Source organism: Cyprinodon tularosa, unplaced genomic scaffold (genome assembly GCF_016077235.1).
Source record: "Cyprinodon tularosa strain WSP-4 unplaced genomic scaffold, ASM1607723v1 ctg648, whole genome shotgun sequence".
NCBI lineage: Eukaryota > Metazoa > Chordata > Actinopteri > Cyprinodontiformes > Cyprinodontidae > Cyprinodon > Cyprinodon tularosa.
The window spans coordinates 158,594-301,769 of NW_024039394.1; the positions used below are offsets into that span (position 1 = coordinate 158,594).

At 40.2% G+C, this 143,176-nt stretch overlaps 5 protein-coding genes across 35 annotated transcripts; 2 read left to right on the plus strand and 3 right to left on the minus strand.

Annotated features, from left to right (window-relative positions):
* Positions 1-2,832: 2,832 nt before the first annotated feature.
* Positions 2,833-56,238, plus strand: LOC119799088 (KAT8 regulatory NSL complex subunit 1-like). 5 transcript variants are annotated; one of them, XM_038308818.1, is made up of 16 exons: positions 2,833-2,876; positions 4,413-4,467; positions 15,339-16,812; positions 32,180-32,321; positions 33,729-33,812; positions 38,012-38,121; positions 40,279-40,414; positions 42,803-42,968; positions 44,180-44,335; positions 48,258-48,485; positions 48,564-48,721; positions 53,611-53,735; positions 53,819-53,876; positions 55,306-55,418; positions 55,488-55,740; positions 55,827-56,238. In XM_038308818.1, the coding sequence occupies exons 3-16, from the start codon at positions 15,407-15,409 to the stop codon at positions 56,025-56,027; spliced, it is 3,336 nt and encodes a 1,111-aa protein (XP_038164746.1). In that variant the 5' UTR covers positions 2,833-2,876; positions 4,413-4,467; positions 15,339-15,406; the 3' UTR covers positions 56,028-56,238. The 5 variants fall into 5 exon arrangements, with proteins under 5 accessions (XP_038164746.1, XP_038164748.1, XP_038164749.1 ...); XM_038308820.1 differs by lacking the exons at positions 2,833-2,876; positions 4,413-4,467 and adding an exon at positions 12,659-13,133 and having other exon boundaries at positions 48,567-48,721; XM_038308821.1 differs by lacking the exons at positions 2,833-2,876; positions 4,413-4,467 and adding an exon at positions 12,659-13,133 and having other exon boundaries at positions 48,567-48,721; positions 53,614-53,735.
* A 2,538-nt stretch (positions 56,239-58,776) lies between these two features.
* mapta (microtubule-associated protein tau a) lies at positions 58,777-111,052 on the minus strand. Of its 26 annotated transcripts, XM_038308770.1 has the most exons (17): positions 110,917-111,052; positions 91,348-91,483; positions 85,162-85,248; positions 84,611-84,685; positions 81,864-81,884; positions 74,797-74,825; positions 72,147-72,290; positions 71,833-71,899; positions 71,718-71,756; positions 71,326-71,567; positions 70,624-70,716; positions 70,347-70,439; positions 66,993-67,085; positions 63,536-63,617; positions 63,350-63,456; positions 62,538-62,688; positions 59,652-59,791 (listed from the first exon to the last, which is right to left on the minus strand). In XM_038308770.1, exons 2-17 carry the CDS (start codon positions 91,463-91,465, stop codon positions 59,787-59,789), a joined length of 1,446 nt encoding a protein of 481 aa, XP_038164698.1. In that variant the 5' UTR covers positions 91,466-91,483; positions 110,917-111,052; the 3' UTR covers positions 59,652-59,786. The 26 variants fall into 26 exon arrangements, with proteins under 26 accessions (XP_038164694.1, XP_038164695.1, XP_038164696.1 ...); XM_038308766.1 differs by lacking the exon at positions 62,538-62,688 and having other exon boundaries at positions 58,777-59,791; XM_038308767.1 differs by lacking the exons at positions 62,538-62,688; positions 110,917-111,052 and adding an exon at positions 91,610-91,769 and having other exon boundaries at positions 58,777-59,791.
* Positions 111,053-117,432: 6,380 nt separating this feature from the next.
* On the plus strand, positions 117,433-125,183 carry lrrc59 (leucine rich repeat containing 59). 2 transcript variants are annotated; one of them, XM_038308793.1, is made up of 8 exons: positions 117,433-117,605; positions 117,697-117,803; positions 117,909-117,968; positions 119,119-119,277; positions 119,355-119,459; positions 124,038-124,110; positions 124,218-124,409; positions 124,488-125,183. In XM_038308793.1, the coding sequence occupies exons 2-8, from the start codon at positions 117,705-117,707 to the stop codon at positions 124,766-124,768; spliced, it is 969 nt and encodes a 322-aa protein (XP_038164721.1). In that variant the 5' UTR covers positions 117,433-117,605; positions 117,697-117,704; the 3' UTR covers positions 124,769-125,183. The 2 variants fall into 2 exon arrangements, with proteins under 2 accessions (XP_038164721.1, XP_038164722.1); XM_038308794.1 differs by lacking the exon at positions 117,433-117,605 and having other exon boundaries at positions 117,678-117,803.
* Positions 125,184-129,128: 3,945 nt separating this feature from the next.
* On the minus strand, positions 129,129-131,238 carry nat9 (N-acetyltransferase 9 (GCN5-related, putative)). The gene is made up of 6 exons (XM_038308813.1): positions 131,086-131,238; positions 130,012-130,121; positions 129,789-129,929; positions 129,642-129,701; positions 129,462-129,556; positions 129,129-129,381 (listed from the first exon to the last, which is right to left on the minus strand). Exons 1-6 carry the CDS (start codon positions 131,160-131,162, stop codon positions 129,232-129,234), a joined length of 633 nt encoding a protein of 210 aa, XP_038164741.1. The 5' UTR covers positions 131,163-131,238; the 3' UTR covers positions 129,129-129,231.
* Positions 131,239-132,189: 951 nt separating this feature from the next.
* On the minus strand, positions 132,190-140,814 carry syt15 (synaptotagmin XV). The gene is made up of 7 exons (XM_038308805.1): positions 140,597-140,814; positions 140,372-140,511; positions 138,600-138,892; positions 134,156-134,323; positions 133,959-134,067; positions 133,058-133,240; positions 132,190-132,438 (listed from the first exon to the last, which is right to left on the minus strand). The coding sequence occupies exons 1-7, from the start codon at positions 140,812-140,814 to the stop codon at positions 132,299-132,301; spliced, it is 1,251 nt and encodes a 416-aa protein (XP_038164733.1). The 3' UTR covers positions 132,190-132,298.
* Positions 140,815-143,176: the final 2,362 nt, after the last annotated feature.

A 143,176-nucleotide genomic window follows, 5' to 3' on the forward strand; every position in this document is an offset into this window, starting at 1 on the left:
AACAGGAAGAAACCTGCAGCAGAACCAGGCTCAGTGTGAGCGGCCATCTGCTGAGGCCCACTGGGGTTCAAGGAGACAGAAGCAGACATAGAAAAAGAAGCATAGATACAAAAGGCAGCTGTCAACCAGCTCCACAGGCGGCCCCGTCCAGGAAACACACAGCCAGGCAGACGAGCTCCGAGCCAGCTCCCATGTCAGAGGATGAAGAGAGCACATCCAGTTAGTCACAGTCAGAGAAACAGGACTACACTGGAAAACAGGCCAAGCTCCGGCCCCGTCCACACGAAGTCAAACGAACACGAAACGCTAATATTTTCCAGAATGTTTGCCGTAAAGACGGAGACGTAAAATAAATGTGATCGTCCACACGAATGCATGAAAACGCTGCAAAATGTATGCCAGGCCTGTAAGTGGCGCTGTGGTGCCAAAGCAAAAATAAGCGACGAAATGTTGGGCATGTGCACTAATATTTATACATTTATACATCTAGAAACAAAGGTGTTGATGGCAGCAGCACAGCTGATATTTCTCTCCAGGATGGAGTCATGGATGTCTATTCTATTAACATTTCTCTATCTGGAGAATGGGGCTGTTTGATGTGTTGTCTTCTCAGTTCAGAGGGCCCCCTGCCTGTCTTCGCCCAGGGCCCCAAATTTTCTAAATCTGTCCCTGGCTGGAATCTGTTTCATTTAAGTTTACAAAATCTAATTCTTTTAAGTTGCAAATAATTTGTTCTTCCATGACATTACTCTATAATGTGTAGAGAGAAATGTTCCCTGAAATGTTTGTTTCTGTCACAAAGGTTGTGAGCAGAATTCATCCTGACTCCTTCGTTCACAGTTAAAAAAAAAATCTGGAAATACTGACTCTAAAAAATGAGTCTCTTCCCATTTCAAACAAAATCATTCTGTATAGAATGAAATTATATTTTTCTGGGAATCTTGTTCTGTATAATTTAGGGCTGCAGCTAACGATTATTTTGCTAATCAATTAACTTGTTGATTTTTTTAAATTAATCGATTGTTAATCATATAGCAAAAGGTTCCCTAAATATGATTTTTCTTTACAGAACTAAACCAGGTGAAAATATTAAAACGTTTCCCCTTGAGGGGTTCTAGATAGAGCATACTGACAGAACATTTTACTTTAATATTTTTTATGGGACCTAGGGGCCCAAATTTCCCATATCTGCCCCTGAGTCAGAGTAAAAAAAAATATGCAAGAGGAGGTCACACCAATACGATGAAGTATTAAGGCCGGGCTAGAGATTTATTTTTCTATTTCGAGAATAAAGTCGTAACATTACGACAATAAATTCATAACATTACGAGAAGATAGCCATAAAATTACGAGAAGAAAGTTGTAACATTATGAGAATAAAGTCGTAAAATTACGAAAATTAAGTTTTAATATTACGAGAATAAAGTCGTAATATTACGAGAATAAAGTTGTAAAATTACAAGAATAAAGTCATAACATTACGAAAATAAATTCATAAAATTATGAGAATAGAGCTATAACATTACGAGAATAATATCGTAGTATTACGAGAAAAAAATCATACCATTACGAGAATAAATTCATAAAATTACGAGAATAGGGCCCTAACATTACGAGAAGAAAGTCGTAAAATTACGAAAATAAGGTCGTAAAATTACGGGAATCCACTTGGAGTCCACTTTGACATCCTGTCCAGTTTGATGCTGCTGCTAAAAGATTTCCTGTGCGTCAAACCGATGCTAAAGTAGAACTTCACATGATGCTCCACATTCCTCACTGTGGAGGAAGACGGCTTCTTGGAAGAGGTGTCAGAAAATGCAACTTTATTCTCGTAATTTTAAGACTTTATTCTTGAAATGTTACATCTTTATTCTTCCGTAAAAGTTCAAAAAATATCCACTGGACTTTGTTTCCAAGATTTGAAGACGTTTTGCCACCTCTCCAGGAAGCTTTCTCAATTCAAATGTCTTTATTCTTTTAATTTTATGACTTTATTCTCGTAATGTTACGACTTAATTCTCGAAAAAGAAGAAAAAACAATCTCTAGCCTGGCCCTAATACTCCGCCGTACTCCACTGGCTGGCAGTTGGAGGGGATTTTGCTGGGAGTTGAAGGGAAGTTTGCTGCCATTCGCTTGCATTTGAGCTGGGAAGGTTAATTTTGAATAGCTGCTGCTGTAAAGACATCAAAATGTATAACTTTTGCTAAATTCTGAATATAAACACCATTAATGCATTATAACAAACACAAATTCCTCTTTTTATGGATGCTCTCTCACTTAGTTGTACATATGCATCACCTCATTTAGCTTAAACTGCAGTCTTACAAAGAATATTTCATGTTTTCTGTGTCCTGGCCTTCTTTGAGGCGCCAGTTAACCCGACCAGCCTAATATTATATAGACAATGCACTAAGCTTTCTGATGCATTTAAATGTTCTAAACAACCTCACACGTTCCGCTGGATTAGTCTGTTTAACTGTGAACTGTGCTGCCAATAAATAGACAGCATATCGTTACATTAAGCCTCGAAAACAAAGCATTGAAAATAAGAGCTTGTTTGACTGGGAGAAAACATCAGGCTGGGCAGAAAGCAGCTAGCATGGCTGCGCTATAAACAGCACGCGCGCTGCGCCTCAACTAAAGCACCGTTACAAGAATAAAAGGGGAGCTGTGAGATCAAAGGCGGGATTTTCATTTAAAACAATATTTTTTGATTGCTAAGTTTCATGATATGAACTTTCATACACATTTCCGCTGTACGGGCATTTGCCAAGATTGACAGCTACCGAAGCCAATAGAAAGCCAGGGTTCAAAGCGCTGGCCAATAGCCATTCAGGGGGCGGAGACTATCGGCGGTTTGTAACAGGACAAGCAGGTAAGTAAGATTTTGTCTTGTTATTTTGTTAAAAAAATGACTAATATGCCAACTATAAGTAAAGTTCCTTACTTAAGTCACAAGTTTGTTTTTTTCCATTTGAACAGGCTCTATTTTTATCTTCTATTTCCCTCAGGGCTTATTAATAAAAAGTGGTGATTGAGGAGTCTGGGAGCAAACAGCTAACAGCACGTTAGCTTTCTAACGTTAGCTTGAGATAAACTAATGTTAATTTGCCTTTTAAAAATAAAAGAAAAAACTAACGGGAATTATTTGTTTACTCGCTGTTTGTTTATAAAGCTTTTTGTCTTTACTAACTATTAAATTCCATCTTAGTGGTGTACATTTTCAACATTTAAAAAGTTTTTTTTCCATCTCCCAATTTGAAACGGTAACGTTAATGTAGTTAGCTTGCTAGCTTTAGCCAGGCAGCTGGATGCCACCGATTCCTTCACAGCTCAAAACTAAACTTTATGGCTCTGGCCCGTTTAAAGGCTTAAATTAAGTATAGCATAAGAATAAAACTATTTTACTCATCTAAACACTTGGTTCAGTTTTTTCACCCGGGTTTATGTCAGCTGTTAAAATGAATGAACGAAGACAACAAACACCCGTCCTAAACAACACCTTTAAAATGATCGCATGAAAAACTGCTGATTTACAAAAAAGATGCGCTCAAAATTAGGAAAACTTGTCTTTAACATAATTTCTAGATAACAGACTTTCTTGAGTAAAGTATAACCTTCAATTTATTTTGTAAAATGCGAAAAAGGCGAAAGTTTATGAGAAAATTGCTGTGGAATATTCAAAAAAAGCATTTTAATTAGCTTTATTTATTTCAGTTCTTAGAAAATATCAATAAAGTTGTTAAAGTCTCTTTAATCCCCCAGAGTTCTGCTCTGTATCATGGAGCAAATGTTTATCATTGAGGCAGAGATTTGAAGATCGCTTAATTAAAATGTTCTTTTGATGATTTTCCTCTAAATCAAAGATAATTTTCAGGACCGAAAGGTTAACCATCAGTTTTAAACACGTAAACGAGAGCGAAAACAGTAGATAAGAAATTATATTTATAAGTTATATTTAAGAATTATATTTATTTATTGAAATAATCCTCAACTAATTTAGTAAGCGTTTATACGTTAACTGGAGTTATACTTATACCAAGATTGTGGGGAAAAAAATTTAAACATTTTGCATTTAACATAAGAAAATTGTTTGTCTGTCGATATGCTCTATCCAGAACTCCTCAAGTAGAAAAGGTTTAGTTTTACTTGGTTTAATTTTGCAAAAAGTCTTCTTTAAGGGGCCTTTTGCTAACCGGTTTTTAATCTATTAATTTAAAAACAATCAACAGATAAATCAATTTTCCAAAATATTCCTTAGTTGCAGTGCTAAACCCTCTCAGAGAAAAGGAAATACCTTACATTAAAAAAACATTTTCAGCTCTTTGTTAGAAACAAGTTTATTTTAATTGTTGCTCCATGTTTAACCTCTGTATTTCTTTCTAAGGTCTGTTTATTTATTCTCTTTCAGGTTATTGAGTTCATGTTGGATTACTGACTGGACTATTCCAGCAATGGAGCTGAAGGTAATCCAGAACGATTATTATTTGTTGTTGTTTGATCTGGTCTGTGTGTCACTGACTCGGTGTTTACTGTGGGTGAAATGAACTTCCTCTCTCCCAAACGCATCCCAAAGAAATGGCTGTGATCGGCTTTAGCCGGGCGTACACTGTGGGATATTTTCAATCGTTGCACGCAGCTACAGCTCAAACCGCAGGATTTAAAGTTCACCGCTCACGATGTTCTCACGCTCTGATGCGATCTACCTGCTCACACTGTACGTCTAAAAACCAGGTGGGTCTCAGCTCCGCAGTGAGATGGCGCTACTCGGACTCGTCTATCTGGAAGCCAAACCAGTAGAAGAGGAACATGAAGCTCACTAGAGTGAAACGCACTGCCTTGGATATTTGGGCAATTTTGTGCTGAAAGCCCTAAAAAGAAAAGGAGACGACGTATTTGGACAAAGACATGGCTGAGCAAACATGGCTACCACGGTCTGACAGTTTAAAAGAAAGAACTCCATTTCACTCATTGCACCCCCGCCATGCTGCTGGGTTTATATCTGAGAGGAAGAAGAAGAAGAAGAATCCTTTTTTGCCCACTGAGGGATTTACCCACGCCCACCTTACAACGGCCGACTGAACTACAAACTTGTTTGATTTTCTCCCGACCTTATGATTCCTGATGGGGGCGTGGTCATTAGGGGCTGATCAACCCTCGTTAGCTCCTGTACACTACAGGACGCACCATCAGGCTGAAGGTCGGCCGATCGAAAAATTCTCACACGACTGGAGAATCGGGCTAAAAGGGGCTAAAAAAAAAAAAAAACGGGCCCGAAAATGGCTAAAAATCGTACAGTGTATGCCCAACTTAAAGCCACTTTAGATGAGTTGGTTCAGGGAAGATGTGAAGTATGTGAGACAACTGAGGAGGGAACAATATCTCAGGGAGTGTTGGTGAAAATCAACGAAATCCATGAGGTGGTCAAAGATGGAGGATCTAAACGCAGCATTTCCACAATCATTTGTTAGGCTGTTTCTCAGTTCATTAGAACACGAAAATGGACTTGTGTCCTCGCCAAGTATGTTCTTCAGAAGAACACAGGAAAGTCTGGACTCGGGGTGACCAGGAGCACGCAGCATAAATATGGGTCAACTGGAACAGAGGTGAACTAGTGACATCACCACACGCTCTGCTAGTCTGGAGCTGCATTTCACCTCCTGTTATAATAGTCTCTAGATAATAATATATTCTTTCTGTTTTCATTTAGTGGAGGAATAATAATGAACACAGTCAGATAAACACAAATCAAATGAACATTTTGCCAAATAAAACAAACAAAACTCTCCATTAGAGCCAGCGGCCCTTCACACACGGCTGTGCAGAGAGAGCGCTGCTGCGGAAGGGATTACGTTAGCCCTGGCTGCTGCAGACGGGCTAACGTTAGCCCTGGCTGCTGCAGACGGGCTAACGTTAGCCCTGGCTGCTGCAGACGGGCTAACGTTAGCCCTGGCTGCCGTTACCCTCAGAGGTCCTCTTGTTGCTGTGGTCCTCTCACCTTGTGAATTTCTTTTTTCATTACTCATGAAGCTTCACTATATGGCCCATTTACTGGTTTAAAGTATAATGTTTTCACCTCAAATGATCTTAAAACGTACTTTTATAAAAAAACAGCAACAAAAAAAGAGAACTTTTAACTTAATACTCTGAGCTCTGTGAGCGCTAACCTGGAAGCTGCTGCTGCCACAGTGCATGTTGGGATAGCTGTCAATCACAAGAGCAAAGAAGTCTGCTGTGATGCATGCTGGGTAAAGAGGGAGGGGCCAGAACATCTGGGGACTTTGCCCATTCTCGTTCTACTGTTCTTGTGAATGGGAACAGTATCAGGGCTGAGGCTGATGGCGTTTCACCAGTACATGAGAACGCACAAGAACACGGATTGAGAAACAGCTTTAGTTAAAACATTAGTTTAAAAAATAAACTGGATGCATGGTTGGAATTTGGACTGATGGGTTTAGTTTTTGATTAGACTGCGGGTCTCTTGTTTTGCTTGGGATAACCTCCTTTGTACACAGGAAGTCATAAACAGTTGTTTATTCAAAATGACAGAAGATAAAGATGTGGAGTTTGTGCAGAAGCAGCAACAGCATGAGAAAACAGAAATAAACCAGCCGCTGCAAAATATGTTCCAGCTGGAAACCTTCTGCCTGACAAGCAATAAACAGTCAGTAAGGATTACAGTCATATAATTCTCACTGAAGTCAAATGTTTTTTTTTGACATTTCTGTCCTCTCTGTTGTTCTGATTCGATCTCAGGACGTCTAAATAGAGAATAAAAATATTCTCAGAATCTGTGGAATTTAACTGCAACTAGAAATGTAGTTATTTTTTGGTCCACATCTAAAAACTGATTTTATAAAGCTAATTGGAAAACAGGTTGTTTGCTTAAAGTATGAGCTGGAATAAAAACACTTTACTACATTAGGGGAGTATTAAATATAAAACTCAGAGCAATACAATATCAGCAACAACTCACATTTGATCAACTTCAAATAGCAGTAATATCATTCAAAAAAAATAATCAATGACAAGAAATTAGCAATTTACTTTTAGAATTCAGAAATGATTAATAAAAAAGTCAGCAAGCATCTTTCCCACTGAAAATAGCGAGTTAACGCGTGTTTTTTAAGCAAGGATCGACCCGCTAACTATCGGCATTTTGTTCCCTTCCTACTCCCAAATAAAGTCGGTCTAACCCCTCGCTGGCAGCTGTGTGGCCTCTGTGTCTGGTGACATCATCGCGCTGGGTTAGTGTTGATGATGTCACCAGTGCGACAGAAATTAGGAAAGTAAACAATGGAGATCATCATGGAAGGATGCCAGGGCGTAGTCCGTGTGCTTTATTGTTTCTATGATCGGTCTGAATCCTTCTCACCACAGCTGCTCTTGAATGTAAACAGAGTTGTTTCTGCTTGTTAGATCAGAAGCCATTGCCGTGATGTGTTGCGTTCAATAGTATATCTGGGTCGACCCGGCTCTGGTGTTCCCACAGCATGTCGATCAGAGCCAAGGCGATTTTAACGCGGGTCGCTTGCCGAGTCGATTGACACGCGTCAGTGAGCCGTTCCCACTGCCACTGTTGTTCTCCAGACCATTGTTCTCGGGTCTAAGAAGGTTTTTCTATCAGTGGGAAAGAGCTACTACAGAGCTAATAACAGTTCTAACTTTATCAGAAATTCTCTTTGAAATTGCAAATTTCTTTGCATTAATTCTAAAAACCTGAGCTGAGTTACTGGGAGAATTTGCAGGCAATCAGTTGTAGGGTCTCTAACCAAGAAGGCATGGAGGACGGCTGCTAGGGGGCGCCGCTATCAGGGGACAGTAGAAATCAGACGTAGTCTCCTTCATCAAGTCATCTGGGATCAGGTCCAACCTGTGGTCGACCTGCTGTCTCTTGTAAAACCCTTTCCCGTCAGCCCACTGTATAAAAAAAACGAGCCACTAGTGCTGTAAAAACCTAAAAAAAAATATTTTGTTGGCCTGTGCCCAGCTGCTAAAAACTAAAGGTTTGATCTTTTAAGTTTTTAACAATCCTTAATGTCATGAAGGATTATAATTACAGCTTTAAAAAGGTGAGCATGTCAACATGTTCTGTCAGGTCGGCTCTATTTTATGAGGTTAGGTTCCCACCTTAAAGGAATAAATCAGATTATTCATTTACGTACGTGCAGACACTGCAGTAAAACACTAAAGTTGAATAAAACTATGCTGTTAGTTTAATCTCAACCATTTATCTCGGGGACAAAAGGAACACTGAAATAAGCCAAACAGTGAGCTTAAAATTTAATCAGACCGAATTAAATCTGTTTAAATTTCACTTGATGGTGAAAGCCAGTAGGAGGCTGGACCTGTAAGTGCTCCACACTCACCGACATCTCTTTAGTACTTCTGCAGTTTAGCTAGATAATTATAAACAGATCATGGCTTGTCTGCAGTGAAAAGAAGGACTGGAAACACAGGAAGGAGCAATCTAAGTTAGAATGGGCTGAGTGAAAAGCTTTGATTCCTTGTGAGACTGATGGCATTAAAAGTCAGCTGAGCACATCGCAGATATACAAAAAAAAAATGGACAAAACATAGAGAGGAAAATGACAAGAAAAGGGATTGGAAGAGAGGCAATAAAACTAGAACAGATAATGGATGTCTATTCTATTAACATTTCTCTATCTGTAGAATGGGGCTGTTTCATGTGTTGACTTCTCAATTCAGAGGGCCCCCTGCCTGTCTTTGCCTAGGGCCCCACATTTTCTTAGTCCCCGTCCACACGAAGACGAACCCTGGCCTAAACGCACAAATTTTTCACCAAACCAGCCTCTCATCCACACGAAGCCGGCGTTTCGGGGGTCTGTAAACGATCTTTTTTTTATTCAGCCTTCAGAGTGGGAAGATTTCGAAACGCCGTTTTCGCGTTTCCATCTTTACGCTCTAACCGCATATTTTTTTTTACACGCATGCGTCATAGCGTCGCCTCTAAACACGCATGCGCGACACAGTATCACAACAACAATGGCGCCGTACTGTGTTGAATGGTTGCTGCTCATGCTACTCACCCTGCTGTCGGGCTTACAACAGAATCTTCTTCTTCTGGAATATCTCCAGGAAGAACAGAGTAATATCGACCACATAGTTCAGCACCTGAATTTGACTTAACCACGAAAATAGACCCGCAGGGCAACCATGTATAAATATTAGTGCGCATGCCCAACATTTCGTCGCTTATTTTTGCTTTGGCACCACAGCGCCACTTACAGGCCTGGCAAACATTTTGCAGCGTTTTCATGCATTCGTGTGGACGCTCACATTTATTTTACGTCTCCGTCTTTACTGCAAACATTTTGGAAAATATCAGCGTTTCGTGTTCGTTTCGACTTCGTGTGGACGGGGCCTTAATCCGCCCCTGTTTTTGTGGTTGAACCATCACCCAGTTCAAGCTCAGAAGAAGGTAGTGATGCTGAGGAACATGGAGGCATCTGAGCGGTGACGGCTAATGTGACCACCAGAAAACACGTTTGGCTCAAACTTTGGCTAATTTTCACTTTAAAAAGCTTTTATTGTGTTATTTGAAAGCCTAGATGTCTCTGTGCATCAACCCATAACGGAAAGGCAACCTGTACAAGGTGCACCCTGCCTCTTCCCTTTAACCCCTTTACACAGGGGGTCCGCGACACCTAGAGGGTCCACGGAGGTACTGCATGGGGGTCGTGAAAGTTTTAGTTGATTAGACTTTTTTTATATTCCCCCCTGCAATTTTTCCACTAATTGAAATGTTTTTAAATTCACATTAACATGAATCCAACAGACTGTAGTAAACAGATAAATGGAGGCAAAAGATGTCTTTCAGTCATCAATGCTCACATTCAGCGACACACAGGAGCTCTTTCAAGCTGGGCACCGTTTCATTCACAACACCTGTCCCATCAACCAGGAAGCAGGAATACTTTAATAATCCCAGGGAGGGATTACTTTAGTTACATTACTCCATCTCTAATAGAGTGACTATAGGACCAGTTTGATTGATTAGTTCAGTTCAGTAGCTTTTATTTGTCCCAGCATGAGAAATTTTTGTGCAGTAGTAGTGCACCTTTCACACACATGTTCACATTTCACAAATCACAGATAAAAAAATAAAAGAAGAAACACAAGAAACACATAAAATATTTAAAAAGATAAAAGTAGGGTGGATAAAAGAGACAGAAAAATATCTGCTTTTCCTGGTAGAGTTTAGCAGCTGAACAGCAGACACTATTTCATACAATTTAGATAAAATTAGGGGGTCCCCGCTCCATCTCGCCATCAGTTTAAGGGTCCTAGGCCTGGAAAACACTGAAGACTCCTGCCTTTAGATATGGGGCTTCAACCCACCAGAGTTCAGACAACTTATGGATTGATAGATAGCTCCACTTTTAAGCCGGTCTTCTGTCAGCTCAGCATACCCCGTCAGGCGAGCATACCCATAATAATATGCATTACATAGTGTCCTCTGTCTCTGCTCTCCTAATATCCAATCATGCTGTTATATTTTGTGATTTACTCAGGTTTTTGTTGTAGTTTATTACATAAAACAAAAAAAGGCATTTACTAGGTCTGTTAGACACATTAGCTATTTAAAATAAAATGCATGTCCGTTTGACGAGGATCTTATTGAAGAATGATCTGCATTAATTCACAGAGAATTCAATGTTTATAGGGAGAGGATTCTACTTTTGAGTTGACAGTATATAAGATTTATTTGTTTATTTAGTCTGTTTAATATGAGCAACATGCGGATCATTCTATTTTTAGTTAATTTTACAGTACATGCAAGGACTACTGAAATTATTTTTAGATTACACATTAATAAATGCATGAGTTCCACGGTGGAAAAATGAATTATTTTAGGGTTAGGATTAGGATTCACCCGATGAGCCTACTGGCACAATCTGAAGCCATTTTTAGTGACTGATAGCCACTAATAACAACCACGGCATATTACTGAGGGTATGCTGGCCTGATGCGGTATGCTGGCCTGATGCGGTATGCTGAGCTGACAGAACACCGGATGCTACATCCGTTTACGCTTGTCCATATGGCTGTAAGCGTCTGAAATGGCCATGTTTACAAACTTGAAATCATAGGTTTTCATGATCAATTATTACCGTATTCTACTTAAATATCCAACTAATGCAAAAAAATTCAATATTCAAATAGTGGAGCTCCATAGAAGAAGCAATGACGCAGGCCCCGCCCCCAAACCATCGAACAGAGTAGTTTATCTTTTCCTGGGGAGTTTCCTATAACTCAGTTATCTGCTGAAGGTAAGATATTAACTGCTTATAACGGCTCAACAGAATCTCGCCTCAAATAACAGAACAGTTGCTCTGACTGTTAGATTTCCCTTAAGATGGCCAAAATTAGAATTACAAAAGAAGTTTTGACATGTTAATTATCAACATCTCATCTTTAAAGGGTATTGATATAGTTTTTACTTATATTGAGCTCTACTTCTATCTATTCTTTTCTATTCTACTAATAACCAAGTCATTTTCTATCGATCAGCAGGATGTAAACCAGAAATAAAATAAAATAATACATTAAATGGAGCAAAATATAAATGGGAATTGACAGTCTTTGAGGTTACAGGTATTTTGTATGTATAAGCACAACACGTCTACAGTAAAGGCATGGAACTCTTAAATAAGATATTTAGACTTTAAAAGCCTATATGTATGGAAGAGGATTAGGGCCACTGAAAAAATAAAAGTTTACTGATTTTTTAATTTCATTTTGGTATATGAGAAAAAAGTCTGACTTCTGACAGCTAACGATGTTAGCATCAAGCTGTAGCCATGTCTGTTTTAGGGACCAAACTAGCTCTCTTGTTTTAATCACCTTCTGCTCTTCCATTAATCAAATAGCATCACCAAGCCCCCCTCAGGGATGGAAAAAGTCACCTATTCCATCTTTTTTATTTATTTTTCCAGTAGCCCTAATCCTTTTATGCTTTGAAATCACCAAATTTTGGTTGAAAAATAAAATGTAACAGAACTAAAAGTGCTCGTCTTTGATTTAAAGTAATACATATATTAACTTGTCCATTTCAATCGAGTTATTTAGATTTTTTTAAATGAAGTTTAGTAGGTATATATGTTTTTTAATGAAGGATCATGTATACTGTAGTTACTGGGTTAATTTGAGTCATTTGTCCAGGTGCTGTGGAGCTGTTTGGGACTGTCTCCTAGACACCATGCGGTGTTTTATTACACTGAAGAGCTCATTCACGCGGCTCCTGGCTACAGCAGGCTGCTGTGGGCGATTCACATCCCTGTCTGGCCTCCACAGGGAATAAACCTGTAGAAATAAGGACACGTGGACGGATATAGAAAATAATGAATTGATAAATTTCTGAATGATTATCATATAGTGTGTGACGAAGCGAGGCAGTGCGCCTTTAACAGTTGATCTCAGAGCATGTGGGATGGAGCAGAGATATTTCCAGTTAAACCAGTAGAGCCATCTCTGCAGCCTGATGATGGTGGCACTGCGCTGTTTGTGGGAAGACAATGCCCTCCTGTGGATCGGCTCTGAGCGTTTCTGTCCGTCTATCTGCCCTTTACTCTAGCGGTGAGAAGGAGAAGCGTCTCCCGCCTACAGCAGCGCACGCACACCCATCCACGCGCGCGCGCGCAGAGCTCTTCTATGTTTGTCAGACTCAATCCGACGGAGAGGAGGTAGCCGCCATTTTCTAAGCGTCTCTCCCTAAAGCGAGAGTAAAAGCCTCGCGTCGAACCTTGGTCTGGATTAGCGCTTCCTCGTCGGGAATCCGGGTTTTGGCTTCAGGATTGCGGTGGGATCGCCTACATTTGCAGTAATCTGGAATAGGGCGGACTGTTTGGCGGCCTAGGCTTTTAATAATCGCTGTGGCGGCGAGGCGAGCTGGAGATCGGTGATTCGCCCATTGCTGAATCCGGAACGAAGCCGAGAGGCTCCGAGGAGCGGGCCCCTTTCCGCAGCCTGGCGGTTTATTTCTGGATATATTCATGGCAGAGTGACCCACAGGGCCTCGTGTGTTGTGTTGGTACTCTTGGTTTTTTTCCACCCAAACTGCAGGGGACTGTTGCCGAAATTCCCTCGGATAGTGCAACCTCGTCACGTGGTAGGTTCCTCCTTTTTCTTTGTTAGCGAGCTAACCAGACTGCTTTGGTCTACTCCCAACTTCTTCTGCTCTTCGCAGCCCAGATCCCCCCTCCGGCCCCGGGACCAGGCTGGGACCGCGGCCCGGTGGTGCGGATGAACGGAAAACAAATACTTGTGTTTATTTCTGGAGTCTAATTAAAACGCAGGCTGAGTTTCGCTCTGGAAAACGCTGTTTTAACGTAGTTGGACACAAACATTTCTTGTTAAAGAGCCAATGTTGGTGTGTTTTTATGGCAGGAGGTGTTTTATTTCCATCCCTGTTCAGAGTTATTAAACATTTTAACTGGAGGCCAAATTTCCTCAACTATCGCCGCCAGTGTGCGCAGGTTGGACAGCACTTTACATGTTTACCTGCTCGGCGAAGCTTTAAGTAAACTACTGCTGCTCTTTTCCTGATGATAGAAATAGTTAAATATTAAAGCTGAATAAAATGGTGTGCTGAGAACATGTGCGGATTGTGCTGAGAAACGCAGGTTACCAGCAGGTTGTTTCTTGCATCAGCAGCTTTCTTGGAGGAACGTTAACCAGCAGCAAAGCGCATTAATTTCCACGCAGTTTACAGGATGACCAGATATTTCTCTCCATCTATGCTATAGTTTGATTCGTAGCTTTTTTTTTCCTGACACCTCCTTTTACCACCGGATTCTGCGCTGCTGCCTTTCTGCGGAGACAGGCTGAGACATTAGGCGCAAAAGCTCCTGTAAACACCAGGAAGACATTTTGATGGTTACGTTATGGTTGGCTAACGCTGGATGTGGACGTTTTTGTCGCATCTGAACCCTCACGCATGACAGAGGGGGGGAAAAAACAAAAACAACGCGATATTTATTGTTGGGTTTAACCAACGTGGATCGTTTTCAGTCTCCCCGGTGCAGCCTGGGGGTCATTAGGCGTGTTTGGAGCCGAAAAGGTGCTTTTAGGTGGATGGATTGTATTGCATAATCTGCTTCTGAAACACCAACATGGCGTAGTGCGCGCCGAGGAGAAGCTGCAGTGAAACACTGAACCCCCCCATTCATCCCAGCCTGCAGAAGATGCGCTGAGCTGCAGCTCTTATCTTTCACACTTTGAAGGCAGCCTGTTTAAAAGTTTCCCATCAACACGCATGCAGCTGGTGTGAAAGATATGACCTAACCTGCTCAATGCCACTGACATTCTCCTGCCAAGCTGAATTCCTGAGACGGCTCTCCAGCTATAATATCATGGAAAGGTGGATTTTTAACAGGGAGTTTAGATGAAATGACAGAGCAGCCCTTACAGGATGACATCATTTGCTTTGAGCTAATGCTGGGCCTAAATCCACCTACTTAGAGGCTGGAAGGAACCCTGCTGAATGCAGACTTGCCTGGGCACATGTAGGGCAGTGGGCTTCGGGCGGTTTGCATTTGCTTTCCTCACCAGAAACGAGTTTCTTTTTATTTTCACAACTCGGGGAGTAAATGGCATTGAGGGTTTGTTGGCACGTGCCTGTTTGTAGTGGGAATTATTTATTGGCATTAGCTCAGGTGACTGCTGTTTTTCCATCTTCTATCCTTTGCATCTAATTTCCCCAAGGTCAGCGCCTTATATTTACTGTTCATTTTTTTAAAGCTGGACCTCTTTAGGGTAAAATTGGCTCTAAAGTTTTAGTTATTGAATAAGTTTTTGTTTTCCTTCAAGTATTTTGTTTAAATGTTTTCACTTCAATTTGAGTTTGTTGGTTGAAAATTAATCCCAGACAGTTTCCAGTTCATTTATTTCTGATTTCATTAACTTTAACGTTTTATTTGACTCAGTAAGTACATAAGATATTTGATTACTATAGTTATTACTATGACTTTATATTTTTGCCCGCTCCTTTTTGATCCTGGTAGTAATTTTCCAGTTATAGCCCTACAGAACCAGTTGTGCAAGTGTTTTATTTATATGTTTGGGTTCAGCTGCAGTCACATTGCTGTACAGTTTTAGAGTTGGCTTGTAATGAAGGGATATTGTTAAGGAATTATTTCTCTTTTCTCAATGATTAAATAAAAATCCCATGTTTTCAGCCTCCCCCTCCTGTAAGCTAACTGACCAGCAAAGCTGGTGGGTTAAAAAATCCAAATGTTTTAGGTTTGCTTTTAGCCCTCCATCCTGTTCTTTGGCTTTAAGGTCTCCTGTCTTATTGCTCCTCTGTTGTCACCAGGCTGTCCTCAGGTGGGGCGGTAAGCGGGTGGAGTGGAGCAGGCCGAGGTGCCCGTCCCTCTGCACTGCATGGCTGCGATGGCGCCCGCTCTCACCGACGCCCCAGCCGAAGCTCACCACATCCGCTTCAAACTGGCTGCCCCATCCTCAAGTCTCTCACCGGCCAGTGCAGAGAACAACGGTAACGCCAGCAGCATCCTCATCCATAGCAGCGGCCCAGGCAAGTGCAAGGTTACCTCCGAAGAGTGCCCCCTCAACTTCTGCGGCGGTGACCAGGAGCCGCAGGAGCAGCAGCCCCAGCCTGCCTCTGTGTCCCAGGCCTCGGCCTTGGGTAAACTCCAGCCACTGGTGGCTTCTTATTTATGCTCAGATGTGACATCTGTCCCTGCGAATAAGGAGTCGATCAAGTTGCAAGGAGTCCTCATCAAACAGTCTGTGCTGAAAAGCCACGGGATCTTGCCCGCTTCTCTGCTGAACGGTGGGGGAGACCTCCTCCTGAGAAAGAGGCAGGAGTTTGAACTCTCTGGCGACCAGCTGAAAAGCCTCATGAGTGGCAGCACAAACGGGAGTGGCCAGCCCATGGCACCTGTCAACGGCCTGGCCAAGAAACTAGCCAGCATGTCGGGCTCTGGCTGCATGGTAGCGGTGAACGGTGACAAGCCTCCCGCATCTACAGACTCCCAGTCCCAGAACCCAGCGCTGGACTCGGAGACCGTCACCGCTACCATATCCGGTCACATCCCAGTAAGAGAAGCTCTTAAACCGAAGCATTCCACCGGGGCGCCGCCCAGCACGGATGGAAATAACGTTGAACCGCCTGAGCTTCACTCTGCTGCTCTGTCCTCCTTTAACCACGACAGCCTGAACTCGGATGAGCAAGTTAGTTTAAACGACGCCGATTCGCTGACGCCCACGGCTCAGCCACAGTTTTCCGACGGGGACAGACCAGGCAGCAGCCAGCAGGGATCCCCAAAACGAACAGCCACACCAGAGCCCCCCCTGCCCAGCACTTCCTCCTCGGACAGCCTTGACGCTCACATCAGAGAACGCACGGTCCTCAACAGCAAGCGGCAGGCCGAAATCGAAAGCCGTCTGCGGCGCCTGCGCAAACGCCTTCAGGTGGTGCAGGCCAAGCAGGTGGAGAGACACATCCAGCAGCAGCTGGGCGGCTTCTTGGACTCGGCTCTTAGCAGGCTACGAGCCGGTAACCGCAAGTCGGAGGTGACCCCACATTCAGCTGCGTGGAGGACTGGGCGGCACTATTCGTCAAACAACAGGGACGGCCTCAGCCGGTTCCTGAAGAGCGGCTCTGTGCCCTTGGAGCTGGAGAGGCTGTATCTGAGCGGGTCGGCCAACCTTCATTCAGCAGAAAGCGCCTTCGACTCTGATGTAACCGAAAGCAGCTCTGGGGGGGACTCTGACCTGGAAGAGGAGGAGCTGTCCAGAGTGGACATTGAGCAGCGACATGTCAAAATGTAAGTGCGGCCTCTTCACATGCTTTTTGATTTTTAAAGGCAAAACTGACACGGTACCAGATACATCTCATAACTCAGTGTTGAAAATGGTTTCGCAAATCCAATAATCTGTTAATTTTTTAATTATCCAGATAGTACAAGCTTCCTCAAAGAAGACTTTTTTATGAAATTAAACCAGAAGTTCTGGAGTTTTTTTTTTTTTTCAATCTTACATGCAAAATTTTTTGTTTTTACGATCCTGGTATAATTACTTTAAAGGCACTTTTTAGAGTCTCTACACTCCATTTCACCATAAATCAATTATTAAATTATCTGATTACTAAATAATCCCCCTCCAATGCCCGTCATGGTGGTCAGAGAAAGTCCCTCCATTTCCACATGCTGTAATCTGCTCCTCCAGCATAGCAGGTGCTAATGACAATTATAACTGGCAGCTTCAGTTGTGCTTGGGTCAAACTCCAGGGAGGGGTAGAGATATAGTTCACCCATGGAGCATGTGTAGCTGTGTGGGTGGAGAGACGCTCAGATGAACCGAGGGGAACAAAAACGCTTTCTTTTCCTGCGGCTCTTCCTCCTGAGAGCCGCCATTCCTGAAACTGAACCTTGTGTTTATCTCCAGGGGAAATGTGGGAGCATCAACAGAAGCAGTGGTTTTTTTTGTTTTGGATTAAAGCCTTTAGTGACGTTTAGGCGGGGGGTGGGGGTTTGATATGGTCAGAGGAGCTGTGGTGTTTGTTTTGCATGCTTCCTATTGTACTGTCAGGTCCGTGTCAGCAGGGCATGGAAATGTATTCCATGGGAAGTTCACATCAGAGCGCACATCTCTGCCGGCTGTAGCAGGTGGTTGGGTCGTGTTAATGAAGTTAGTGGCCTGTGTGGGATTGGGTGGATTATTAACAAAGTTGCTCTTTATTATCCTCCTCAGTGTTGACTTTAAACCTTTGACCTAAATGTCGTCATATCCCAACAGGAAGTGCTTGTTGAGTACATAAGCATGAAAACATCTCCGAGAGAAACTTCTTATTCGCATCATTTACATAAGTTTATGGATGGCATAAAGGAAAATAAAGAGGAAATGATCTCAATACGTATTAAAATAGCCGTTTTTGGGGGAAATTGAATGTTTTAGACAGGAATAACAAATAGGGGCTGATTAATATCAACAACTTTGTTTATATAACTTTGATTCACACACAAGGCCTTCAAAGCCATAAAACAATGCATTTTATTTTAATTTTAACTTTTGCGACTTATATAGACATGTACATACAAATCCACATTTAGTCAGCTGTTTTTCCCTTACAGTATACCTAAAACAACTTTGAAAGTATAAGCATAAAGAAGGTTACATCATTAAACATGAGTTAACAAACAAATATAGATATGGTTGGTTAATTAATAAGCAGCACAAATGGAGTGAAATTCATGAAATAAGAATAAACTAAAATATATAAATAAAGATAAGGGAGAAGATAAAATATATAAGAAGAAAAAAAGTCAAATATATCTTTTTGAAGCCTCAGACAGTAAGTTATTTGTTCCATATGATATATTTCCCAGACCGTTTCTATCCACATATTGTACGTTAGCAGGTCAGCCTTCAACCATTTAACTGTGATACATTTCAGAGCCCCAATCAGTGACATTTGTAGGACGTATTTTTTTCTCTTCCAGTAACTTCATTCGGTAATAATCCAAACATTATCATCTCAGGATCTTTGTTAGAAGTTTTCTGCAATACTTTTGTAAATGCCTCAAATATCTCATCCCACATTTTTCTCAGTTTAGGGCATGACCAAAATATACTAGTAAGGGTAAAACAATGCAATTTTAAATGCAAGGTCTGATTATGTTTTTGAAGGTTATGAAAAACTATTAGCTTTAAAATAGGTGAGTTTTTGATTCATTTAGTGACACAAAAACCTGAAAATGCACCTAGGAAAAGAAAAAAGGAGGAAATTAGGGAGCTGCCTATTTATTTTTCATGACGCACGTTTTTTCTTTAGTACTCTGCATTTTCAAAGAACGGTCAGGAAATAAAGCTTAAACTGTCTGTTATTTAACCCATTCTAACGTTATAGAACTTTATGAAAACATGTTTATACAGTGACAAACAGCTTATCAATAATACTTTTATTAATTCGGTGTTGATTATGAATCTATTTTCCCTTTTTTTTAAACAATTGACAAAAAATGAATTGAACAGAACAAGGACAAAAAGCAGCTTTTAGATGCTTAATATTTAAAGTTAGTTAATTTCTGATCATGAAAGCAAGGACTGCAGAACAGAACCACAGTTTGGTTTAACATGAAAAAGTTTAAGAATAATAATGAAAAAAAAGTCATTTAAGCTGATTCCTTTTTTTTTTTTTGGAATGTGGGATTTGACTTTAACAGTTTATGTAACTGTTGTCGTCTCTTTTGGTATTTTTTATTTTTGTTCTTATTGCAATGCTGGTAAAACAATGCTGTAAAACATTTCTCTTTGCAGCCGAAAAAGCGTAGAATATTATTTGTCGATCACAACGAGACTCTAAAAGACACAGATAATTTTATCCCTACTGGGAAAACGATTTGATAAACATTCACTATGGACCTTTACAGCAGCTAAGTGTTCTTGTTATAGGGCTACAGTTATTATTTCAGTAGTTGATCGAGCTATACCGAACATCAAAAAACATCCATAGCATATTTTGAATGTTGACGAGGAAAAAAACCCAACAAAAATACACGTAACTTAACAGTTCAATGGTCAGAAAGGCCACTAAAAGATGGAGCATATTTACAGAAAAGAAGGCTTTGCATTATATAATATAATATAAACATCTTCTCTTCAGCTTTGGCTTAATTACGGCTCTAAGTTTGTTTTAGCCTGTTTACTAAAGTCAAGTTTTCCCTGATTACTAAATTAGTGGATTATCTGTTTCCAACCTGCTTTCATCTTAATGCTATATCTTTACCCAGCATAACTATGTATTTTAGATTTAAAAAGGAAAAGTTTAAAGTTGTCAGTATTTTCTTTAGAATCACATTTTTAAATGATTTCAGAGCTTCGGGATCTAGAACTCCACTATTGGTCATATTTAGAGCCTAGACAGTTAATATCAGGTAGGAGAGCGCAGATTGCTGGTTCCTGGCCGATTTGTGATTATTGATCTTTAATAAGCCTTATATGCCAGTTTTTATTTTATTAAATAACTGACTCTGTCTGTAGTTACCTTATCTCACTAAAAAACACTGAACAGTACCCATTATTAGTATTTTCAGACCTTTAGCAGAGGTAGATAAGATTGTTTTCACATCTAAGTTTTGGCCGATCGTTGATCATACAAAATTAAAGAAATGGAGGTTGATCATTCATGTCGTCTTCTTCTTTTCATATACAGAACACTATAATCGACCCAATAATAAAGACAGATTCCCCTTTAATAATTCATTCATTCAATCCTGGGAAATCTTGGTCAAAGTCCCTTATGATAAAACGGATATGAGGAGATCCTTCCATGTCATCCAGCCATGGATTTAGCAGCAAACCCTCCAGCTGAGCAAGTGGTCATCAAATTAAACCAGGTGAAATTCAAACTTTTCCACTTGAGTTCTTGATGGAGAATATTGACAGACGGACAAGTTTGTTATCTGAAATGCAAAATGTTTACATATTTGTTTTTAGTATAATCCCTGCTTTAAATGGGTCGCTCTGTCAGCTAAAGGCACATTTTAGAGTCTATTAATTTTGATCTATTAACTGTTTCCGCATGAGGTCAAAACAAAAATGATAAAAACATCATGATAAACTTATTAAGCATTGTTAATGTATGTATCACCAACATTATGTCGCTCAGGCTTGTTGTGTAGAAGATCCGGTGAAAGAAAAGAACAAATGATTCGTTAAAAAACATAAAGTAAGAACAGCCAGTTTATAATAAATACTGTGAAGGTTTTTGTGGTTTATGCAATCTTTGAATCTACTCATTTTTTAACTTTATACACACTGCTCCTTCCCTTGTGGCATCTGGTTGATCATGAGTGGATTTCTCTTCACGGCGACCTTGTCACAGCTTGTTCCTGCTAGGCTTAACCATTATCATTTCTAGTCTCCACCCTTTTTGTTGTCTGTTATTATTTTGTTGTTGTTTTTTGTGCTGTACTGTGAGGCAGCAAAAGCCTTTTGGGAATTTGGTCTTTGTTAACATCTAGTGACTCTCTGGTATTTTAGGAGATCACAGAGAAGAGGCCCTTTTTCCACTGCACTGCTTTCAGGAATGAGGCCTTTAGTGACTGATTATGCAGTTAGACCTTGTGTTTTAGTTCTGCTCATCTGTTCTTGAGTCTTTTAGTTTTTAGAAGGAGGAAAAATGGTTGAACGACCACCGACCGGATGCAGATCCTTGTGAAAGAAACCTAATTTAGCCTCTATTGTAATCATGCACTCCCCTGAGTGCTGCTAATCCTGCTGAAGTCAGTTTTTCCTACCTAAACATAATCTTAAAGCGAGAGCAGCTAGTTAAAACTTGCTCTTTGAGTCGATGGGAGTGTCACCACTCGTTGGTATTTGCCACCTGCGCTTAAATAAGATAAACTAAATGCATTGAGTTCATTAAATGAGCCAAATTTTGAAGATGGCGAACATTAAGCATTTTTATTAAATTTAGCCCTGTAAATATTTGAGTTTAACTAAATGAAAAGCACCTCCATGCAGCTTGTGATTGAACAGGTTGGAAACAGGTTCTCAGCTCTGTTGAACCTTCATTCATTGTGTCCTTATTTGTCTTCTAGGCTGTGATCTGTGTGGCTTTATAGAGCCGTTATGCTAAACTTTCTCATCGTTTGGTTTCACTTAATAATTACTCACTTAAAGTGCTACAACACCAACTATTAACCATTTAATGTCTTCTAGGAGTGCTGGGCTCTCTAAGGCCTTGTTTTGGGCTGACAGCCGGGTATGAAAATAACCCGTTTGCTGGTGTTGCTTCCAGCTTCTCCTTTCCGCCCTGCTTGTTCTATAGACGTGGTTTCCTGTATCTAGGAGCTCATGTTGTCGGCCTTTTTTCATCTCTTGTAACTGAGGGATCCAAAGTAGCGAGTAACAGTCGGCGGGGGGGTGCAGCTAGTTTCAGAAAATCACGCTAACGCCGTTGGAATCATCTGTGTTCATTAGATCAGGTCTGTTTCAAGGAGCACGGAGTGTTTTGTGTTAAGAAACGAGTGGGCACGGTTTCTCGTTTCTGAGGCAACAAAAAATGCTCATCAGGAAATCTCAGCTCTTACATAATGGCTTATTGAACAATGAAAATGCCAACATTTCTGTAATCTGATCATTAAAAGCAGATTCGGTGCTAAAAAGCGATGAAGCGATGATCCAGGCAACAGGCTGCTTGTATGATCAGTAGGGTAATTGGGACTCCAGCGTGCCTTTCATGCCTATGGCTGAGCATTACTCTGCAGTCTGAGTCACTTAGGCGTGTTGTTTCTTCCCTTCATCGCTGCTCTCCATGTATGTCTGAGCTTCCAGGGCCTGTATAGCTTTCTGTCCTGCTTGACACATCTGGATGTGTTTAGCTCAACCCGAGTTCCCCAACACAAACCCACAGGCGTTACATAACCCCTCTCTTTTATGTAATGACTGCTGCAGCTCTCCGCCTGAATTTGCCCTCTCTCTTTTTCCCTGCCCCACACCCCATCCGGCTGGTTGGCCTCATCCCTAATCCTGGTTCCCGAACAGTTTCTTCCTGTTGAAGATGAATCCAACCAGCTGTCCTGGAAGACTTCAGGAAGGAAAAAATGACACGGTTCAGTCTAGTTGGTGTTTCAGAGTAAAGCTAGTTTTTCACTTCAGTCAAAGAGTTTAAAATCCTTGATTGTAGAATAAAGACTTGATGGCTGTTTTTAGATTGTGTTCTACTTTATTAGTCGTATTACGGTGCAGATTTATTTAATCTTTGCTAATTTAAGTAAATGTTCATGCTCTAAAGTGTTGTAATTGTAAGGCCTTTGCTTTTTTATATTAATTCTTAACTTGGACCCTCTGAGATGTCTGTGGCTGATCGAACTACAGATGATATTGATATTTAGATTTTTGAATAACAAAAAAATGTTTTGTTTTTGTGTGAAAGAGATCATTGAGTGTTGCATAGGTCTGCTCCCCTGGAACCTGACTATTAAAGGGATGAATATGTTGGCATAAATATGGTCATATATTTTTTTATTTTTTTAGCAGATTAAAAATGGAGGTTTATGATACATAAAAACTCATAATTCAACAATCATATCTTTAGATATATATATATATATATTTGTATGCAGCTTGTTTTATTAGAACAGGGGTATGAAAGTGAGCAGCTTTGCTGTAATTCCTCCCTCTTTTGAAGTCTGTAGCAGGCTGAACAGCCGATTGCCTCCTGAGAACATAGTTTCCTTTCTCCAGGCTCTTTTGCTTCCTCTGACTTGATTTTTAAAGGCTTTACGGATGCCTCCTCACCGAAGATTGTTGCCTCTGATGGTGCCAAAGAATGTTGTCCATCCGATTCCTGATCAGGGCTGGAGATTTGCCCCAATGTTCCCAACTTAAATTCTTATTTCATCTCCTATTTGTTAGTCTTCTTATGCATGCCCGTTTATACTGAATTAGCTTTGAAGTGTTAAAGTTTAAGAGCGTTCTGCAATCCTGCTTTTTTTTTTTTTTCAAATGTCTGCAGAAATAAATATGTTACCTTGAACTGTTGCTTCGCTCCAAGTTGAGATAAAAAGGTAACTTCCTCATTGAGAGCTTTGGCCAAACACATCCAACTCTTGCTGGCTTGTCATGGAGCCAAAAGCAAAGTCTGTAGAAGTGACCTTCACAGTTGGAGCACTTAAACCTTTAACAATGTGTTTGCGTCAGGCTGCAGTGAGACCCTCAAATTGCTGGTTTCTATCAGGGTTTTCTGACGCGTTTCTTTGTGCTCCTTGCTTTGGTTAACAGCAGAAGTAACTGGATGTAAAGCTTGTTTTATGACCGTGTTGTGAAATAGTTGACCAACACTTGCAATGACTGCAGTAAAGAAGGGAGGGAAGGCCTGCCTTGAAAAGAAAAGCTTTTAATGCTCCATGAGAAGAATGGCAATTGTGTTCAGAACTATTAGATGTGAGCAGAGCTGTAAACAAATAATTTCGAGGGCACCAAAAGCAGCTGCTGCTGTCTGCGTTCCTGCAGTGTGTAATTTCATTCTGGGAAAGTTATTCTGCAGGGATGAGCTTGTGTTGTAGAGGTTTGAGCTCTCAAGGAGGTAAAACAAAGCGTTTGATGGTGTTCAAGACTCTGCTGAAAGAAAAGACTGTTCAGAGTGGAAAAATTAAGCTAAAGGCAGAGAAAAGTTTGGTATCACGTGGAGAACAAAGGAGCAATATGATGAAAATAACAGGCACAGGCTTTGTTCTCTTTAGGGAAGCATTGATGGGAATGAATTTGACCTTACTTTTAAAATAAAGCAAGAAGATAAGTTTAGTGGAGTGACACCCCCCTCCCTACAGCAAACAGCTGGACTTCTGTAATGTGAAGGTGGTGGAACCCTCCGACCTTTAAAAGATAAAGGCTGAACATGTCTAGTGTCGTTCAAGCAAAGCACAAAAGGTAAAACTACACCTGAGCTGGAACCCAAACCTGAGAAAAAAGTTTGTTTGTGGTTGAAATATTGCAGAACCAGTCCAGGATGATGCTGTTTTTCAATTAGGATGGCTGCTGATTCAATCCCTTTCTATGCACTGTATTCTTTCCAGGTTTGTTCACTTTCTGTCTCCATGTGCTGCTTTTAAAACAAGACAGTCAGTGAGAGAAATTCAGCGTCTGAATTTCCTCCCCAGGCTGAGATTAGTTTCTGTACTGATCTGAGTAATTTAAGATGAACCGGTGAGGGTTTCACTCTGACGTTTGGATTCTGTGGAGCTTTTCCCTTTTAAATCCAGGTTTATGAGAGTGCTGGGCAATTAATTGCATTTGCAAAATAATAACAATAAAAAAAATTTGCAGAGGCTCTTAAAGGGATAGTTCGGTATTTTTGACATGAATCTGTATGGCATCCCGATCACCAGCGGCATGCAATCACACTGACTTACCCCTGGCAGCGTCCTGTGAGCAGAGTTATCGTCCAGTTTTGGTCAAGCCGAAAGTAGTCATTCAGACAGCGAGCCCAACAACAGCCATGTCTCCCTCCGCCGCGGAAGGAGACATGGCTGTTGTTGGGCTCGCTGTCTGAATGACGGCGCGCACTGATACGAACAGAGAGAAAATAGGACCAATTGATAACGACGTGTGACTTTTTCCACTACAATGTTTTTGGGATGCGAAAATATCACTCTTTTGGACACATAATGTTTTGGGAAGAGAAACGTTTTATTTCGCTGTACCTAAAAACCTGCAGGACTACTTTCGGCTTGACCAAAACTGGACGATAACTCTGCTCACAGGACGCTGCCAGGGGTAAGTCAGTGTGATTGCATGCCGCTGGTGATCGGGATGCCATACAGATTCATGTCAAAAATACCGAACTATCCCTTTAATGTTAGTCGCAATACAATAAACAATAGTAGGAAACTACATTTCCCTCCAGCCCTTTAGGTGGCAGTAATTCGTTTAAAGTGGGTTTGCTGTTGCCCAGAAGGGAATAAGAGTTGCAGCTAGCACCTAGGTTTATGCATTATAGTAGAATAACTTTTTCATGCAGATATTAAAGTAAAGTCCTGCAGCACTGGATTCTGGACAAGCAGGCTTTCAAGGTCATGGAAAAACCTTGGAGTATAACTTAGACATGCTTGTGCTTATTGTTAAGGAAAATCGCATCATTGGTTGAAAATAATCATTTAGCTGAAGTTTTTTAAGGATGCAGACTGTTTTACTGGAAGATCACAAAGATGTTTAAAATTCAGCTGCATGTTTATGATGTGGGGGGGTGTCAGTGACTCAAAGCTGAAGACTTTTTAACGATAGCAGTAGCTTTATTTCTCCCTTTATTCCTGTTCTTGTTGCAGAATAATCTGTTGTTCTTTATCACACTTTTGTCCGTTGCTCTGTAACTTGTTCCTGGCGTGGCAGCATACCATCAGTCTAGTATTTGTTTCAAGGCGAATCCTACCTGAAAAAACCAGAAACACAGGTACAGCCCTGAATATTGTGGAAAAAGTAGTGTTTTTTGTAGCACTGGTGTCAGAAGGTGACCTTCACTTATATAGATTCCCTCCACCATGGCTTTCCAAAGCACAGCCATTTTACACCGATTAGTATTTTTGTTTTAGATTGGATTAAACAAAAATGTCTGTTTTTACTCAGTTATCTTCATTCAGCCTAATGTTTCTGGTTAAAAGGACTACAGATGTTAAGCAGCTCCAAGGCCTCTCTGGGTTCCTCCTGTCCCCATGGATGAATACAGCCAGGCCTGTAGAAGACAGATTGACCCATGTCCCATTGTTGTTGCTCAATTAGGACTGAAAAAAATGGGCTGACTCTGATTGGTCCCTCAGTCTGGGCTAAAAGGCTTCAGAATAAAACTGCTGACTGAACAGAGGTCATCCTTCAAAGAGGGGGGAATTACTGAAGAAGCTGTTCATAGAAAGTTGAGTGGAAGGTAGAAATGTGACTTATGAGCTATAAAGGTAACTTCAGCCTCGATAGGACTGTGAAGGAAATCCAATTCAGGCACCAATAGCATGTCTAATGACTGAAGTTTTACCTGATCAATAACAAAACTGAAAAAATCTGTTTCTGGTGAACAAAGTAACTGTTAGACCCTGATATAAAAAGCTGGGTAGCGCTGTGGCTAGCTGTGCCCAGTAGCTAACAGGTTCACCTCTTTTAGCTCGCTCAGTTAGCCATATTAAGCTACACTACTTGTAATTCGCATCAGTGACAACCATTTGTTTTCTACAAGTAGAGAATAGAACAGTTTTGTCTAAAATCTCTACGTCATTTTATAAGATGTTCCTCCTCTGCCCACAGATCTTAATAAAAAGAATCAAAATAAGCTGAGACTTTTTTTGTCACCTTAAATAATAGAAAATATATGTAATATGTTGAGACTCCAAAAGCAATTTAATCCTTGAGAAACGGGTACAATATAGTTTGAGCGAGTGAAGTTGCCATATGTTGATGTCATAAGAAGGGGAGGGGCCTGAGCAGATCTGGTACCTACAGCGGCCTGAGGAGCCCAGAGAGAAACAGAGGAGCATCATCGAGAAGAGGATGAGACACCAGAGCCTAGAACGTAGGCGACCTGAGTTTCCTTTAGACCTCAGCAGAGCCACAGGCGGGCCGCCTTCCTGCTACGCCACAAACCAAACAAGGGTTCGGTTTATAGAAAGGAGCACACTTTTCATAACCTGAAGATGGATTCAGATATATTTATGATTCAATCTTCAGAAAAACATCTCTTTAAAGGAAAATTCCGGTTTTTAACACTTTTAGCCCATTTTCTGTAGTGTCCAGGATGAAATCGAAATCGAAATGCTAAATAAAACAAGACAGGAACGGTTTTTCTTCACGAAACTTTTTTTGGAACGTCATTGAACAGCGCTGACGACCCGGTGAGTAGCATATTTTAAAAAAAGAACGTTTAAGGTTGTTTTAAGGACATTATCGGACATGCACTATGGAAGCCATTCTGAAGCAGCCAGGGGGGGATTCTGCATGAGCCAAATAGCAGAGACAGGACCAATTGTCAACATTTTGGTGTCGATCATTCGAATGCATCCTGGACACTACAGAAAATGGGCTAAAAGTGTTAAAAACCGGAATTTTCCTTTAAGTCATAACAGAGGGTCCAAGGAAAATAAGCCTGAAATATTTTACTGTTGTGTAAAGAAAGTCTTAGTTTCTGAGTTGTGGGGATAAAAATGTTTATCTATTCAAAGTATTTGGTATCTATTACTGTGTATGAATGCATGCAGTCCATTTGTAAGGGTTATGCAAGTCATCAAAAACTCTATAAAGAGTTAAAGTATTGAAGAACTGATTTAAAAACTAAATGTTGTCAAAGAATTGTTGGACGGATATTAACGGATGTTCAGTGGTGCGTATGGCCAGTCCTTGTTCTGAGGGGCCGCGGTATTGGCTCTGATCTGGGCCCCAGGTTTCCTGGGTCTGTACGATGTACTGGTTCCCAGTGCTTAACCACATGTGCTGCATCCAGACAAGCGCCACGCTGCAGAATGTGCTGACGGCCAGGAAACGGCAGCTGTAGTAACTGCTGTAGGCGCTTTATGTGTTTTTGGGGGGGGGGGGGGGGATACCTCCTGTTCCTCATTCCTCTGCATCTCATCTCTGTTGATTGGATACATAAAGTCTTACGAGTGTTAAAGTCTGCTTCAGTATGTGGGTTCATACCGATGAGTTAAACACTAAAGTATCATCCACCTGATAATTTCCTCTCAACCTTTAGAAAGTTTATATCAGGGACATTTCTTTATAAATAGATTTACTGCATAATTTAGCTTCTTTTAACGCTGACCTTAAGCAGGACAGACGATTGTGATTATTTTCCTTAAACACTCCTCAGTCCTGTTTATATGAATCCCTGTGTTTGGACAGGGAGTCCTGGGAAAAGGAGTTATCATAAGATAGACTTTTTTTATTTTATTTTATATTCTCCCTAGATTCCCTAGAGAACGCAGAGGTTCAGTACTGCATTATTACAAAAAAGCAGATGGACCTGCTTCTATTCTCTGAAATAGATCGGTAAAGAAAACCAGCAAGATCATGATCTAATTTAGGGCCTATATAACGAAGAGTATGTGCAACATCATTGCAATAAATAAATGAAAGATTAATTTCCAAGTTTAATTTTTGCTCTCATTGCATCTATTAAATATTAACAATCTCACTCCAGCCCTTTAGGTGGCGGTAGAAGGTGTTAAGTTGGAATGCATGTTTTGGACACCAGATAAGAAGGCATTTAATGATATCTAAACTTGGAATCTGAAAGTAGGATTTATTTATTTTTTTAATCAGTGTAAAGGCAAATCAGAAAAAACAAACACTGATTTATGCCAAAATGGTGCAGCCCTTGTCTATATCAACATGATGGTATCACAGCTGCGGGAGGTTTGTCGATGCTCAGATTAGGGCTGAACTTTTGTAGAAAATCTTTAAGGAACCTTTGGCTATCCGATAATTAATCAAAAAATAATCAACAGTTTCATAAATTGCAGCCCTAGCACAGACATGTGAATCTAGTCCATCACATGTTTGCTTTGAGATCTGGTGACCTAGTGGAACATGGAATTCCTCTTAATGTTCAAAAAGCAGATTAGATCTATATTCAGATGAATATCTGACCGTTTGGACTGAAATTAAGACTGGAGCAACTTTGCTTCCAATCTATTCAGTCAGATTCTAGTAAACACTTTCTGGATCTCTTCTCCTCTCACTGCTGTTCGCTTTAAACTGAGGCAGGGCTGAGCATAAAATCTCAGTAGGTCAGCAGAATCTGTTCATCTGCTTCAGGAACCGTGCTTCACTCAAGACATTTTAAAATCCCTTTTTCCCACATTATGAGGTTGGTTTCAAACGACTTTGTCTCCATGTCTCTCCGTGTTCTATGGTATTTTGGACCAGTCTTGATATTTTAATTGTGCAGAACTCCATATTTCTTCACGTTTGAAGCTCCTGCATCTCTATTTTTAATTCAAGTCAAGTCAGCTTTTATTGTCACTTTCTTCATATGTACAAGACATACAAGGGAAATGAAATTACGTTTACTCTCTAGAAATATACAAATATACAAGAAATAAACAAGACTGACATTTAAAAACTGACATAAAGTGCGGGACATAACAGGTAACAGTGATGAGATAAATATAAAGTATAGACATTACAATAAAAGCAATAAAACAGCAGCAATAGTTTATTACAGGCTGAGGTAGTGCAGGTAAGGTGCAGTTTCTGGTACAGTGAATGTGTGTGTGTGTGTATGTGTTTGTGTATGAGAGGTGTGTGTGTATGAGTGTGTTGCAAGTTGGTATAAAGCTCAGCAAATTACCAAGAAAACCAATCGACCAAAGTTAGTGAGAACCTCAACCTGTGTCTGTAGGTGTGCCGTAGATGCCAACAGCTGTAAGGAATGAGAAATATTTTCTGGTACAAATGTATGTTTTCTTTGCAAGACTTGCAGATAGAAAAACAAATACTGTGTTAACTCCATCAGTCGCCTAAACTCAATCTGGATGCAGATAACGCTTAGCTGGCTAACAACCTGCTAATGCTAATGAGCCTCCACAGAGAGACCCTTTAATTTCTGCAGCAGCAGCTCCACCTTTCTCTAATGGTTTCTGTGCTGTTCCTGTGCCTTCCTTCCCTCAAAGGGATCTGATGAGGCCTTTTTTGATTTGCTGCATTGACAGGTTATAGAAAGCTGATCACTTATTGTATGGGCTGGGTGTCAGTTCAAACTTCATGGATCTATTTGGTCCTGATCGGAAGATTTAGAATAGATTCTTTATGTTTTCATCCAATTTGTTTTCTGGTGTAATAAAATGTGTGTATGTGTGTATATATATATATATATATATATATATATATATATATATATATATATATATATTATATATATATATATATATAGCCTTAATTACTGATGCAACATTATAATACAGGTATTATTATTTGAAAGCAAATAAATTAACTAACAGTGGTTAATAGAAGCTGGAAGATCTTGTTAATTGATTAGCAGTTTCATATTTGGATTGGATTGCGATGGTTGCATCTTTAGGTCCCGAGTTTGTGCCGGTAGAAATGAACAGAAGTGTTAAGAAGTGAAAAGATCAGATTTGTATGAGATTCAGGACCACAGAGCCAAGTGGCCTAGGTCGCATTGGAAAAAATTGGATTTGTGTTGTTCAGACTGTCATGAAAAGATCCGATCCGGATCGCGTACAGGCAAAAAAAAAAAACTTGGTAGCCTTATATCCAATCTGTTACAGATACCTGATGTAAATATGACGTTATTTCTGTTGCTTTTTACAGACAAACCTGGTTTCTTTGTATAGCAGCTCAGTGCTGTTTTCTATTCCCTCTTCAGCACATGGAGTCCATCCTTTTCCTTCTAGTAGGATATTCTGTGATCATTTTTCCAGTCTCTCTTTGTCTGTCCTCCCAGCTTCCATTGAATCGCAGCATAAAGGCAGATTAAAGAGACTCAAAGATACTTGAGCCTCTAAGTTTTGCTGTGGAATCGCCTCCACAACTAGTGGCTGTTAATGAAGTGCACCATGTTGTCTTGGATTGTCGCAGTATCTGTCACCATGTAGTTTGTGAAAGGAGTGCATGCTTGTTTACCTCAGCAGAACAGGATTCAGTGTGTAGAAGAGCGAAAGGAAGTGGTGCTAGCAGGAAACACTGCAGCTGAATGCTTAGCGGCGGGTTACTGTTACTGTACTGCAGTGAACAAGCCATAGATAGCAAATGTTGCAGATGAAAAACAGGAGGAATCAAGTGATCCTTCATCAAGCTGCTTGGTGTCCTCTTAAAGGTGCAGGAACTGTGTCTCCGATCAGCTTCTCAATAAGGCAGGATCCCAGCCTGGATTATTGGCTATCCCACTGTCTGCTTCTCTGCTTCCTGACCCAGCCCCACCCCCTCCAGCACTCTGGCCTGTAGATTGCTTTTAAAGCCCGTCTGTTCCTCTGCACACTGGCAGAGCTTCCCAGCCCCCGTTGTCCCCATTTTCCGCCCCTCTTCATCCGCCTCCCGCGCCCTCGGCTGTTCGTTTTCTGAGCAGACTCTTACCGGCTCCTGCAATGACTTGAAGAACAGACGAGAGCTGAAGGGGAGAATGCACAGGAGTGCTAAGTCTTATCTTTGTCTAACATCTGAGTCATTATTTTCATTGTTCAGCTGCAGTTGCCGTGGCCTACATTTTGGAAGAAAAGCACCCCTGGTGGCTGCTGCTCTCATTGCAGGAGCAGACATTTTCCTCTCATGTCTGCCTTTGAAATGCCCATTCTGTGTGTCATACTGGTAAAATGGAGAACCCAGCTACGAGCTCTCACACTGGGAGACAGCAGCGTTACGGAAACGCCTTCTCTATCATTGTCTTTCCTCTAAAATGCAGTTATAATGTTTGTTTTTGGCTTAAGTACACGTCCATGCCCCCTGCAGCTGTCATTAATGGGTGTTATCTGTAATACTGATTCACTGACCTCTACAGTTTGAAAGGGGAAATGCTTCAATGATCAGTGTTTATTATTAGGACCGTCTCATGCATGTGAAAAGATTATCTTACTTGCCTTTACACAACTGGAGCCTACTAATAAATCATAAATCCAGGCATTGAAAAAAAATATGAAAGTTGTATGTTTGTGATCTCTGATGTGGCTCAGCTTTAAACACCCCTCCCTCTTACAGATGGAAGCGGGCAGAGAGTCGCTACACCCTGGAGAGAGCTGCCATCATCAGCCACTGGAACTGGCTCCAGGCCCACATCTCGGACCTGGAGTACCGTATCCGACAGCAGACGGACATCTACAGACAGATCCGCACCAGCAAGGTCGGTCTCAACCTGCTCTGCTTTGGCCTCTAGGATAATCATGCTAATGTTTATTTTACATTTCAGTTCTTGTCGGTCTGTCAGATGCTTCCAGCTCCTGGTCTGGCTTTTAGCATCATGGGTGAGGTTAGGATGTCTGCAGATTTACGCCGGATGAGAATGAGACGTCCCAGTTGCTACATGATGTCATTTTAGCATCCACGCCCCCACGCAGCCAGAGGCTTTGAAAATGTTTAACTTCTATATTTAGGAAAGTGTCATAAGCTAGCTGCCTGTGCTCATCACTCACCATCAGGGCTGGGCCCTATGACCTCAAATCAATGTCGCAATAAATTGGGCAGTTTTACCTCCATGGCCAGACGCACCTGGATTAATCAGTTCACCCAGTAGAAGTTTTTTGCAGCGTATGGCGATCTGACCCTTAAATAGTTTTGGGGTTTTTTTGTACATGACTAAAGGGATACACGCCCGTTGAGGTAGTTTAAAGTCTATATTTCGTACAAAACTAAAGTGATAAATGCAAATCTGAGTTCTTGAGCATGTGTATTGACTATAGGTATGCTGATCTGACAGAACGGCTCCTCTACCAGAAGCAAAGGCCTGTGCAGGAAATGCAACTGATTTATTTATCATTTATTTATTGAATAATTCACATAACCTATTCATTTCAATTGAATATTAGTCTTGAACCATTGGAGTTTAAACATTCATCAATATCTCATTAAACAGGATAAAAATGTTTCCTCTCCAAACTTTTTTGCACACGGAACGTTTTTCAGTCAAACTTTGCATTTGGTGTTCTTTTGCTCAACTTTATTTTGTTGCCACCAAACTGAGATGCAGTGAGAACAATGTTCATCGTTTAAATCCGCACACCCTCACTCAAAACCACTCTGAAAACGTTCTCGACACGTTCTCTGCTCTCGCATGCCTCCACAGGATTAACTAATGTAATTTTGTTTACAACTGAGTTAGATGCTCCTTCAGTGTGTCGCAGTTAGCTTGTCACAGGTATGACGCAGATATTTTTCATTTATGCCCCATTTTATCTGCGTTTACTGCGACACACACGCAGATCACCTGGTTTCTGAGCATAAACCAGGCTGCATCGCCTTTATTTACGCTTCTGACTGGATCGGTGGAGTCCCATGATTACTCACACGCCGCCGTGTCTGGAAGGGGAGGGGTATATCGGCCTCCAGCGCGCATAGAAAAAAACGGCAGATTTAAGTTTATTTATTTTACTGACATGGGAAAATTTTTCGCTCTTTATCGTTGTGAATTAGTGAGTGGTTTGTTGTCTGGAGTCTCAACTGGAGCTAAGATGTAAGAGTAGAGATAGAAAACGTAACCTTTTCCATAGAAGCAGCTTTTTGTGGATTAAACCGTCACCTCTGTGATCCACAGGGTTCTGTAGAGCTCGGAGGTCTTGCTCCCAGCACTGTGTTCACCGGTGGGACGGAGGTGAAGATGGAGGCTCCAAATGCTCAGGTAACTAAGAAATGGTTTATGTTTTGGTTTGTTTGTTAGAGCTGAGCTGACCTGGAGGGAAGACTCCTCCAGTGACACGACCATTTCAAATGGACTGGTTGCTTTTATTAACTGTATTCACAGTTTAAATTCCAACTCTGCTCTACTTATCATCTGAATGAACATTTCGCAGCCTATAGAACCCTATAGAACCCTCCTGCTCTTCAGGACTTCAGGGAAATGCATCACAATAGCATCACTGAACATCTAACATTACCTCAGACATCTTTCTCAGGTCCCCTTATCTTCTGAAAATATGATGATATATGAAACCAAAAGATGTTCTGAAAGGAACATGAAGCCGCATCCTTCCTTAGCTTCCTTTTTTCTACTCAGACGTCTTCTCTAGTTTCAGTGGGAGGAGCTACAGCAGTTCTAGCTTCACAGGAAGAAAGGAAACCTTTGGTTTTTCAAAATAAAGTCTTGTATTTTAATTTTTATACCCTGATAACGGTTAATATATGTGCAAATACAGTCTTAAAGAAAGAGCTCATTCATTCCTTTATCATTTATTCCTTTATCATTTATTCATTAATTCTGTAGATGTGGCAGCTTTATTTTGCCCCTTAGCAGAAACCATGCAACATGTTAAATAGATGGATGGATATTAGTGTCTGTGAAAACAGAGCAAATATTAACAAACGTTAACAACGGATAGGGCTGCTCACTGCTGCCTTTCAGCAAGAAGGTTCTGGGTTAGATTCCCAACCTGGGGTCTTTCTGCATGTAGTTTGCCTGTTCTCCCTGAGCATGCGTGGGCTCTCTCCGGGTACTCCGGCTTCATTCAGCAGTCCTAAAACATGACTGTTAGGTTAATTGGCTTCTTTAAATTAGGTGTGTGTGTGTGTGTGTGTCCAGTTTGTCTCTGTGTTGCCCTGCAATAGACTGGTGAGCTGGCCAGGGGGACCCTGCCTCTGACCCCTAGACTGCTGTAGGTAGGCACCAGCACCCCTCGCATCTGCTAGCTGATTTATCCATCTATGGTTAAGTTTGTAGGTTAATTTCTCTCAAACTGATGTAATTCAGTTGTTCTTTTGTTTCGTTTCGGTCCCCAAAAATAAATTAAATGATTTTAAATGCTGAATGTCAGCTTAGTGGACATATGTGCTGCATTCAGTTGTTTTGGGCTCATCTATGGGCTCTATGCACAACTTAATCAGTACGCCAATGGGTGGACTGATTCATCCAGGTGTGTCTGGCTATGGTTACTGCAGTCAGGCACACCTGGATTAATCAATTCATCCAGTAGAAAAAAAACAGGAAACAATAGAGCTGCCTTAATTTCAGGAAGTAGTGGAAATGTGCATAGAGCCAATTCTTAGTGTAGATCAGAAGCTTTTACAGGTGCTGGTCATAAAATTAGAATATCATGAAAAAGTAGATTGATTTCAGTAATTCCATTTAAAAAGTGAAACTTGTATATTATATTCATACATTACATACAAACTCATATATTTCAGATGTTTATTTTGTTTAATTTTGATGATTACAAATGACAACAAATGAAAATCTCACATTCATCATATCAGAAAATTAGAATATTACTGAAGACCAATAAAAACAAAGGATTTATAGAAATGTTGGCCAACTGAAAAGTATGAACATGAAAAGTATGAGCATGTACAGCACTCAGTATTTAGTTGGGCCTCCTTTGGCCTGTATTACTGCAGCAATGCGGCGTGGCATGGAGTCGATCAGTCTGTGGCACTGCTCAGGTGTTATGATAGCCCAGGTTGCTCTAATAGTGGCTTTTAGCTCTTCTGAATTGTTGGGTCTGGTGTATTGCATCTTCTTCTTCACAATACCCCATAGATTTTCTATGGGGTTAAGGTCAGGAGAGTTTGCTGGCCAATTAAGAACAGGGATACCATGGTCCTTCAACCAGGTACTGGTAGCTTTGGCACTGTGTGCAGGTGCCAAGTCCTGTTGGAAAATGAAATCTGCATCCCCAAAAAGTTGGTCAGCTGCAGGAAGCATGAAGTGCTCTAAAACTTCCTGGTATGTGGCTGCGTTGACCCTGGACCTCAGAAAACACAATGGACCAACACCAGCAGATGACATGGCACCCCAAACCATCACTGACTGTGGAAACTTTACACTGGACTTCAAGCAACGTGGATGAAGTGCCTCTCTTCTTTTCCTCCAGACTCTGGGACCTTGATTTCCAAAGGAAATGCAAAATTTACTTTCATCAGAGAACATGACTTTGGACCACTCACCAGCAGTCCAGTCCTGTTTCTCTTTAGCCCAGGCAAGACGCTTCTGACGCTGTCTGTGGTTCAAGAGTGGCTTGACACAAGGAATGCGACAGCAGAAACCCATGTCTTTCATACGTCTGTGTGTGGTGGTTCTTGAAGCACTCACTCCAGCTGCAGTCCACTCTTTGTGAATCTCCCCCACATTTTTGAATGGGTTTTGTTTCACAATCCTCTCCAGGGTGCGGTTATCTCTCTTGCTTGTACACTTTTTTCGACCACATCTTTTCCTTCCCTTCGCCTCTCTATTAATGTGCTTGGACACTGAGCTCTGTGAACAGCCAGCCTCTTTAGCGATTACCTTTTGTGTCTTGCCCTCCTTGTGCAAGGTGTCGATGGTCGTCTTTTGGACAACTGTCAAGTCAGCAGTCTTCCCCATGATTGTGTAGCCTATAGAACTAGACTGAAAGACCATTTAAAGGCTTTTGCAGGTGGTTTGAGTTAATTAGCTGATTAGAGTGTGGCACCAGGGGCCATCAATTTTGAACCTTTTCACAATATTCTAATTTTCTGATATGATGAATTTGAGATTTTCATTTGTTGTCATTTGTAATCATCAAAATTAAACAAAATAAACATCTGAAATATATGAGTTTGTATGTAATGTATGAATATAATATACAAGTTTCACTTTTTAAATGGAATTACTGAAATCAATCTACTTTTTCATGATATTCTAATTTTATGACCAGCACCTGTATATTAGATATTTAAGCTGCAGTTGGGGCGTATAGCCTGGAATCCAGAGGTTCTGAGTTCAATACTGCAGCTCTGGGTCCATGAGCAAGACCGTTAACCCCACACTGCTCCCTGGGCGCTGCATAATGGCAGCCCACTGCTCCCCAAGGAGATGGCTTAAATGCAGAGTTAATTTAGTTGTTTTGTACTTGTGACGGTGGAATGACAATAAAACGCTGGAAAAGAAAAAAAAAACTGAATTTCGCTCTTAATGTAAAAATATAAAAAAAATAAACTAATGATTTAAATTTTTAGATGCTCCAATGTTGTTAATGAGAGCTGCAGGCTAAATTAACCATTTAGAGTCAGAAGGTGATGCTAAACTAACCTCTGGACTCTGGCGGCCATCTTTTTTCATTTAAAGCAGCCTGAGTTATCGCAGTTAACTGGTCCTTCTCTTAAAATCCCATCTAGGTTAAATAAGCCGCTTTCTTTTATTGCTTCAAGGTAATAAATCTTTTTTTCAGTTTTATAAACATAAAAGCAGAGTGTGAATGAGTGTGAATGAGTTCAAGCTAGCAGCTTAAACTGCAGACTGAAGTTAAACATGAAACCTGCTACCGAAGGATGAAAAACGGCCCTTTATTGTTTCCTCTAGTTGTTTAAAGCAGATTTCTGCTCTGGTCAAAACAGAAAACTGCCTTTTAGTTAAACCACACCTCTTCTCTTGTTTGACTTTATTATGTGAACGTCAGGCTTCCTGACCTGCCTGCTTCCATAAGCATTTCCTGATTATCAGTTACAATAAGCTTGTTTGTGTGTAAATCAAAGAAAACATGGAGATAAACTGTCTGAAGGAAAATATTTTCCTTCCCCTCGGCTGGCATTAAATTTCATTTCAAAAGAAAAAAGCTCAGCTTTGTAATAAGCACCAGTCATTGTAGTAAATTTGTCCCACAATGTTTTTTCTATGACTGAAAATAGTTGAAAGGTTGTTTCCCTGAAGTTGTCGCTGGTTTACAGTAGAAAACAGTTTTTTTTTCTCTGTGCTTCTTCTCAATCTAAGCTTCCATGTTGGATCTGTTAGCTTGTTAATGATGCTTTGGTTCATCCGTGATGCGTTCTCCTTTCATATCTGAGCCTGGCCAGGTGCTGCAGGGTCAGGCTGTTCCAGTTAACACGCTGCAGCGTAGCCTCAACTGGTTTCTGTCTTATCTGTCGACGCAGGATGTGTGTGCAGATCACTGGGACAACCCAAGCCCCGCCCCCGCTCCCAGCGCAGAGCAAGGCCCGTGGAAAGGTCAGAACGGGCAGCCAGTGAACGGCGTCCTCAGCAGGTACAGCTAATGATTACTTTCATGGGAGATTTCTGGGAAAGAAGAGCAGGATGTTCACAGAACTGCTGCTAATTATCAGACTGAGCTCCATGGAGGGGTGGGGGGGTGGGGGGCAACATTTATAATCAAATACATTAATGAGCGTGTCCCATGAAATGAGTAAATCCAGTATTTTTATTTAGTGAATAAATCAAGTATTTTAAATGGAACATTAAATTGTAAAATCATTAGAAAATAAACATTTAAAATAATGAATTAAATAAATGCCATTTTAATTAATAGATTTATATCAAAATTACAATAATTACTACAGTTGGAGCTATTTTTCTTTATCCATTTGAAGTGTGTCAATCTATTCCGAAATTTATATTTTTTGTACTATTTACAGAGTTTATTTGCAGGTTAATAATTGTTGATTTTATTTATCTTTTATTATTAAAAAATTTTTTTTTGTTCTGAGGTAAGACAGGAAGTGATGTGGATCAGTCCACTTTCTATAAAGAGGGTTCCCGCGGGTCCTTAAAAAGTCTTAAAAGGCCTTGAATTCTTCAAAATAAAACTAAGGCCTTAATTGGTATTAAAATGTCTTAAATGTCTATTTCGTAGGTCTTAATTTTTAAAACATCATAAATGGATTATTTTTATTACGATTTATATTTGTGATCTATATAAAACGTTAAAATTGACCTTTTTATATATATATATATATATATATATATATATATATATATATATATATATATATATATATATATATATATATATATATATATAAAATTGCTCCTTGAAGCACGAAACACAAAGCGTCTAAATGGAGTTACAGAGAAACAACCGGTATTTCTCAGTTTAGTTCCACCCTTGTCTCTGCAACGCCTCCACTTATCACCAAATCAAACATACTAAGAAAACCATACAAAGAAAAATAGCTGCAATAAAGACTTAGCACTGGTTATGTTGGGGCTTTAAAACTGATTTGTTTTGTTCCCTGCTAAAACAAAGTTTGTGAATTCAGTTAAATAGTTGTTCAAATATATCTGTCATTTGTGTGTTTTTAGCTTTCTTCCTGTATGGGAAGCTTGAATTTAAAATGCCTTATGCTCTAGGAACCCTAATAAAGCCGGGCATACACTGGGTACTTTTTTTCAATTGTTGCAAGCAGCTACAGCTCGTACAGTGCGAGTTCACAGCTCACGATGTCTGCGCAGCCTCGTTAGAGGCTGATCACCCCTCGTTACCTCCTGTACATTACTGGACGCACCATCAGGCTGAAAGTCGGCCCAATCCAAAAATTCTCGCACGACTGGAAAGTCGCCCCAAAAAGGGCAAAAAATCGCACATTGTATGCCCGGCTTTAGTGTAGAAACAAAGCAAAGTTTGAACTCTGTCATAGGAAAATAAATCATTCAGAACAATCGACAGGTTTGAACATTGAACCTTCCTTCGTCTGTGTGCAGAATCTTGACCCCAGCGCCTCAGTAGTGGCTTAATGGAGCTTTTATTGGATATTTGGCAAACAATCGCCACTACTACTTTATATTTAAAGATAAAAATAATACTATAAAAAGACATTTTTATTTATATATATATATATATATATATATAAATATGATGCTTTTAGGCTGAAATGTTTTGGGACTGGGGCTGAGTAATATACGATTAAAAATGTGTCACAATATTGGCTGATATTATTATTATAACAATAAAAGTGAGAGGAAAAAACCCATTACTACTTTCTCAGGTAGCTCAGGCTGACTGCTCACCACAGCAAGCATTGCACCACCATCACTAATAATAGTCTTAGAGAATATACACACTTATAATCAGCTTCTTCAGGAAGCCAGTTACACAACGAAGTATAATTGATATCATTAAACTTCACACAATAATTGCATTAAATCATTGTCTTCAAATCTGTCGATGGAAACAAAATGAAAGAAAAAGAAGCAAGGTAGTAAACATAAAGATTCTGAAGATTTACCCAGTTTCTAAAGTTTTGAAATCATCATTGATGCTTAAATCATGAATAGAAACTTTTCCTGATAAAGAACCTCTAAATCATCAGATCCGTCCGCCGTGGCGTCCTGTTACTAGTCCAGTTTTTGATGGAACCACGGTCGAAGCTTTCTTCATCCTTATCTCCTCCCGTTGTCGTTGCAGGATGGCTGACGGCTCAGAGAACAAACTCCAGCCGCCTCACGATGGCACGTCCGTGGCCGCGCGTACACGCCCACTCGTCGGCTGCCGGCGGCGGCGGCTCATTCAGCCGAACACGGTGACGAACCTCAACGGCAAGGTGAGACTTACCACACCGCCTGTCCCAGCCTATCATTTTAATCGTCAGATTCCTGATCTGTGACACATCTTTGAACACCTTCACTCTAAAAACTCAGAGATTTAGTTTTTGTTTAGTAAAACCGTTCAGTATTTGTTTTTTCATCCAGCCTCGATGAATGGACTATTGTTCTCGCAGCATCTTGTTTTTACACCGCACTTTGATGAGTGTCTTCTGTAACCTAATAGCTGAGTAAAAAAATGGCTGATTGTAAACCTGAGATGCTTCTAAATTTAAAGGTTACATTTATTCTGCAGGGTCTTTTTATAGTAACTTCATGTTTGAAGTACATTTCACTTTTCCCTTATAGGTTTTTGTTGTTATTGAAATGCATGTATACATAACTGTCTCTGTAGGGGCATAAAAATATGAATTCTTTCTGTAATTCATCCAGATTTTATGTTCCATATATTAGCAGCATTTTCTTTTCTTTTAGTTTTTTTTTTAATTCCGACAAAATCTTATTAACTCAGTTGAGGAATCTGGGTTTTAATGGAAATGCAAACTCTGAGAAGCAGAGATTGTTGAGAGGAGGTGACGTCCAGAAGAAATCAGCTTCAGCTTCCATGTTCAGATTCTCCACGTTCTTCTGCCGCCTTTTCATTGTTTCTAAGCCTGTCATCAGTCCCACCAGTTCCAGTTTAGGTGGTTTATTCTACTCTATTCAGCCAGATTATTTATATGGAGTTTATCGTTTATAGTACTGTAGTTCATCAGCTTCCCGGCTCCAGCAGGGTTCGAAGTTTCTTCCGGATGGCGGTTTTTCCCCAAGATTCTTCCAACCGGAAGAAACTGTTTCTTCCAGTTTCCTCAGGAAGAAACTGGGAAGCTCTGATTTACTGGAAAGTTTTGTTTCTTTTGGTGAATATTTTGCCTTAAAGGAATAGTACACCCAAAACATGATTAGCCTTCATTTTCTACTCACCCCCATGCTGAACAACACTCTGGAGTACTTTTTTGATATCTCAAATGCATCTGGAGATCTGGGAGGCTTCTTGCTGTCTGCTGACATTCAAATAATGGGGGTCTATGGTGCCCGAGGCAGAAAGGTCCATAAAAGTCCACAAAAAACGTGTCAATATTCCTCCATACTGCTCGTCCAATGTATTCCAAGTGTCCTGAGTGGGTAGCGTCCAGAAGTTACTCGAAATGAAGTCATTTAGAATGTTTTTAGAGCATAAACAGTAGTGTATAGGATTTCCTGAAAGCGCGCACATGCGCGATCACGACGCTCCGGAAGCTGGCAGACCAAACCAGATGAAAGTGCGCATTCAGCGTCTGCTCTGCCAATAATGCAAGCATAGAAGAAGAAATGTGCTGTTTACCTGTGCAAAGAAAGAAACAACGAAAGAAAAATGTCTGAAGACTTCAGTGTTGAGGAAGAGCATGAGTTCTTTGCCGAGCTGAATGCGCTGGTTTGGTCTGCCGGCTTCCGTAGCGTCGTGAACGCGCTTTCAGGAAATCCTATACACTACTGTTTATGCTCTAAAAACATTCTAAATGACTTCGTTTCGAGTAAATTATGGACGCTACCCACTCAGGACACTTGGAATACATTGGACGAGCAGTATGGAGGAATATTGACACGTTTTTTGTGGACTTTTATGGACCTTTCTGCCTCGGGCGCCATAGACCCCCATTATTTGAATGTCAGCAGACAGCAAGAAGCCTCCCAGATCTCCAGATGCATTTGAGATATCAAAAAAGTACTCCAGAGTGTTGTTCAGCATGGGGGTGAGTAGAAAATGAAGGCTAATCATGTTTTGGGTGTACTATTCCTTTAAGCAGGCCTGAATCCAGTTATAACCCTGAGCTGGGTTTCAATATCTATAAACCAGGGAGGTTTGGGGGCAGGAGTAGCAGAAGAGGACTCTGGGTATAAAAGAAAGCGTCCAAAGCGTATTAGTTATTGATCATTGGTCTGTAATTCCCTGATGGGTTTTATCTGATGGGTTTTTTCCCCAAAGGTTCCTTTGCAGCCTTTGTGACCAGTAGTTGTTCACTCATCTAGATTTGTTTTACATACACTTAATAAATTATTTAATTCTTAATTAGATAAAGATTTCTCGTTGTGTAGACTGGTGGATATAGGGAGATGAATTTTCAATGGAACTATCCCAGTTCTCCAACATATGATCTATGACCAGGAATTTCTTCCAGTTTCCTCTGGAATAAACTTAACCCTAGGCTCCAGTTTGAAGAGGTGTTGAATGAAGAACCATAACTATCTAAACTGCAGCACTAACAGCGTTGTTAGTTCAGTATTTCCTGTTTTCTGTCGGTCTTTTCTCTGATCTGTGGGTGTGAAGGGAGCTGACTTTAACCCACCCTGGGATTGTCTCCCAACAGGCCCAGAGGAGCAGCTGCATGCAGTGTAACTGCAGGGTGAACCCCAGCTGCGTGATGTGTGGTGGCTGGCCCACCCCCAGAGAGGAGCCTCAGTACGAGCTGCCCACCCTGGAGCGCCTGTCAAGGCTGGATCTTGGCGTCCACCCCATCCTCTCCTTCCCTGACGGTCAGTGCTGGGCTGGAGTTTACGCAACCGTTTCCTACTTTACATCTTGGAGAGGAAGGCAAACAAGGAGTGGCTGTAGAGAGGCGGCCCGGCAGGAAATTCTTAGACATTTTCAGCTTTCCTTTTTTTTCCTGTCTTCTAATAGTTTTTGCTCAGTTGCTTTTGCTTCTCAGAATTCTATTCAGTTTATTTCTATAGCGCCAATTCACATCATGTCATCTCAGGTCACTTTCCAGTTCAACCAGATCATCCAGTCAGATTGATTCAAAGTTTTCTATCTAAGGAAAACCAGCTGATTGCATCGACTCATTGACTCTTCAGCAATCCCTCACACTAAGCATGCTTGTAGCGACAGTGGAGAGGAAAAACTCCCTTTGAACAGGAAGGAACCTCCAGCAGAACCAGGCTCAGTGTGAGTGGCCATCTGCTGAGGCCCACTGGGGTTCAAGGAGACAGAAGCAGACATAGAAAAAGAAGCATAGATACAAAAGGCAACTGTCAACCAGCTCCACAGGCGGCCCCGTCCAGGAAACACACAGCCAGGCAGACGAGCTCTGAGCCAGCTCCCATGTCAGAGGATGAAGAGAGCACATCCAGTTAGTCACAGTCAGAGAAACAGGACTACACTGAAAAACAGGCTGATCTCCAACATCTAGAAACAAAGGTGTTGATGGCAGCAGCACAGCTGATATTTCTCTCCAGGATGGAGTCACAGCCAAACAGGAACAGACCAGATGAAGCTACTATGAGAAAAAGCAGAGAGAGCAGAATGTTAGAGATTGAACTAACAGATTCTGCAGAGTGGGAGAATAGAGATAGAGTGAAGCAGAATGATGAAAAAGGGGTCCCTATGTCCTCCAGCAGTCTAAGCCTATAGCAGCAGAACTATAGAGATAGCTCAGGATAACCTGAGCCACTCTAACTAGAAGCTTTATCAAAAAGGAAAGTTTTAAGCCTAGCCTTAAAAGTAGACAGGGTGTCTGCCTCACGGACTAAAACTGGTAGTTGGTTCCACAGGAGAGGAGCCTGAGAACTGATAATGATAATAAAACAGTCATTCAGGTTTATAATCTGAACATCACTGGAGTGAATCATGGGCTTTAATAAAAGTGATATATTGATAATTAAACTTGAAAAGTATCTTTCTGTATCGTTTCTGTATTTGGGATCATGTGGCATCGTGCTCATCGTGGCCTCTGGTTACTCCTCAGACGTTTCCGTCGGGCTGCGTCTGCAGCAGGTGATGAAGAGCCAGTGGCAGTCCAAGTCGCTGGAGAGAAGCAAACCCCTGAAAAAACTCTCACTTAAACACAAGCTCTCCTCGTCCAAAGAGAAGCACAAGTTTGCCAACTCCCTGATGGCAGTCAGTGAGTACGCAGCCTTGGAGCTGCTTCAGTTCTTTGATCACACTCAGCATTATTAGTTTGTTCTAACAAAATTCTTCCTGATTTGTTTTTTAACCCTGAAATCCCACGTCTTCCGTGACGCTCCGCTGCGCTCCAGGCTGCCTGAGCGGAGCAAAGCCTGCAGCCTCCGCTGTTCCTCCCGTCCTGCTCCGCTCCGACTTCCTCAGAGCTCAGGGAGAACATCCACTAAATATTAAATTCATAGGAGCAAAACATGCGGAAATGAACGCTTAATTTAATGACACATTAAAATCACCATCAGCATCCAGCATATGTGCAGTTTCTGCTCAAATATTTTCTTTTTTTAACAGGAATAACAAGGATCATACTTGGTTTTTATGAACTCTGCATCTCTGCATCCATGCCTGCCATAAGAACTTTGTTTTGAAGTTATCAGATGCGCTCTTGGGCGTTTTGACTGGATTTGATTACTTTTAAGCCTCTGGGTATAAAATAAATATTTTGATCGAGATGAGAAATCTGCTTCCTGGTGTGTTGAAGTACCAATAGTTAGCATCCAGTCATTTACTTAGTTTTTGGAAATTTAGAAGAATTATTCTCTAATTTGTAGTTACCGATCTGTCGTTACGATATTTTAATTCAACAACCCGGATCTTCACCATTCTTTCTCATGTTTGGTGAGATTGTAATCGCGGATCTTGACCTGGCCGCAGCAAAGCTAAAATATCTCTGCTCCGTTTTTTGACGTTGGTAAACGTAGCAGTCGTACGTGAGCAGTGTGAGGCGGCGAGTATGTGGAATCTGGGGGGTAGCAGTATGATCACAAAGAGCCACAGTCTGAATAAAGGCTTTGGCTCATGCTGGGCTAATGGTAGCATGTTTCCGCTCTTTGGTCTCCATCATGAAGCTCATACAGTATCATTTGTTATAGTTCCAGTTAAAAGCTTCTGGTCAAAGCTGGAGAAAAGACACTTCCTCTGGTTTTAGTTAAAAATATAAAAAAGATTCGAAACATGGATCAGGAAAAGGGCGCAGTAGGATACTTTGGTTTGTTTGGCCTCCATGTTGGTAGCTTTCCTGCTCCTTCTGATAGCGAGGGGTGCCGTCCTGGAGTAGAGGGTCAGGATGCCGTCTGGGTTTTCCTCCACAGACCGAAAACCGCTCATCCCTGGAAACCCTTTTTGTTGTTAGGGTCATCTATTTATTGCACCTGTTAACTCTGACGTGAAACAGCCGACACTTGTTTTTTTTTATGTATTTAGATGTCTTAAAGGCCTCTGATCTAGAGTTTACTGTTCTATAGAACCAGTTTCTGGTACCAGAACCACTTCTGTCTGTTTGCACCTCATAGAGCTGCATAGAGTTTGGGCAGGTTTTAGAACGACGCCCCTCAGTACTGTTAACATCATGATATTCTCCTCTCATTGAGGTTCATAGATTCTGTTTAAAATCCGGAATCCTGACTGGCTTTGCATGGAGCTTCATAAACTCAATCTGCTGTTTTTAAGCCTCCTTTATAAAGTTAAACTGGAGAAATGCTCTGTGTCAAGATACTAACCTGATTTTATTCAATAATAGTCTGATATAGGAAAACATCAAAGCATTTTTCTCTCCCTGATTTAATGTGTTTATATTATTGTATATTCGTTTCATTATTAAATTTTTTTGGCACCCAAACCTTCTTAAATCAGAGCTTTAAACTGCATCTCTGTTTGATCAAAAGTCTGTAGGCTCTATAGAAGCATTTAAACCGCAAAGGGTCGGCTGCAGGAACCATTTAAAGCTCATTTCCACGGTAACGTTCCTCCTGCTGGAAACGTCTTTTCCAAGAAATCCAAGTCGATTCATGTTGTTGTTACTCAGAACTTATTGCCTAATAAATGAGCCAAAGTTTCTGGAATGTGTTAAAGGATAATCCAGTTTGCATCAGGGATAAAAGTAGCTTCATTTTCTGGATATAGACCAATAATATAACCCATAATTAACAGCTTCTCCAATTAGATTCTTTGAGAATTATTTAAAGTATTCAAATAAATATTCAGGAATGACTAATATTTGATTCATTGAAACTGAAAATGCGTCATGCATCAGAGCAGACTTGTCTGTTCTCTAGTCTGACCCCAGTATGTCCCAGCATGCACTGCGACCAATGGAGCGCTCACAGAGCTCAGAGCATTAAAAGTTCTCTTTTCTGTTGCCGTTGATCAATAAAAGTACGTTTTTAGATCATTTTACAGGCAATCCGTGGGTCATTAAAAATCATTAAGTCAATAATTCATCATTTTTTAATTGAAGGCCTTAAATGGCATTAAAATTCATTAAACGTGATTATCTTGATATTTAAATTGGTTTCATAAAAAAATTTTTATAAAAAGAATTTTGTCAGATATATATCGCAATATATTTGCGTGGAACTGCTTCCGGTTGATCGTAAAGCCGTATGCTCAGAAAAGAAGCTTGAGGCGGAGAAAAGGCTGGAGAGGGGAAAAATGCTATCAACAAAAGTGAAAACCAGGAATTGGGGACATGGCTGCAGCCTGACTGTGTGTGTGTGTGTGTGTGTATATATACACACACACACACACACACACACACACAGTAGATGACAACATTATACTTTTAAGCGTCACTTTATGGCCCATTTACTGATTTAATGCGTAATAAAAAAAAAAAAAAAGTTCTGAGGTTGAGAGGACCGTGGCAACCAGCAGACCTCTGAGGCTAACCGCAGCCAGGGCTAACGCTAGCCCGTCTGCCGCAGCCAGGGCTAACGCTAGCCCGTCTGCCGCAGCCAGGGCTAACGCTAGCCCGTCTGCGGCAGCCCTCTCTCTGCATAGCCGTGTGTGAAGGACCGCTGGCTCTGATGGAGATTTTTTTTGTTTGTTTTATTTGGCAAAATGTTAATTTGATTTGTGTTTATCTGACTGTGTTCATTATTATTCCTCCACTAAATGAAAAAAATAATTTATTATCTAGAGACTATTAATAACAGGAGGTGAAATGCAGCTCCAGACTAGCAGAGCATGTGGTGATGTCACCAGTTCACCTCTGTTCCAGTTGACCCAGATTTATTTTGCGAAAGTCCAGGCTTTCCTGGGTTCTTCTAAAGAACAGACTTGGCGAGGACACGAGTCTGTACTCACGTTCTTGTGAATTGAGAAACGGCCGGTGACTCAGGCTGATCAAACCTACAGAACTGGAAAAGATCAGCAGTTATTTTAACTCCTGATTAAAAACCAAGTTTTTGTGTTATTACACTTTCATCCATGACATAAATGGACTTGAGGATCATACATACATATCCCTCTAAGACTCCCTGATTATGTCATGACAATCCACAACTTTATTTAAAAAAAGTGGTAAACTAAAATGTTGAACTATTAAAAGGAAATGCTGAAAATAAAACTAAATATTTACTTTTTAATTAGATGGAGGAACATGAGAGGGAAATGTCCAAACAAGGTCTCTGATCCTTTTTATCTGGGTCTTTTTCCAAAGCTCTACATCTTTATTCTGGATCTATTAAAGAGATAAAAATGGTAGAGCTTGCTGCACGAATCATGAGCTGAAAATGAGACAGAGGCGTTCACACTGGCTGCTGGTGTTCAGCTACATAAAGTTAGAGGAGCTGCTAAGCTCTGCTGGTGGAGTAGTTTGTTACATCAGTCGCTGCTAGCTCTCATTGGTTAGCTTGCGCTGAAGTCTGGGGCATAAAGTAGCACAGATATGAAGGAGGCAGCAGTTTCTGCCTCCAAGTCTTTCTCTGGTCTGCAGTACCCGACCGTTCTGGCTTAGTTTAACCCCTGAATCTTCTCCAAAGGGAACAGACAGGCAGGATTCCTGTGATAAATTGACCTTCTTTAAAAAGGCGGATATCTATATGTAATGTACAAAGTAACTGATTTCATGTGTGGTTTCACAGGACTGAGCAGCTATAAGAATCGCATTGACAAGCAGAGGACTGCGGACGTCAGCGTGGGCGGGAACAGCAGCACCAGCAGCAGCAGTGCCGTACTGAGCATGCCCAGACTGGACAACCAGGGCGGCTGCAAGACGGAGCGGCTGCACGCCCTCTCCTCTCCGTTTGGGCCCTACGACAAGAACTACAGCCGCAAAAGATTAAGAGAGCACTCACTGGAGAGGGCTGACAGTGAGTTCCTGACCACACGCACACCAAAGCATTTCAGTATACAAACGCATCCGCTACATCCGTGCTTCTTCTCTCCAGCAGCTTCCCCGAAACTTTTCCTGGACACGGGCAGCCCCTGCACAACACTGGCCAACATGCACTCGTCGCTTCACAGCCCTCTGACGCGCCAGCTGTCCACGTCGTCCGATACGTCGACACAGCTCGGCGCCGGCAGCCAGAGCCTCCCCAGCACACCGGTAACGACGCTCCACAACACGGCCCAGACTTTAACCGCTTCTGTTCAGTGGCTCCTTAAACTAACCTTCACAATGTGTCAGAAGCCGATGAACAGGAACAGAAAACCATTCCTGCTCTTTTCCAGTTGGTCCGACACTCCCAACTTTAAAAATCTCCTTTGCCTTCATTTTTTAATAAAAAAAATAAACTGCTAACCCGCCTTCATCTCCTGGACCTTGATGTGACACCAGGAAGCTGAGGTTTGGATTTTATCACTGAACTGGAATCATGTGACTGTTTGAAACTTTCAGAATCTAAAATGAAATTATTTGTGGATAATTATAGATCAGCTGCTTTGCTCTGACAGACTAAGCGTGTTCCTACGTTTCCCTCTCCTGTCAGTCGTCAGCCTTGATTCTGGGATTTTAAATTGGAGGTCAAAGGTTGAGGTCTTTATGACCATTGGTCCCATCCATGCTGTCAGCAGTAACCGCTTCTGTAGAACAAACAACGTAAAACGGGTCTTTGACCGTTTATCTTTCATCGCTCACACCCTGCTCTCTCCTCTAGACATTTTATATCTGCTGAGTAGGGATGGGGATCGAAACCCGGTTCCATCAAGGACCCGGTTCCACTTTTTTCAAAACCCGAAAATCAATAACGTTTGGGCTTATCGATACCACTATCGAGTCTGGTCGTTTTTTTTTTTTTCTCCCGGAGGTCCTGTAACATAATTGTGTGTCCCTCGAGTCGCGTCACAGCATTTAAATCTAATCAATCCAATCACTGCAGCATGTCCACCAATGTTTTGGAATGAAATTGTAAGCAAACAGATATTAAAAGTAAAACAAGTGAAGTCTGGCAGTTAACTTCGCTCGCGACTCGAGAATGGCTGAACGGAAAAGACTCCTCCTCCTCCGGCTGCTGCCGCCGCACCATCATCATCCACTCAGAGTACCACTGGTAAGCGCGCACACAGACTTTGTAGCTTGTCCGGTCAGTTAAAAATAGTAATTGTGAAATCCGTGTTGTAATCGGCAGCATACAAGCTAGTTAGCTTGAAAAGTAAATAAAGTTTCAGACGTGCTGTGTGATGATGTGTTCAGATTGGCTCAGTAAAACGACAATTAGGTTATCATGATGCGTTCAAGTGTAACGTAAAGAAAACGGGAAATTTAGTTTTTGGCGAGAAACATGAGTAATACAGTTGTATATTGCTCTTACTATTTTAGAATATATATTTAAACTACTGATGCCAACATTTATTAAAAATTACATTTAATTTAAAATACAATTATTTATTTGTTAAATATTTTCCTAATCACTAAAAACATGATGAAAAGTGACAGTAGACAATACATCAACCAACAATTGTGAAAATATATTCTAGTTAGTTTTATGTCATTTCAAAGTGGCCTATTACATTAGCCATGTTTATTGAAGGCTAGAAACGTTTTTGTTATGCTCACTTGTTAAGCAATAAAAGCAATACCAGTTCTGTTAAAAAAAAATAGTTTTTTCGTCTTTCCACCAAATAACAGAAAAATATCGATAGTGGTATCGATAAAGACTCGGATCGATAAGGAGTATCGATAAAGGTATCGATATCAATAAATATTAACGATCCCCATCCCTACTGCTGAGTGCTGAGAGAAGGTTCATTTTAACTTTTGGATAATTTCTTTGCAGAGTAGAGATGGATTTTTATTACCAATTTAAAATAAGGGAAAAGACACAAATCTAAATGATAGCCTCAATTAATGGAAAACTAAACTTTTGAGATATGTCAGCCCATGAAGCACCAGGAGTCTTAAAATAGTGGCTTTAAAGAGCTTTAAAATAGCTTTGTTCTTGCACATTAAGATTCCATTTCTAAAGAGGAATTAACTTAACAAATTTCCTTTTTCCATTTTTATTTTCCAAGTTAACCCTTGTATGATCCCTGTTAATTAGCTGTCACCAAAGTGGTAATTAGCTGTTACTAAACTGGTAATAACCGTTAGTAAAGCGGTAATATGCTTTTACTAAACGGTTGATTCAATGTTTTACTGTTAAGTAATTTTTAAGTTAAAGCTACAGTGTGTAATAATTACAGGGATATACAGTCAGAAATGTAATATATTATACATAACTATGTTATTTATCATCATCTACGAGCTCAGCCTCTTAACCTTAATATTTGCGTTGCCTTAGAATTCGTTATTTATAATTACATAGGAGCGGGTCTCGCAGCCATGGAGGCAGACATCTTTGCGCTACGGCAGCGCAGAGGCAACAAACTAGCGATTGCGAGATCGCCAAAATGTCACAACGATGTAGAAAAAATAACGGTTATATTTATTATCTTAAGTCTACATGAAATCTATACCCTACACAGACTAATGAAATACTATCTGTAAAATTATCTATGTAAACAAACCTCATCACTTGAGAAGGTAGGTGATGAGGACGTCGTGGAAGACATTTTGTCCCGTAACGCTCGCCGTACTGTTGGGGGGGAGAAGCGGTGGGGGGGAGATGTTCATGTTGGTGCAGTCTGCAGTCTGACCGCTAGATGTCGCTAAAAGTTACACACTGTAGCTTTAAGTAGTTATCAAACTTGGTATAAGCTCTTACTAAACTGGCAACGAGCTGTTGGGAAACCGGCAACGAGCTGTTGGGAAACCGGCAACGAGCTGTTGGGAAACCGGTAACGAGCTGTTGGGAAACCGGCAACGAGCTGTTGGGAAACCGGTAACGAGCTGTTGGGAAACCGGTAACGAGCTGTTGGGAAACCGGTAACGAGCTGTTGGGAAACCGGTAACGAGCTGTTGGGAAACCGGTAACGAGCTTGGGAAACCGGTAACGAGCTGTTGGGAAACCGGTAACGAGCTGTTGGGAAACCGGTAACGAGCTGTTGGGAAACCGGTAACGAGCTGTTGGGAAACCGGTAACGAGCTGTTGGGAAACCGGTAACGAGCTGTTGGGAAACCGGTAACGAGCTGTTGGGAAACCGGTAACGAGCTGTTGGGAAACCGGTAACGAGCTGTTGGGAAACCGGCAACGAGCTGTTGGGAAACCGGCAACGAGCTGTTGGGAAACCGGCAACGAGCTGTTGGGAAACCGGTAACGAGCTGTTGGGAAACCGGTAACGAGCTGTTGGGAAACCGGCAACGAGCTGTTGGGAAACCGGCAACGAGCTGTTGGGAAACCGGCAACGAGCTGTTGGGAAACCGGCAACGAGCTGTTGGGAAACCGGCAACGAGCTGTTGGGAAACCGGCAACGAGCTGTTGGGAAACCGGCAACGAGCTGTTGGGAAACCGGCAACGAGCTGTTGGGAAACCGGCAACGAGCTGTTGGGAAACCGGCAACGAGCTGTTGGGAAACCGGCAACGAGCTGTTGGGAAACCGGCAACGAGCTGTTGGGAAACCGGCAACGAGCTGTTGGGAAACCGGCAACGAGCTGTTGGGAAACCGGCAACGAGCTGTTGGGAAACCGGCAACGAGCTGTTGGGAAACCGGCAACGAGCTGTTGGGAAACCGGCAACGAGCTGTTACCAAACCGGGAACGAGCTGTTGGGAAACCGGCAACGAGCTGTTGGGAAACCGGCAACGAGCTGTTGGGAAACCGGGAACGAGCTGTTGGGAAACCGGGAACGAGCTGTTACCAAACCGGGAACGAGCTGTTACCAAACCGGGAACGAGCTGTTTCTAAACGGTTGATTCGATGTTTTAAGTTTTTAAGAAGCGGTTAACTGTTGAAAAAAACTTTTGTTTGGTTGTGGAAAACTTAAACTGAGAGCGTCAGGTAAAATAGATGAGACTGCAAAAAGGGATTTAAAATGTAAAGTAAAGAAGATAATGGAAATTTGATGTTTTTAAAATTAAAAGGAGTATTTCTTTTTTATTGGCTCTTCTGGTACTCCATAGTTAAAGGCTGAGAGGCTCAATCGTTTTCTGTGCCTATTTCCCCAGAATACCAGGAGGTTCTGGATCAGAGGTCAGTGCAGTTATAGAAATAGAGCTCAATGTTGATCAGATAGTTTATGATTTATTGGCCAAACCTGCTGGAAAGAGTAGAACTGCACAGAATTTCCCAGATAAATCTGATTTGTTGCCTCCGTGCAGGACAGGTGAAAATATCTCCACCAGTTCTAAAGGTCAGACCTCTGGTTTCTCAACATTATTCACCAGGATATTTAAAGGAAAACGGCCCAAAGAACCACAGAACCTCCACTGTACCTAACAGTGTAGCTCCAGCTGTTCTAATGTAAACCTGTGGTGGCGTTTCTGTCTGCTGATGTTAGAAACTTTAATAGTTAATGGTGATCTGATGGTGAATCTGCTCCTAAGCCTTAAATGGAAGGAAAATCGCAGAGAAAAAAAAACATTTGTGCTCAACTAAACATTTAAAGTTTCAACTTTTTGACGAGACAAAACTTAACAAAAACTGTTTAGTTTTAGAATCGCCCAATCGTGTGATTTCCATCTGATCAGCACAGCTGCCCGTCTGCAGTGTTTCCAGAAGCCGCAGATCGTTAGGTTTTAATTGCAGTTTTCATCTGGTTGGAAGCTTTAGCCTGGATGGGTGCAGCTTTACTGTAAATGTTTCCAACTGTAACAGACCTTAGCGTTGGAGCAGATACAGACCACCTGAACGTCTCTGATAAAAGAGGCTCAGACTCAAACCGAAACCTTCGTGGTTTCGGCTATTTCTGGTTGAGTAGCAGAAGAAAGCAGAGAAACAAAAACATCCAGTTGATTTGGTTAAACGAGTCCAGCTGTTCAGCAGTTTTTTCCTTTCTCAGTCTTTATTTCACAGATTCTCAAAAAGATTCACATCAATCATGATTATTGCTCCTTCATGGCTCCAAAACGAACCGTCTAAAGTTTCCCTGACATAAAGTTTAACTCTGATGTTTCCTCCAGCAGCAGCCGATCAAACGGAGGCGGGGCGAGAGCTCCTTCGACATCAACAACATCGTGATTCCTATGTCTGTGGCGGCCACCACCCGAGTGGAGAAGCTGCAGTACAAGGAGATCCTCACCCCGAGGTAAACGGCTCCTCTGCCGTCTCTCCTGCTTTGTCCTGGGATCCGTCCCGGTTCTACGCTAACATGTCTCCTTGTTCTGTCAGCTGGAGGTCGGTGGACATTTTCTCACAGCCCATAACGGAGGAGGAGAACGAACGAGAGGTGGGAACTTCTCTGCTTTATTGCTCTCATTTATGCTTGGAAACACCTGAAGGTGGTGGTATGCAAACAGCGACACCTGCTGGTCTTATGTATAACTGTGTCCTGGATAAGATGGATGCTTTTAATTACATTTTAATCATGTTAAAATGTTCCTTATTAATCTCAGAACATTAGCAGAAAAGTTTTGAAGATTTAATCAGATATCTGTCTTTTACCCTTTGGTTTTATTGAAATTGCAAAGATGTAGTTCCACACAACTCATTCGATATCATACTACATTTTTCTAAAACGGAACAATTTTAGAACGGTTCTAAAATACGTGAGAATGATCGGCGCTTATTGATCCACCGTTACGCCAAAACCCCTTGTTTGTGTCCTTATATCTACTCTTGACTTTAGGCGTGATGAAAGATCGCTCCGTATCCGTGAACTGGTGGATGATTGATGTGTTTTCCACATATTCAACCAATCTTCATCTGAAACTGTCATGATTCCCACTTTTCTTTTATTTACTTTAATGTTTGATGTTGATCACATTTTATGCAGAAATGGGTCTTTACTTCTTTGCTGCTGATTATTTTTATAAATGCTTCAGAAAAAATGGAGATGTGATTTTAAAGGAAACAAATCATCTCATGAGACGAAAGGATAAATTTTGTTTTATTGAAAGCAGAAGCGGGTTTTTAATGTGTGGATGAAGTTTTTTACTTATTGGCGTCTTTTCTGAACCATAACTCTGAGCCGCTGCTTCTGGACCTTTATGGAGTTCCACATCTTTCTTCTCTAGCTTTAGATTAGTTAACAGAGCATGTTAATGGAGAGGAAGAAATATGGTGGAGCGGTTTTAAATTCAAAGGCGGAAGCGAGGATTTCGCTCCCGACTTTATTTAAATTCATGTTTGACTGAAAGCTTAGGCCAATGCCTCTGTGGCTATAATCTGTTATAGTTTCAACTTTACCGCAGTATCACAGACGAAGATTGCATGTTGTGTGATAAAGAGTGGGATAAAATATCATAAAATCATTAATGCACTAACTATACTGAACAGAGTGGGTTTACATAAAGAGATCGTTGTGGTTTGAGCATACATGCGTTATACGCTATCGTCTCATTGCTATGGGATGAGAAGTGCGATTTTTTTTTTATTTATTTTTTTTATGTCGTCTAGTAAAATAAATGAATAATAAATAGGAAACATTGGGCAACATTAATCACATCCTCTTAAGGACCAGATTAGATTTTAATCTGTTGCCTCTAACAATGTTTCGGTGGAAAAGCCGATGTTCTGCTTTGAACTTTTCATGTTTCTGACCTGAACTCGCTGTAAACCGTGTCGATGGTCGATGATGCGCGGCGTGGCCAGAATAGTTTGCTTCCTTCGGTTAGAAAAGCTGAGAGCTTCAGAGGCGTCTGGTCTGACCCCTGCAGGTTGAGGACCTTTCTGAGGCGGCCTTCATCGCGCTCCATCAGCCCTACGAGGACCAGGAGCGTTCCCGCTGGACCTGGATGGCTCTGGCTCCCGCCAAGAGGCGCGGCAGCAGGTGAGTCCTGGCTCCTCCTCCTTTCGCCAGCTTTCCGATCCGTGTGACGCTAACCTGCGTGTCCATCAGGTCATACAAGTCTGTGGATGGGCGGACCACGCCTCTGCTGTACGGGACCAACCCTCCCACCCCTCAGCCCGCGTCGCCAGACCCCGGTCACTGCCCATCGCTGCACGACTACAGCCACGTGCCGTCGCCCATGAGCCCCCCCAGCCCCGACGCGTCCTCCAACCCACAGACGCCGTGTTCCCGGGACTCCCACCGGCTGCTGTCCAACGAGGACACGCGGTGCTCCACGCCAGACTTCACCTTTGAGGAACGGGTGCGTAGAGAAGCCGCCGCGTCCTTCTGAGTCATCATCAGACACCAATCGCTGACTCTTCAACTTGTTTTCTGTGATGCTTTCAGACCGTGGCGCCTTGGGAACGCCGCAGCTTCCCGCTGCCCGAAGACCCGGCTCCAGAACCCGAACCCGACCAAAACATCCGGCCCAGGGTTCGCAGCATCTCAGGCTGCAGGGCGTCCGCCTACGGGCGCCTGGACTCGGACGACGCAGAGCTGCCTTGCGACGACGACGGCCCCAAACTCAGGGCCTCCTCCCACCGATGAACGGCGTCGCCCCCTCCCCTCCCCCGCAGCTCCTCTGGCATTAACACGCAGAACCTCAAAGCTGAAACGACGTTCAATGGGTTCCTGTTGTTTGATATTCAAACATCAGACTAATTCTTTCACAGTTTTTAGTGAACATTACGGAGATAGAAGCCTTTCCCTTCACCTGGTTTTTGTCACGGGAAAAAAAAGATAAATGTAAAAAAAAAAAGTATAAAACATTACAAAAAGTGAGTTCTGTAGTAGGCTAAACAATGTACATGGGGGCTTAGTGGTGTTCATATGTCGCGTGTTCACTTGTAGCGCACTATGTAGCGACTCCTCAACATACGGCCAAAGGGTGTTTTCTATTGACTAGTTTGCTTGTAAATCCCCATGTACATTTTTAGTGGAGTGACAAATATCAAAACAAGAAAAAAATCCCCCCCCCCCATGTCCTTCCTTCTGCTCCTCATCCACAGAAACAGGTACATAAAGGTGTGGTTCCCTCCTCCCCCACTAGAGGTCGCCTGAAATCACCAGAGCACTTCTCGTACTGCCAAGTCTAGTTCTGCTGGTTTGCTTTCCTTCTGTTTTCATTCCTCACATGTTTTTTTTTTTGTTGTTGTCGATCTGGTTCTCTGATCACGCGTTGATTTGTTTTTTATCTGTAGAGTCGGACATTCTTCCAGACCCCCCCCCCCCCCCCCCCCCTCCCCTCCCCGTTTTAAAACAAGGGTGACCCACAGACCCGGAGCTGCTTAATCTTATTTTATGTTTCAGCATCGCAGCTGCATGCTATAAACAAATAAAAATATAACAAAAAGCTTAAATATCACGACAATAATCTAAGAAATGAATCAATTCTTTGCAAACAGTCATAATTTAATCTGAATTTAATGACCTCCCTGCTTCTTTTCTTTCTTTGATAGTTTTAGTTTCAGCTTAACAGGAAATTAAACATTTGTAGAGCAGCAGCTGTCAGAAGTCACCCGAGCTCAGGTTCCTCCGGAAAGCAATGAAACTCTTCTTCTCTCAGAGCGATCAGTTGATCAGTTCAGACTTTTCAGTTTCACCTCCATGTAATTATCCTCTCACCGCGTCCCTCCTTCACTTTACGTGACTAATTGCTATGCAAAAAAAAAAAGAAAAAAAAGTCTATGGTTGTTTTCATTTCCTGCCTCCTCTGTTTGCCACCGCCCTTCAATGTTTTTCTTTTTTTTTTTTAGTTAAGATGTAAATGTACCTGTTTAATTGTTGCAGCAGTTATAACCTAATCAAAAAGCAGAATTGTTTTCTTTCTTGTAAATAGTACCATTAAAACATTTATGTTTAACTTGGCACCGCGGCTCGTCGTTTCATCCATTCAGACTCCTGGGTGACTTTGCAGCGTTTATTTCAAATACACATTTACAGCAACAAGAATCATCATAAACCAGTTATTGATCAACGCACGATAACAATAACGATCACATTTCCACATCTGTACAGCGGCCAAAGTTACCAAAAAACTAAATGAAGGTGAGTGCTGTTACTGTAGGGACGTCTGCAGCACCGCGGGGATCAGCTTCGACCCCCCCCACACCCTGCTGATCCTGACGGTGCTCTGATGCTGCTGCTACAGTCGGCATGCAGGTGACGTAGCAGACCGGGTAACCAGGGAGACCGCTTTGTGAAAGGGAGGATGTTCTTACATGACGCATGCAAGAATCAGGTCTGATCGGAGCCAAGATGGCCGACGAGGGACTGGGTGTGAAGGATCTGCTGGAGGTTTGAAGGTCTGAGCTTCGCGGTCACGCCACGATTTCTGTGGCTCTTCGAGGCGACTCCGCCCAGATTTTTCCGTACCTGTGGAATATTTTGGCACCTTTTTTTAAATTGTGTGAAAAATGGAGGATTATGCTTTAATAAAATGATATTTAAGCCTTTTTGTGGAGGGATGAAAAGCAGAATGTTTCAGTAACTTCATCCCAACTGTCGTTAATGTGGTTCGTTTCGTGAAAAGTGAAGATTTTCATTTAAATCTGAGTAAAGTTGATCTTTTAGCAGGTCGACACATAAATGCATAAAAGCCTCTTTTTACAGCTGTTTAGTTATTAAACCTGTAGAAACCATGTGCACTTGAAAAATTATCTATAAATAAGTAAAAATGTCTTAAATTAAGTCTATTTACCCTTAAATTAAGTAGGTAAATGAAAGTTTGCCAATGGAATGAGTATTTTTACTCTTAAAATAAGATAATTGGGTATTATGCAAATTGTATTTTCTTATTTTAGATGGAAATTGTCTTATTTTATTGGCAAAATGTTTTTTAGCTCCTCAATCCAAGAACAAATGCGCTTATTTTAAGAAAAAATGAGTGAAATCCAGTGTATGCGTTTCGTTTTAAAGATTTGATCCATTTGGACGCATGAAACCAGCAGTTTAAATGTGAAGTATTTTCACTGAAGATAAAGGTTCAGTTTTTATGGGTCTGTGACGGCGTGCAGCAGCGTGGTTAAAGTGCCTCCAGAGGTGAACTTGTTGCTTTTTTTGTCTCCTTAAAGGATGCAGTGAACATAAACCCCTCCATCCTTTCAACAACTGCTTCATTTAACTATTTCATCCTTAGATTAACTGCCAGTGAAGCCTTTCTAGTTAGTGTTATTCTGATTGATCGCTTTAAATACTGCAGACAGGTGATAAATTGCCCCCCCCCCTCCCCCATAAACCAAGCTTTAGCACATGTACAATAGGAGCAGTACAAAAGAAAAACACTGACAGTAGCAGGCACAATACAAATGTCTGTTCATATCAAATACATGTCATAAATGCAGAGAATACCATAGAAAACTCTCCGACCGCCGGTGCTGAAGGTGGCGTGTTGAAAATAGGAGCAGCGAGGAGAACGGGCCTAAATCCTGATGGCGTCCGCCTCATTTAGATCCCATTTTAACTGACGGACGTTTCCCAACATTAAGCTTGAAGCAAACCAGCTAAAATACGCAGGCAGTTTGATTCCTTCGACTATATCTAAACATTTCTCATCAGGTTTCTTTTGTTTCGCCTCCTTCAGCTCCTCGGTGCTCCTATTTTCTCCATCAACCAGAGTCTCCTCCCTCCTCTGAGGAGCAGCACACGTCTGGACGCCAAGCAAAGAAAGCAGTGAGGGGTTTTTTTTCTGCAGAGACAAAGATGCTACTGTTCTTCTGACATTTCCTCCCAAACCTTCATGAGATTCTGTCACTGTTCCTTTAAATCAAACGGGGGTCAGAGAAACAAAACAAAGGTGAATCTGTCAGGATTTACAGTCTGAAAGGAAATCAGGCCATTTTTTATCAGGATGAGTTGAAATAATTCACTCAGATTCACTGGGAAATTTCTGCTCGACTGGGTGCATTAAATCCTAAATATTTACTACAAAAGGTTTAAATATTTGCAAGAAGACCACAGAGAGAAACCGCTGCACTCTGGCCTACCTGTTCTCTAAAAGTTACGCCTCAGTTAAGTTAAAAGGTTAGTGGAGGAAAAACAGTGATGGGTAGCTTAAAAAAAAGTCCAGTGAAAGTAAGGACTCCTCTACGTGGTGCAGGAAGGGCGGGGCGCGTTCACAAGCCTTGCTTGGCCAGAGAGGCGGACACCTGGTCGGCCAGCGTGGAGAGCTGCGGGGAGTCGGTCATGTTGATGCTGCCGGAGGAGGACACGGTGCTGAGCTGCCGGGGCGAGTCTTCCAGAGAGATGATCTCAGCGCCGTGGTCGGTGCGAGCCTTGGCCGTCTCACGGAAGCTCAGCTTGTGGCTCTCAATCTGCAGAAAAATGTGGATATAAATCTCCTGCTGCGGGTTTAGAGCCTTAAACTCCAAACTTTGGCCCATTTTATTCTGATTTTAAATGATGGACACGCATCTGCTCAAAATGACATTCCTACTATGGAACATGGTGGTGGTAGCATCAGGCTTTGGAGTTAAATGCAGGATAAACCAGAAGAAAATAAGTAAACATTTCTTAAATTAAATGTATTTACCCTTAATTTAAGTAGTTAAATGAAAGTTTGCCAATGGAATGAGTATTTTTACTCTTAAAATACGATAATTGGGTATTATGCAAATTGTATTTTTTTTATTTTAGATTTAAATTATCTTGTTCCATTGGCAAAATGTCTCTTTTAGCTCCTCAATCCAAGAACAAATGCACTTATTTTAAGAAAAAAAATGACTAAAATCCTGTGTATGCGTTTCGTTTTAAAGATTTGATCCATTTGGACGCATGAAACCAGCAGTTTAAATGTGAAGTGTTTTCACTGAAGATAAAAGCTTCAGTTTTTATAGGTCTGTGACGGTGTGACGGCATAAACTCCAAACTTTGCCCCATTTTATTCTGATTTTAAATGATTGACACACATTTTCTCAAAATGGCATTCCTACTATGGAACATGGTGGTGGTAGCATCATGCTTTGGAGCTAAATGCAGGGTAAACCAGAAGGAAAACCTGTAGAAAAGGTGAAAATGTGGCAGGAGGTGATGGTAAACAAACAGCTGGAGGTTCAAATCAAAGCTAGTCTTTAAACCAAGCATCACTGTAGGGCCGCTGAGCTGCAGCTGATTTTAATCGATAGTTGATTAAAAGGATTTTGCTGAAATACAATCATCAAAATCAGCTGTGCTAAAGCAGAGAAACCTCTAAAACCTCCAGGACCCACTTTGGGGACGTTTGCTTTAAAACGAAGAATCTTTAGAAAGATTTTAAACCTAACTTCCTCAGATGATCTGCATCCAATACGGCTCAACTCACCTTATTTAGCACAGAATAATAAATAATAGATGGATATTCTAAAACATCTGCCAATGAAAGAGTAGAAAAAGAAGATTCCACTTAAGAAATGAAAACATTTTCCTTCTAAAAACTGTTGATTTTACAATAACATTCACCAAAATAATCCCATCAGAGGAATCAATATTAGTTGCAGTAAAATGATTCCCTTCCTGAACCAGAGAAGGCGGCAGTGAGTCTGGCTAAAGGGCGCCCTCTGCTGGCAGCATGTGGTAATGCTCTGAGGACAGATTATTAAACTGATAGCAATTTAATTTCTGTTATAAAGATCAAACAGCGCCTCCAATATATTACTTTTTAATTTAGGTTCATTTATAAAGATATTCATATTTATAATAAATAAAAATTAGTGTCTTAAAATGTGCAGATCTAAATATTTTTCTGCGTCGTCATTGAAGGTGAAAGAACCTTTGGAAGCATTTTGATCAAATAAAAGCAGAAAATAGATTCAACCTGTGGCGTCTGGCCAATAGAGGGCGCTAGGGCGCCGCCCCACCCACCCAATGACTCTGATTAAGACATAAAAATATATATATTTTTTCTAATAATTTAATTTTAAATTAACATTTAAAATATTTTGAAATATATTAATATGTGTTTCTTAGACGGGCAAGATAAATATTTAATCTTTAAGTAGATCGTTATTCAATTTTTCGACAGGTAGACATATTTCCCCCTGAAGGCACAAAAATGTTTGCCCATCGACTCTCGTTAAAAGTTGTCCATAGGCTGCAGCTGCTCTGAAATACAGACGGATAGGAGAGCTCGGGACGCAACTCTGGCATTAGAGAGAGAAAGAAATGGCAAAGAAAAATCCTTTTCTAGTACCTGGTTTATCTCCAAGGCTAAGCTAACTGCATGTAGCGAGGCTGATGCTTTATCCTGCTTTCCCTGCCTCCATTTTTAAACATCAGGATCTAATCCAGCATGGATAAAGGCAGCTAGGACTGATTTAAAGCACTTTTTAGAAAAGGCAAAGAACAATGACCCAGGCTCACTTGTTCAAAGGGAGTTTTCCTCTCCACTGTCGCTACAAGCATGCTTAGTGTGAGGGATTGCTGAAGAGTCAATGAGTCGATGCAATCAGCTGGTTATCCTTAGATAGAAAACTTTGAATCAATCTGACTGGATGATCTGGTGAACTGGAAAGTGACCTGAGATGACATGATGTGAATTGGAGCTATAGAAATAAACTGAATAGAATTGAATTAAATTGAATGAACAATCTGGGATTCACATGGAAAATAATGGTCTAATTTTTCTAGATGTTTGTTAATTTGCATAGTTGCTCTTAAATAAACACATTCTCAGAAAATAGTTTTTATTTATTAAAATATATAAAGCTGACTAAAGCTTCTCCATTATTAAACTGGTTCATTATTTTCTTTTAGTTTGTGACAATATTGGAACATGAAAACACAGATTAACTTTCATAAAGCGTCAGAAGGGCAACATTTATGTAAAAACATAAAAGTAAACCTGGACATGAAATGTTTTTTTTTTTTTTTATAAAGTGTTTTTATCATTTTTTGTTGTTGGCGTTCATATAAACATACTGGTGTGATAACTTAGTGCTGCTGGATTTAAACTGATCTTTTTTCTAATTGCAGGTAAATTTATTTTGCAACAATGTCCCCAAAATTAACCCCTTGGATCCCAAACAGATTTCTAAGCAGCTCGACTGGTTCTGGTTAAAATCCTGCAGCTTTGCAGATACTTACAGGAGTCCTCAATCTTTATGAGAGGGTTCGTCAGGATGGGTGTAGAGGGTGCTGAAGGGACAGTCTGAGGTGACTGAGGGGGGGTGACAACGGGGGAGGGGATGGACATGCTGTCTGAGACGCTCCCCTCTGCGTCCTTCCCCTTGTCCCTCTACACACGAGCCCCGGTGGGGAGGGGGGAGAATGACAACGCATGCAACGAAAACAAACAGGATGCTTTCAACAGGAATAAAACAAACAACAGAAAACTCAGCAAATAATCAAAATAATGAGAACTTTGTTATGAAATAATAAAAAAATGGAGGAAATGCATTAAAAGAAGCTCTGATGAAGGAGGAAGGAAGCAGTGATGAGAAACATGAAGGCCTTGAAGCGCTGCAGAAACATTATCGCTGATTCTTCTCACATTACAGCTTAAATTAAGCTCATTAACACCACAACTATGTTTATAACTCATTTTTATAAGATCTATTCAAGTTTATTTCTTAATCTAGAATGTATTTTAAGTAATCTAAACAGAAAGCTGAACTAAAAGGCACCATGGATTTATCTTTTTAAAACCAGAGCGTAATTTTTCTCCTGCAGAAAATGCATCATGTTTTTTCTCCCACACTGTTTACATTTAATCACTGCTGCACTTTATGGAATGGAAATGTTCATTTACTGGCTGAGAAGCTGCACTGAACGAAATTACTATAAAAGTTTAAAAGTCTAACAAGAAACCGAGCCTACGCTAAGTGTAGCGATCTATCTGCTGAGCTGAAAGGCTGGAAAGAGAAGCTTTAACCGCCGTCAGGATGAGACATCTTTACCTTCCGCTGTCCACCTCCGGGGACGTGACCGATGTTGTCCAGAGAGCCCACTTTGGACTGAACTTTGAACTCTAGCTTCTCGGTTTTGATCTCCACATTTCCTCCACCTTTAAAGAAAACCCCAAACAGGTCATTCAGGCCTGAGCTAAGAGTGAGGAAACAAACACAGCAAGGCTCTTCAGTCACCTGGCTTGTGATGAATGTTGTCTTTTGATCCACATTTTGACGTAACGTTGCTCAAATCAATCTTTTTGTGCACAATTTGAACCTGTGGAGGAAGCAGAGCAGGAAGCAGAAGTTAACAATAGGACGACGAAGCTGCGGCTCTTTGTTAGCCGGTTAGTTTGGTACCAAGAAGGTAGAACTTCATCAGCAGGACAGCTGAGATTAAAGCAGGAATTATGCTCAGAAAACAGCTTAAAGTTTATATATCATCATATTTTAGGGTTGGGAAACTGATGAGTCTTCAAATTAATTACTAAAATAAAAAAACTGTTTTTTTATTTTTTTTTCAAAACAGTTTTGGAGAACAGGAAGGGGAATAACAACCATGCAAACAACATCTGAGGTAACCATAGCAACCAGCATAATGGTTATCCAGCAAGGAAATCCTTTCCCTTTCAGGATTTAACTTTTCTTTCCGACTTGCTGTTTTCTGTTAGCATAAAAAAGTCAGCAGAAAGTTCATGATTAGCTTAAATCAATATTGCGTCTCTTGGTGATTCTAATTAATTAGCTTCAGCTTTATTTCCTTTTTAGTCCAAATAAAGGAGTTTGATTGCAGCAGTGTTCTGGTTGTTTAATACTCTGCTGTAGAGGTGCTAGTGCTAAATGCTAGTAGGTTCCCATTTAGCATTTTGGCTCATCTGTATTATTCTTCTCCCTTAACACATTATTTTTATTGTGATGATTTGTATAATATGTTATATTACATGATTTATAGACTTCATAATGACTATATAATGTGATGGGCCGATTTTTGTTATGCTAAGTTAAAGTTAATCTACTGATGCTATGAAAACAGCCAGTCTGTGTTATTTTAAAAGTCTCAAGTTCTCCTGAGAATGAGATCACTGTTGTTCGATGCTGCAGCGCACCGATTGTTTATATTCCGACCGGTCTAACTAGGGAGTACCAATATGGCGGCTGGTGGCTTCGCTTCAACCCTGTTCTACCAACCGAATCCTATTTTTACAGGTCAGAGTAAAAATGTTTGAAAAGGAACAGAAACACTTTTAAGTTAGTGCTGCTCAGGAAATGTTTCCTGGGGGGGCAGATGGGGCCACTAGAAATCCTGATGTTTCCACTGAAACTAAAAGCCGTTTTTCAGGGTTTGAATCTCCTCCTGTGATAAACCTGCCTGTAGAAATCAGAAAGACTTCATCTACTCAGATTTTGGTTTATTGTGTGATTTTTAATGGGATTAAATGCTAAACTGATGGTACTACAATTTACACCGGCCAGTGGCGTGGCCAGGGCATTGCACAGGGTGGCCGTGGCCCCTCCTGGTGGCCCCCCTGTTTTAACTCCCTTGAAATGATGCCAGTTTGTTTGGTTTCCAGCTCTTGTGGGGGTGCACATCACGGACAACCTCACCTGGACTGTAAACACTTCATCTCTAGTGAAGAGGGCACAGAAGCGCTTGTACTTTCTGCGGAGGATGAGGAGAGCCCACCTGCCCCCGCCCATCCTCACAACCTTCTACAGAAGCACCATAGAGAGCGTTCTGACCAGCTGTCTCTCTCTGTGGTGTGGAGGCTGCAGAGCTTCTGACTGGAAGAATGTGAGGAGGGTGGTGAGGACAGCGGAAGGAATCATTGGGGCTCCTCTTCCCTCCATTAAGGACATTTCATCACAGCGCTGTGTGTCCCGAGCCCGTAATATCATCAAAGACCCCTCACACCCCCACCATGGACTGTTCTCCCTGCTGCCCTCTGGAAAGAGGTTCCGCAGCATCCGCTGCAGATCCACCAGGTTGTGCAACAGCTTCTTCCCCACTGCCATCAGACTGTTGAACCTTTGATCCACAATCCGAACTCTGCACCTATTGCACATTATCGGGCATCAAATGCTGCTGAACTTTTAACTTTTAGCCCTTTAATTGTTCATCTCATTCTATTTTCAATAACGCATTTTTTGCACAAATGCCTATTTGCACTGAATCCACTGCAACTTGCACACTGTCTCTTATCCTCTGCACTGTTCACACTTTGACCACTGCTGCACTTTTTGTATTTTTCTATAACTTGAGCCATTTGAAATATCAATGCAACGTTCATAAGCTGTATGTAACGCAATTTCGTTCTGTATGCACCCTGTGCATACAAAATGACAAATAAAGAAGTCTAAGTCTAAGTCTCATCCTCCCCCTGGATACATGCTTCCGTTCGTTTTTCATGATCCCAGCTCTGAGCTGCAGACTCCGCTGTCTCTTCATGTCATTGGTGGTTCTAGACAGGGGCCAACGGGGGCCAGTGCCCCTGTAAATCATGTCCTGGCCCCCATCATGGCCGCTGTACCGAAGACATAATAATCAAAGAAATCCTAAAGATGATCTGCGGTGGAACAGACATGGTTACTGATAGTTTTTTCTCATTTTTTTTATTTACAAATTCTGTTTTACTAATCATTTAAAAAATATATATAAAAAAAAAAACAAGGTGATAGCTTCAGTGGTATTGAGATAAGATCCCAGTTTTCTGCTAAATGTTTTTTTCATAACAAATTTTAATAAGGCTCTAATATTTGATCAGTTTTTCTTAAGTCTTAATTCTGGTTTTATAAAAAACAGTCATTTTAATTTAAATAAAATCTAAAATGTGTAAAATTCCTAAATTATAAATGTATATTGACCAAACAAAAACATAGAATTTTAATTAAACCTAATTGGACAGAAATTTCACTTCATGCAGCTATATTAATATTTTTGAATCCCTTTTGTTTTTTATTTCATGCTTTTCTGGGCCCCCATGAGAACATGCCGGCCCCCTCCTGGCCCCCTGGTACATTTGGTGTAGAACGGCCCTGTTCATGTGACGCTTCATGTTTCCACATTTCATCTCTCAGCTTCTCTTACTGCTTTAATTTAAGGATCTTATTCGCTGGATTGACTAAAACCTTCACGCAGCAGTGGAGGGTGAGGAGCTGTGAAAATGATGATAAAAGCTTTTTATGAAAGTGTTGGTCCTCATGTGCATCACAGCTGAAGTGACCTCATCTTGCAGCCGATTGTGTGGAAACACAAAGCGCTCGGTCTGTCCTCTCTGAGGTGGAGGACAGCAGGCGTAGTTTGGAGAGGAGGACAGAGGCTCTTTGTGACTCCGTCGCACAATCGCTTCACTTCATTCACATGTTTTAGCAGAAGGAGAAGCAAACGGGAAACTTCATGCATGCTGGGTCAGCGTCCAGTCAAACTCACACATTCATCCCAGTTAGGGAGCTTATGTTAGACTGGGAGCGTTTTATTCACCCAACGCTCCGTAGTTCACATCAACAGGTGGAAAAGGGAAGGTCCACAGGTTTCAGGGAAACACGGTTATTTGCACGAGTTAACGGGTGGAGAGGAAGGGTCGGACAGACGGGAGGCTTAGTGCAGTGCTGCTCCTCCAGAGGCACACCTGCAGCCCCGCCCTGTTTTACTCACATTGCCACCACCAGGTACATGTTTTATGTTATCTTTGGAGCCACAGCGGGACTGAACGCTGCTCAGGTCCAACTTCTGATCAAGAATTTGGACCTGGAGAGTTTTTGATTTGGGGTGGAAGGAAAAAGAAATAGTTATCTTGGAGGAAAAGTTCAGACTAGAGCAGAGGAAGGATAATTAAAGACATTCATTAAAGGCTGATCATAAGAAACAGATGACAGTCTGTGTTTTTGTTCGCTGATGCAGCCAAAGTTCTACTTTTAAGGATTTCAGAGGTTTTCAAACCACTCAGGAAAAAATCAATTCTGACTTTCAGGGTTTTGATCAAGAAAAGGAATAAAAACTTCCAGTAAATAAGTGATTAAATATTCATGCTGTCATCATCAAAATGCATTTTAATATTTATTTCCCCAAACAGTGAAACAGAAACACTTCAGAGGGTCTGGAACTGGTTTGAGACCAGTTACCCCAGTTTCCCTCTATGGCGATTAATGTGGTTAGTTATGTTAGCAGTCATGTCCACCATGTTTTAGCTCCTCTGGATCGGCGCAGAGGCCGGCCGTCAGTAGAGCAGGTTCATCAATCACCTCTCCATCAAACGGAGAAAACCAGCTGAACACCATTTTAGTGCTGGGACGAGGCCCCGGCCCATACTGGTATCAGTGAATCACTAATTCTAACCATCTTAGGAGTCAGGAAACCTTCCTGTTGGGGCGATGGAGGCTCCCTACAAGCTTCACACGTTCAGAAAAACCAAAAACATTTTAACCCCCCCACCAGTAATGAGTAATATGTTTGTTACTGGTTGTGAACTGGTTTTCTTCAGGACAGCAGAGAGTTTCCATCAGCATCAACATGCTAACGTTTCCTGGCCTGTTATGGGAGCAGATCACAGGGGTTAGTCAAAGGTTTCCCTTCTGGACTGGATCAACGGGAGGAAACCAGTAACTCCAGTCAGATTATTCCTACAGGAAACTGAGGAACTGGAGATGAGCCCATTTGTGGTCAAATTGTTTTACAAATGTTCTTGCTTTTATTTTTCTTAGATTCTTTTATCTAATTCATGTAAAGCATTCTGAATTGTCGTTGTGCTATAAAAATCAAATTGCCTCGCCATGTGACCCAGGATGCTGTTTCATGTCAGAGCTTCCTTTAAACGGTTAATCCAGCTAGATTAATTCCTGGATTAAGTTTTACTATTATTAATAACTATTTTACAAACGTAAAAGGAAAAAAACGAAGCATTGTTTTATTTATTTTCAGCACATTTCTGTCCTTCCTTTGACTCCTCGAGTCAAACAGCCAATAGCCTCCAAAGCAGAAGTAATGGGATTACTTCAAAAGTAATGGAATTTAAACGCTTCAGTTTCTTTTCAGCTTCTTCTCATCAAACCAAATTTCTTAAATGTTTTTGGGTTGTGATTAATCGATGGTATTATCATGTATTCAACTGCTAGGAGAAGCATCAACCAACACAGTGACGTCACCGCTTGGAGAACTGCAACATTTCCTTTCTTCTATGTTTATGTTTTTCACATCTTTAATATAATAACTGATAATAGTGAGACACAATCTGTGTCTCACTATTATCTCACTATGAAGTTAGTTTGGTTAACCTTTTTAAATCGACTTTAAACACCAGAGCTAACTAAGCTAACAGTTGTTTTTGATCAGGCATATTTCTGGCTCTCTAATGGAGGATTTAATCATCTTTATCTGAGACTCTAAGGCTCGGTTTGAATCCATGGGCTGCATCCTCCAAGAACGCGTCTACCTGGACTGGATCCTTGGAAGTCCTTGAAAACCAGGAGAGGAAGAGTTTTGGCTGTCCAGCCTTCCACGGCTTTCACCACCTATGCTCTGTTGCTTAGTAACCGTGACAGTTGACACACAAAGCAGGAAAAGAATGAAAACCGAACTTTTCAAATCTGTTTCTTTTTAGTCTTTTTTTTTTTTATTGTAAAGTGAACAAAGACTGATGAGAATCCAGAGTGGAATAAAGGTTCCAACCAGCAGGAACAGATAAAATCAAATGTAATGATAGAAACCTTAGTCAGTTAAATAACCTGCTCCTGTCATTCTGCACATCTCTGATGTTGCTGCTATTTTCAAATTACTGTAAAAATGTTCATAGCTGCATATTGGTTATTTATTTATATGACCTACTAACAGAGCGACGACGAAGAGGAGCCAATTGATAGATCAAACTCTTGCTGAAACCAGTCGGGAGAAGAGCAAAAACATCTTTTCCTCTGAGAAAAGCCTCCAGAGCAGTGTTTTGCTCTTCTTTCAGTGAAGAAATACTCTGTAATTCCCATAAAACTTGCTCGATAGCCACGCTAACGCTAGTTTCATCGGCTGAAGCCGCCATGTTCTTTAGACTGAACTGTCGCGCTTCTCGTTGCGTCACACCTCAACCCGCCTCAAAGCCAACGCTGATTGGACGTTCGTTTGGGGAGCGGCTCCAAGTTTTCTTCAACAGAGAGTCTCCAGACTGATCTGCGAGTGAAACCTTCAAAGCTCGCGAGATCAGGATGGTCTCACGAGGCTAGGTTCATTTAGCCACACTCTAGTACCACCACTGGCCAATAGGGGGATAAATTACAGGTCTAGTGCCCCCTGGTGGCGAAAAGTTGAGTTAAAACTAAACTAATCGGAATCTCAAACCTTAGAGTCCAACTATTTTAGGGCTGTGGGCTGGGATGAACATAATAAACCACAGATTATCATCCTGTTCAATGAGCCAAATGTTCTCTAGGTTTCAACTGGATTTCTGCATAAAATATCTCGGTTTTAGAGGAATAATGAAAAACGATTCACCCACTAATAAGTCTTATCTGACAAAAGATGAAAATGTCCGGTTAGCTGTTTCCAAACGAAATTTCTTTTTGTTTGACACTTGTGTAAACAAAATGATAAATAAAATCTGTCTAAGTCTAAAAAGCACAGATTTCCAGTTAGAGACGTAGTGGAGCTGAATAAACGTCTCATCTTTACGTCTTCCTGGCGTCACACATCAGTGGGGGGGGGTCTAATGCCGTCTGTCCCCAAGGTGCAACCAATCACAGGGCAGGACAGCAATGCACGCCTGATGGCTTTTTAGAGAGATGAGAACCAGCCCCAGCCCCCCACCCCCCCGCAGCCATCATCACAGCAAACAGATTAGAGTTAGTAAACTATTTCTAAGGATCAAACAGAAACGTGTTTCTTTCTGTTTGAATAAAAAGCGTTTGTTGGTTTCAGGGCTGCAGGACGCTGCAGACTTTTTTAAACCTTCTGACTTTGAAAACCTCTGAAGATTTTTGGATGTTGGAGAAGAAAAGACGGTGTTGGGTTCATCCTCACGTTACTCACATTTCCTCCACCGGGTTTATGTTTTATATTGTCTTTGGAGCCACACTTAGACTGGACAGTTCTAAAGTCCAACTTCTGTTCAACTATTTTAACCTGGAAAAGTGCAGAAGTGAAGGGAGGGAAATCACTGAGAGCAGCAGCCGTCTGTTCAGCTACTAAACAACAACTGAACGTCGTTATTTGGATGCAAACATGTCCCTAAAGGTGAACTATGGATTCTTTAAACTTCTAAACCTTCTAAAGGAGCAGTGCTCTGAAACCAAAGCAGATTTCTCACCTTTCCTCCCCCGGGTCGGTGCTTCAGGTTGTCTTTAGAACCACAGCGAGCTTGAACATTAGATAAGTCCAGCTTCTTATCCAGGATTTGGACCTGGACAATGGAAAAAACAAACAAAGCAAAGAGTATAAGAGGATCTGCAGAGAGGAAAGCTGAAAGCGACGAGGAAGGAAGTTAAATTTGCAAATCCTCTCAGATGTTCATTTTCTGGAGGCTCGATGGTCTGATGAGGCTAAAGTTAAACGGGATGCGGTGGCCGTCCATAGATCTGGAGAAAATAGAGTGAAACCTGAGAACAGGGTCTGAACTGTGAAGCACGGAGGCGGAAGAATGAGGTTGAGGGACTCTGTGAGGAAATTACCTTTAATCTAAATATGGAAGGAACATCTTTAAGACCTTAAATAGATGATAAACGTAAGAAAATTAGCTGTAACGTGTCTGAAGAAGCAAAAGGTCAAAGTTCAGGGCAAAGCTGATCAGAAAACCCAAAACATCTGATCCAATATGTGCAGATTAAAGACAAGCTACCAAATAATGAGAAAACAGGAGACACTTTAATTTGAGGGAAGTTATTCTCTCTCCATTCTACGAACTACTGACCTGAGAAGGTGAACAAAGAAAAAAAAAAACTCTGAAATGTTTTTCTGTAAAAATCCCGTTAAGCCGTCCTGGTAGAGAAAAGCTGCTGCTGCTGCTGCTCACCTTTCCGCCTCCAGGCTGGTGCTTGATGTTCTCCGTGGAGCCGATCTTTGACCTGACGTTCTTCAGGTCGGGCAGCGGGGCGGCGGCGGCCAGAGGAGCCGGAGAACGGCTCTTCAGCGATCCCGGAGATTTGGGGTTGGAACGCACCACGGCCACCTTTTTCACTTTGGCCTCGGTGGCAGAGAGCGCCTGGCTGCCGGGGGACTTGGGCGTCCCGGGGCTGCTCTGCCCGCTCCTGGCATCTTCCACAAGCAGACAGACGGATTAATCAAACCATCGTTAGGATTAAAAGCAGAGCTGAGGTTAGTGGTTTAAGGCTGACTAGAAACTTTGGTTTATTTGGGCCATGCAAAGATGGCGGCCGTCTACAACCATCTGCTCATTCCGGTTACCTCTGTCATTTTTTGGAGGGGGGGGTTTCTTGGCACTAGCTGGGTTACAAATAATAAGAAACCTTAAAATCTTTCAAATGCTATAAAATGGAGGCGGGTTGTTTGGGTTTGCTACCTGGATTAGCTGCACTCCTGGCAGCAGGTTTGGCTCCTTGGACTTGAGGCTTGGCAGCAGCAGAAACCTGAAAATCAGAAACATGGCAGCTTAGACCTCAGCGATGACGGAAGGTGAAGGACTTCTTCTAAAAACACTCATCTGTAAGGAAAGTTGTTTGGAAAATGTGTTTAAAACATCCAAAACAATAAGAGGAGATGAGAGAATGATGATGGGAGACCTTCAGACTGGAGGATTATTTAATGGGAGACGGAGCATCAGCCCGCCCGGTTCAGACCCGCGGTCCGACCCGTGTCTCTCGGACCGGTACTTACTCCGGGCTGCCTGGGCCCTGGGCTGCTGCTGGCTTTAATGGGGATGGAGCTGTGGCCGTTTCGGCAGGAAGCACCGGTTTTGTTGCTCTTGGTGACAACAGAGGGTCTTTTAAGGGAAGAGGTTGTCGTGGTAACGGTTTCAGTCTTTTACATGAGGAGGAAAGGAAATGAATGAAAAATGATGCAAAACCAAACAAAAAAAAAATCACACAAAAAAAACAACAAAAAATGATTTAACTTAAAAATGGTGGAAAAAGCAGCTGAATGAAAAGTTTAATGTCTGAGGATAATTCTGGTGTAATCAGATGGTTATTTTTAGACTTTTCCATTATAGTAAAAAAATAAACTTTTTCCCGCTTTAGGTTCTTCTTATCAGGTTATCATAAAAAAGAACAAGGTGACTGGTTAGTGAAATGGTATCAGGAATTCCAAAAAAGTTCAAAATCAATCCTCTGGACTGTTGTTTCCCTCCTTATCCCAGCATCTGATACTGTCTCTGGCAGAGAACATTTTAATAAGGGTGTCCAGGCAATAACCAATGAACACTGAGGGGGGGGGGGCTGAAAGTAGGCGACAGAACCTATGGGTCAATCTCCACTGTTCCAACAGGAAAATTAATGAGCACAACATCCATATTTTCTAAATAAAGACCAACTATACTTTCCTACAGCCTTTGCTAACAAATAGATGAATATATTTAAACATCTGTGCTTCCTAGATAAAAGGTTTAGTGGATACAATTCTTTGAGTTTTGAATTCTGGGGCGAACATCTTTTCCATTGTCATTACTTACTTTTATCAATAATCATTCTGCCAAAAATGTATATTTACAAGTACTAACATCTACAGAAATATATTTTTAATATGTTTTTATTAAAACAGTTATCAATGATTTCTCTGAATACTCCTATATGACTTGCAGAGACGCATCATTTTCTCATTACCATATAACTCAAAATGTAGTTCTGACTGTTGCCACCATCTGTATTAGAGGGGGGAAAAAAGAGGTGGCCACCCCTGATCCCCCATCTAGCTCCGCCCCTGGGTCTGGTGGAGGAATGAACCAGCTTTCCAAAAACTTAAAAAACAATCCAATGGATTTTTTTTCCCAAGTTTGAAGACGTTTCTCTTCCATCCAGGAAGCTTTTTCAAATCAAAATGTCAGAAATAGCGTTTAGTTCCAGGTTTTATCCAGCAGCCCAACAAAGCCTGGTTTTAGTTTAGAAAACATGCAAATAGAAACGGATGAACGGGCCCCCCCTTTGGAATGGGGGTCGTTTGGCTTCTTTGTTAGCCTGCAATGCCCCATACCTGTCTATGTCTCTGAAAGGGGGGTCATTAGAGGGAATTGTTGGCCTGGATGAACAGGTGAGGTCTTCTGTTCTCCTGTAAAGGGGTTAGGGCTGCGATGATAGCAGGAAGAAATCAACAAAGCTGAAATCTGAGCCCCCCCCCCAACCCCCCCCCCCCCCCCCCCCCCCCCCCTTAAAGGTTGTTTTTTTCTTCCTTCACGTCCCTCTCAAACAACCTGTCTTCTTTGTCCTAAATGTGAAGATTCTGACCTCGTCTATTCAGCCAGGCTAACTATTCCCTTTAACACCCCCCTTTCAGAGACATAGACAGGTATGGGGTAGAGATGGCAAAAGTACTCACTTTCCCTACTTGAGTAAAAGTACAGATACTTGTGTTAAAAAATACTCTGGTAAAAGTGGAAGTACTGATTAAACTTCTTTACTCAAGTAAAAGTAACAAAGTACAGGCTTGTAAATTTACTTAAAGTATAAAAGTAAAAGTAGAAACCACTTTTTTCATGCCGTTGCCTACATTTTAAATGGATGTCTGCCAATAGGACTAGATCTCCGTTGTGTTCATTTTCAATCATCTCGTCGTCCATGCTACTATGCTAACGCCACCGCCACCAAGCTGCAATGATTTGCCGCCAATGAATACCGCCGAATCTGTCGATTCATCTTGTAGCGGTGCGTCAAATGCAACGTAGATTCCCATCCAATTAGAGTGAATTTGGTATTGATGACGTGAAAAATAATAACGGTAACTCCATTGAAATGATTCAAAACTAAAGTAACGAGCCTATTTTTTAAAATGTAAGGAGTAGAAAGTAAAAAGTCGCCATAAAAATAAGTAGTAAAGTAAAGTAAAAATATCAGAAAAATCTACTTGAGTACAATAACGAAGTATTTGTACTTCGTTACTCTACTTCCCATCTCTGGTATGGGGCATTGCAGGCTAACAAAGAAGCTAAACGACCCCCATTCCAAAGGGGGGGACCCGTTCATCCGTTTCTATTTGCATGTTTTCTAAACTAAAACCAGGCTTTGTTGGGCTGCTGAATAAAACCTGGAACTAAACGCTATTTCTGACATTTTGGATTGAAAAATCTTCCTGGATGGAAGAGAAACATCTTTAAATTTGGAAACAAAGTCCAGAGGATTGATTCTCATCTTTTTTGGAGTGACTATGCCCTGGATGACTGAGAATCTTCACCAGCTTTAAAATAACCTAATGTTTAATTAGGGATCCATCTAAGGACCAATAATTTAATATTATTTATCAGTGATTTCTTTAATTCACCAGAATGATCCTTTTCCAACAACCTTACACCAAACTGTCGATCCCTTTGGTTACCTACCTTCTCTCCGTTGTTTGTCTTTGCTTGAGCTACGGAAAGAAAACAGAGTCAGTTTTAGAGCATGGCTCTAGTTTTAGCTTCAGATCCATTCAGCTAAACATCAGTTACATGTTTGTGTCTCTGAGTGTCATAAACGAAAAGGCAAAACATGAAGTAAGCTGTGCCGGGTCTGCAGCATGCAGCGTGACTTAAAAACATCAGAATGTGTCTGCATGGGGTTGCAGGCTGGGTGGGCAGAGATGGAAACAGAAAGCTAACGTTGGGGTGGGGTGGGGGTAGGGTTGGGAATTGAAAAGATTTTCACGATTCCGATTCCCTTTTCGATTCTATGAAACGATTCGATTCTTTATCGATTCTTTTTTCGATTCCAATTTGGGGGAAAAAGGAGAACAAACAGTTTGATTATCAGAATCAACTTTGTTTACTTAACTATTGCACAATCTTACAAACTCAACAAGATCAAGATGTCCACAGGAAATGTGAAACTGGAGTAACATCTGTGTTTAAATGAAAAATGAATACAAGAACAAACTTAATAACCAACAATGTCTAATAACAAATGATGGGATAATAACCTATTTTAAATAACAAAAAATACTAATTATAAAACAGTAGTAGCACTGCAAAAAATGTAAATCTAAATAAGTCATTTGTTCTTAAAATAAGTTCATTTTTTCTTGAATTGAGTAAGTAAGTGACACATTTTGCCAATGGAACAAGACAATTTACATTTGAAATAAGAAAAAAACTATTGCATTGTCTTATTTCAAGTGCATATTATCTAATTATCTTATTTTAAATGTAAAAATACTCATTCCATTGGCAAACTGTCTTATTTACCTGCTCAAATTAAGGGTAAATACACTTGATTTAAGATATTTTTACTTAATTTCAGATCGTTTTTGCAGTGAGGGAAAATTAACAATTGTTTTGCAGAAAGATGAGCATATCTGCTTTTTCTGGAAGGATACGGGATCTTTCAGCGCTTATGGTGTCTCCAGCCGTGGAAAACACCCTCTCAGATGGGATGGAGGAAGCCTGCACACAGAGGTAGTTTTCAGCCAGTCCAGATAGCAAGGGCAGCACATCTTGCTTGTTCCACCACCACAGTGTGGCGCTATCCCTGCAGGGGATGGAGGGCAAGCTTTTACAGAGCTGGATTTCCTGATCTACCCTCTGGGCTAAGGAAAGACGGGGCTTTGATTCACAAAGTGACCGCAGCTCGTTGTCTTCCTCCTCGAATAGTTCTTCCAACTTGCGTAACTTGCGTAACTTACGTAACTTACGTAAAAAACGTGACGTAAGTCGTGCTCCCCAGAGCCGGCGCTCTAGGCTCTGGTGCTGCGGGAATCGAAAAAAGAATCGTTCAGCGAGCTGCCAAACGATGCCATGGAATCGGAAAATACGGAACCGGTTCTTAACAGGAACCGGTTTTCGATTCCCATCCCTAGGTGGGGGGGACAACAAGCTGCTCAGTTTAAAGGTAGAAATAATCTGGAGAAAAAGTGCTGCACCACAGAGAGGCCAAGCTGCGTTGGTAACTGAAAGACGTGGAAGGCGTTAACTGAAGCAGGGCTGGTTCTGAACATGAGCAAACAGACCTTTGGAAACTGCGACCGGCACCAGAGACCTCCTGGCTGCAGGGCTCTGGGAGGGGCTCTGAGCAACACTGCTCTTCTGTAAGGCACTGGAAATGTCAGGCTTTGAACCGCCGGCCCCGTGTGACGGTGACTCAGTCTCTGAGTCACACGGCGGTTTGGCGACAAGACGAAGCCCCTCAGAGAAGCTCCCGTTTACTGGAGCTGGAGGCAGATCTTTCCTCCGCCTTAGTTTCTGAAGACTTTCTTCAGTTTCTGAAGAAACGCTTTTGTTTCCACAGTCAGGCTGTAATTCAGCTCCCTCCACAGTCTGAACATCTTTTATTTGCTCCAAGATGGCCCCCTCCTCCTGGTTAAGCCGTAAGCTTTGGTCTTCAATGACTGTCAGATCTTCCAAAGCTGCGCTGCGGACTAAAGACATCCCTGGTGGATTTCTCATTTCCGCCAGGCGTTCAGATGCATCAAGGCTGATTGCCCTCTGAGAGTCAGCTGCTCCAGTCCACTCAGGGCTCCCCCTGCTGGCCTCTACCTCCTGCCTCATCTCTGACCTGCAGCTCAGATCTTCGGAGACCCATGAAGAGTCACTTAACCTCTTCCCACAGTCTCCCTCCGCCTTTTTTCCTGGCTCTGTAGACGAGGCGGCCTCCGCAAAGTCAATGACCTTCTCAGCGTCTCCGGGTTCAGCGGGAGGAAACCCACCATTAGCTGGCCTCACTAGTTTGGCTTGAAAAGCAGATTACAGAACATTGACAGCACTTGTTTTCCACCTCCCCATTAATAAAAAAATGCAATGAGGGGAAAACATGAACTTTATGAAGGAAATCAAAAAACAAAGAGATGGATTTGGACAGAAAAACACACTTGAGTGAGAAACACAGATGCTACATTCAGGAGGGAATAACTGAGATAACCTGCCAATCATTTGCATGTTAAAGAAGTAATGCTGCAGTGACTGAGGACTCCAGTTATAAGGAGCTAAGCTGCGTTCAGACTCAGCGGGTTTTCAGCGTCAGGCGTCTGCTTTACATGTGGTCTGCGGAGCCAGAGGTATAACTGAGGGGTATGGGAGAATTATAATTGGAAATAACTATCAAACATTTTGTATTTTTTCCCCTACATTTTGAAATCAATACTTGTTTCTACTTCTCCAAAATGATACTTCATTATACTAACCTTCATTTTGTACATAACAAACCACTAATTGTTTAAAATTACTTAATTCAGAATTTTTCGGGTTATCCATAAATACTGAACTTTGCTGAATCGAGCCACAAAACTTTCAGCTGACGCTCTTATAAGTGGCGTAGTAGCACAGGCACACTCAGTAGGGTTAAACAAGCGCACCCTTTCCCAGGCTGCCGTTCTATTGGCTGGAAAGGTTGCTAGGCGACGATTCAATTGCAATCTGAGAGAGAGCAAAAAAAAATCCGCAAGCAGAGCCTACGGGTTTGCGAGCGTATCTGAGACTCGAACAGAGCGCGGTTTGTGCGCGAAGAGAAGGAGGCAAGCGAGAGGAGAAAATATCTGTGCAAGAAGCATTAAATCTGAGAGAAGAAACAAAGATTTGAGAGAGAAGAGAAAATATTGGAGAGAGAGCGCATGTTTTGAGTGTGAGCATTATAAGTTTGGAGTGCAAGAAGATGAAATTCTTTTCTCAAATTGAAATGATGTGCTCTTGCATTATGGCAGGATAATTCTCCCCTAGAGGGGGCAATTGCCACCCAGAAGAAACCCTTGTCCCCCCTGTTGCCACCCCGCTGAAAACATTAACACTGTTTGAATTTTACGAAAATCTGCAAAGAAAACAATCCGATTTCCAAGCGGACTTGAATGCCTCCTCACACAGCATGCTCCTGCTGCACCTTTCATTGGTTAAAGTCGTAGGGAAGTGGCTGTTCCGACTGTTGCATTTGCGAATTCTCCCGAGTGGTGCACGACTTTATATAGTGAATGTGATTGGTCGATTATCAAGGGGGCGGGATTGTTGTGGAGCGAGATCCAGTAGGGCGTTTGAAGCACTAGGTGCGTTTTGGGTGACATGTGGAGCGTGTTTGGAAATGTACGCGGAAAACGCTAGAATTGAAAATGTGACTCGTGCAGCTCGATGAGACGTGTCAGCTATTGATCTGGGACCGGGAAACGGTTAGTGCGTTCAAGGTGAGACATTTAATTACTTTCCAGGAACAGGAAATCCCAGAGCTTCAACTGTAACCGGGGATTCCCACTGTTACCGAGCAAATACTACAGAATATTTTAAAAAAAAATTTACAGGTGCATTTTCTTGCTTAAAACATCTTAAAACGAAAGCCGCACTCAGTTGCATAGAAATTTTTATCAAGATAGCGGTCAAGGAAAGAAGAGGGAAGCTCCTTCCAACCTGCATCAGACACACTTTGTTCGACGCGCATCAAGCAGGTCGATGACGCTCTTGACTTCAAAGTGCAAAAATATCCAGGTTGAGGCGTGAGCCGCCTTTCAAACACGTTTGGTCTGAACGCAGCTCAAGCTGTTCCTGTTTAGTTGTTTCTACGTTAGCCTTTGAGTTTCTTGGTGTCATTTTTTGTTTGCAGTTATCTCTCTGCTTGCAGGGCTTTTATGTTTTTGCAGCTCATTTGGATTTCTTGGTTTATCGTATTATAAGTTATTCTAAGTTGCAGTAAATATGTTTGACTTTTTTTCTGATGTTTCCTGAAGTTTGGAACTTGTCAGGCTTTTTATTGTAAAGACAAACATGCTAACCTTGCAGCTAGTCAGATGTTTATGTGAAGATTTAACCTCCAAGGTTTTAAATTACATTTAAAACCTACTCTGCAAACATTTTTATTATAAATAAGTATTTTTTTCATAAAATAAGGTCATTTTTTTCTTGAATTGAAGAGGAAAGTGAGACACTTTGCCAACGGAACAAGATAATTAACATTTAAAGTTGCCGTTTGGATTTTTCGTTTTGGAAAGGACTTTGGACTTAAACGCTTCCAGGATTTGACTTTGGGTTGGGAGCGTATGGAACTCCTGTTTGGACATTATTATTAGAAATAAAAAGAGACGGACAGTTTTGGACTTTCAGTTATTAGGGATGTTTTTGTTTGTTTTTGGCTGATATAAATTGAGACTTTGAGTTAACTTATAAATTGGTTGTGAAGGTTTTTCGGTTATTTAACATTTAAACTGAAATATTATTGAATGGAATTTTGGATTCTTGGTAATTGCGATTTATTATTATTATAATTATTATTTTTTAAATGAATCTGTTTGCTAACAATTGTAATACTTTGCCTGATTTCCTGTGAAAAACCTGCTTGAGTATTTGTGAGTTCCGCTTTTAATCTAGCTGAATTTTATCCTATTATCTTATTTTAAGAGTTAAAATACTAATTCCATTGACAGATCATCTTATTTAGCTGCTAAAATTAAGGCTAAATACAATAAATTTAAGAATTTTTTTTACTTATTTTTGGACAATTTTTTGCAGTGTAATAGAGAAGTTTGTAAATTTTCTGCCTTTAGCATATTAATCATTTAAATATCATTAAACCATAAAACCATTTGTCGAAATTAGTTTTAATATCATAATACTTGAATAATTGTTAATATAATTTTATCAAATTTTAGACCCAGAAAAATATTTTTAGAGTTAAAAATAACTAAAAAAATCCCCCCAATGTGTTTAGAAGACAGATGAGTATGAATTGAAATGATACAATATAATAGGAAGACATCCACAATTGGAAGATGACCTTTTTTAGCAGCTTGACATTACTTTATGTGTTTATTATAGTGATGTACGATATTGGGATTTTGGCCGATATCCGATATGCCGATATTTTAAAACTCATGTAGCCGATAACCGATATCGATACCGATGTTAAAGCTGGACAAAAATAAGTAGTCATTGAAAATAGCAGTTTTGTTATCCATTTCTGACACTTTGAAAAATAATATACTCAAATATATTTTCATATGCTGATATCAAATTGATTTTTAAAAACGCGGTATCGATCTATTTTACTTTCAAAATCTCGTGAAATTTCATTGTTCTGTTACAAACTCTCGTGATATTTTGCAAATTCTTGTGAGATTTTGTTAGTAAAATAGATCGATACCGCGTCAATATATCAACGTATAAAAATATGGCAACATTTGGTGAATTTTCGGGGGATTTCGTAGCATAACGATGACATATAGCAATATTTCATTAGTAAAAGAGATTGATATGGTGTTTTTAAATGGCAATATATCAGCATATGAAGATATTGGGATATTTTAATGGATCAATATTTTTTCCCTCGTCTTTAGAAGTTTTTAAGTCTGTAAAAAAGAAGTTTTTGAGGAAGAAGTAGTATTTTTTTTTTTTTAGACTTTAGAAACTCAGAAGCTGATCAAATATCGGGTTAAATATCGGTGGGGTGGTCGATGTCCGATATTCAGTTTTAAGGCCGATACCGATAGGGGGCCGATTATATTGTGCATCCCTAGTTTTTTTATGATTATTATAATTTAATAATGGATGTGTGGTTATATTATAAGGATGTCGATCACTAAAGATCACCCATGTGGGAAACATGAGGGAGCTCCGTAAAAATCAAAGCTCGTTGGAAACATTTACTGTGAAACCGTGGGGAAAGTTTGTGAACATTAAGAAAAATGCTTCAGTTAAAGAATAATTTTAAGATCTAATAATTCTAAAATATGACATAAAACAAACTTGATACTTAACATAAAACAAAAAAACACTTTTATTTGATAAATTAAATGTCTTTTTTTTAAATGCTCTTCTTGTACGGTTACACAAATATTATCGTAATTTTAGGACAATAATGTTTGGGGGGGGGGGGAAGAAGTTATAAATGTTTTGATTAAAAATCTTTAGAAAATCTGAATTGAAATAAAAAAAAAAAGAAGCAAAATCAGAAATCCACAGAAAAAATATAAAACTTTAGAAAAATCATTAACCTTTTTCAAACATACACTGCAAAAAAATTACATCTAATTAAGTCATTTCTTCTTAAAATAAGTGCATTTTTTCTTGAATTAAGGATTTAAGTGAGACACTTTGCAAATGGAACAAGACAATTTACACTTAAAATAAGAAAAAACAATTGCATTGTCTTATTTCAAGTGCATTTTATCTAGATACCTTGTTTTAAGAGTAAAAATACTCATTCCATTGGCAAATCATCTTATTTACCTGCTCAAATTAAGGGTAAATACCTTTAATTTAAGACATTTTTACTAATTTTGAGATTGTTTTTGCAGTGTAGAAAATACTCATAAGTTACATTCCTTAAAATTTACCTTTTTATTGCATTTTATTGATAGGAGTAAATAATTTAATCCCGGCAGAATAATTACAGAACAAATACAGAATCTAGTCAATAAACTGCTGACATCATTGCACTGCTTCAGCACAGGAACTCAGCTGCAGGTAAATGACTCTAAGTGGAATAAAGAAGCGGTGTAGCTGCCTACCTGTTGCAGACGCAGCTCCTGCTGCTTATTGATCAGCATGAGAGACAAATGGGAAAAAACACAAGAGCTCAGTCAGTAATGTGTTTTTGCTTCATGACCGATTAATGCAAACACTCTTAGCGAGGAAATCAATGCGCCGCAAACAGGAAGTCTTCAGTTAATGCAGAAGCCAGCAGCCAATCCCTGTCAGTCAGAGCCAGAAAAGATTCAAAGGTATGAAGGTAAATATGCAAAAGAAAACCAAAGGTTTCTGCAAACTCAGGCTTGCATGAGGACCCTGTTAGCCGCTGGTTTAGCTGTGACTTTAGCACATCTGTGCAGCAGATGCACAGATTCGGCCACTATGTGTTTTGGCCTCTTCTGTTCTAAAATAACCATCATTCACAGTTAGATTAAGAAAAGCTCTTTGTTGTTTTACTGTAGTGATTGTGTTGCTGTTCTTTATATGGCAGCATTAAAAGGAGCCACCATAAACACTAAAGAGCCTGAAGACAAAAACAGAAAGAAACCAAGTTTTTTTTTTAACTATAGAACTACGATAAACTGCTAATTTATTTAATCAGGTAACACTGAGACACTGACTATTACAGGTATCGACTATTTCCTGTTATTCATTTTTAATTTACATATGGCGACTTTCTAATTTGTCTGCATTTCTGCAGGAGTGATATTATCGATGTATTATTGATGTACTATTATTATTCACCAAGACAAATTCAGCCCTGGAAGATGAAGGATAATCTTAATCTTAATCTGGGGTACTAAACGGTTTAAACACTAGTCATAGATGTGAAGGAGAAAAGCGTTAAAAAATAAGGTGAAATTCAGAAAGAGAGATAGATTTCCTAAGGTTAGAGGATTAGGGCCAAAAATATGGAAAAGTCCACTTGTTGGCGACAGTCAAAACAACTAAGTCGCCGAGCGGCTGATTAGGGGAATCCTTGTTGACGCGCTCAAAAGGTTCAGTCCAATATTCTCAACTCAACTCAACTCAACTTTATTGTCAAATGTGCTACATGTAACATACAACACAGATGAAATTTCCATCCCCTCAACCCCACGGTGCATAATAAAATATAAAAATATATATATATTAAATGAGCCATAGCACGAAAATAACCTCTATTCAGATCCTTTTATTGATCTTCAAAAAAAACATGCAGGCAGCATACAAACAAATCCACAGGTTGGAGCCGTGATCAAGCGCAACAATAATCTCCAAAAACTTAAAGCGGTCAGCAAAATGTAGACATCCCCCATCACCCACTCTCTGACACAAACACCAGGTGAACAGAACAGGTGATTTTACCAATCACCGCTGACACCACGTGATCAAAACTATGCCCATTCACCACACCACTGATAAAAAAATTAGAAATCTATATTTTAATTACAATATTCTAATTCTAATGAAAGTATTCAGCTTTTAATCTTTGCAATCTGACTATAATCTAAGACTTCTGTTTTTGATTAGAAGACTCTGCATTCTGAGTTGAATCTCTATATTCTAATTTTTTTATCTCTGTATTTTTTTGTTTTAAATCTCCTTATTCAGATTATAATCTCTGTATTCTGACTATAATCTCTATATTGTGACTATAAATTATATATTCTGAGTATAATCCTCTGTATTTTGAAATAATCTCTATATTCTGACTGTAATGTGTTTTTATTATATATAAAAATCAGTTTACTATCACACCCCTTCTCCTGTTAATTATGAGAGCTGATTTTGGTTAGAAGCTCGACTCCTTCAGACTGAAGGTTGTTTCAACAAATGCTTCAGTTTGTGGGAAACGTTCCACAAATTGAAAACCTGTGTGAGCAGAACAGGCAGGAAAATCAGCAAAGACTGTATCTGTTCTGCAAGCCTGAATAAAGGCTACTTGGATGAAAAAACACTGGATCCTGTTAAAAAAGACTGGGACATTTTTTACATTACCAGCTCTGTATTTTGAATTTAATCTTGGTATTATCATTTTAATCCATGTTTTTGATTCTAATCCCTGCATTCTGATTTTAATCTCTGTATTTTTTATTTTGATCTCTGTTTTTGATTCTAATCTCTGTATTTTGATTTTAATCTCTGTATTTTGATTTTAATCTCTGCATTCTAATTATAATCTGTTTTTATGTTAATCTCAGTATTTAATTCTAATCTCTGCATTCTAATTATAATCTGTTTTTATGTTAATCTCAGTATTTAATTCTAATCTCTGCATTCTGATTTTAATCTTGTTTTGACTTTAATCTCTGTATTTTGATATCTAATCTCCGTATTCTAATTTTAATCTCTGTATTTTTTATTTTGATCTGTTTTTGATTCTAATCTCTGTATTTTGATTTTATTATCTGTATTTTGATTCTAATCTCTGAATTCTAATTTTAATCTTGTTTTGACTTTAATCTCTGTATTTTGATATCTAATCTCTGAATTCTAATTTTAATCTCTGAATTCTGGTTTTAATCTCTGTATTTTTTATTTTGATCTCTGTTTTTTATTCTAATCTCTGTATTCTGATTTTAATCATTGTTTCCTGATCAGAACCTCAGAGTCTGAGAAAAAGAAAACCCACAGAATTCGGTCCCATTAATTCCTGTAAATAAATATCTTGCTGCAGTTTTCCATTTTGCATGCCTCTAGATTAAGTGGAATTCACTCGGTTGTTTTAATCTGGAGTTCATTCAAAGCTGCAGGAAGCAGAAGAAGCTGAAAAGGAGGAGCAGAAGAAGTGGAGGAGGCATACCACCTTGGCCCTCGTCTTCTCTTTCTTTGTCTGAGAGCTCAGAAACAATTTCTGCTCCTTCCTCTGCAGAAGTATCTGATGCAGGATAAAATGAATGTCAGGCAGTTTTCAGATAACGAGACGTACTAAATCTAGATCTGCTCATCAGGCTGAGAGTTTCTATAAAAAGTGCTCAATCTGAATGCGTCTCCACTAAGAGGCCACTTCATCACCTTTCCAGCCTTCGTTTCTCTGATCAAAGCGGGTTAATCCAGGGAGGAGCCGCGTTAGTTAGAGAGACACTGTCCCTGTTAGAGTCAGATCTATGTTCATTGACTCTACCTGCAATTAGAACAGCGGCAGAACAGCAGGGTAGATTTAAAGCAGGAAAACATAAACTGGAATTAGTGAGGGCTGCAGGTGGAGGGCGGAAATAAAAGTTATTTCTGCAAAAGAGAAAAATGGCTGAAAGCAGAAAGACGTCGAAGGGATGAAACTAAAATGACATCGAGAGGAAAAGCAGGTGCAGCAGCTTCTGAAGCGTCAGCAAACGGAGCTGAAGGCGTTCCTACCAGGAAGCATCTCATCATCCAATCGGCTGCTCTCTGGCTGAGAAAGGTCAGATTTCAGCCCGTTTTCAAAGATCACTGCTCCTTCGTCTGGAAATCAACACCCAAGTTTATCACAACAGGAGAAAAGGAGAACCACTTTATTCACATCTTCATGAATCTTTAAAACTTTCATAAAAAATTTTCATTTTTTATTACATTTACATCAAAGATTATTAAGATGCGACTGAATACTTAACCCTGCTTTGATTAATAATAAATATTTGCTGCTTTTGCTTCACTTTAATTTGTGAAAAACATATTTTCCTGGGAATCTTTTTGCTGCTGAGTCAAGTCAAAGTTATGGGAGAATTAATTACATTTGAAGACGTCAAATCAAAGATTTTAAAACAAAATTTTATTATAATATTGTTCATATTTATAGGACAAGGAATGTAATAAAACTGTTCAGGTGTTTATGATAAATTTGACTAAACATTCATGGACGAAATTTTAAATCAGTATGAGAAAAGGAAATTGAGAAAATTAGTTTTTATCGAGGAAAAGTAGATTTAAAGTCGTAGGGAACCAGCTGTTCCAACGGTTGCGTTTCCGAATTCTCCTGAGTGGTGCACGGCTTTACACGAGTGAATAAAGTGAATGTGATTGGTCGATTATCAAGGGGGCGGGATTGTTGTGGCGGACGGTTCAAAAGCAAGTTTGGTTGTGGCCGGTTTGTGGGAAGCATCTTGCTAACCAGTTAGCAACTTAGTGCTAGCAGGTTCCCAATGGGAAATTCCATTGGAACCAAGTAGCACTAAATTGGTGACTTAGAAACGACGCTGTCAAGGAACGCTATGGACAGCGGAAACATGCAAGAGGAGGAGAGTTTAGTGTCGGAGGTCGTGGATGAGTCTCCTCGGTCATCCATTTTTTATTTAGAGGAGGAAAGCGGGGACGAAGATGTTGTGGAAGAGGACGCCAGGGCGGCAGAAGCTTGGTTTGGTGTAGAAGGCTTCCAGCCGTTCATGTTTGAGCCCTTGCCTCGCAACGCTGCCAGTTCTGTTAGCTCTACGCCTGCCGAAGACACAGACGTCCATCCCCGTGAACACTGGGACGCAACTCAATGGGAAAGGAAAGGATTCTGGTTTCAACCGTTGCGTATATTAGCTGCGACACATGGATCAAGATGCTATGACCGAAAACATTTGATTGACAGATGACCGTTGATATATGATTGGCTGAATTTAGGTGTTCAGGCTGACGTAGAACTAACTGGCCTGCAGGAGATAACGGAAAAAACACAGATTTTAAGACAGGATGAATTTTTTAAAATAGAAATTTTCTAACTTTTGGGACAATATGGTCTGATTATTTCCCTACAATTTTGAAGACAGAACAGGAGAGTTGTGATTAATTTTCATAGTGAGCATCAGATAAAAATCTGATATGGTATAATTTTTAATGTCTAGACACATTATTTCTATTTGAAAGGTTCAAAATTTGATGAATGGGTGAAAAATCAGAAAAAAATAAAATTCTCCTATAGTTGATGCTTACAACAAGAATTAAAAATAAAACAAAACATTTCCAATTACAGGAAAGAAAAGAAAAACCTGAAACCACATGTTTAATATCAGTCTTAAAATTATTAAATTGTTACTTTAACTTTTGTTTATTTTCACTGTAATAACATAGAGACATAAATTGGTAGTTTGGATGTAGACAGTCTACAGACCACCACACTGTCTGGATGCTACAGCTGACTAGAACTAGAGGATCAGATACTCACTGCGTGTTTCACTGCTTATTGATTCACTGTCTATCTCTGCAGACAAACCGGACTCCGTGGGCTTTGTCCTGTTAGCACACGGGATAATGGGGATTGGAAACGGGTAGAACGACTGCACTAGCGAGGGCTGTAAACTGGGAAAGGCTAGGCTACGTACTAAATGGCCATTTGGTTTGTTGGGATAAAAACAGGAAGAAACAAACTTCTGATGGACTTAAAACTTTTTTTGGCAACAAAATAAACAATTAAACAATTTTACAACAGAACAACCTAAAAACAATCATGCAAGCTTTTTAATAAACGGTAATAGAATTCCCAAAAATTTAAAAAGCAATCAACTACACTTTGTTTCCAAGTTTGAAGACGTTTCTCTTCCCATCCAGGAAGCTTTTTCAATTCAAAATGTCAGAAATAGCGTTAAACTTTAACCTAATTTAGCCACAGTGTTGTGTAAATATGTCTGATAAACGTGAATATTCTGCTGCTAGAGTAGATATCATGACTCATCAATGTGGAAAAGTGTGACATACAGCATTGCTGCTGTAACATCTCTAGCATATTTTCTCCTGTGCTCTACTTTCCTTAAAGCATCACTTCTATCGATTAACTTTCAATATTATTGTAATTTTTGTGTGTTTCTTGTCTTTAAACAGCGTCCTTGGCGAGTCAGTAGAAAGTGATGCTGCCATGAAACCAAATATATGCCGACGCATTTCTACTAGAATGTGCAAGAAATCTCAAAATAAACTTTTACTGTAGCAGAAAAGTCACTTTTATTTAGTGGGCCCACAGCATTACAGATCCTCCACTGTGCTGAAATGCAGAAATCAGGTCTTCTTTCTACATATTCATTATTTTTAATATGCGTTCAATTCTTATTTTTATGTCCAATTTGGGTCACAGATATATAATATAATTTATAATAATTACATATATTATATATAATTTATAAAAAATAAAATAAATAAAATGATAATTAAAAAAATTAAATAAAAATTAAAAAAAGAAATAATGGGTTCTTTTGAACCAATTATTTGAACTAATTCAAGCACTGAGGAAATGCTTAGAAGAAATCAACGCCTGGATGTGCCATCATTTTCTTCAACTGAATAAAAACCCAACTGAAGCAATAACCTTTGGACCAATAGAGGAGAGATCTAAAGTTAGCACACTGCTTCAGTGGCTTCAGCTAGTAACCACTGATCAGGCCCGAAGTCTAGGTGTAGTGCTGGATTCAGACTTGAACCTCCAAAAGCATTTAAAGACAATTACAAGGTGGGCTTTCTATCACCTGAAGAACATTTCCAGGATTAAAGGACTAATGTCTCAGCATGATCTGGAAAAACTAATCCATGCGTTTAGTTTTAGTAGAATTGATTACTGCAACGGTGTTTTCACAGGTCTGCCTAAAAAGTGGATCAGACAGCTGCAGCTGATCCAGAACGCTGCTGCCCGTGTCCTCACTAAGACTAAGAAAGTAGAGCACATCACCCCAGTTCTAAAGTCCTTACACTGGCTCCCTGCATCTCAGAGAATAGACTTTAAAATTCTTCTGTTAGTCTATAAATCTCTGAATGGCTTAGCACCTAAATACATCACAGACTTGCTATCAGTGTATCAACCCTCCAGACCACTCAGGTCTTTTGGCTCCAGCCTGCTCTGCAGACCTAGAACCAGAACTAAACATGGAGAAGCAGCATTTAGTTCCTATGCTCCACTTATCTGGAACAAACTTCCAGAAAACTGTGAAAGTGCGGAAAGCCTGAGTTCCTTTAAATCAAGACTAAAAACTCATTTGTTTAGAATCGTCCTTCCACTGTTCTAGTTAAACAGTTCAACTAAAATATTTTTTCTTTAGTCCAACTGTTTTTAATATTCTTCTTTGTTTCTGCATTTTTTATTTTATTTTATTTTATTTTTTTCCTACTTGCTTTGATTCGGTTTTATCTTCCTGTATTTTAATCATGTAAAGCACTTTGCATTGTCTTTGTACTGAATTGTGCTATATAAATAAATTTGCCTTGCCTTTGTACATGAGTGCATGTCCTCTAACTAAAGGCTGCATTTTCCTAAATCTTTCAGTAGAGATGATGCTGCCAAATTTAACTGTATCCCTCAAAGTTCTATCATATAATAACCGGCGTACTTTACTAAAGGTGAACAGGAGACAGTAAAAAAATGATGGCAACAACCTTTCATGGTAGAAAACAAATAGCTGATAATAGTGAACAGTTTTCCTGGCCGCATTAAATGACTGATTGCTCACTAATGCCAGCAAAACGGGACTAAAACGGAGCTGGATGGTGAAAGTCTGACCCAGATACCCAGATTACAGAGCCCAGTCCAGCTGCAGCCAAGGATGTATGGCATCCATTATGCAAAGAGAGAGATCAGGACAAAAGGCAGCAGAAAGTCGGGGAGTCGGCCCCCGCCCCCATGCAGGACACACACCCTCACACCATGGTACATCCACTGACTGGTTTTTAACATGATAATCTGTCTGTATTCTGGGATTAGAGATCTGACACGAAAAGGAAACTGAAAGGCACGACAAATTAAAAGATTTAAAAGGTTTAAAACATATTAAAAGGAAAATTTGTTCAATTCTGATGCAGATTAACGGCAATTATTGTTTTTATTCATTTTAAACGTCTACATGCCCTGAAGAACTGAATGAAGTAATTATTTATCTGCTGAATGAGTAGTTTTAACAACTTAAAAGAAGAAAACGACACTGTCTTTATTAAATATCTTAAAAAGACAGTGTTGTAGAAATGTTTCCCACATCTTAACATATTTTTAGATGTTTTTATACTTGTTTATTACGACGGAGTATTAAGGCCAGGCTAGTGATTTATTTATTTTTTTTATTTCCAGAATAAAGTCATCGTTTAACAACCTGTTACAGAAAGAAAGCTTGGAGCTCCGCCCAGCAGATGACGGCCGACCAGCTCCACCAATCAGCAACCAGAGTCCACTTTGACATCCTGCCCAGTTTGATGCTGCTGCTGAAAGATTTCCTGATTTATCAAACCGATGCTAAAGTAGAACTTCACACGATGCTCCACATTCCTCATTTTAGGGAAGAAAGGGCTTCTTGGAAGAGTTGTCATAAAATACAACTTTATTCTCTTAATATTACAAATTTATTCTAATAATTTTATGACTTCATTCATGTAATTTTAAGACTATTCTTGTTGCTTCTTTATTCTCGTAATTAAAACTTTATTCTCGTAATTTAAAGACTTAATTTTCATAATTTTAAGACTTTTCTTGTTGCAACTTTATTCTCGTAATTTTATTACTATTTGTGTGACTTTTTTCTCGTAATTACAAGTTTATTCTCACAATTTTACGACTTAATTCTTGTAATTTTATGATTTTTCTCATTGCAACTTTATTCTTGTAATTTTACAACTTTATTCTCGTAATTTTATGACTTAATTCTTGTAATTTTATGACTTTTCTTGTTACAACTTTATTCTCGTAATTTTACGACTTAATTTTCGTAATTTTAAGACTTTTCTCGTTGCAACTTTATTCTCGTAATTTTACAACTTTATTCTCTTAATTTTATGACTATTTCTGTGACTTTTTTCTCGTAATTACAACTTTATTCTCGTAATTGTACGACTTTAGTCTCACAATTTTATGACTTAATTCTTGTAATTTTATGACTTTTCTTGTTACAACTTTATTCTCGTAATTTTACGACTTAATTTTCGTAATTTTAAGACTTTTCTCGTTGCAACTTTATTCTTGTAATTTTACAACTTTATTCTCGTAATTTTATGACTATTCGTGTGACTTTTTTCTCATAATTACAACTTTATTCTCGTAATTTTACGACTTTAGTCTCATAATTTAACGACTTGTTGCGACTTTATTCTCGAAATACAAAAAAAAACCTCTAGACTGACCCTAACACTCCGTCGTAGTTTATAGAGATAATGACATTTTTTAGTATAAAATTAACTCTCAGCAGATCTAACTTCTTGCAAGATTGAGGAAACTTATTTATTTAGCAGGTTTTTGGACATTGACCTTTTAGATATTCAGGAAGCGTCCTGTAAGTCCTTGGAAAGTAACCAGCTAACTAGTACCTGAAAGTAGCAGGTTAGTCATGCAACCAGTTGCTCCTCAAAAGCTTCAGGAAACAGAATAAATCTGAATGTTTGGGGAAGTAACCTGTTTGTTCCAGGAAAGTATTTGCGTTGCACTACAGACGGATCATTCTGCCATTTTTTGTTAGATTTCCCTAAAAAGCTCAATTGTTTTTTTAGATTTTAATTCAGACCTTTTTATATCTGACATGTTTTCTATTAAAAGCTAACTGAACTAGTTATCTGCATGTAAAGGCTGTTTATAAAGGGTTTGGGGTGCATGTCTCCTTCTCTCCTGCTGATCTGATGCCTGACCTTTCATTTTGACGCCGTTCTCCTGGTGATGTTGATCATTGATGGTCATGTTGGCTAAGGAGCTGCTAACGGTGTCTCCAGAACCGTAGCTGTTCGAGGCGTTGTTCATGTACTCCATTGGCGGTCACGGGTCAGGCTGAAAAAGAGCAGATAAACCAAGGTCAGCAGAGCGGTCCAGAATGAAGCAGACGTCAAAGGAGACATAAACTTTACGCGCATAGAGGCCGAGGTGAAGGAAGGATTTAAGGTAAACATGACGCACTTGTTGGTCTCCTTGTCTTCCGGCATGCAGGACCCGGTCCATCACCTCAGAATATAAACAGACACTGGGCCTGTTATTTATACACCCTGACGTGGGGGTCAGTGCTTCATGTTTCAGCCCTACACACAGAAATAGCCCCCCCAGCTCATGTGAACGCTGTCCTCACTGTGAAGAGCCACACTTCCTGCGCCAAGCTCCCAGCGACTCATCGCAGTCCGAACACTTCCTCCTGCAGCGCAGCAACCCCAAACCTCCGGCCCCGGACTCTCTCCTTCCTCACCTTAGAGCTCGTTAAAAAAGAGGATTGCATCTCAGATTAAAGCCAAGCTGCTGCTTAGATCAACTCAAATCATATTTTTAATGCCCTCTCGTAGACAAACTCCCAGACTCTGGCAGGGGGGAGAGCTTACACCATAATCATCCTCTCCATCCAAACCTCTGAGCTTTACCGTCTCCATGACGACCACGTTGGCAAATCAACACTGAGGTTTAATCTCTCAAAAGTCCATTAGCCACTAAAACCGTCAGCTACCAGGCTGCGTCATGCTGTGGGGGGGGGGGATTAGAGCATGCTCTGTAATGGCCTAGTCAAAGTCCTGCTCTAAAGAAAATTCAAACTCTCCCTCCAATTTGAGGCAGCCTGGTTTCCTTCATAAAGATGGTTTAGAGAAACCTTTTATCTATAGAGGAATGAAGCTTGTAGAAAACTTTCCCCAAAAAAATAAAAGTCTAACTGCAGAAAATAGACCTTTTTACAAACAATTGAACACTTTTACATTTTGTTGCATAAACTTCTGAAAACCAAATGTTTTATAACTTATACATTGATGCTGAAAAGGCAAATAAAATGCAGCAAACTTTGATAGCAATGGGACCGAATGTGGAACGTTCCTTTTAAATTGCTTTAAGTTAAAGAAAATATTTGTATCTATCTTTTCCTTCCAAAAAAGTAAAAAAAAAAAAATCAATCCTCTGGACTTTGTTTCCAAGTTTGAAGACGTTTCTCTTCCATCCAGGAAGCTTTTTTCAGATCAAAATGTCAGAAATAAAGTTGAGTTCCAGGTTTTATCCAGCAGCCCAACTAAGCCTGGTTTTAGTTTAGATTTTCTTTTAGAAATTCAAATGACGATGGAATCTGATTAAATCAGACAGGTTTTTTATATCTCTTCTGTTTGCAGAGGTGTCACGTAACGACAAATACCTCGTTACTGTACTTAAGTTCACTTTTTAGGTATCTATACTTTACTCCATTACTTATTTTTCTTCCTACTTCTGACTTCTACTCATTACATTTTCACACAAGTATCTGTATTCCGTAAAAGTTCAAAAAAATCGACTGGACTTGGTTTCCAAGATTTGAAGACGTTTCGCTTCCTCTCCAGGAAGCTAATTCAATTCAAATGTCTGGATCCGCAGTGAGTTTGAGTCTTACAAGGCTTTGTATTGCTTGGAAACATACAAATGGAAACTGATGAGTGGGTTGTTTGATTCCATTGTTAGCCTGTAAAATCTGAAACCTGTCTATGATTCTGAAGGAGTACAAGAACAAGTATCTGTACTTTCTATTCCTTACATTTTTAAAACAAACGTTACTCGTTACTCTTGGCTTCGGTTTAATGTTTCTAAATATTTATTTCCCGTCATGTGCTCCATCCAATGCAGATCATTGGCTCCACCCACATCTAGTGAAAACTAGTGTGATTGGATGAATCATATAACGCAAACACTCATTGGTTAGCTAAAGGAAATCATCAGAAGCCAGCAGGTGTTCTTCAAACTGCTAACGTGAATTGTCTATGCCATGCTACAATGTGGGATTCAGAAAAAGATGTTGAAATGTCTGAAAGGTCGGACACAGGCGAGGGCGTATCGGGAGACGGAGACCAACCAGACCTCCCTCATCCTTGGCCCTATCTCAAAGAATTTTTAGAAATAGTCGAAAAAATGTAGCTTTCAGTTCATATAGTGGCATCTGGCTGTTTTTTTAAATGTTACTTTATACTTTAAGTAGTTTTTGGAGCTCATACTTTTTCACTTTTACTTGAGTAAAGAGGTCAAGGTGATACTTCAAAGTGTTTTTAAACTGCAGTATCTAAACTTCTACTGAAGTAACAGATGTGTGAACGTTTGACACCACTGCCTGTTTGGATGTAAATCAATCCACTAACTGAACAGAAACTAGTAGAGACCATGTGAGGAATCAGAGGTGGAGAGAGGAGTTTATCAGGGTGTCACTAACTAAGCTACTTCCTAGTGAGTGAAGACAGAAAAGCAGGACTTCTTCTGTTTAGGCAAATGTTATTGTTTAAGAATGGTCTGGCTGTTAACCCGGTCAAGGTTGTGAAGGAGAATGAGACCTAATTAGAAATCTGAATTCCCAGTGAAAACTAAATAGTTTTTTCCTTTGCGTCCTGTTTGTTTCCAGCATATCTAGCTTTGAGCCAACAGTGTGGGAGGAAACATAAATTCATACGTAAAGCAAATCCAAGCTTTGATCACCGTGAAGAAAAGAAAAGAAAAGGATATTTTTCTCTTAGAGAAACAGCATTTTATTAACCTCTACTGTGCAGGTTAGATTTTTTTTTTCTGGATTGTTTGATTTTGTAAAACTCTAAATATTCAAACATCTTGTTACTTTATTCCACCCATTATCATCACACAGCTTTGGCGGGTTTGGTAATCAGGGAAGCAGATGAGAGTAAAACATCTGTAATAAGAAGACTGGTAAACAGGATGCAATGGGAGAGAAAATTAAGATTCAAAAGTGTAAAAATGAGCGTTAGGAGTTTATGGTGGAAAATAGTTAAGCATGATTTTTGGTTTGGAATATTTTATCACCACCTTAAAGCACCAAGAACTCCAGTATAAACAGAGCAATGAGGAGGGGTAGGAGGACACACTGGAAAAAATCGAAATCTAGAAGTCATTTTTTCTTAAAATAAGTGAATTTGTCATTGTATTGAGGAGGTAAAAGAGACATTTTGCCAATGGAACAAGACAATTTGCATCTAAAATAAGAAAACACAATTGCATTGTCTTATTTCAAGTGCATGTTATCTAATTATCTTATTTTAAGAATAAAAATACTCATTCCATTGGCAAACTATCTCATTTACCTACTCAAATTAAGGGTAAATACAGTTAATTTAAGACATTTGTACATATTTCTAGATTATTTTTCCAGTGCAGGTAGGAGGACAGTAGGATTTCGGGTTTCAGGTATCAAAAACCTCCAATGCAGCGATAGAGTTGATCTATTCCTGTTATCATCGCAGCTCCAACCCCTTTACAGGAGAACAGAAGACCTCACCTATTCAGCCAGGCCAACAATTCCCTCTAACGCCCCCCCTTTCAGAGACATAGACAGGTATGGGGCATTGCAGGCTAACAAAGAAGCCAAACGACCCCCATTCCAAAGGGGGGGACCCGTTCATCCGTTTCTATTTGCATGTTGGAAATAAAACCTGGATAAAACCTGGATAAAACCTGGAACTAAACGCTATTTCTGACATTTTGAATTGAAAAATCTTCCTGGATGGAAGAGAAACGTCTTCAAACTTGGAAACAAAGTCCAGTAGATTGATTTTAACTTTTTTGTAATATTAGAGATATTACTATTATAAAATAAAAAAGAAAAATTAGAAGATTTGGAGTTAATAATAATATATCTGATAGTTCAATCTTTTATAGTAGTATAAAATATTATTTAGGATTTTATTAACTTCATGCTTGCTGATAATCAGTGATGATCAGTTGGTTTTCTGATAACAGCTAAAACTTCTGCAGCATCAGAGCAGTGGGTGTTTATTCATAATCCATCAGTCATCAGTCGCACTGATTCACTGTATCTGAATTTATTTCCACTTTCATTTACTGACTGCAAGAAAACTACAGAATAAATCAGCTCCTCCATTTAAAATAAAAACACCGAATGAGGGAGACGCCGGCTGAATAGAAATGGCAGAGTGTGTGCTGTATGAATAGTGTACCCTCAGCGAGCTGCAGCACAGAACTGGTATTGTGGCTTTACACATAACAGAATCCAAACAAGCAGAGGAAAGCTGCAGCTCTGCCAATGCAGACAATCCCTTGAAGAGGCCGTCTACTCTGCATCCTGGAGCTCCCACAGCACACAAACTCACCGCTGATCAGGGAGCTGCTCATCAGATCCGGGGGGGGATTTACCATTAGGCAGTTACCTAGGGCCCCATGTTGCTGGGGGCCCCATAAACCTCTGTTTCCATGTATGGTTAATACAACTATTCCTTATTTGTGCACATTAATTATGTTTTTAATAAAAAAAATACTTTCACTAATGAAAGTATTTCACCCCCTTCAGTGTCCACCATCTTGGATCAGTCCATTTGTTGCACATGTTCAGAAAGGTCCAAACAGACAGCAGCAAACCATTTGAAAACAAACCATGCAAAGAGCAGTGTTGCCAACTTAGCGCTTTAGTCGCTATATTTAGCCACTTTTCAGACCCCTCTAGCACTTTGATTTCCAAAAAGCTCCTAGCGCCAAATCTAGAGATTTTTTCTGCTACTGGAGACTTTGGAGACAACATCTAAAAGCAGCGAACTCTGCTCTCCAGAGCGAGTAGATTGGTAACCCCGCCTCCTGCTCTCCTCTATCTTGTCTGCTGTCATGATTCATGCAGCTATTATTTCATCCAAATGAAAAATGGAGAACAGATAAGCAGATCATGGCTTGTCTACAGTGAAAAGAAGGACTGGGTTATTTACTTTGGCCTTTTTGGAAACACAGGAAGGAGCAATCAGCTAAGTGAGCTTAGTGCTTGGAAAAAATCTTTCATTCCTTTAGAGACAGCATGAAAAGTCAGCTGAGTACAAAACATAGAGAGGAAAACAAGAAGAAAAGGGACAAGAAGAGAGGGACACAACCTAGAACAGATAATGGATGTCTATTCTATTAACCTTTCTCTATCTGGAGAATGGGTCTGTTTTATGTGTTGTCTTCTCTATTCAGAGGGGCCCCGCCTGACTTTTCCTAGGGCCCCAAATTTCCTAAATCCGCCCCCAGATATTAAAAAAGAAACATCATCCCTGTTCAGACTGAGAGGTTGATGTTTAATTTGCTGTAACGTAACGTTCTTCTCATTCAAAGCTTGATGGATCAGCCTTTAGTCAAAGACCAGGAGGAGGTGAGCTCCTTTTAATCTGATCTGGAAATAAACGCAGTTTTAGCTCATGCTGAAAAAGAGCATGGAAGATTTGTTTTTCTGCAGCTCCATGAGAGGAAAAGCTCTGCTGCTGCAGCCTGATCCTCTCAGGGGTGTGTGAAAAGGAGACCTTGGCACAGACTTCACTTCTGCAAGAAGCTCGGTCAACAGCAATGTTGACAGAGCTGCAGCAGCTCAGGGTGACAGAGAGGGTGGAACAGGTCTGAGGGGTTTCTTTACAAGTCTTTACATCGAAATTGGTTTCTTGTCAAATCTACTAAACATCTAAACATCTACATTAAACAATTTCAATGTTCTATTTTTTAACAGTTTAAACCCCAAACTGTTATTCAACCCACATTTTACAAACAACATGTTAAAGAAGAAATTCCTCCGTCATGTGACTTTTAACGATGGAGGAAAAAAGCCTGATGGATGGTTAGATGTCTGTGGATGCTGCTCCAGCCGAAGGTCGTAAAGGTTTGGCCACAGGTCAGAAAACCAAACGAACATTCCTCTTTTGGCTTGAAATATTCCAAGGCGTTTTTAGGTCAGAGATGAATTTCCTCAGTGGGACCCACGCCTGACTTTAAAGACGTAGAGAAATCATGTTTAAATGTCAAATCATTCTGGCTTAAACATGTACACTCACCGGCCACTTTATTAGGTACACCTGTCCAACTGCTCGTTAACACTTCATTTCTAAGCAGCCAATCACATGGCGGCAACTCAGTGCATTTAGGCATGTAGACATGGTCAAGACAATCTCCTTCAGTTCAAACCGAGCATCAGTATGGGGAAGAAAGGTGATTTGAGTGACTTTGAACGTGGCATGATTGTTGGTGCCAGAAGTGCTGGTCTGAGTATTTCAGAAACTGCTGATCTACTGGGATTTTCACGCACAACCATCTCTAGGGTTTACAGAGAATGGTCCGAAAAAGAAAAAACATCCAGTGAGCGGCAGTTCTGAAAATTTCTATTTTAAAAAAATTCTGCAGGCCAGTTAGTTCTACGTCAGCCTGAACACCTAAATTCGGCCAATCATATATCAACGCTCATCTGTCAATCAAATGTTTTCGGTCAGCATCTTGATTCATGTGTCGCAGCTAATATACGCAACGGTTGAAATCAGAATCCTTTCCTTTCCCATTGAGTTGCGTCCCAGTGTTCACGGGGATGGACGTCTGTGTCTTCGGCAGGCGTAGAGCTAACAGAACTGGCAGCGTTGCGAGGCAAGGGCTCAAACATGTACGGCTGGAAGCCTTCTACACCAAACCAAGCTTCTGCCGCCCTGGCGTCCTCTTCCACAACATCTTCGTCCCCGCTTTCCTCCTCTAAATAAAAAATGGATGACGGAGGAGACTCATCCACGACCTCCCACACTAAACTCTCCTCCTCTTGCATGTTTCCTCTGTCCATAGCGTTCCTTGACAGCGTTGTTTCTAAGTCACCAATTTAGTGCTACTTGGTCCCAATGGAATTTCCCATTGGGAACCTGCTAGCACTAAGTTGCTAACTGGTTAGCAAGAAGCTTCCGACAAACCGGCCACAACCAAACTTGCTTGTGAACGTTCCGCCACAACAATCCCGCCCCCTTGATAATCGACCAATCACATTCACTTTATTCACTCCTGTAAAGTCGGGCACCAATCGGGAGAATTCGGAAACGCAACGGTTGGAACAGCCGCTTCCCTACGACTTTAAATCTTCTTTTCCTCGATAAAAACAAATTTTCTCAATTTCCTTTTCTCATATTGATTGAAAATATTGTCCATGAATGTTTAGTTAAATTTATCATAAACACCTGAACAGTTTTATTATATTCCTTGTGCTATAAATATGAACAATATTATAAAAAAAGGTGTTTTAAAATCTTTGATTTGACGTCTTCAAACGTGATTAATTCTCCCATAACTTTGACTTGACTCAGCAGCAAAAAGATTCCCAGGAATATATCTTTTTCACAAATTAAAGCTTCCGACGAACCGGCCACAATCAAACGTACTTGCGAACCTTCCGCCACAACAATCCCGCCCCTTGATAATCGACCAATCACGTTCACTTTATTCACTCCACTCTGGTTAATTACGAACTGCATCGGTTGGAACGGCTGCTTCCCTACGACTTTTATCTCAGCAGGTGAAGAGTTTAATCTAGAGCGGAACGATTTGGCCAAAAATCTAAATTGCGATTATTTTTGACTGATATTGCGATGTTATTTCGATTTTCCTTTGCACTAACCACAAGCTTGTAAGATGTTTTATTAACGAGTTTTGCTTTGGGACCTTGATTGTTTGCTTGTTGCAAGACTGTACTGGAACCGTTGTGTGAAAAAGGGGATTAATTTTACTTGCATGCATGGATAGCATGCTAGCTGAAACTCTTTCTACCTTTCTGTCTGGCGGCAAACCCACTTCAAGTGTATTACTGCCCCGTAAAGAGCTGCGAAGAGTTTATTTCTCTTGTTAGATTTAATGCAACCAAAACTGAGTGTTAAATTGTGATTATATTGCAAATGCAATAAATCGCCCATCCATAATTTCATCAAACTCATTTTAGTTTTCAGTTTCATTCATAGAATAGAATAGAAAATCTCTTTATTGTCCCACAATGGGGAAATTCTGGTGTTTACAGCAACGAAAAGATTATAGAAAAAAATGGTCGCCCAAATATATACCTTAGAAACATAATAGTGAAGATTTAAATGATAAACAATAAAATACTGTAGTGTAAAGTTTTTAACAATATAAAAAACTGCAGCTGGAGAATAAATAACCAATATGCAGCTATGGACATTTTTACAGTAATGGATATTTGAAAATAGCAGCAACATGAGAGATGTGCAGAATGACAGCAGCAGGTTATTTAACTGATTACTTTGGTCCTGATTGATATTTTATGAGCAAGGCACCAAGACAGAAGTAGAATCCTCCTACTGAGGCATAGATGGGAGTTGGTATGACTGTTTCCATATTTAAAGAAGCTTTAAACTCTAATTCTGCAGCACAGAACCACATCAGCAACCAAAGGAACTTTTCTCAGCTCCAAAGCTACATGTTGAAGCTGAAGCTGGTGGAGATCCTCAGTCATCCAGATCAGAGTGATTCCAGAAATTTAAAAAACAAACCACTGGACTTTGTTTCCAAGTTTGAAGACGTTTCTCTTCCCACCCAGGAAACTTTTTCAATGCAAAATGTCAGAAATAGTTTTGAGTTCCAGGTTTTAAAGAGTAGCTCAATAAAATCTTGTAATGGCTTAGAAAACATGCACATAGAAACTGGAAAACCAGCTCCACCCCTTAATAATGGGAGTCGTTGAGGTCGTTACTGGTCTGCAATATGTGATACTGGCCCACTCCTCTGAAAAGGCAGTCATTAAGGGTCATCTTTGGCTTCGCTGCAGGGCAACAAAATATCTCGCCAGGTCAACCAGGCAAGGCTTTTGTTGTGCTACTCTATAAAATCCTGGAACTGAACGCTAATCCTGACATTTTGAATTGAGAAAGCTTCCTGGATGGGAACCGAAACGTCTTTAAAGTTGCAAAACAAAGTCCAGTGGATTGTTTTTTAACTTTAACTGTTTGGTACGTGTTGAGATGTTTGCAGAGTTCAGTCTGTTGGGATGGAGTCCAGGATGGAATGCTGCGGGATTAATGGCCCTTAAAGCAACCACAGCACTGTTAAACTGAAACTTTCTAAGTGGGCATGGTGAAGAGCCTTCATCATGACGTCAAACGACAGGAATCAAAAGCCAAAAGGCTGTGAAATGGGAAACAGCAGAAGAAGTCAGGAAAACGTTTTTCATTGATTTAATAAATCAATAAAACCTTATATCTAGTCCCAACAAACTGAGGCTTCCTGTTGGAGCGTGTTTTACTACCAGTAAACTACATAAAAAGAAGACGGTGTTTTTGTTTGATGTATAATTAATTCCTGACAGATTATGTTGTATAACGTCACTAATAGCTTCCCTGTAATTCCTCAGATTGAGATCAGGTCAGACCTGAAAACAAAGGCGACTCTGATTCTGTGTCTCCTCAGCAGCGCAGCTCGGCTGAAAGACGACGATGCTGCTCTGCTCTCATGCTTGATTGCTTCTGCATCTCTGACCTACTTTCCTCCTCGTTCGCCTCTCGGTCGGCTCGCTCGGCCTCTGCAGGATAGCTCTACCTTTCATGTTGGGGTAAAGCTTCTGCAATGGGGAGTCTGAAGGTGGGGCACTTTTCCATTTTCCATTTATAACATCCTGCAAGACCGGCCTGCATGCATTGTTTCCTGCTAATGGCCGATGAACGCCGCAGCTTTCTGTCTCATGATGCCAACCACACCCTATCTACACATGCTTCTTACACTGGATCAAACAAATGGGACATAAATGACTTTCGTTTCCAGTTTGCAGAGGAGTTAAAGATGCACTTTTAATATCTTTAAACCACAACTGGTCATTGAGGAATTTCAAATATGAGGAACTCCCGAGTTTTAATTGTGTGAAGTGTTTATGTGCTGAATGCTCAGTGTTTGAAAAAGCACGTTCAAACGCGGCGTTCTGTGGGAGCGATGAGCCAGAGACTTTAATCAGCAAGCTGCTAATTAACCAAGCAGAATATAACAGTTTAAAACCTGCGGTGCCTTTTTCTCTTCTGTCTAATGAGGAGAAGCTGTTTCTGACAGACATTACAGCCGTCAGATTCATCTTTCTTTTTTCTGCTTCACTGCAAAAATGTCTTAAATTAAGTGTATTTACCCTTAATTTGAGTAATTTGAGTTTCTAACGTTTAAAATATGTTACTTTCTTTGGATTTAACGTTAATAATGCAAATGTAAAACCAATAAAAAAAGCAAAATCTACAACTTTTACGTTAAATTATCAGACGAATATATATAAGGGAAAAATATAAGGATTGAATTATCAATACTGTGTGCTCTTATCAAACACAGCTCTTTAAAGTTGTAGGGAAGTCATATTTGAATTTTAAATAATTCTGGCTTAAGCATGTATATACATTTTTTTTTCATTATCTTCTGCAGGCCAGTTAGTTCTACGTCAGCCTGAACACCTAAAATCGGCCAATCATGTATCAACGGTCATCTGTCAATCACATTTTTTAGTCATAGCATCTTGATTCATATATTGCAGCTAATACACTGCAAAAACGATCTAGAAATAAGTACAAATTTCTTAAATTAAGTGTATTCACCTTTAATTTGAGTAGGTAAATGAGATAGTTTGCCAATTAAATTAGTATCTTTACTCTTAAAATAAGATAATTAGATAATATGAACTTGAAATAAGACAATATAATTGTTTTTTCTTATTTTAAATGTAAATTGTCTTGTTCCATTGGCAAAGTGTCTCACTTTCGTCTTCAATTTGAGAAAAAATGACTTACTTAGATTTCCATTTTTTGCAGTGTTGGATGTAGGAATCAATGCAAACATGTGGGAGTAAAAATAAAATTTTTAAAAAAGAATCACTTTGAGATGCAAAAGCTAAGAGATAAATGATTATATGATCTGGTCATGCGTTTAAATTATTGGTAAATGGGAAAATAGTTACATAGTTTTGCAATTTCAATTTTTATTTGATTAGTATCCCTATATTTATAAAGTTAATACCAGGAATAATCTACACACTTTGCATAGTGTTGTGGTAGCATCATAGAGCATCATTGGCTGCAACATTAAGCAATCAACAAAATTTAGATTTTAAAGCCGTCATGGTTTTGGTTCTGTTAAAGTTTTCTTTTGTGTTTTTAGTTTCTTTGTTTTCTAGTTTTATTGGTTTGATTCTTATTTTGTGGTGTTTTCTGCTGCCCTCTTGTGTTGGTCTTCTTTTCCCCAGCTCCCTTCTAGTCTCCTCTGTTCACACCTGCTCCCAATCAGCTCATTAGTCCGGTCCAGAGATGGGAAGTAACGAAGTACAAATACTTCGTTACTGTACTCAAGTAGATTTTTCTGATATTTTTACTTTACTTTACTACTTATTTTTATGGCGACTTTTTACTTCTACTCCTTACATTTTAAAAAATTGCCTCGTTACTTTAGTTTTCAATCATTTCAATGGAGTTACCGTTATTATTTTTCACGTCATCAATACCAAATTCACTCTAATTGGATGGGAATCTACGTTGCATTTGACGCACCGCTACAAGATGAATCGACAGATTCGGCGGTATTCATTGGCGGCAAATCATTGCAGCTTGGTGGCGGTGGCGTTAGCATAGTAGCATGGACGACGAGATGATTGAAAATGAACACAACGGAGATCTAGTCCTATTGGCAGACATCCATTTAAAATGTAGGCAACGGCATGAAAAAAGTGGTTTCTACTTTTACTTTTATACTTTAAGTAAATTTACAAGCCTGTACTTTGTTACTTTTACTTGAGTAAAGAAGTTTAATCAGTACTTCCACTTTTACCAGAGTATTTTTTAACACAAGTATCTATGGATGCACGATATTGGGATTTTGGCCGATATCCGATATTTTAAAACTGATGTAGCCGATAACCGATATCGATACCGATGTTAAAGCTGGACAAAAATAAGTAGTCATTGAAAATAGCAGTTTTGTTATCCATTTCTGACACTTTGAAAAATAATATACTCAAATATATTTTCATATGCTGATATCAAATTGATTTTTAAAAACGCGGTATCGATCTATTTTACTTTCAAAATCTCGTGAAATTTCATCGTTCTGTTACAAACTCTCGTGATATTTTGCAAATTCTTGTGAGATTTTGTTAGTAAAATAGATCGATACCGCGTCAATATATCAACATATAAAAATATGGCAAAATTTTGTGAATTTTCGGGGGATTTCGTAGCATAACGATGACATATAGCAATATTTCATTAGTAAAAGAGATTGATATGGTGTTTTTAAATGGCAATATATCAGCATATGAAGATATTGGGATATTTTAATGTTTCAATATTTTTTCCCTCGTCTTTAGAAGTTTTTAAGTCTGTAAAAAAGAAGTTTTTGAGGAAGAAGAAGTAGTATTTTTTTTTTTTTTTTAGACTTTAGAAACTCAGAAGCTGATCAAATATCGGGTTAAATATCGGTGGGGTGGCCGATGTGCGATATTCAGTTTTAAGGCCGATACCGATAGGGGGCCGATTATATCCTGCATCCTTAAAAGTATCTGTACTTTTACTCAAGTACGGAAAGTGAGTACTTTTGCCATCTCTGGTCCGGTCTTTGTTCAGTCTCCCATATATACTCTCCCTGTGCAGTTCCTCAGTCCTGGCTCCCCATGTCAGTTTTTCTCATGAAGTTATCTGGTTCTTGCTTCCTTGTATTTTGTACTTTTGTTTTTGCCTCAGTTATTTAATTAAATCTACAAAAACTCAACTCTGCCTCCTCACCTCTGTGTTTGGATCCTCAGAACCTCAACCAAACCGTGACAAAATCTTCCAAATATGTTTTTTTTTTTAAGTGATTTTTTTTATAGATTTGTGAGAAAGTCATTCAGACATACACATCTCTAAATCAGAAACATAACAGTGAACTAGACCCTTAGCTTGTGCAAACCAAATGTTCAGGAAGTTCTGCAAGCCTTCCCCCCCCCCCCACCGAGGCTATTTAAATGAGACCACTCTTCCTTTAAGGATCCTGGATAAATATTTTAAATGATTACATAACAGCAGAAGCACATGTGGCAGCTCCTCCCAACAGGATGTAGGGCGATTATCAAGGAGGAGGAGCATCTGGAAACAGCATCCTCATTGCTTCACCCCATAAGCAGCAGATGGAATGAAGCTGCAGTGAAACTGTGCATGTGGCCAACAGATGTTTAAAACAGAGAAAACAGTTTAGAAAGGTTGGGAGAAACTGGGAAATAGTTTCAGTTTGTTATGGCAGCAATAGAAATGGTAAATATTTTGTTAATATTCTCTAAATTCTGTTAATCAAAAATAAATGTAGAGGTTAACTCGTAATGGGATCAGATGTTTTCCTGATTCTCCCAGTGGTGCCAGACTTTACAGGAGTGAATAAAGTGAATGTGATTGGTCGATTATCAAGGGGGCGGGATAGTTGTGGCGGACGGTTCAAAAGCAAGTTTGGTTGTAGCCGGTTTGTCGGAAGCATCTTGCTAACCAGTTAGCATCTTAGTGCTAGCTGGTTCCCAATGGGAAATTCCATTGGGACTAAGTAGCACTAAATTGGTGACTTAGAAACGACGCTGTCAAGGAACGCTATGGACAGCGGAAACATGCAAGAGGAGGAGAGTTTAGTGTTAGAGGTCGTGGATGAGTCTCCTCCGTCATCCATTTTTTATTTAGAGGAGGAAAGCGGGGATGAAGATGTTGTGGAAGAGGACGCCAGGGCGGCAGAAGCTTGGTTTGGTGTAGAAGGCTTCCAGCCGTACATGTTTGAGCCCTTGCCTCGCAACGCTGCCAGTTCTGTTAGCTCTACGCCTGCCGAAGACACAGACGTCCATCCCCGTGAACACTGGGACGCAACTCAATGGGAAAGGAAAGGATTCTGGTTTCAACCGTTGCGTATATTAGCTGCGACACATGAATCAAGATGCTGACCGAAAACATTTGATTGACAGATGACCGTTGATATATGATTGGCTGAATTTAGGTGTTCAGGCTGACGTAGAACTAACTGGCCTGCAGAAGATAACGGAAAAAACACAGATTTTAAGACAGGATTTTTTTTAAATAGAAATCTATCTTTTGGGACAATATGGTCTGATAAAGAGAACATTTATATACACGTTTAAGCCAGAATGATTTGACATTTAAATATGATTTCCCTACGACTTTAAAGGAAGGAACCACTTTACAATATAACTACCCTTATAAAGGATTTATAAAACAGTTAGAAGCTCATTATTCATTTATCTTTAAACAGTTCATCAATCAATAAGCAGGACTTTTAACACAATGATGCAGAATCAATATCAAGACAGGTTTAAATCTCCTCCCCTTTATGTTATGATTAATAGTCTATACATGCATATTTAATAACTGTGTACAACTTAAATAAGTGGCTGCTTTATTAACTAAATAATGTTGTTAATGTGTTCTGGTAAAAATATAATTTGGGTTAATAGGAAATCGTAAATGGATAAATCGATTTATATCAAAATATTGAGAGACACCCTACTGCAGGCAGGGGCACGCTGCCGCCATTTTTACACTGGAAATTAGTTAATTTGGTCAAATCTTCAAATTTTTCCCTTTAAATTTGTTTATTTGAAAACTTAAGGTGTTTTAATTTATATTCTAATGTTCACCCTTTTTAAATCAATGACCCCTGGCTGCTCTTTGTAAAGATGTTTGAACGTGGTTCTTTGTTTACTTGATTGATTTTTAGGAAGTTTTGTCAAAATCTCAGAAAAGATCCGTTCACTGGAGGTTTTGGAGGAAACCGAAACCTCAGCTCTGATGACTTAATGTCTAAACTAAACACCTGCAGTCTATGTGTGTATATCTACGTGTTTATATCTGTGTGTGTATATCTATGTGTGTATATCTGTGTGTATATCTATATGTGTATATCTGTGTGTATATCTATGTGTGTATATCTGTGTTATATCAACGTGTGTATATCTGTTTGTGTATATCTACATATGTATATCTATGTGTGTATATCTGTGTGTATATCTATATGTGTATATCTGTGTGTATATCTATGTGTGTATATCTGTGTTATATCAACGTGTGTATATCTGTTTGTGTATATCTACATATGTATATCTATGTGTGTATATCTGTGTGTATATCTATATGTGTATATCTGTGTGTATATCTATGTGTGTATATCTGTGTTATATCAACGTGTGTATATCTGTTTGTGTATATCTACATATGTATATCTATGTGTGTATATCTACGTGTTTATATCTGTGTGTGTATATCTATGTGTGTATATCTGTGTGTATATCTATATGTGTATATCTGTGTGTATATCTATGTGTGTATATCTGTGTTATATCAACGTGTGTATATCTGTTTGTGTATATCTACATATGTATATCTATGTGTGTATATCTGTGTGTATATCTATATGTGTATATCTGTGTGTATATCTATGTGTGTATATCTGTGTTATATCAACGTGTGTATATCTGTTTGTGTATATCTACATATGTATATTTATGTGTGTATATCTGTTTGTGTATATCTATATGTGTATATCTGTGTGTATATCTGTGTGTGTATATCTATGTGTGTATATCTGTTTGTGTATATCTATATGTGTATATCTGTGTGTATATCTGTGTGTGTATATCTGTTTGTGTATATCTATATGTGTATATCTGTGTGTATATCTATGTGTGTATATCTGTGTGTGTATATTTATGTGTGTATATCTGTGTGTGTATATCTGTTTGTGTATATCTATATGTGTATATCTGTGTGTATATCTATGTGTGTATATCTGTGTGTGTATATTTATGTGTGTATATCTGTGTGTGTATATCTGTTTGTGTATATCTATGTGTGTATATCTATGTGTGTATATTTATGTGTGTATATCTATGTGTGTATATCTATGTGTGTATATCTATGTGTGTATATCTATGCGTGTATATCTGTGTGTGTATATTTATGTGTGTATATCTGTGTGTGTATATCTATGTGTGTATATCTGTGTGTGTATATCTATGTGTGTATATTTATGTGTGTATATCTGTGTGTGTATATCTGTGTGTGTATATCTATGTGTGTATATTTATGTGTGTATATCTGTGTGTGTATATCTCTGTGTGTATATCTATGTGTGTATATTTATGTGTATATATCTGTGTGTGTATATCTATGTGTGTATGTCTATGTGTGTATATCTGTGTGTGTATATCTGTGTGTATATCTATGTGTGTGTATCTGTGTGTATATCTATGTGTGTATATCTGTGTGTGTATATCTATGTGTGTATATTTATGTGTGTATATCTGTGTGTGTATATCTGTGTGTATATCTATGTGTGTATATCTGTGTGTATATCTATGTGTGTATATCTGTGTGTATATCTATGTGTGTATATCTGTGTGTATATCTATGTGTGTATATCTGTGTGTATATCTATGTGTGTATATTTATGTGTGTATATCTATGTGTGTATATCTATGTGTGTATATCTATGCGTGTATATCTGTGTGTGTATATTTATGTGTGTATATCTGTGTGTGTATATCTATGTGTGTATATCTGTGTGTGTATATCTATGTGTGTATATTTATGTGTGTATATCTGTGTGTGTATATCTGTGTGTGTATATCTATGTGTGTATATTTATGTGTGTATATCTGTGTGTGTATATCTGTGTGTGTATATCTATGTGTGTATATTTATGTGTATATATCTGTGTGTGTATATCTATGTGTGTATGTCTATGTGTGTATATCTGTGTGTGTATATCTGTGTGTATATCTATGTGTGTGTATCTGTGTGTATATCTATGTGTGTATATCTGTGTGTGTATATCTATGTGTGTATATTTATGTGTGTATATCTGTGTGTATATCTATGTGTGTATATCTGTGTGTATATCTATGTGTGTATATTTATGTGTGTATATCTGTGTGTATATCTATGTGTGTATATCTGTGTGTATATCTATGTGTGTATATCTGTGTGTATATCTATGTGTGTATATTTATGTGTGTATATCTGTGTGTATATCTATGTGTGTATATCTGTGTGTATATCTATGTGTATATATCTGTGTGTATATCTATGTGTGTATATCTGTGTGTGTTTAATCACCAGCGGCCATAAAGCGTCAGGTTAAACCATCTTGTGAATCTATTTAGATGAATGTTTGGAGGCATTTAAACATAAAGAGCCTGAAATAAACAATCGGCTAAGATCATCATCAACATTTTCTATAGATTCTAGATGCAGTAAGATGATTGTGTGGATAGTGATCAGCTTCACTATCAAACGCTCCATGTTAATATGGAGCTCATATGAACAAAGAGGACAGAAAACTGGAGAAAAACTGAGATATTTAGCCTTATTTAAAAGATAAGAGACTGAAGTGAAAGCTCCATATTATGATGTGAATTCAGTGAAGCAAAGTGACGAACAATAAATATAAATAAATGTGGAGTTAAACTGCATCTCTTATTTAAATCCAGCGGTTATTCATGTTTTTTTAATCTATTGTTTGATTTGAATATTTAATGGAACAGCAGAAGAGAAGTGAACCTTGGAGAACTGCTGAAAGGAACTGATAAAAAACAGAAATCTACTTTAAACAAGCGTCTTTCTGTTGATTTTGGTGAATAACGGAGCAAAAAGCTCAGCTTTACAACACTAGGGTTGTTTGAACCATAAAGATTATATGAAAGCTGAGGTTTACTGAAAAAAGAGATCTGTTTAGAAAGAAGAAGGCGACGTCTTACTGATGCTAAATGAATCCTTCCTTCAACCTGAGATGTTCTCAGTTTCTTTTTTTATTCTGGTATAAATAAATGTTATTTGAGTGGATTACTAGTTGAAATTGCACCATTAGATACTTTATTTATATTTAAATAAATAGCTTTCCATTTCCAAAGTGATCAGTTTAATTGAAGTTTCTCTTTACTGTCACACAGCTTTTTATTTCAAGAAAGGAAAACAGCCATTATCTGCTGGATGCGCCTCTCTGCTGGAATTCATGGGTTTTTATCTCATCTGCATGTTTTAGTTTATTTTGCTTTGTGAATCTGATGCAGAGATAAAACGGAGGAACTAAAACATGTAGGAGATTTGCACTGCTTGGTGATCAGATCGGCTCTCCAATAAGAAGCCAAAAAAAAAAGGAATGTTTTAGATTTACAGATGAAATTGTAAAGCTGATCTGTCAGGCTGAGTTACTGTTTTCACTAAAGTTTAAAGGGGAGGAGCCCCCCCCCCCCCCCCCCCCCCCCCCTCTAAGCATTCCTGTGCATCTCTACAGTAACAGCCTCTGTGCTGCTCGATGCTTGCAGACATTACAATCTAGAGTATCACCAAGATGGCACTCTTTCTTCAATCATCGGATCACCTGGCAGGTTGGAGCTACAGACACCAACATGCCTGCCCCCTGCACAAAAATATATGTATTATGATGAGTGATATGGGGGGGGGGGGGTGCACAAAGCCAAATCCACGCCTTTTAATAAATGCAGGTGTTATTGCATTAAAAACAGCCAATTAAAGCGCACAAAGGGGTCATGTTTAAGGGTGTCTGGCTCAGACTGTGGCCGCTGACCTCGGGTGGATTACTGTGGAGCCCATATGCGGCAGATAAGCGACCTGGCTCAGAGCTCTGTTGAGCAAATGAAAAATGGGCTTGGCACAGGCGCGCGGGCGCATGGTTGCCCACAATGTCTGCGCTCTTTATTAAAGACAATATATAAAAAAAGATTAAAATAAGAGAAAGGGCCAGAATCTGCATCAGGGTCGCCTTAAGATGAACTGGATGCATGTTTATAGAAAGGAAAACCAATTGATCCGTCAGAGACCATCTGGGCCCCATGATGCGAGAAAGAGGCGAAAGATCCAGAATAAGGAAAGCGACGCGAAAGGCTGGAGCGGCTAAAATTCCCACTGACGCACCGAGCTTAAAGCAGACAAACAAAAGAACCGCGCGCACACATCAAACAGGAGTAAATATCACCGAAAAAAGCATGACATCACCGTCCTCCGGAGGCCTCGCAATAATAAGATTATAAATATTCCATCGGATTAGAGCCGTTAGAGCGTCCAAGGACGCGCAGAGAGAGCTGCAGGTGGAAACATGGCTTCATCCCCTCTGGAGAAACGCTGATGCTCTGATGGTGGCTGGAACAACAACACGTTTCTGCCTTTTTCTGATGGATGGAGAGGATGGAGCGCGCGGTGCATAGAAATAAAAACAAGTCAGAGCGCGAGGAGGACAAAACGCTGCGGGAGGAGATGCGCGGACAGGCGGTAGAAGCAAAGCGGGTTGAATGATGTGCGGGATGTTTCTAAACGTAGAAACCAGTGGAGGCCAAACCTCTCCCACCTCAGGCTGAAAATATGAAATAATCAAAAATAATAAAACCCGGATCCAGATGGAGGAGAGAAAACGCTGCGTCCCTTATTGGTCTCTAACTGAAAACCATCCGGTTATTTCTGCAAAACCGTGAAATGTCTCGGTGGTTTCCTTACCTGACAGCAGACAGCGGTGTTGTCTCTTCAGCGGCAGTCGCTTACCGGGGCGCGCGCGCACACACACTGCGCTGTGCGGCGGCCGGCCGGCAGGGGGAGCTGCGGAGCGGAGCGCCGTCCTCAGAACCAATCAGTCTGCTCACTGCCGCCCTCTGCTGTCAGGGGAAGAAATAACAAGAAAAAAAGTCTAAACATAGAAGATGTTTCATCATAGGCTAAAAAAAAAAAAAAAAAAAAAAAAAAAACAGTGGGTTATATTTAGCAAAAACTAACAGTGAACTTGAAGGAAATTATACCTGGCAGGCTTTTAGATAGGTTGTAAAAATCTACTGACTCTCATTTGGTTGCTGTTAAAAGTTAAAATGAAACCAACTTCCTTCAGAAAAAGTAAAATCAGGAAATGGGTTTTATTATATCTCAGAAAATGTAGCTGTTTAATAAAAATGCTCTGAGGTTTCTCATCAAACATTACTGTATGGAGTTAGATCGGTCTCAATTTTTCACAAATACACAGTGTTTTAGGTATTTTTCTAATTTTATTTACCTATTCCACATTATATGTTTCATGTTGCACGATTGTACCATAAAAAAATTCCTAGTTTGTGAACTCCTTCACTAACAATGGCAATAAACCTGATTCTGATTCTGATGTGATTCATACGTGCACAGAACAAGATTCACCAAAGTATTTCTGGTCCATAAACAATTATAAATTAAATTACAAGTACCGGTGGTCTTTAAACTTCACTGTGTTCTGTGTGGATTTTTTGTGCTTGTGTGTCACAATGAGAATAGTCATAAAATTATGAGAATAAAGTCGTAAAATTACGAGAAACAAGTTTTATTTCATGACGACTCTTCTTCCCTAAAATGAGGAATGTGGAGCATCATGTGAAGTTCTACTTTAGCATCGGTTTGATAAATCAGGAAATCTTTTAGCAGCAGCATCAAACTGGGCAGGATGTCAAAGTGGACTCTGGTTGCTGATTGGTGGAGCTGGTTGGCCGTCATCTGCTGGGCGGAGCTCCAAGCTTTCTTTCTGAAACCGATTGTTGTATGATGACTTTATTCTCATAATGTCACGACTTTATTTTTGTAATGTTACAATTTTATTCTTGTAGTATTACGACTTTATTCTCGTAATGTTACGACTTTATTCTCGTAATTTTACGACTTTGTTTTCGCAATATTACGACTTTGTTCTCGTAATGTTACAGCTTTATTCTTGTAATGTTACAATTTTATTCTCGTAGTATTACGACTTTATTCTCGTAATGTTACGACTTTATTCTCAATAGTTTTAAGACTTTGTTCTCGTAATGTTACGACATTTGAATTGAGAAAGTTTCCTGGAGAGGTGGCGAAACGTCTTCAAATCTTGAAAACCAAGTCCAGTGGATATTTTTGAATTTTTACGGAATGACTTTGTTTTCGTAATGTTACAGCTTTATCCTTGTAATGTTAGAACTTTATTCTCGTAGTATTACGACTTTATTCTCGTAATTTTACGACTTTATTCTCGTAAATTTAAGACTTTGTTCTCGTAATGTTACAACTTTGTTCTCATAATTTTAAGACTTTGTTCTCGTAATGTTACAACTTTGTTTTCGTAATTTTAAGACTTTGTTCACGTAATGTTACAACTTTGTTCTCGTAATGTTACGACTTTGTTCTCGTAATGTTACAGCTTTATCCTTGTAATGTTACAACTTTATTCTCGTAGTATTACGACTTTATTCTCGTAATTTTATGACTTTATGCTTGTAATTTTAAGACTTTGTTCTCGTAATGTTACAACTTTGTTCTCGTAATTTTAAGATTTTGTTCTCGTAATGTTACAACTTTGTTCTCGTAATTTTAAGACTTTGTTCTCGTAATGTTACGACTTTGTTCTCGTAATGTTACAGCTTTATCCTTGTAATGTTAGAACTTTATTCTCGTAGTATTACGACTTTATTCTCGTAATTTTACGACTTTATTCTCGTAAATTTAAGACTTTGTTCTCGTAATGTTACAACTTTGTTTTCGTAATTTTAAGACTTTGTTCTCGTAATGTTACAACTTTGTTCTCGTAATGTTACGACTTTGTTCTCGTAATGTTACAGCTTTATCCTTGTAATGTTAGAACTTTATTCTCGTAGTATTACGACTTTATTCTCGTAATTTTACGACTTTATTCTCGTAAATTTAAGACTTTGTTCGCGTAATGTTACAACTTTGTTTTCGTAATTTTAAGACTTTGTTCTCGTAATGTTACAACTTTGTTCTTCTAATGTTACGACTTTGTTCTCGTAATGTTACAGCTTTATCCTTGTAATGTTACAACTTTATTCTCGTAGTATTACGACTTTATTCTCGGAATTTTACGACTTTATTGTCGTATTTTACCACTTTGTCTTCGTAATATTACGACTTTATTCTCGTAATTTTACGACTTTATTCTCGTAATTTTAAGACTTTGTTCTCGTAATGTTACAACTTTGTTCTCGTAATTTTAAGACTTTGTTCTCGTAATGTTACAACTTTGTTCTCGTAATTTTAAGACTTTGTTCTCGTAATGTAACAGCTTTATCCTTGTAATGTTACAACTTTATTCTTGTAGTATTACGACTTTATTCTCGGAATTTTACGACTTTATTGTCGTATTTTACCACTTTGTTTTCGTAATATTACGACTTTGTTCTCGTAATGTTAGGACTTTATTCTTGAAATGGAAGAACAAAAAATCTCTATCCTGGCCCTAATACTCCGTCGTAATCCAGTGGCTGGAAGTTGGAAGGGATTTTGCTGGGAGTTGCAGGGAAGTTGGCTGCCATTCGGCTGGCGTTAGACTGGAAAGGGCCATTTTGATATGTTGATACTGTATGTAAGTGTGCACACAGGTATGCAGAGGTTTAATGGAAAGGATCTAGAAATAGAAAGGAGAACAGACCCCTGAGGAACCCCAAATCTATTTTAAGCAGCTTTAGTTCTAAACCTGAAAATCAGAATGCTATAGCTACCTGCATCAAACATTGTTCTTAGAAGGATAGACCTTTCTGATATATAACTGTTAGAGACCTTCGGTTATGCGGCAGTCAGGAAACATGTTGGATATGGAACTGTAGGAACATTTTACTTTAAAACTTAGATTTAAAAAATATTTCATTCATAAAGATTAGAAACATGTCGAGGTGTTTTCATAAAAGTCTGGGGATTGAATATTTCAGACATAAATTTTAACTCCTTGAAATTAGAAGTTATTAGATGTTTAATTTTTGCAGAAGTGTCAGCCTGTCCAGTCAGATATTTATCATCCCTCATAAAGCCTCTCTGTGTCAGACTTCTTTCACTGCTGTCTGACAGTCTTACACAACTTTTAGCACCAAGGCCAGAAAGCTTCCAGCTCCGGGAAGCAGCTCAGGAATTACTGACAGCCTATGATGAGTTGGCAGGAGGAGAGTTTTCCTCCTCTCTTGGATGCGTTCCCTGAGCAGCAGCTGCTTCTGGCTGCTGGGCTGCAGATTATTTGATTTTATCCTGCAGCGGGAGCTGACTGGATCATCGGCTTGACTTTAAAATCCCTCCATGGTTTGAAGCTGAGGCTGCACTTGAACTTCATCCTATTGTTGTTGCACGAAAAACACAACAGTTAATTTGTCAACAAATGACCGTTGCCTGGTTACCAGACAACACAAAGAGATATTTGAGATACAGAAACCTGTTAATTAATGCTGTAAACTCTTCTCTGGGATTTATCAATTAAAATCAGTTTAATAATGGCTGCATCCACAGAAATATTTCACCAGAATTTTAAGATTTATGTAAATTTATTACATAACTAATTTCCATGTATTTATTTATTTTGATAACTGTAAAATAAACCTTAAACGATGCATTTTCATTAATTGGATTTTACTCATTTACTTTAAATACCTAATTGTTAGACTTATTTATTTAAAATAGTTTTATTACTCAAACTGTATTCTAATTAATGTGTATTTCCAATACATAAAGGTTATTTTATGAAGTGCATAATAATCAGAATCCCTATATGCAATTTAAACAGTAAAATTTATATATTTGAAAGAAATACACTCATTAGTGTTAATGTTAGTCATTATTCTTTAAAAAAAAAATACTAAATACATAAACCTGAGGATTAAGCATTTAAAATAAATAAGCTTTATTGTCAAATAAATATGGATAATCTATTGTTTATGTAATAGCTTTCTGTTACAATTACCTAAATAAATAAAATGGAATTTATTATGTAATAAATTTACATAAATCTTAAAATTTAAGTTCAATATTTCTGTGGATGTGCACAACTTTAGGAAAACATTTCATTCCTGGTTATTAGGTCTTGTTTGTGGTCTATTTTATTTCTTTACGAGTGAAAAAGCTAATTTTCTCAGGTCTCTACGTGAGTTTCAGCATCACAGCGACCGGAGGAAAACATAAAGATGGAAAATCCAACGGTTTTCTAAAGGTTATTGATCCACTGATGGCAGCTCTCCATCAATGAACTAAACAAATTAGAAATTCATTGAATTTGGAAAAGTTGAATGGTCCTCTGAACATGAAGACAAGGCAAACACGATATTCCAACTGGTTTGCGTTCCTTGAAGTTTGCATGGAACACTGACATCATTTAGTTGGTGAGGATATTCTGCTATCGACATGTTCAGGTGCAAATTAGCAAATTATGAGTTCAGCATTTAGTTTAGTAGATCAGTCCAATCTTCTTCTCAGCATGTTATGGCTGACAGAGGGTAACGACTGCAAGAGAAAACACTCACAGAGTTCCGTACTCCAGAATGTTCATAGAAACTTATGTGAAGGAAAAGAAGAATGTTGACATAAGATGCACAAGTAACAGAGTTAGGAAAAGATAAATTCATGACTTTGGGACGAGGTTGATCAAGGTGTTGATCTCAGCATCAGGGAATGATGTACATCTGGCTCAGATTTCAGCTTTCAAAAACCTACAATGCAGCGATAGAGTTGATTCTTTCCCGCTATCTTCGCAGCCCCAACCCCTTTACAGGAGAACAGATGACCTTTCCTAATCACCCAGGTCAACAATTCTCTCTAACAATGCGCAATTTCATCTGGTTTGGTCTGCCGCGGTTTCCGTAGCGTCGTGAACGCGCTTTTAGGAAATCCTATACACTACTGTTTATGCTCTAAAAACATTCTAAATGACTTCGTTTCGAGTAAATTATGGACGCTACCCACTCAGGACACTTGGAATACATTGGACGAGCAGTATGGAGGAATACTGACACGTTTTTTGTGGACTTTTATGGACCTTTCTGCCTCGGGCGCCATAGACCTCCATTATTTGAATGTCAGCAGACAGCAAGAAGCCTCCCAGATCTCCAGATGCATTTGAGATATCAAAAAAGTACTCCAGAGTGTTGTTCAGCATGGGGGTGAGTAGAAAATGAAGGCTAATCATGTTTTGGGTGTACTATTACTTTAAGAAAAACATATTAAACAATCAGTACTTGTAAATGTACATTTTTGGCAGAATGATTATTGATAAAAGTAAGTAATGACAATGGAAAATGTGTACACCCCAGAACTCAAAACTCAAAGAATTTTATCCAGTAAACCTTTTATCTAGGAAGCACAGATATTTAAATATATTCATCTATTTGTTAGCAAAGGCTGTAGGAAAGTATAGTTTGGCTTTATTTAGAAAATATGGATGTTGTGCTCATTAATTTTCCTGTTGGAACCGTGGAGATTGACCCAGAGGTTCTGTCGCCTACTTTCAGCCATTATCACAGATCCTTCCTCCCAGCAGCTGGAAGACTCTAGAACCACCACTGTTCCCAGCAATCTCAACCAGTTCTTGATTTTGCACAGTGTCTACCTTAGTCAGATAAATAACCTGCTGCTGTCATTCTGCACATCTCTCATGTTGCTGCTATTTTCAAATATCCATTACTGTAAAAATGTCCACTCCAACAGACCAATTAAACTACAAGCCAAAGATATTATCTTACACTATATTAATAACGATAGGAAAATGCAATTCATGGTTAACTTGAATTTTCTAATTGCAAAATTCCACATACACAAAACCAAATTTTCCAAAGGTCGACCTTTCTTCCCTGTGTTTGAAAATGATTTAAAAATTTACTTCAATTGTATCCAGAGAATCAACAATAAAAAATTTATTCACACTGTTAACGTAATTCGGGAAATATTTGGAGAAATGTAAAATATCTGGGCCCTTTTCTTTTCTTTTTTTTTTGTCTTTCTTTAAATCTCTTCTGTTATTTATTTAAGTTAAAGTATGTTATATCTTAACTGTATTTGCCCTCCATCATTGAACGCTTATTCTGGAGATACTTTTCTATTTATTGAGATATGTTATGTTAATATTTAGTAATTTGCATATTTTCAATAAAAAAAAAAATAATAAAAAAATAAATGAAAAAAAGATCCATCTGGTAGCTTCTCTGGCAGCTTTCTCTCTGTAATCTGTCTCCTCCGCTGCGGTAGGGGGCGCTGTCGCGTAAGCGTCACCACGTTCCTCTTCAACCAATGACGTGGATATTCATTGAGAGGCAGTCAAAGCTGCCAGATAGACACTTTAACAGAGATTTTTCTGCGTCTGTTTTCCAATATATGCCCCAAACCGACCATTTTCTGTCCCTTAGGCGGGATTATCGGATCTAGCTGCGTTGAAACAGGTGAGCGGGAAGTAAAAAGTGAACATTTACAGTGTTTCCTGTTGTCTGATTGTGTTCAGTGAAACAGTTGGACTGTTTGTCTTTGGATCAGACTGCAGGATGAGTAAAAGCAAAGTGTTAAACCTGAAGGATAAAATCAGCGGGAATGAGGCGGACCTCAGCCTGTGTAACCTCAGCGAAGTGCCCGCCAGAGAGCTGGTAACAACCCACCGCTTTTATACTCTTAGTAAAGTCGTTTAACATGCAGCAATCAGACAACATGACTGTCTTCATGACTGTAAATCTTGGTGTTTCCTCCTACAGGCGTCATTTCCTAAAGCAACAGTGGTGGACCTGTCTTGTAACAACATCATCTCCCTTCCTGTAAGTAGATGAATGTTTGAAAGTTTTCCTTATTTCCACAGATGCCTCAGTGTTTATATCACTGGGAAAATAAAGCAGGAAAATGGAGGCCTGCCTTAGTGGACATGACGTCACCTAAAGTTATTAAATCCAAATGTAGATGCATTAATGAAATGGAAAAATCTGTAGCTAGATTGGAAAATATTTATCCACAGATGTTCTGCATCAATATTACATACATTCAGGGGCCCTAAGAATGGAGAAGACATCAAACAGCCCCATTCTCCAGATAGAGAAATGTTAATAGAATAGACATCCATGATCTGTTCTAGGTTGTGTCCCTCTCTTCTTGTCCCTTTTCTTCTTGTTTTCCTCTCTATGTTTTGTACTCAGCTGACTTTTCATGCTGTCTCTAAAGGAATGAAAGATTTTTTCCAAGCACTAAGCTCACTTAGCTGATTGCTCCTTCCTGTGTTTCCAAAATGGCCAAAGTAAATAACCCAGTCCTTCTTTTCACTGTAGACAAGCCATGATCTGCTTATCTGTTCTCCATTTTTCATTTGGATGAAATAATAGCTGCATGAATCATGACAGCAGACAAGATAGAGGAGAGCAGGAGGCGGGGTTACCAATCTACTCGCTCTGGAGAGCAGAGTTCGCTGCTTTTAGATGTTGTCTCCAAAGTCTCCAGTAGCAGAAAAAAGTCTCTAGATTTGGCGCTAGGAGCTTTTTAGAAATCAAAGTGCTAGAGGGGTCTGAAAAGTGGCTAAATATAGCGACTAAAGCGCTAAGTTGGCAACACTGCTCTTTGCATGGTTTGTTTTCAAATGGTTTGCTGCTGTCTGTTTGGACCTTTCTGAACATGTGCAGCAAATGGACTGATCCAATATGGTGGACACTGAAGGGGGGGGCTGAGACACACTTAATATTATCAGCGTTCTGATGGCATTTTAGAGAAAGGATTTTCATCAAAAAATAATTAATGTGCACAAATAAGGAATAGTTGGATTAACCATGCATGTAAACAGTTTTATGGGGCCCCCAGGAACTTGGGGCCCTAAGGTATTGCCTAATGATGAATTCCCCCCCACCCCCGCATACCTTTACAGAAAAGGAAGTTGTTTATTTAACACGCTGCGCTACATTATTTCTGTCCTTTTCGTTCTTGCAGCCAGAGTTCTGCAGCCTCACCCATTTAGTGAAGCTCGACCTGAGTAAGAACCAGCTCACCTGTTTACCAGATGACCTTGGGAACCTGGTGAATCTTCAGCACCTGGACCTTTACAACAACAAGCTGACGGTCCTGCCTGTCAGCTTCTCGCAGCTCAGGGTGGGTTATCCTCTGGTTTCTCTCTGTGTTTATTGAGGTCTGAAGCAGCTGAGCTTTTCTCTGTTCTTGTCGTTTAGAACCTGAAGTGGCTCGATCTGAAGGATAATCCTCTGGAGCCCAGCTTGGCCAAAGCAGCTGGAGACTGTCTGGATGAGAAGCAGTGCAAGCAGTGTGCCTCTAAGGTGTGTTACGGCCGCGGCTTCAGGCGGAGCTGGAAAAGATTCCTCCTTTTTGTGAAACTATGTTACAAAAACTTTGGACCGAGCATGTGAGCGGAGCCTAACCTGACTCCGCCAGATGGATTTGCTCCACATATCCATCTGGAAACCTTCCGTTGAAGCATATGACGTACTATCAGAGCGACGACGAAAACACAAGCCAGGCTACTCTTGCCAAAACCAGTCGGGAGAAGAGTAAAAACATCTTTTCCTCTGAGAAAAGCCTCCAGAGCAGTGTTTTGCTCTTCTTTCAGTGAAGAAATACTCTGTAATTCCCATAAAACTTGCTCGATAGCCACGCTAACGCTAGTTTCATCGGCTGAAGCCGCCATGTTCTTTAGACTGAACTGTCGCGCTTCTCGTTGCGTCACACCTCAACCCGCCTCAAAGCCAACGCTGATTGGACGTTCGTTTGGTGAACGGCTCCAAATTTTCTTTAACGGAGAGTTTCCAGACTGATCTGTGAGTGAAACCTTGAAAGCTCGCGAGATCAGGATGGTCTCACGAGGCTGAAGCGGAGCCTGGAACACAGAGCGGTTTTAAATTCAAAGCCCAGAGCCAGGATTTCGCTCTGATAAGCTTTACGTCAATAAAAAATGTTGGATTATAAAATTTGTAAAATACCATTTATTTGATTTAATGTAGTCTAGTAAAATAATTGAATAATTAAATAGGAAACGGGGGGCAACATGAATGGAACGAGGTGTGTTACGTTCACAGCCAGTTAAATAAGGCAATCCACATGTATGACATCATTAAATCAGACGCCGTGTCCCAGGGTTTTGAGCAGAGCGTCCTGACGTAACTTTGAGCGCTGGAGTGAATGAGTGAACATCCTCCTGAGCGCAGCGCTGCGTTCACATGCTCTGCTCCAGGATGAGCCTGGGTGTTTGCTTCTAGAGCAGCGGGTCGGCAACCCAAACTGCTCAAAGAGCCATATTGGACCAAAAAAACAACACTGCAAAAACTATTTAGGAATAACTACAATTTTCTTAAATTAAGTGTATTCACCCTTAATTTGAGTAGGTAAATGAGATAGTTTGCCAATGGAATGAGTAATTTTACTCTTAAAATAAGATAATTAGATAATATGCACTTGAATTAAGATAATGCAATTATGTTTTCTTATTTTAAGTGTAAATTTTCTTGTTCCATTGGCTAAATGTCTTTTTTACCTCATCAATTCAAGAACAAATGCACTTATTTTAAGAAAAAAATGACTGATCTAGATTTAGATTTTTTGTAGTGAAAAAACGAATCTGTCTGGAGCTGCAAAAATGTAAAAGTCTTCTATCAGCCTGGTATGGCAGCACAGGCTCTAAATGATTTAGCCCACTGTAGAAAGGGACTACGTCAGCTTAAATATATTGTTAGCATTCATGACTAAATGTTTATTCTGGAGCAAATGTCACAGCAGGAGGTGAGGAAGGAGCAGTGAACGCTCTCACTGCGTGGAATTCACCGCAGTTCGCTGCAATTTTTAGGTTTTTGTTGCAATGATGATATAGAAACAGGATAAAGGAATCTTTCTATGGTGGACGTGTTTCTGTTGGGAGGAGCTGATTGAGGAACCAAGCAGGAAGTGACATCCATCAGAGCAGAGCTCTCTAACCCTGAAATCCCACATCCTCCATCACCAGCGTTCTTTGGTTTTATTTCATTTTTAGGATTTAGAGAGAAATGGAAGAAAGTTCCCATCCCTGCATCAAAGTGAAGCAACCTGTTGGATCTATGAACGGTTTTCTATGCTTGCAACCAAACTAGCAGCAATAGTTTGGAGATTCAATCCACTTCTTAGATCTATCTTTGCTCTCCTCTAATTTATCCAGAAGTTCTGCAATCAAACTTTGTCTCTCCTCCCAGCTTGGCGGTCGGCTGCATATTCAGCCTTCCCAGGAAACGCCTTTCCTAATGACTCTTTTTATTATTTGATAACTTCTCACTGCAAAGCAAACATGCAGCATCTATCTTCCTTTTTTCCCTTTGGGATCCACGGCCTGAGACACGCCCGCCGCTTTGTTTACAGCAGCCACCTGCCTGGCGCCGCGCTGAAACCTGCGGCAGGATCTGACCACTGATCTCTACGACTATGATGCTAATTTTCATTGAAAGAAATGTTTATTGTTTAAATTTATTTATTATACAAATGTTTACAGTAGCGATGGGTTGATTCTCCCTCGGTGCGCGTCTCGTTTGCAGAAAATCATCCAACCGATGCATGAGCTGTCTCTAACCGACTGACTCACTAAACTGGGTTTAAAAACATATCTATGAACATGATGCATCTGCTAAAAATATGTCTCCTCTTTTGCAGTTTATGATAAAAATAATCAAGAATTTTGGAGCCTAAAAGGAATAGGAACGTTTCAGCTATGGCTGCAACAACGAATCGATAAAATCGATAAAAATCGACTTTTAAAAACGTTGGCAACGAATTTCATCATCGATTAGTTGTGTCGCGCGATTAATGTGTCATCCGCCGCCGTCGTCATTGCCGTGGGGCGCTTCCCCTATCCCAACCCCGCTCCCGCAGGAGTCCCTCTCAGCGCTGCAGTCAGAGGATGTTTACCCTCAGCGTCCCTGCGCTTTGTAAGATGAAAAAAGTCTTAACATGCAACTTTTGTAAAGACAAATAAACATGGCGCGGAAGCACCACTGTTATGACGCAGCACCTGAAAAAGGAAACACGTTGGAGCCTTCAATGGCAGAGAAGAGAGCTGATCAGCAGGGTGAGCGGCCATGTTTGTTTGGGTTTAAAGGGGAAACGTTACGTTAGTTTCTCAGGTAGCTCATCTGATGCTTTCCTTACCGTGTTAGTAGGTTACAGACAGTGATAAGGTTGGCTACTTATTTTACTTTTAATTTCATTTAAATTAGCTTAAGCAGCGTTTATATTTTCTTTATAAATAAATTAACTTGCAAATTATGAGGGCAAGACTTTTAAAGTTTAAATCTTCTGGCAAAGATAAAGTAAAGAAGATCCTGCAATTTATGGAAGTAAAGCAGAATAAAATCCAGCAAGATCAGTAATATGTCAATTAATTATCTGCCACATTCCCATGTAAATATCTGTCTTTGGAGGATGTGTTTTTTAGCACCCCTAGTTCTCTCATTTTTATTCCAAATACAATTTATAATTTGAATCACAGGGCTAATTTTATCTCTATGGTTCAGTATTTTCTCAAGTAGCAACTTTAACTGCTATACTTTCCTGTCTTAAAAGGCAGAACTCTTCTAGTCTAAAAAAAACCTCATTTGTTGAAATGGGGGGGCCTATTGTTTGAACCCCTTAGGGGCTTTAAAAAACAAAAATGTCTTTTTTTGCGCTTTATGAAACAAAGTAGCCTATATTTTGTGGATGTACAGCTACATTTCTCATGTAAGTTTGCGTAGTTTTAGCACAAACATTTATTTTCACATTGCACCAGTACAGTTAATGAGCAACCTGTACTTGTGTGCTTGTTTGTTCTGTCTAAAATGTTTATTTTAGAATAAAGAGGTTAATATAAAAAATATTTTTTGTCCGATTCATCGATTAATCGAAAAAATAATCGGCCGATTCATCGATTTTTAAAATAATCGTTAGTTGCAGCCCTAGTTTCAGCCGTTGAGTTTTTATTTTGATTATCTGAATTAAAGTTAATTTCAAATTGACTCTTAGTTTATTTACTGTTTTTACTGCACTTATTGTTTTAAGAATATGATTTAAAATCCTATTTCACAAGCATCCTCATTCATATTTCCCTCTAAATGATCACGTTATATGTTTACATTATTTATTGGCCGTATCTAAAAATATCAAAGATATTTTCAATTTTAACGTAGATGTGAAATAATAAAATATAACCTTCAATAACTTCAATGATGTCATTGTTCTAGGTCATCAAATCAATTCAGTTTATTCGGCTGCCTGTAGTGTCTTTAAATGTCCAGCAGGTGTCAGTATTCTCTGAGACAGAATCAATACAGTTTGACTTAGACTTAGACTTCTTTATTTGTCATTTTGTATGCACAGGGTGCATACAGAACGAAATTGCGTTACATACAGCTTATGAACGTTGCATTGATATTTCAAATGGCACGAGTTATAGAAAAATACAAAAAGTGCAGCAGTGGTCAAAGTGTGAACAGTGCAGAGGATAAGAGACAGTGTGCAAGTTGCAGTGGTTCAGTGCAAAATGGCATTTGTGCAAAAAAATGCGTTATTGAAAAATACAATGAGATGAACAATTTAAAGGGCTAAAAGTTAAAAGTTCAGCAGCATTTGATGCCCGATAATGTGCAATAGGTGCAGAGTTCGGATTGTGGATCAAAGGTTCAACAGTCTGATGGCAGTGGGGAAGAAGCTGTTGCACAGCTTGGTTTCTAGATGCCTCATTAATCTTCACTAGTTTACAGCATTGGAAAATATAATGAATGTTTGTTTGACTTTCTGCACACCATTTCAAAATAATAAATGAATTTAACTGAGAACATTTTAATGTTTCAAAATGTTCATTACAGCTTAAAATAAAAAGGGAAACTCTGACGTTTGTGTTTCAGGTCCTGCAGCACGTGAGGGCCTTACAGGAGGAGTTTGATCGAGCGCGAGAGAAGCGCCTTTTAAAGGAAAAAGGTCGGTGGCTCAGAGTTCAACAGGAAGGATCTTGTTGTGGAAGCGGCTCTAAATGTTCAACATGAACTGTTCTGAAGCTTAACTGCTTCCATCACTTTTACACTCAGAGCTGGAGAAGAAGAGGGAAGCGAAGCAGAGGGAGCGGGAGGCCAGAGAGAGGGAAGCTCGTAAACGGGAGAAGGCAGAGGAGAAGGAGAGGAGGAGGAAGGAGTACAACGCTCAGATGGCAGCTCTGGCTGCCAAGGAGCAGCAGAAGAAGAAGAGTGAGGAGAAGAAGAAGAAGAACGGCCAGGCAGCAGGTGAGGGTTGGAGCTTTGATGCTGGTTTCTGCTTCTCAGGATGTTGCTCTAAGATCCGCCTCCTTTCTGTCTCCACAGATAAAAAGGTGGATGTGAAGCCAGCAGCTAAACCGCAGCGTTCTCTCATTGGCCTGATCTTTAAGCTCCTCCTTCTGCTGACGCTGGGATTGGCTGGAGCCGCCGCCGCCTGCCAGCTGACCGACCTGCAGAAGGAAGACGTCTGCGTAGCGATCAACGCTGCCGTAGACGACTGTTTAAGTTGGGCCAAAGTGCAGGAGGGCGTGGCCAGACAGCTGCTGTACAACCTGTCGTCTGCTGCCAAGGACCTTCTGGAGTCCACGCAAACATCAAAGAACTGAATGCTTCCCTCAGAGATGAGAGGTGCAGAGGTTTCCACGCCATCCCGGCATCTCTGGGAGCTTTTTTTAAAAACGTGCAGAAGTCATTTTCCTGTCTGTGTCTCTGGAAGGGAGAGATTTATTCCTATGGAATCACTGTCGCTCTGCATCCTTTCTATGGCCTGTCATCTTTTTACAGCCATCAAATATCTCCCTGGCGACGGAGTTTTGCTCTTTGAGCGGCAGGCGGCTGCACTGGAGTGTTTCAGTGGAGTGGAGGAGTCCGAGGTCCGGAGCTGCAGGTCAGATGGCGAGCAGTGCCTCCTCCATCCGGGTCACCGTTGCTGCCAAAGTTCGCAAACAGAATCCAGCTGATCAACAGTCATTTTTACTACATGACAAATAAAACGGAAAGAATTTTGCCAAAGATTCCAAAGCCGACTTTGTTCTGGTTCCTAACGAATACGATCCGCATCACTGCAGCTTAAAGGTCCGTAAATAAAAAATAAATCCAGTTTACCTGAAAAGTTCAAGAACAAAACAACTTAATCTAGAGGTTAAGGAGGAGAAACCAAGTTGGACATTTGAATAATTTAAAGTTATGAACTTAAAGAAACAAAAATGGGAAAAAGAGTAAATTTCAGTGACAGAAGTAATGAAATAAACGAGTTAAGTTCAGATCTCCACTTTAAACCCTTTTATTCTGGATTTAAAGACATTTATGGTTTTTAACACTTTTCCAGTTTTCTGCAAGATATTTCCTAAAAGCTGCTCCTCCATGTTTGGTTCTGGTTCTGATCCAGTAGGTCTGAGGGGTCTGGCTGTCGATCCCTTTCCAACCAGTCTGTAATGTATTTCAGAGCTCAGACATTCCGTAATATAAAGTCTATTATCCGAGATTTGGGGAGCCAGAGGAAGGAGTTTAGATCCGGGCTGATGTTCTCCACTCTTTTAGTCCTAGTGAGGACACAGGCAGCAGAGCCTGCATCAGCTGCAGCTGTCTCATCTACTTTCTTAGTTTCTACGAACGAAGCAGGAAGTAGTTTTTCAACATTAGTCCTTTAAACTCTTAACATCCACCTCCTTTTGGGTAATCCTCGCCTATTTTTCATAACCAAATGGAAAAGCAAATAACTTAGGAACTTTAAGCCCAAATTACATGTGTGATGCATTATTTGAAAGCTAACCCCTGCTAGTTTCCTAATATACAGGTGCTGGTCATAAAATTAGAATATCATGAAAAAGTAGATTGATTTCAGTAATTCCATTTAAAAAGTGAAACTTGTATATTATATTCATACATTACATACAAACTCATATATTTCAGATGTTTATTTTGTTTAATTTTGATGATTACAAATGACAACAAATGAAAATCTCAAATTCATCATATCAGAAAATTAGAATATTACTGAAGACCAATAAAAACAAAGGATTTATAGAAATGTTGGCCAACTGAAAAGTATGAACATGAAAAGTATGAGCATGTACAGCACTCAGTATTTAGTTGGGCCTCCTTTGGCCTGTATTACTGCAGCAATGCGGCGTGGCATGGAGTCGATCAGTCTGTGGCACTGCTCAGGTGTTATGATAGCCCAGGTTGCTCTAATAGTGGCTTTTAGCTCTTCTGAATTGTTGGGTCTGGTGTATTGCATCTTCTTCTTCACAATACCCCATAGATTTTCTATGGGGTTAAGGTCAGGAGAGTTTGCTGGCCAATTAAGAACAGGGATACCATGGTCCTTCAACCAGGTACTGGTAGCTTTGGCACTGTGTGCAGGTGCCAAGTCCTGTTGGAAAATGAAATCTGCATCTCCAAAAAGTTGGTCAGCTGCAGGAAGCATGAAGTGCTCTAAAACTTCCTGGTATGTGGCTGCGTTGACCCTGGACCTCAGAAAACACAATGGACCAACACCAGCAGATGACATGGCACCCCAAACCATCACTGACTGTGGAAACTTTACACTGGACTTCAAGCAACGTGGATGAAGTGCCTCTCTTCTTTTCCTCCAGACTCTGGGACCTTGATTTCCAAAGGAAATGCAAAATTTACTTTCATCAGAGAACATGACTTTGGACCACTCACCAGCAGTCCAGTCCTGTTTCTCTTTAGCCCAGGCAAGACGCTTCTGACGCTGTCTGTGGTTCAAGAGTGGCTTGACACAAGGAATGCGACAGCAGAAACCCATGTCTTTCATACGTCTGTGTGTGGTGGTTCTTGAAGCACTCACTCCAGCTGCAGTCCACTCTTTGTGAATCTCCCCCACATTTTTGAATGGGTTTTGTTTCACAATCCTCTCCAGGGTGCGGTTATCTCTCTTGCTTGTACACTTTTTTCGACCACATCTTTTCCTTCCCTTCGCCTCTCTATTAATGTGCTTGGACACTGAGCTCTGTGAACAGCCAGCCTCTTTAGCGATGACCTTTTGTGTCTTGCCCTCCTTGTGCAAGGTGTCGATGGTCGTCTTTTGGACAACTGTCAAGTCAGCAGTCTTCCCCATGATTGTGTAGCCTATAGAACTAGACTGAAAGACCATTTAAAGGCTTTTGCAGGTGGTTTGAGTTAATTAGCTGATTAGAGTGTGGCACCAGGGGCCATCAATTTTGAACCTTTTCACAATATTCTAATTTTCTGATATGATGAATTTGAGATTTTCATTTGTTGTCATTTGTAATCATCAAAATTAAACAAAATAAACATCTGAAATATATGAGTTTGTATGTAATGTATGAATATAATATACAAGTTTCACTTTTTAAATGGAATTACTGAAATCAATCTACTTTTTCATGATATTCTAATTTTATGACCAGCACCTGTATATATAAATTAAAATTGGGTGAGTAGAACACAGACCAACCTGCATCAGTTCAAACATGACTCAAAGTTTTTATTCTTAGAAATAATAGGTCTTTTTTGAACAGCAGTAATAAAGACATTCTTCAGAAAGGGCAGGTTTTATTTTGTTATATTTGTTCTACATCATGTCAACCACAATTGCAGAAAATTTCAGACCTCTAGCTTTAACAGTTCCAGAGCTGCGAGGTTTGAAACTTATGGTGTCGGGACCCAGAGGGTTTTAAGAGGTTAAAGGAAAGGTTCGGTCAGCGAGGAATGATCAGTGAAATGGAAGATTTCCAGAGGACTTCACCATTGAAATTCACCAGAGCTATAGTGAAACTGACAATGCCCACGTGCATGGCAGCTGGATGCTGGAATAGATCGGGTAAAAGTGGAAAATAGAGTTATTCCACCTTTCTGATTCCTGATCCTCCACGGACGGGTTGGTCGTTGGATCGCCAACTTGAAGAGGGAGGATTTGCCATCGAACTTCTGGCCAGAGAAAAAACCCGTAATATGTAGCCAACATTTGGAAGAAGAATGTTTTCAAGATGACTTGGATAATAGCGCATTGTGACAAACACCAGATACAGCACTGGGACTTGATCAACAGCCGATACCGCACCGTGACGTCACTAACCAGTAGGTGGCAGTAGTGTTCTTTGACAAACATGGATGCCTCCAGTAAAGCACATTCACATGAAAATGACTCTGAATTAAAAACACTGATCATTTATTGAACAGGATGGAATCATTTCAGATTTTAAGAACTTTCAGAAGTTTGGATTCTGAATATGAGCGACTTTTCCTTTAATCCTGGAGATGTTCTTCAGGTGATAGAAGGTCGACTTTCTTCCTGTCTCTCTGAGCCTCTGAAGGTTCAGGTCTGAGTTCATCACTAAACCCACATTTAAAGCCTGATTGCTGCTTTCTAGCTGGATGCTAAATCTGAAACAATTTTCCTTTGGTCCAAAAACGACTTCAGTTTAGTTAGATTCAGATGATTTATTTCATCCATGCATTGATTTCTTCTCTGGGTTCATGGTGACCTGGTGATGAACAGCTGTGTGTCGTCTGCATCGCTATGGCAACTGATGTTTATTAAAATGAGTTAAAGGAAGCATGTAGAGATTGAATAGAAGGTGCCCTAAGATGGATCCTTGGGGAACGCCACATGTGATTTTTTTTACAGTCTCTGGTGTACATATCTTTACAGACACACTAAAGGCTCTGTCATTCAAGTGGGATCTAAACCAGTCCAGTTCTGGAACAGGAAGTCCCGCCCAGTTTCCAGGCGCTCTAATAAAATCCAGTAATCAACAATATCAAACTGCACTGAGGTTCTTCCAAAGGCTGCAGTCATACTGATGTCACTGGATGTCAGGGAGGAAGTTACTGAGGCGTTCAGGGGCGGTTAGGTTAGAAACATTTTAGGCAAAGAACCAGAAACTTCTAGAAATCCCCATCTAAGGATGCTGGGTCACAAAGGTCAACGATTGCTGAGCCTCCACATCAGTTCAGCATCCTGAAGCTTTTTTTGTGTCTCTCCATCCTTCTGTTCGTCCAGTTTGTTTTCCTCCATCCATCGAGTTTAAAGAGCTTCCGTCCTTCCGTCAGACTCGGACTTCTGATGTCGGTCGCCTCACTGCAGCACCGGCGCTCGTCTGTTGCTGCATGTTTCTTTGTAGTCCCTCTCCTTCATATCAGCCAGCTCCCCCTGCAGGCGGATCCGAAGCGACTCGTCCACCGTCAGCTCCAGGGTCACCTCTCTGAACACGCTACACACAGACACCTGCAGACACGCAGCCACTGCTGGGTTCTCCTTCACATCTCCAAACCTCTGCTGGTGCGATCTGAGCGGCTGCTCCTTACCTCCTGGAACTGCAGCTTCCTGAACATGGAGATGCTGGCCTGGTTGTCCAGACCAATTTTTGCTTGAAACTTTCTGACTCCTAGTTTGTTGATTCCTGGTGGGGAAAAAAACAAAAAAACCCTCGACGATCTAAGAAGTGAAGTTAAGACCAAACTTCATTCTTATGTGCAGCTGCTCACCGTAGATCATCATCATGCGAGTCACCTCCTTCCCAATGCCTCTTCCTCTGTAACTCGGCTCTGTTCAAAAGAGACGTTTCAGTGAGCGAGGGATTTAAAAAATTTCTTCCAATCAGAGATTAGCCTGAGATTAGCAGAAACAAACACCTGCTATCATGACCTCCAGCTCAGCTACGGACGGATCCGTGGGGTCGGTCAGGAAGATGTTGACGTCTCCCACCATGCACTGCGCCTCCTCCACACCGGGGTCCGCCCAGCGCTCCTTATCCAACACGATGAAGGTGCACTCTGTAAAGTTTCAGCTTGAAAATTAAAGGATTGAAACATTTCTGTAATGCAGGCTGATTTGAAAGCGCCCGTGGCTGCGTACTGTCGCCATCCTCCCTCCAGCTCCTCTGCATGTCGTACTCCTGCTGCAGGCTCAGCGGCTCTGAGGCCGTCAGCTGCTGCAGCTCCGGAGACTTCATCCACTCGTGATATCTGGAGAAAAAGGAGGATGGAGCAGCAGCCCCTCAGCAGGAGATCAAGGTCTTTTTATGTTTGTTTTTTTACACTGAAATGTTCATTAAGTAAAAAAGCTGGAGTATGGAGGGTGAAAAGTGCCACATTAAACAAACTTATTAAAAACAATTTTCTCAGAATTCTGAGATTTACCGGTAAGTCAGAATTCTGACAATAAAAAAAGCCAGAATTTTTAAAATTAAAGTCAGAATTCTGACTTTTTTCCCACATTAAACTAAAATAAAATGTAAAAATCAGTGAACTTTTTTTTCCCAGTGGCCCTAATCCTCTTCCGTATAAAAGGAACGTTTCAGCCGTTGCTTTTTTATTTTTATTTTCTCATTGTGTCATCCTTTTACTCTTAGTTATCACTCAGCTTATCTGAATTAAAGTTAATTTCAAATCGACTCTTAGTTTATTTACTGTTGTTACTTTAAAAATATGATTTAAAATCCTGGTCCAGCAGCATCCTCATTCACATTTTCCTCTAAATTATCACCTTATGATAAATGTTTACATTATTTATTGGCTGCATCTAAAAATATCAAAGATATTTTCAATTTAAACAAAGATATGAAATAATACAATATAATTACAATAACTTCAATTATATCATTGTTCTAGGTCATCAAATCAATTCATTTATTCTGTCCAATAAGCTGCCTGCAGTGTCTACAAATGTCCAGCAGGTGTCAGTATTCTGCGAGACAGCATCAACGCAGAATCAATACAGTTTGACAATGATGTGTCTTAGATACTATGATAATAATACTAGATAATAAGGCATAAATATGCCTCATTAACGCGTCATTAGAAGTAATATTAAGTTATATTCATTTATTGCAGGTTGTTATCGGTTTTTATCAGTTGAACGTATCGCTTCTACGGGGAACCAAAGCGAAGCTGCCGGACTGTGAGCCGCAGCAGGACATCCATCACTGACCTGGGAACATGCTCTTCATTATATGGAACCAGTAAGACTCTGTTTCCCTCCAGTAAAGTGTTTTCATTTATCTTCATGTTGGTCTGGCTAAAGCCTCATTCCAGCTACTGGATAACTTCCGGGTTCTTACTCTACGGTTCCGTCTGCGGCTGCGCTCAGTGAGCCAGACGGGTGGAGCGCCATCTGCTGGACAGCAACAGCAAGTCCAGAGAAAAGGTTCTTAGAATTAGGTCTCTCTTTTGTTCCTTTTTTAGACATGTAAAAATACATAAACAGATATCATAAAACTAAACATGCAGGAGTTTGTGATGAAATTAGAGTTAGACTTTATTGTCATTTGTACTCACAGAGTCTATACAAAAAGAAATTTCGTTCAGTACAGCTCTCAAGACATTCCATTTTTATTTTATTTTTTAATAAAAAAAAATATATATATATAAAAAAATGATCTTTAAAAAAAGACATTTCCACTTTAAGTGCAGCTGTGATAAAATGTAAACATAAGACTGGTATATGATTTACAATTTTCAACATTTAGTATTATTGGAATTAGTATTCTTCCTGTGTTTGGTTGTTATCCTTATTCTTATAGGAACATGCTGGTGAAGATCCTCAGTCATCGAGGTCATGGTCATTCCAGAAAGTTTAAAAACAATCCATTGGACTTTGTTTCCAAGTTTGAAGACGTTTCTCTTCCCATCCAGGAATTAATGTATATATAATGTGTGTGTATATATATATATATATATATATATATATATATATATATATATATATATATATTACTGAACTATACAGTTCAGTTAAATAAATGGAGATCGATGGATTTTACTCAGTCGGCATTTTATTTACTTTGCAAAGTAAATTGAGAACAAGAAATTCATGTCGTCACACCAGCAGGATGGTCAGCCCTGTTCTGATTATACAGAGTTTTTTCTTCCTTATTTATGTCGATGAAAAAACTGCAGGTTGTATCAGAGTCAAAACAAATAAAACACAATTTAACAAACCTTGAGAAACAATTCGGCTTGTCGTGGGAATAAGTATGCCTTGTCTTCAAACACCCCTCACTGAGACATTTTCTCAGCCTTGCAGGTGAAACACATTTTTCACTGGATAAATAGCATAACTAAATGTATGAAAGCAGAGAAATCTAAATGTTCCCACCACAGCAGAGTTTCTTTTCTTTGTCCTCCGTTTGCCTTGTTGGGATTCAGATCGGCCTGCTCAGTCCGTGCCACATTTTCACCGGCTCTTGAGCCTTGTTGATCATGTCCATCCAGTGCTGCAGCTGAAGACCCCTGGCGTACATGAAGGGACCCAAAACCAGAACTCCCAGGATGGCTGGAGGCTCTGAAATCAACAGCAGTGAATGATCTCTGTCAAAGGCTTAACTTTAAGGTGGTATTTCAACATTTATGATGTAAGGTTCAGTCAATTCTCTGTTTCTGACCCTTCCACTGAGCTATCTCTAAAGTTAGCCTGCTATAGACTTAGACTGCTGGAGGACATAGGGACCCCTTTTCATCATTATTAATTCCATCTCTATTCTTCCACTCTACGTTATTCTCTCTCTGCTTTTTCTCATCATTCTTCTGGTCTGTGCTGCTTTAAGATCTAAACTGAAGCTGGTTGGATCGAAGCATTAGACGTTTTGTTGCTGTTGATCCTGTGATGAACACGTAGAAACATTCATGATCAAATCAGCATAATCAACTGATCCTCTAAGGTGATTGCTGATGGCTTTCCTTGTTGCCGTTGTGTGAAAACAACAAACTGCCCAAACTCCTGCTTTTCAGAGGCTCTCACCCTGATGGTGATCAGGTTAATAGTGGAACTACCTGTTACCAGTATTGACAATCATAACTTTCTTCATAGCTGTGACAGTGGATTATCTAATGGCCTTTTATACATAAATGCCAGAATGATATATTTTCAGTGTTTGTTTTTTCATGTTTAGAGCGTGTTTCACCTTTGCGGCTGTCGTTCGGCTGCTGCAGCTCAAATCTTAGGCAGGCATCGTCCAAGCATTGCGGTCGCAGTTTAAAGGTCATCCTGTATTTGAAGCTGGGATCCTGTTCTGCTCTCACCAGACAGCTACGCTTCGTCTTTACCGCCTGAGTGTGAATCTGCAAGCTCACCTGGACACACACGCCTGCAGAGGTAGACGGCTTGCTGTTAGCTGCTTGTGGCTAAAGCCGGGTGTACACTGTGGGATTTTTTTCAATCGTTGCACCCAGCTACAGCTCACACTGTACGATGAAACCGCAGGGTTTAAAAGTTCACAGCTCATGATGTTTGCGACCAGACGCTCTGATGCGATCTACCTGCTCACACTGCACGACTAAAAACCAGGTGGGACTCAGCTCCGCAGTGAGATGGCGCTACTCGGACTCGTCTATCTGGAAGCCTAACGAGTGAAACGCGCTGCCTTGGCTATTTGGGCAATTTTGTGCTTAAAGCCCTAAAAAGAAAAGGAGACGACGTATTTGGACGAAGACATGGCTGAGCAAACATGGCTACTAAGGTCTGTTAATTTGACAGAAAGAACTCCATTTCACTCATTGCACCCCCGCCATGCTGCTGGGTTTCATCTGAGAGGAAGAAGAAGATGAATCCTTGTTTGTGCACTAAGCTATCTGCCCACCACCTTATGACATCCGACTGCATTTCAAATATGATTGATTTTCTCCCGACCTTATGATTCCTGATGGGGAGGTAGTCGTTAGGGGCTGAACTGTACACTATGTGGCATGATCAAAAAGTTCTTGCACAGCTTTAGAATTGACCCAAAAAGGGGAAAAAATCGTGCAGTGTAAGCCCGGCGTAACGTTTTGCAGTAAAAGCCTTTTGGACGATGAAACCTGACATACCAGCATCTGTGAGGAGCTGAAGGCCCCGAGCTCTTAGAGCCACCACTGAGAGGCGCTGCAGAGACGAACTGTAGCTCAGCGACACCTGCACGTCGCCCAGCTCTGAACCCTGATGGACATCAGATGAGAGACCCCCCCCCCTGTGAGCATGTGGACCGCCTCATCGAGGGGTTGGGCGTGTGTGTGACGGCGCTCACCTGCGTCTCCTCCTCGGGATCCAGGTCCTTCCACAGCACCCTGCCGGCCTGACTCAGCTCCCCATCGAGGGGAAGGAGCACTCTACCTACAGCATGTCGTTTCCCGTCTTTCTCCACACTCAGCACACACACACTCAGGGTGCACTGGAACACACACACTGCCGAAACCTGTACGGCGCACACACACACACGAACAGACATGTCCTTCCTCAGGCTACAGAATATAAGAAAACAGATTTATGACTCACAGATCCCGTCATCATTCACTGTTATTTACATTTTTCTGAGTTCTGTATTTACGGTTATCGTAAAACGGTAAATTTCCTGTACTTATATAGGGCTTTGGTCTGTTCAGATGAGTTAACCGAAGCGTTTCCTCTACATTCAGTCATTCACTCTAATGCTACGTTCACACCGGACGCAGCAAAAGCAGCAAAATCGCGTCTGCTGCTTCCTTTTTGCTGCTTGTACCAGTTTAGTTCTGACGCGCGGCTGAAGCAGCTTTGCTGCTCTGGCTGCGCGGTGCAAAAGTGTGTCTGACGCGCGTTGGGCGGAGCTACTCTATCCTTTCTGCCTTGCAGCTATATTTGCTGTGATCAGTGGGAATAAAGTAGTTTTAATATGTTTTTAAGTAAGAAAATCCACCTGAAAACTTAATCAGTGCAGTCAGTTCATCCAGATTACCATCCTGCCTTTCAATATTATTTCTGTCGGAGCCGCTCAGACCCCCACATACCAACGGTGCGCTGTCAGTAGGAATCCCATTCAACAGCAGCCTCTGGCCGGGTCGCCTCCTCGCGGTTCACCGCGGCGGCTGGTAGGTGTTTTTTATCTAAATAATCCAAACTGCAGGCAGCAGGATAATAAAAACGAACATATTCTGCCGGCAGGTTTCTGCATTTGAAGTTAATTTAGGCGTTAATAAACTGTTTCAGAGGAGTGATCACAGCGCTCTGTGTCATCAGCGATGTGTCTGTCTCTCTGCCAGCCCCCAGATCGGCGTCTCTAAATGGTTGATGCGGCGCGTCGAGCAGCAAAAGTTCAATTTTTCCATCTTGAGCAGCAGCGCGTTTGCGGCGCGTCAGATGCTTAAACGCTCCCGACGCGCTGCCTCAGCTGCTCAAAATGCACTGCGGGACATTTTGCTGCGCCTTGACGCACGTCAACCATTGATTTTGCATGTAAACTCGCTGCTTCTGCCGCACCTGCTGCGTCCGGTGTGAACGTAGCATCACACTGATGGTGGTGAGCTACATTGTAGCCACAGCTGCTCTGGGGCTCACTGACAGAAGCCAAGCTGCTGTACGCTGGCGCCACTGGGCCCTCTGAGTAGAAAATGCAGGGGAAGTGTCTTGCCCAAGGACACAACGACACTGAAAGCCACAGATGGGGCTTGAACTGTCAACCATTCGACGCCACTGTCAGGTGTAGCAGTTTTATCAAAAAAGTTTAAAAAACAATCAACTGGACTTTGTCTCCAAGTTTGAAGACGTTTCTCTTCCATCCAGGAAGATTTTTCATTTCAAAATGTCAGAAATAGCGTTTAGTTCCAGGTTTTATAGAGAAGAACAGGTCCACGAACTGTAATACCCGAAACCTGTCTATGTCTCTGAAAGACAGGTTGACATTCTGGTTCAGAGCTGATGAAAATCCTTTGAGACGATTTAAAGATAATTTAATACAGAAATATGAGCATTAGGAAAAGTTTGTCCAATAACTCATTGATGGAGATTCTGTTGATGGTTTATAAGGCGGATTCACTTAACCATCAATAGAAACTGAAGAAACAGTTTGGATGAGATAAAAAAACAAAAAAAAAACAAAGAAGTTCTGCTTCATCACCACCTGGAAATGCTTAAGTTGCAGCTCTTCAATCATCGACCACAACTGCAGTCCACGCCCTGTGCATCTTTTAAAGGAAAAGTTCACTCATATTCAGAATCCAAACTTCTGAAAGTTCTTTAAATCTGAAATGATTCCATCCTGTTCAATAAATGATCAGTGTTTTTAATTCAGAGTAATTTTCATGTGAATGTGCTTTACTGGAGGCATCCATGTTTGTCAAAGAACACTACTGCCACCTACTGGTTAGTGACGTCATGGTGCGGTATGGGCTGTTGATCAAGTCCCAGTGCTGTATCTGGTGTTTGTCACAACGCGCTATTATCCAAGTCATCTTGAAAACATTCTTCTTCCAAATGTTGGCTACATATTACGGGTTTTTTCTCTGGCCAGAAGTTCGATGGCAAATCCTCCCTCTTCAAGTTGGCGATCCAACGACCAACCCGTCCGTGGAGGATCAGGAATCAGAAAGGTGGAATAACTCTTTTTCACTTTTACCCGATGTATTCCAGCATCCAGCTGCCATGCACGTGGGCATTGTCAGTTTCACTATAGCTCTGGTGAATTTCAATGGTGAAGTCCTCTGGAAATCTTCAATAATTGTTGTTGATTGCAGATGTGTCTAGTAGTTCCCATTGATTTAGCTTGGAAAGCGGGGAGAATGGCGCTAGGCTTACCGCACCGTGACGTCACTGCTGGAAGATGGCAGGAGGGAGGGGCTACTATATTTGGGCAAAGATGGCCGCTCACAGACTCAGTGATCGCGATAAAAATTATTTTTATTTTTTAACTTATTAACTCCAAATTCAATAAATCACAGTGAACGTATTAGTTTCAGGTATAAATAATGATCCATTGATTCTTCCTGCTGATGGACTTTTCCTTTAAAGGACTAAACTGCCTGGTTGGCGCCCTCTTCAGGTTAAAAATGGGATAGTGCATCTGATTTGAGCTTTTTAACAACATTGCAGAATAAATACAGGTGCTGGTCATAAAATTAGAATATCATGAAAAAGTAGATTGATTTCAGTAATTCCATTTAAAAAGTGAAACTTGTATATTATATTCATACATTACATACAAACTCATATATTTCAGATGTTTATTTTGTTTAATTTTGATGATTACAAATGACAACAAATGAAAATCTCAAATTCATCATATCAGAAAATTAGAATATTACTGAAGACCAATAAAAACAAAGGATTTATAGAAATGTTGGCCAACTGAAAAGTATGAACATGAAAAGTATGAGCATGTACAGCACTCAGTATTTAGTTGGGCCTCCTTTGGCCTGTATTACTGCAGCAATGCGGCGTGGCATGGAGTTGATCAGTCTGTGGCACTGCTCAGGTGTTATGATAGCCCAGGTTGCTCTAATAGTGGCTTTTAGCTCTTCTGAATTGTTGGGTCTGGTGTATTGCATCTTCTTCTTCACAATACCCCATAGATTTTCTATGGGGTTAAGGTCAGGAGAGTTTGCTGGCCAATTAAGAACAGGGATACCATGGTCCTTCAACCAGGTACTGGTAGCTTTGGCACTGTGTGCAGGTGCCAAGTCCTGTTGGAAAATGAAATCTGCATCTCCAAAAAGTTGGTCAGCTGCAGGAAGCATGAAGTGCTCTAAAACTTCCTGGTATGTGGCTGCGTTGACCCTGGACCTCAGAAAACACAATGGACCAACACCAGCAGATGACATGGCACCCCAAACCATCACTGACTGTGGAAACTTTACACTGGACTTCAAGCAACGTGGATGAAGTGCCTCTCTTCTTTTCCTCCAGACTCTGGGACCTTGATTTCCAAAGGAAATGCAAAATTTACTTTCATCAGAGAACATGACTTTGGACCACTCACCAGCAGTCCAGTCCTGTTTCTCTTTAGCCCAGGCAAGACGCTTCTGACGCTGTCTGTGGTTCAAGAGTGGCTTGACACAAGGAATGCGACAGCAGAAACCCATGTCTTTCATACGTCTGTGTGTGGTGGTTCTTGAAGCACTCACTCCAGCTGCAGTCCACTCTTTGTGAATCTCCCCCACATTTTTGAATGGGTTTTGTTTCACAATCCTCTCCAGGGTGCGGTTATCTCTCTTGCTTGTACACTTTTTTCGACCACATCTTTTCCTTCCCTTCGCCTCTCTATTAATGTGCTTGGACACTGAGCTCTGTGAACAGCCAGCCTCTTTAGCGATGACCTTTTGTGTCTTGCCCTCCTTGTGCAAGGTGTCGATGGTCGTCTTTTGGACAACTGTCAAGTCAGCAGTCTTCCCCATGATTGTGTAGCCTATAGAACTAGACTGAGAGACCATTTAAAGGCTTTTGCAGGTGGTTTGAGTTAATTAGCTGATTAGAGTGTGGCACCAGGGGCCATCAATTTTGAACCTTTTCACAATATTCTAATTTTCTGATATGATGAATTTGAGATTTTCATTTGTTGTCATTTGTAATCATCTAAATTAAACAAAATAAACATCTGAAATATATGAGTTTGTATGTAATGTATGAATATAATATACAAGTTTCACTTTTTAAATGGAATTACTGAAATCAATCTACTTTTTCATGATATTCTAATTTTATGACCAGCACCTGTATGGCCTTGCCTGGAATATCAGGCGGTCGTTAAACTCTGGATCGGGCCCCGTGGCCCTGGCCTTGGCCTGCCGGGGCCTCCGGTCGTCGGGCAGAAGCCGGAGTTCGACCAGCGTCATGTTGCTGTGGAAACGGGGAAGGAGGTTGCTGAGGCGGAGCAAGGAGACCACCAGCTGCTCGCTGCTGTGCTGATACTCTACAGAGAAGCAGAGGCGGGTGGCCATACCCGGAGGGGGGGGCACCACCTCGTTCAGAGGGGTCCCAGAGTAAAGCCCCGTTAGCAGCGACCCCACAGGGTACCAACCTGAGGAAAACAGGGGAAACACACGTCCTCATCAGTTTTTAGTTCATTCAGACGTTGATGGACTGAAATAAAAACCTGTTGCTGAGATCAGATCCGCTCCAGAATCCTTCTGTTTGCGTTCGTCTGTTAATCATTTGCCGCCATCTTAGTGCAGGATCTGTACATTTCTGTGCTTTTTGTAGCTACAAAAAAATAACTAAAATGTATCTGATTGACCTTTGATTAAAACTGTGATCTTTATGATGGGTTTTTGAAGCATCCTCCCTACCTCAGAATACTCACCATGACTCCATTCACAGGTTGATACTCTATTTGTCTAACACTCTGAAAAGGATTTACATTTAGTATTTTTATAACCTTTTGTTCTTTGCTGTGGGTTAAATTCCATCAGTATAAGCAGGGGCGGATTTAGGACATGTGGGGCCCTAGGCTAAGACAGGCAGGGGGCCCTCTGAACATTGTCCAGAGAGCTGTTCCAAACCAAATTTATTTTTGTTTTACACTTGTGTAAACAAAAATTACAAATAAAATCTGTCTAAGTCTAATAAAACAGCCCCATTCTCCAGATAGAGAAATGTTAATAGAATAGACATCCATTATCTGTTCTAGGTTGTGTCCCTCTCTTCTTGTCCCTTTTCTTCTTGTTTTCCTCTCTATGTTTTGTACTCAGCTGACTTTTCATGCTGTCTCTAAAGGAATGAAAGATTTTTTCCAAGCACTAAGCTCACTTAGCTGATTGCTCCTTCCTGTGTTTCCAAAAAGGCCAAAGTAAATAACCCAGTCCTTCTTTTCACTGTAGACAAGCCATGATCTGCTTATCTGTTCTCCATTTTTCATTTGGATGAAATAATAGCTGCATGAATCATGACAGCAGACAAGATAGAGGAGAGCAGGAGGCGGGGTTACCAATCTACTCGCTCTGGAGAGCAGAGTTCGCTGCTTTTAGATGTTGTCTCCAAAGTCTCCAGTAGCAGAAAAAAGTCTCTAGATTTGGCGCTAGGAGCTTTTTAGAAATCAAAGGGCTAGAGGGGTCTGAAAAGTGGCTAAATATAGCGACTAAAGCGCTAAGTTGGCAACACTGCTCTTTGCATGGTTTGTTTTCAAATGGTTTGCTGCTGTCTGTTTGGACCTTTCTGAACATGTGCAGCAAATGGACTGATCCAATATGGTGGACACTGAAGGGGGGGGGGCTGAGACACACTTAATATTATCAGCGTTCTGATGACATTTTAGCCAAAGGATTTTAATCAAAAACATGACTAATGCACACAAATAAGGAATAGTTGTATTAATCATACATGGAAACAGAGTTTTATGGGGCCCCCAGGAACTCGGGGCCCTAGGCAGCTGCCTATTTTAGCCTAATTGTAAATAGTAAAAACTAAATTCATTTGATCAAGTCCTTCAGAGAGGTAATACTGGAGGTCTACTGATTTAAAGCATCCTACTGGTGCAGCACCTTCATCACCTGTGACCTACTTCTTACTGACAGCGAGCCGCGATGAGCCAGAACGTCTCGCTGCGTCTCCAACTTCTTCTCCTCGCTCTCATCATCCCTCAGAAACTCAGCATTTTGTGGAATGAAGCGAGGAGGTAAAGAAAAGGGGATTTCATCTGACCTTCAAACACACAAACAGAAATAAAACTGCTTTCATGAAACTGTTAGTCTGAGTCCCTTTTAATGAATCCCTTCCTGTTACTGACCTGCAGACACTCTGAGAGACAGGGATGACTGGAGCAGAGTGAGCAGGTACCGATGGCACCATGCTGATCAGCTCCTGATATTCATCCTGCTTGTTCTTCCTCATCCTCAGGCAGCACATCAGCAGAATCAGCAGCAGCACCGAGGACAGCAGACCCACAGACAGACCCACAGACAGACCCACAGCGAGCAACAGCGCCTGGTCTGAACAATCACACATCTCAGCTTTTCCTTAATGGCACACGCCTGTTAGAGAAGCGTCTGTAATATTTTCTCACCAGTCATGATAAAGGTTTCCTTCAGAGTGGCCGTCCAAACAAGAAGCAGCCGCTTGGCGTTCTACCTAAACTGTTAGCGACCCTGAGGAGCAGTGAGGTGTTGGTGCAGCTGGCCGCTTCTCACCATGCTGCTATCTGCAGGGCCGGAAAAACAGCCACAGCGGCCTCTGGGAAGAAACACCTTTATGTTGTGTTATTGAGTAAAATTCTGGAAATGTATTTATAATAGACTGATTCAAAAAGATTGTGGTAAAATCTGGGTATTATTCTATCAATCTATCTATGTATAAATGTGTGTGTATCCATTGTAAAAGTGAAGGTTTTGCTTTATTATGCAGTTTCTAAATGCATAATCCAAATTTCCAATTTATTGCGCTACACGTTGAGGGACGCTAGACAGGATCTCCTGTAGCAGCCTGTGTCCCAGCAGATCTGACCTCCGCCTCTGGCTGAAGCCACTCATTGGTATTTTTTTTTTCCATTTTAGTAAAATAAGCTCAAGCAGTGACTGAAAGTGTTTGTGCAAATTGGGCAACGATGAGCAAAATGGAAGGTGTTCGTCATTTTATTCAAACATAATAGTTTATTCACAGTGTTTGCTTTTAATCTGGTTGGAATTATTAGTGAGGTTGATTGGAGGCTCTGAGGAACCAGATGCAGAGATTAGCAGGGGGAGATGAGTTTTACTGATTTAATGAAGCACGCACAGGCAACTGAGGCAGAAATCCAAAATAAGGAATACAGGAGACATCAGGGAAAACATACATGAGGAGCCAGGAAAAGATGAGGAACCAGCACTGAGGAAATGCCCAGGGTGAGTGTATATATAGGAGACTGAACAAAGACTGGACTAATGAGCTGACAAGGAGCAGGTGTGGATGGAAGCATCTAGAAGGAAGCCAAAGGGAAAGGAAACAAACACAATTGGGGGGAAGAGAGTAACTCAAGAAAAAACACTGCTAGAAAACATTTACAAATATAAAGAAACTAAAAAAATTATGTGTTCAACCAATCTGTCCGCTAAACCAACCAATCTCATTTGGCAATGATTTTTTCTATATTTGTACTGTGGCAACCCAATACAAGTTATTCTCGTTAGACAAAACACTTGTTTTAATTTATTGCAACTTTCAAAAAGTCTAAGGCTGGTTTCTAACCAACAACCTCAGGAGTGGAAGTCAATGTTTTACAGCTGATATGACTGGCAAGGGGACAGCTCTGCAAAAAGCAATACTACTTAACACCAATGTTTCAGCCGTACCCAGTGGTTTGCTCAGATTTTGATCCTTACATTATTTAATCTAACCAAACTAGTTTTAACCAACTAGATTGTTTGTTTTTCCAACCAATCTATACTTAGAATCTATCCAAACTCTATTTAACTGACAGCAACTCTCCTATAAACTCCCACATCTTGACTGAGGCTGTTTAAATGCCTGCTGAAGTTCCAGGTGAGCTGAACATCCTGAAGCGGTCATGGGGTATGGGGGGGTAGCGAGGCTTCAAGGTTCATTTGATTTGGCTCCTCCCCCAAAAATGAAGCAAGCCTTGATACGCACCTCGTGGAAACGCCCCCTCCACTAAACACGCTTTGAAGCCTCGGCAAATGCTTTATTCTGTGACTTTGCAGCACAATTAGATCCAATTAATTCAAATATCAGTCAAATCATTCAATCCAATCAAATAAAAGGATTCAAATCTGGTGATAATTTAGTCAATTTCAGCCTAAAATGCGAACTAGTGAAAATATACGTATGTAAAGAGTCTCAGCCAATCATTAGTGGCCTCCTTATGGACTGGTATGTGGTGACAGTGGAGAGTAATGACTCCCTTTTAACAGGAAAACACCTCCAGTAAAACCAGTAGAGGCAGCCATGTGCAGAGACACTTTGGAGCTTAAGAGGACAATCCCTGTTAGCTTACATACAGTCAAATTCATTCAAAGTTTTCTATCTAAGGAAAACCAGCTGATTGACTCTTTGACTCTTCTGCTTGTAGCGACAGTGGAGAGGAAAAACTCCCTTTGAACAGGAAGAAACCTCCAGCAGAACCAGGCTCAGTGTGAGCGGCCATCTGCTGAGGCCCACTGGGGTTCAAGGAGACAGAAGCAGACATAGAAAAAGAAGCATAGATACAAAAGGCAACCAGCTCCACAGGCGGCCCCGTCCAGGAAACACACAGCCAGGCAGACGAGCTCCGAGCCAGCTCCCATGTCAGAGGATGAAGAGAGCACATCCAGTTAGTCACAGTCAGAGAAACAGTATCAACTACAGTTTATTTATGTTCAGATGTGGGATAACGAAT

What these genes read in the sequence shown, in the direction of transcription:
- mapta (XM_038308766.1), bottom strand. Translation starts at nt 91,465, where the DNA reads ATGGAGTACATGAACAACGCCTCGAACAGCTACGGTTCTGGAGACACC. An exon ending in GGATGATGAGATGCTTCCTG is followed by an intron (nt 84,686 to 85,161) that starts GTAGGAACGCCT and finishes ATCCTGCATCAG; the next exon opens with ATACTTCTGCAGAGGAAGGA. An exon ending in AGACAAACAACGGAGAGAAG is followed by an intron (nt 72,291 to 74,796) that starts GTAGGTAACCAA and finishes CTCATGTAAAAG; the next exon opens with ACTGAAACCGTTACCACGAC.
- nat9 (XM_038308813.1), bottom strand. Translation starts at nt 131,162, where the DNA reads ATGAAGATAAATGAAAACACTTTACTGGAGGGAAACAGAGTCTTACTG. An exon ending in AATGAAGAGCATGTTCCCAG is followed by an intron (nt 130,122 to 131,085) that starts GTCAGTGATGGA and finishes CTTTTTCTCCAG; the next exon opens with ATATCACGAGTGGATGAAGT. An exon ending in GCTGGAGGTCATGATAGCAG is followed by an intron (nt 129,702 to 129,788) that starts GTGTTTGTTTCT and finishes TCTTTTGAACAG; the next exon opens with AGCCGAGTTACAGAGGAAGA.
- syt15 (XM_038308805.1), bottom strand. Translation starts at nt 140,814, where the DNA reads ATGTGTGATTGTTCAGACCAGGCGCTGTTGCTCGCTGTGGGTCTGTCT. An exon ending in CGGCTCGCTGTCAGTAAGAA is followed by an intron (nt 138,893 to 140,371) that starts GTAGGTCACAGG and finishes TGTTTTCCTCAG; the next exon opens with GTTGGTACCCTGTGGGGTCG. An exon ending in ATCCCGAGGAGGAGACGCAG is followed by an intron (nt 134,068 to 134,155) that starts GTGAGCGCCGTC and finishes GATGTCCATCAG; the next exon opens with GGTTCAGAGCTGGGCGACGT.
- LOC119799088 (XM_038308818.1), top strand. Translation starts at nt 15,407, where the DNA reads ATGGCTGCGATGGCGCCCGCTCTCACCGACGCCCCAGCCGAAGCTCAC. An exon ending in GTGAACGGCGTCCTCAGCAG is followed by an intron (nt 38,122 to 40,278) that starts GTACAGCTAATG and finishes TTGTCGTTGCAG; the next exon opens with GATGGCTGACGGCTCAGAGA. An exon ending in CAACTCCCTGATGGCAGTCA is followed by an intron (nt 44,336 to 48,257) that starts GTGAGTACGCAG and finishes GTGGTTTCACAG; the next exon opens with GACTGAGCAGCTATAAGAAT.
- lrrc59 (XM_038308793.1), top strand. Translation starts at nt 117,705, where the DNA reads ATGAGTAAAAGCAAAGTGTTAAACCTGAAGGATAAAATCAGCGGGAAT. An exon ending in AAGTGCCCGCCAGAGAGCTG is followed by an intron (nt 117,804 to 117,908) that starts GTAACAACCCAC and finishes TTCCTCCTACAG; the next exon opens with GCGTCATTTCCTAAAGCAAC. An exon ending in GCAAGCAGTGTGCCTCTAAG is followed by an intron (nt 119,460 to 124,037) that starts GTGTGTTACGGC and finishes TTTGTGTTTCAG; the next exon opens with GTCCTGCAGCACGTGAGGGC.